Below are 144179 nucleotides of genomic sequence, written 5' to 3'. Positions count from 1 at the left end.
CAAAACAAATACAGCAAAAATGACCCAATTTCAACTACTTAATTATAAAACCCTACAGGAAATTATAAGTCAACTAAGCTCCAGTTCCTGCTGTCTGGATGTCTTACCCACACATTTCTTTAAGAAAGTCCCGCCTGTTATTGCTGCTGATCTGATCCAAATAGTAAACTCATCGCTCTCATCAGGCGTTTTCCCCCAGGCTTCGAAAACAGCAGTAATCAAACCACTTATAAAGAAGAACAGTCTGGACAAATCACTAATGCAGAATTACAGGCCGATCTCCAACCTCCCATTCATCAGCCAAGGTATGTGTAAAGCTGTGTGTAAACAATTAAATAGCTTCCTAACTTCCCTTATGTGGCTCTGTAGGTTCAGGTCAGAGTCCATCACTACTCCCAGGTTTCGGGCTTGATCGCTGGTTTTTAGTTGTAATAACTGAAGCTGTGCATTGACTCTAGATCGTTCCTCTTTAGGTCCAAAAATAATAACTTCAGTTTTGTTTCTGTTCAGCTGGAGAAAGTTTTGGCACATCCACACATTTATCTGCTCTAAGCATCTGTTCAGTGATTGGATGGGCTCTGAGTCACCTGGTGACATCGTAATGTAGAGCTGTGTGTCATCTGCATAGTTATGGTAGCTAATATTATTTCCTTTTATAACCTGAGCTAGTGGGAGCATATAAATATTGAATAAGAGGGGTCCTAGGATTGAACCTTGGGGTACCCCACATGTGACCTTTGACCTCTTTGATGAGAAGTTTTCAATTGAAACAAAGAAATCCCTGTTCTTTATGTAGGATTCAAACCAGTTAAGCACCGGACCAGAGAGTTCGACCCAACTCTCCAGTCGATGTCATGGTCAACAGTGTCGAAAGCTGCACTGCGGTCCAACAGAACCAGCACTGTGGTTCTCCCACAGTCTGTATTTATATGGATGTCATTGAACACTTTCACAAGGGCAGTCTCTGTGCTATGGTGAGCACGAAAACCAGACTGGAGCGGTTGGTTATAGTTAGAGTCAGGTGGCTTAAATGAAGTGAGGTCTGCTATGTGAGCACTAAGTAGAGACGTGCCAAGTAAAACCTGTTGATTCATTCCATCTGTAAATTTAAGAAACTCCGGTCCAGAAGACATTTCTTCATGTGTATCTTGTGAATCCTGTGAATTAGTGGGTGAGCAGAGAAGGAGGGAGGAAGGAGGAAGGGAACCAGTCGTAAAGTTCTTACATTGACTGGAGACGGAGCCGTCTCCAGTCAATGTTTTTGTTTTTGTTCCTGATAAGCGGAGGGTTCCATCCTATAGTCAGAAATCCTTGAGCCTGTTCTTCTGAAGCGATGATCACGTTGCTGTCCTTGTTGATGAAATGAAAAAGGTTTGCAGTGAGTAGCTTTATCCCATGTTTATTAAGATTCCGTCCGCCTCTTCCAAAGAGGTGAAAGCGCTGCCAATAGATCCAGAGGTTATCGATGAAGGTCACTGAGCTGGCAGAGCAGGTTTTAATCAGCCATTTGTTTATCATGTCCAGCCTGGAGTGTTTTTCGTCTCCCCATTGAGGTTATGGAATTGAACCACTGAGAAATAACTTCATTTTTAACTTTCCCATAGTGTTCAGAAGAATATTAAAGTCCTTTTTCAGAATCTCAGATTTCTGCTTTGCCAGATCGTTGGCTCCAACATGCACAACTAAAGACTTAATATCTGGCTGATCAGCGGTTAGCGTAAGAACTTTACGAGTTAAATCAGATACAGTGTCACCAGGAAAAGAAATCACTCTCTTTTTCTTGGGATTGCAAACGTGACTGATTCCTCATCTCCAACAATAAGCACTTTTGGCATACCTTTCGTTTTCCTGGTGGTCGCTTTGTCCTTTGGAGCTTTGGGGGGTCGATGTGTTGGTCTTGCCTCATTGTTGATGTTTGAAGGCGAGGTTTCACTCAGAGGCTCAGGCTGGAGTACAGAAAATCTGTTTTTCAGTGGGATTCCCAGAGTCAGAATGTTTTGAGGCCCGGGCTGGTCGCTTTGTCCTTGGGAGCCTGGTCGGTGGAACCGTTTTGGTTGCAGCTGCTTGTTTGTTTTTCTTTGGTGGAGCAGGTGTTGAGGTTGAAGGTGGGTTTCGGCTCAGAGCCGGCCACGCTGATTCATCCAGGTGAGGGGTTCTCCCTATCAGTCACCTCATCGGATCTGCAGTGTGAAACTTTTGCTTTGGCTTGGCACCCAGAGCGTTCCAGGGTGAGCTGCTTGATGCGAAGCGTACGACCTCTCCGTTGATTTGAGGGAGAGTTGTCTCATTTCCACAGTTAGCGTTGATTTCAAAGTTCACCTCCAGCAGTTTGATCTTCCTTTCTACAGACTGAAGTCGGTGTATAATACTGCTAATGTTCTTGGGGTCGGCTGGAGGCATTTTGTCCTGGTTCAACTTGAAGATGAAGAAAAGTAAGGTAAAAAATAAAAGTAAGAAAATTCCCCAGTCCTTAGGTTTGTAGTAATCCAGTTATGATGTCGAAAATGTGAATATAACTATAAAAACTGTCACTTTAAAAATAACTCAGGCAAAGTTATCAGTAAGGACGGGAGAGAGCAGGGCAAGCTGTTCCTCCTTCAGCTGCCACTTGGTGACTCAGTCAATGCACACAATTCCAACTCCTGACTGAACTTACGTGTTTGAGTGAGTTGGTTTTATACCCGAATGCAGGGGTGTGACATAGACAATGACCAAGCTGTGCAGTTTATAATCAACACAAAAATCCAACTGCAGCAGGCATCATAACTCTTTGGGTTACAAAGAGGGCAGAACTAAGACAGTTTTAGGCCAAATAATGGACAATAAACAAGTTTACAAGAAAGTGTCACAATTTGCTCAGTGACAAGAGATAGCACCCTTAATGCCAAATTTATATAGCTTATCTGCACAAAAAGTTTATATGGGGTTTACCTACATTTTAAAGAAGTATTATTCTACATAGTGAGTCCACTCCAAGCTATTAATCTTTACACAAAGGTCTCCTTGTTTCGCTGAAACTGTGATATATTCATAAAAAAGAATGTTACCTTTTTTTTCTTCCTGCCATTAATTTTTATTTGTCATTCCTATTTATTTTCATTCACAGGGAGCAACAATCAAGCGATTTGTTGTTCTGATCAGAACACTTGGAACCTACAACTCCATATTGCTGGTGTCTTGGCTTCCTGTTTTGGTAGGAAATCATCTGACTCATATTTTTACAGCTGCCTTCTATTCAATATTATGTTAATCAATTAATGGGTTGAAACACTAAACTAAAAAATAAGTAAATATCTTGGCTTGCAAAATTTTTCATACCCCTTGAACTTTTCCATATTTTGTCACATTACAACCACAAACATTTTTTTTATTGGAATTTAACGTGAAAGACCAACATAGAGTGGTATAGAATTGTGAAGTAGAAAGAAATAGATAAACATGCTCGACTTGGCTGGCTGGGGTCTGCCTTAGGATTCTCCTGGAGTAGCTGACCCAAGTGGCTCCTCCATGAAACAAAGCTTAATTCAAAACAAAGTGTGGTGTACAAAAATGTTCACACCACTTGGACAATACTTTGTGGAACCACCTTTTGCTGCAATTACAGCTGTAAGTATTTTATGGTACCAGCTTTGCACATCCAGACTGAAGTTTTTTTCCATTCTTCTTTGCCAAACAGCTCAAGCTCAGTCAGATTAGATGGAGAGTGTTTGTGAACAGCAATTTTCAGAGTTTGCCACAAATTCTTGATTGGGTTTAGGTTTGGACTTTGACTGGACCATTCTACACACAAATATGTTTTGTTTTAAACCCTAGCCCTGGGTTTGTGTTTAGGGTCGTTGTCCTACTGGAAGGAGGGCAGGTCAGAACTACGACAGTTTTGCCTTAGTTCTGCCCTTCCAACGACCTTGCAGTTGTCCTTCCAGAAGAAAGGACAACGACCCTAAGTCTCAAGTCTGATCCAGTTTCAAGTCTTTTATAGACTGCAACAGGTTTTCTTTCAAGATTGCCTTGTATTTGACTCCATCCACCCTCCTATCAGTTCTGAGCTTTTATTCTTGATGTCCCAAGTGCTGTTTTAAGGGTTTTTATTTTTATTTTTATCTGTGTGCCAGGAGACCTGCTTGTGCCCCTCAACAGTAGTATTTAGCTAAATATAACAATTTAGCAAAATTAGTCTGGCAAAATGTCTTTATAACAATTTGTCATTACTCTAGATAAGTGTCAGTATTCAGTAAATAATGACACTTAATACAAAGTTGACATTATTTAAAATGTCTTTATAACAATTTGTCATTATGTCTTTTTTATGCCAACTTGACATTAAACAAGAATCATCAGTTGTCATAAATAGGTTATAACAGGTATTAATTATCAAACTTTAAAATGTTATGTATCTTTCTGTATTATTACATTACCCTGTCATTTCTTGTTAGTCCTACCTGTGAGTTATGAGACCATTATTATTGTGCCATTAATATTTTTCTTACAGATTGGAACTACGGATGGGTGATATTGCATAAAATTCATATCACTATATAAACTCACCGGCCACTTTATGAATAGCTGGACAGCTTTGCATTAATGCAAATGTCGAATCAGCCAATCACGTGGCAGCAACTCAATGCATTTAGGCATGTAGACATGGCCAAGACGATCTGCTGCAGTTCAAACCAAGCATCAGAATAGGGAAAGATGGAAAGATGATTTAAGTAACTTTGAACGTGGCATGGTTGTTGGTGCCAGATAGGCTGGTCTCAGTATTTCAGAAACTACTGATCTACTGTGATTTTCACACACAATCACCTCTAAGATTTACAGAGAACGGTCTGAAAGAGAAAATATCCAGTGAGCGGCAGTTCTGTGGGTACAAATGCCTTGTTGATGCGACAGGTCAGAGGAGAATGGCCAGACTGGTTCGAGCTGATAGAACGGCAACAGTGAGTCAAATAACCCCTCGTTACAACTGAGCAGTGACGTCAGTAACGCGTTACTTACTAACGCGCTACTCGTCCTGCTGTGTCTTTGTTAATATCAAGTTAATATATTTGCTGTGAATTATGTCGAGCTTCGCGTTGCGCTCCAGAAAACTGCAAACATCGAGACAGCGCAATAAAAGTGAAAACACCCACAAATGAACGAGTCCGTAAAGTTGTGGAACTAAACGCCATTATAATCAGTAAAATTAAGATAAGTGTCACAAATCTGTCCAACGGGACATCTGAGTTGTGGAGCGGCAGGAGGAGCGCTGTGCTCTGACAACAAATGCAGGGCCGTAACGCAGAACCTGGACGCTGGAGCGGGGTGTGTGTGTGGGGAGAGGGAAGGGGGGGGCTGAGGGGAGTTTAAAATCCTATTTATAGTTTTCCAGACAATACTGGAACACATAAAAACACGCACAAATTGTACTGTAAAGAAAAAACTAAAGAATAATATAAGCTTACCAGAGCAGAGTAGCCCTCCTACCAAAGATAGAAAAGGTCCTGCAGTCCTCAGAGTTTCTGATGCCCCCCAATAATTCCTGATTTTCTTACTTTCTTTTTATCTGATGGTGTTGACAAAAACTGTGGACACTATTTCAATTGAGTTGTAAATGCTGTATATGACGCTGTATATATATATATATACTGTAGTTGTATATGCAAATGCTGATGCTCTTTCACGCATGTCCAACCAAGTAGTCACACAGATCTTACAGTCACCATGTCAGGGTTTCTGAATCAAAGCCTCCAGGGCCCCAATGTCTTCCAGAGCCTCAGCATATGTAACCGGGTTCCGCTTCACTCCACTGTACCAAGCCGGCCCAAGTAACCCCTCGACTCTGCGTTGTGTAGATTTTTTAATGAAGACAAGGAGTTTCTGGGTGATCAGGCAGTTTATTTCCTGAATGAGAAGATATAGGGGGTTTGAATCAGTGCAACAGCTCAGCTTCAATCAGCACACTACAACAGAGAGCTATGTTAGCTTTTAACTTAGTACATGAAGTGTTTTACAATATTAACAAAACTAAAAGTACAAAAATTGGTGCCAGGCACACATCTAGTAAATAGTCATTTGTCTAATTTAATAAAAATGATGTTTTATGTATTGCTAACACTTTTCTACACTGTGTGCTGTGAAGAATGTAATTCACCTCTCGTGCAGCTTTCACAAACTAGCACTGAGTACAGGGGCCAGCAACATATAACCAGCCACACAAAGAGGGGGCGCTATTTCCCCATTGTACTGATACATATAAAGCAAGTGGGATTCTGCAACTTAAACCTAAACACTGTTACACATACATTCGACAACACTGCGATTTCAAATGGGCCAGATAGCTGTGTTTTCCCAACAGTGAATCAGCTGTATTTGGATGCACTTCCAGCAATGACAATTCAACAAATCCATGCAGAACAGAAAGATGATTCCATTATTGGCCAAGTTCTGTATTTCAAAAATAATAACAAAAAACCACCTCGGAGCGTAAGGATCAGCCTGGGAAGACATGGGAGCCTTCTCATAAAAGAGTGGAGGAGGTTGGTGGTCAGAAATGGCATCCCATACAGACGCATCACAGATGGTTAAAGAGGACGCATTGAGCAGCTCATCTTGCCAGAGAAGCTGCGGGTGGTGGCTAAAACTGCTCCGCATGATGATTCAGGTCATTTAGGGTTTGAGAGAACTTTACAGCTGATAAGAGAGCGATTCTACTGGCCAGATATGTCCCTGGAAGTCAAATTGTGGTGTGAGCAGTGTGAAAGATGTTGTCTTAGGAAGACCCCCACAGGCAGTGTTGGAGCTCCTCTTGTCAGCATCCATAGCAATGCCCCCATGGAGCTTGTGTGTGTAGACTTTCTCTGCCTGGAAAAGTCAAAGGGGGGCATTGAAAACATACTTGTAACAGATCACTTTTCTCGTTATGCTCAAGCCTACCCCACCAAAGACCAAAAAGTACACACTGTGGCCAAGGTTCTGTGGAAGAATTTCTTCTGCTGGTTTGGTTTTCCAGCAAAGCTCCATGCAGATCAAGGATGCAATTTTGAGAGTGCAATTGTAAAAGAACTATGCAAGATCACTGGCATCACTAAGACTCACACCACTCCATATCACCCACAGGGGAATGGGACCACTGAAAGATTCAACCGGACCCTAATGAATAATTTAGGGTCCGGTTCTAGGGTCCTAATGAATACATGCTGATGTATTTGCCTTCTGTCAATTGCATCCTCTCTCTCCCATCAGTTTGTCTAAAAATCATCAATACCAAGAGTTTTGTATAAGGAACTCTGCCACCTCACCTAAAGCCCAGGTGGCATGTACAGTATATGTGGATGCCATGACCCATGCTTACAGCACGAGACATGACTAAACTGGATACACTCCGTACTATTTAATGTTTGGGAGACATCCCAGACTTCCAGCGGATCTGGTGTTTGGGACCTCAATCTCTAATTCCCAAGCGGGCTACAGTGACTATGTACAGACACTCCATGACTTATATACAGTATATACAGTATATATAATATGCAGTGACGTTGGTTCCAAAGCTCTATTGGCCAGAAGCAGAGGAGCTGGACATAGAAGGCAGCCCTGCTCATTAACATAAAGATGCACACAGAAAAGTAAGAAAAAAGGAGAGGAGGCAATGACAAAAGAACGAGGGTTTGTATAAGGAAAAAACAAAACATATACTTTTCTTGACAAAAACGCATGTTTAAGGGAAATGAAAAAGAAAATATATACATTTCTTGACGAAAACACGTGTAAGGAAAAGAACAATTAATGTACATTTTTTGATGACAGCGCACGTATAAAGGAAAGGGAAAAACAAAATACATAAATTTCTTGACAGCAAATGTGTAAGGACAAGGAAAAACAATATATATGTATATTTCTTGACAGAAACACATGTAAGGACAATGAAAAACAAAATATATATTTATGCTTTTATTTTTTATTATGTCAGTTTTGGTCCTCCATACTAATGAACTTTACGTTTGAAACATTACATAATTTAAGCCTCTTTTAAGCGGTGCAATACGCCATCTTACGGACCCCTCCAGGGGACATGGAGAATTCTTTTTCTTTTGCGTTCCCTAGCAACAATCTACTTATCAGTTCATGCGGCATAATTGAATACTATAAGTCTTTCTTACGGGGCTTTCTGATTTAATACAAGGTTATGTAAGGTTTTTCCATGAATGTTAATATCTCCTTGTGAAATATCTATCATTTTATATCTTTTTCTTTAGTATAGAAAAGCACAACAAACCTATGATATAAACAGAAACTTTCTGTAAGTAGGAAAGAAATAAAAATACATCCAAACTATTTGGACTATTTCTGAGTTATTGTCGCGGGGTAATCAGTCATCTGACAGTTTTGATTGTGTCTCTATTGTGCTGGTTCTCTGAATGGTTTAAAGGGCCGATCTCATGTGCAGTTCCATCTCAACCTTAACAGACACAAACATCAGGGCCGGCCCAAGACATAAGCAAACTAAGCAGTCGCTTAGGGCCCCATGGCCAATAAGGGGCCCCCTCAGTGATTTGTTTTTTAAATAATATATATTTGATAATGTATGTAGAAATCATAATTTTATGGGTAAAAAGAAAAAAGAAATTGCTCTTGGGGGCCCCTGGTGGCCGCGGTAGGTACCGCAAGCTTCGCCGGTAGCATGAGCTGTCGTGCAATGTGCAGTGCGCATCCAAACATCAAAAGCTCCGGTCAGAAGTTAAGTAAACAAAATAATGTCTCAAAAAAGGACTTATCCTTCAGGGAGGGAGAAAAGAAAGAGGAAGAATAGAAAAAAAGCCAAGATAAAGGTTTGTTTTAATGAGCCTTGGTAATGTAATGAAATGTAAAAGATTTGTAAAGCTGCTAATAGAAAATTAGCTTGAACGGTCAAGTTCAACAGCCAAATATTTATGCTAGGCTGTTTGTGTTTGTGTGAAAATGAGTTTAAACTTTAAATTAGTTGATTCTCATGGTTGGCTCTGTATATTTCTGTGGTATTTTTTGGCTTCAAAGAGCTGTGTTTGATAACATTTGATAACAATAATTAAAACTTCTCAATGTTTGACATTGTCTAGCAAAATGTTTTTACGTCAGGATACATAGCTGCTACATAGACGACCAACTCTATGCTGTAGTTGGAGATATGTTATTTGCTGCTGAGCATAATCATTTTGTGGCTAAAACAAACATTAGTTTTACATCAACTTCTAAGTTATGTGAAACTTCTGTTAAAATCATTTAAGGCACAGAAGTCAGTCCAGTACCATTCCACATTCTCAGGGGAGAAAGAGTCACCTGGTATAAATTACATTTTTAGCTATTGGAGTAATGCTTAAGATAAATTTATTCAATCAATTAACGTCATGAATATGTGTATATGTATTCCATCTTAAGTTGGGCTGCACCGATTGCAGTTTTCTGGCCGATCCCTGGTTACCGATCTTTAAAAAGTCTGACCTCACGATTTTGATTTTGGGTGATATGAATTTTTTTTGTCTGAAATGTTGTTAAATATTTCAAGAAAGTCACTGAGTTGGCAACAGAGGGGTGAATATTGTTAACTGCAAACATGCAGACCCGACCTGGTGGACTGGTCTGTCAGTCAAACCTCTCACTGTAGAGCAGAAGAGGACAGAGACTGATTTTTAAACCTTTGCTGACGAAGATAAGATTAGGAGATGAGATGGGCTTCACATGTAAGTATCGGCCAATCACAATCCCCCAAAATTAAGGAAATCTGCACCCAGAAATCAACTGGTCGATAAATCAGTTGGCCAATAAATGTATCCTATTATACATGTATGTAATGTAAACAGCATTGCCAGAGATGCAATAAGTTTATAGTAGGTATGTGAATGATCCAATAATTGGACTGCTACTGATTGCATCCAGTCCACATTGTTAGCAGAACTAGAGGGCCCCAAAACCAAATTTCGCGTAGGGAGGCTTGGGCTGGCCTTGATTTAACTAAAGTAAAAAAATCAGCCTAGAGAAGCTGACAGTGGAGCTCCATGACCTGGGACTTTCAACATAAATGTGTCTTTGGATCAGGGACTTTCTCACAAACTGGCCTCAGGTGGTGAGACTAGGGGACCGAACATCATCCACCCCAGTCGATACAGGCATACCACAGGGCTGTGTGCTTGGTCTGGTTCTTTATGCTCTGTTCACCCATGAATGTGTATCTATTCAGTCCTCTAACAGGGTTTTAGAGTTTGCAGATACCACCAAAGTAATGAGTCTGATAATAATGATGAGATCCTGTACAGAGGAGATCCAGCCCCTATTTCAGTAGTGTTCACTGAATAACCTGGCACTTAACACCTGCAAGACCAAGGAGGTCATATTGGATTACTGGAGGTCCAGGGGGACAGTTTGCCCACCTATTACGATTCAAGGGAAGGTGGTAGAGTGTGTGTGTGGACAACATAAAATTCCTGGGCATCCACATCACCTTAGACCTGACCTATTTTCTGGCAAGGAATGCCCAACAAAGACTCTTCTTCTCAGAAAACTAAAAAGGGCTAGACTGAGGGTTGACTAAGGATTGAGACTTAGTCAACCTTAGACAGATATTTATTTGCTTTATTATTTTATTTATCATTGAGGGTACCACTGCAATTTTGATATGTTCCTGAAAAATAACGACAAAATCTCATGTTTTTAGTCATTAGCAGTCGTCAGGCAACTTCTGAAAGGAATTGGTTGGACTCAGAAAAAAGGGGACTGAATACTTTTGCACACTGTATTTTCAGTTTTTATTTGTAAAAAATGTTTTGAAACATGTCTAATTTTCTCTCTACTTCAAATTTGGATACTATGTTGTCAATCTTTCACATAAAATTTTAATAAAATATATGAATTTGTGGTTGTAATGTGACAAAATATGCATACCTAATTGTATTCAAGGGGTATCAATAGAATTGCAAGACAATGTACATCCATAACATATTCCCAGTGCTTCACTTATTTCTAGCTTGGTAAAAATCAGCCCCTTGTTCTACGCTTCTTACAGAGCTTCTGGACCCTCAGCTATGAGAAACAATTGTTTGCTGAAGGCATGGACTCTGTTAAAGTTTTAAACAATCTGAATTTACCCAATTACTACCTTTGGCCTTGATGTAATGTACCAGCTTAATAAAGCTTACCAGAAACTGCATGCCTGTAAACAACCCCGTAAGTAGCAGCTCTCTTTGCCAGCAATAAAATATCCATTCCTCTTGCTTTGAGTTTAGTTGTTTAATTTTTGGAAGCAAGGCCCACATAGACTAAATGACCTCATTCCCTTACACTCACTCTCAGTGTCAATTACAACCCTATATAACCAGATTATAATTATAAAACAGCGCAGAAACTCAACGTCAACATCGTTCACAATTCCTGCTGTTCATTGACTAGCCCAGTTGAAATTCAGCCGGAGACATCAAGCTTAATGAGAAAACCGTCCTATACAGAATTGCATAGGAACGCAATGGACCAGCTAACTTTTTCCACATTTGGTTCTAAGAATGTCTACAGTGCATATCTGCAAAATTCAGATAGGCTGCCATGTCCTATCAGCAAATGTCCTTCCACCCAAAATGTCACAGGGGAAAATTGGAGCTCTGCAAAAAGCTTTTGCCAAGAATGTTTTCATTAATCCAGAACGGAAGTTCTTAAGTTCTTATTCATTTTCAATAAGCAAGAACTTTCATCTGGCTCTTATAAATTTTAAACACATATACTGTAGAGCTTTTCAGAACAGGAGAAACCTGACAGGGACTATGCAATGGTTTCTTCATCACCTTTCTGTGCACAACCCTTTTTCCTTTATTACTCAGCTTGATCAGTGACCAGATCTTGGAAATGTTGTGGTTTGTTTGTAAAAAAAAAAAAAAAAGGGACACCAGAGTGCTTTTGGAGATTTGGTGCCACCAAATGTCTTTTTTTTTTTTATCCTTCCCAACTTTTGTATTTTGAGATAGCAATCTCAAAATAGAGATTTTTCTGAAGACAATTCCTTTGATTTTGTTTGGTTCTTGCTCTAAAATTAGTGATACTTTATATAGATCAATGTTTCATGTCATATCATATTTAACCAATCAGATTTATCTCAGGTGAATTCTGTTACATTTTAGAAACATCTGAAGGATTTTAATTTGAAACCAGATGCCCCTAAGTTTAGATTTTGTTATATCAAAGACTGAGTACGTATGTACATGTGATTTGTAATTTGTTTTGATTTCTATTTTTATAAACTTCTAAAATTGTCGCTTTGTAATAATTGCTTACCATGTGTAGAATGCTGATGGAGAAGTTTGACTATTATTCCAATAAATAGTTAATTTTTTTCAAAGGAACTGTGAATTCTTTCCAGATGGACTGAAACTAATATGATTTTCTGATGCGTCCCAAATAGAGTAACATATGTTCAGAACAAAAATATATATTTTCAAAGATTTTTATTTTTAAATTGTTGTTGCAGAAAGTATATTGTGCTTAAAAAACAAAAACAGAAATAAACTTAAAAGACAATTGAGAAGTACATTAATTTAAAAAAAACATTATCATGAGGGAACTGATTATTACTCTATTTTTATTGCACGAAAAGGTACTCCCATGCTTCCTTAGGGTGCACCCACATTATTATAGAAAGAAGATGCTTATATTCACTAATCAACTTGTGAGAATTAGACTTATATTTGATCAACTAAGGCATTAGGTCACAGTACCATGGGTTTTTTAAAAAGTTGGAAATATTCACCCCAAAATAAAATAACAAAACAGTAAAGTGAAGTCACAGGGCACTTTGAAAGAATTCAAAATCACCCAAGGTTTAGCTTCAGGGGCAATTTAACACAACTGCTAAAAAGAAAAAAACAGACCTATGTTACAAGATAGAAGGAAATTAAATACTGACTGATCCAACCAGTTTGTTATAAAGGGGAACTAAAGAGTTAGAAGTTACTTTTAAAAATAGGCCAAACCACACTAAAAACCAGTTCACTATTTATTTAAGTTACTAATGATTAATCATTACTTCAAGTAAAATAACGCTCCTACATCAAAGAAAAAACATTTATGGCAGTTGAATATTTTTTTCTCATATTGATTGAAAGGGGCAGTACTAATGCCTAATCACCACGTCCTGCCTGAAGTGATGCTGCACACCCTCAGTCCAGAGCAACCCCTCGGCATGCCACCAAAAGGCTAAATAATAAACTATACTTAGTACTTCTATTCAAAAGGTTCTTACTCAGGAAAAAGGCTGTGCCACATATTTTGGCCAGTAAAAGTCTGTGATTTTTGCAGCAGAAATACTCATCCTGGTATATGCAATTGTATTAAAGTTTAATGTTATAAGCCTTAAATTGAAGTGATAAGTATAATCAGAAAACACATAATCAGAAAACTGTTTAGTTTATTGTTGATATGGTTTCAGAGAATTAGAAGACAGTTTGTCCTGTGTTGATGAGAAAAGTAAACATTCAGTGTGGTGAAAAACAAAAGATAGTAAAATATAGTTGATAGGAAAATAAAATACTGTTCCAACAGATATTTTATACACAATACTATAGGAAGTTATAAATATGCAAATACAATAAAGCTGCTTCTAATTTCTACAGCACATAAGCACAGGTTCATTTCTGGGTAATATGAACTACATTTCCACTAACGCGGCTTGCGTTTACTGCACCTAATAAAGTGAATGCAGTTACAGACTGACTACGTAACTGTAATTTTAAAAACGCTCCTGGTAACTGTTGTTTTTGTATCTCCCCACAGGCTCTCATTCAACTCCCCTATCTGGACAAACTGTATTGTTACAGTCTGAAGTTGATTCGTTATGCAGACACCACCACATTCGCAAGCTTAGTTAGGGCTGACTGGACCTTTTACTCATCCCATCCAGCTCTCTTTCTGTCCACCTACCTGGCTCATGGCCTGTTGATTGACTATTTTGAGAGGAAACGCCATTGTGGTACAAGGAACCAAGAGAACTCCACAACCAACCTCGAGTGGCTAGCCAGTCTGTGGGACTGGTACACCTCCTTTCTGCTTCACCCTATTACATTAGTGCAACAGTTCCCGTCTGATCTTTCAGAGTGGGAAGATGACCCCAGCTTTTTATTTGAGCGTTTGGCTTTCCCAGATCTCTGGCTTCACCCACTAGTAAATGTAGACTACTTAAAATCTCTTCCAACCTGGAAGGTTAAAACTGTTCTCCATCAATGCCAGTCTGTGTCTTGTTTACATCAAGATGATAAACAGGATAGACTGCCATCAAACATAAACTGCCAAGAACTGACAGATTCCTCACCTCCAAGCATAAACACACTTCCACACAGTAGTTTAAGCCAAATAGGATCTTTGTGCAATCAGGACAACAGGCTCAATATTTTGTGCAGGGACCAAGATGCCAACAGTAGTCAATTTGTAAAGTCTGTTTCTCTTTACCCATCTTGCTATGGCTACAGAAATAAAAGCTTCCAAAAAGTTGACAGATTTCCTGAGGATGGTAGCATCATTCCTGTAGGAGTTTCTGTTACTCAGGTAAATTGGTCTGGGTGGCCCAATGACATGCTTCCTTGTTCAGAGTGTGTGGTGTGCCTTGAGAACTTTGTGAATGAGGAGCTGCTCATGGGCCTGCCCTGTGGCCATGCCTTCCACCAGCAGTGCATTGTGGTATGGTTAGCAGGAGGTAAGCACTGGTGCCCACTATGTCGCTGGCCCAGCTACAAGAAGAAAAACATTATAGTTGCACTAAGCACCATCACTGAAAACACAATGTAGAACTGATTCATTGTTATAATTAAACTCTGCATCTTCTTTGACAATTGCCATGTTTTACGGTCACAATTAATCAGATTCAAGGTAGACTGGAGAAGCAATGAAAATGCATTAACGATCCATAATCTTGGTTGGTTTCATTCCTAGTAATATACAGTGCAATGATCATCATAAGAGCTGATACAAGCAAGACCCAGGGACAGTGTCCTATGTATCAAGGGTTCATCCTGCATCACAAAGACAGGAAAAGTACAAAGACATTGGTGTATCTGTTTAGATTTTAATGTATATTCTGTATATTTATAAGGAAATCTGCTTCTGGCCAAAATAATAAAGAATAATCTTCCAGATGAAATTTGTCAACAGCATTGACTGCAGTCATTGTTTTCCTTTCCTACCTACTTGGTACTTGTGGGTTTGTAGAGAGGCTGGTGGTGAGTTCCAGTGGTCAAAGCCCAAGAAGCTTATTGTGCCCTGTGTAGACTGGCTGTCCATGGGGACAATAGGGCAATAAAGAGACATTGGACACAAACAGCTAGGGGTGAGATAAACACAAAAATCTCAGTTCTGTATGTACTACAATTTTAAAGTTATTTTTAGTTTACTTTTAGTTTAAAGGCAAAAAAGTGACCAACATAGAACTGACAGGAGATTTGGTTTGATTTATTTAAAAGGCACAGCAATATGTAAACTCAACTTTTTTGAGTTTTAGATCATGTTATAATGCTATTCTCTCATCAAAATAATAGCATTATTTTTTGATGAGAATCAAAAGAAACCAGTGTGGTTATTTCTGCAGCCTCTGAATTGTAGGATGTTTCATCAGTGTCCGTCTTCCTGACTGCCAGTCGGTGTTTACCTTCAGGATGTCCAGAGACCTTCATCTTTCTGGAGCAGGGATCACATGAGCTCAATGTGCTGATAAAACATTTGATAATTAAAGAAAATGTAGCCTATGTTCTTACAGAAGTGCATGAACAATCTCTCTGTTGTTTTTAACTTCTCAATACGGTTAATTATGATTCATCTGATGCTCCGAAGCGGCCAACCGACGCTTTCCATTCTCTCCGCTACTTTGACAAAAACGACTCATTCCTCATTGCTCCATCAAGCTGCCGCTGAATATTGAAATCCGATGTAAAGAAAAGCCGGCATCTCATAATGGGCTCTTTGCACCTGCCGAGCTGACGTCACAACCGCATGCGCAAATGCGGCTCTCTTTTTTCAGCTTTGAGTTACCATGACAGCTAAAAAAGACACAGTCTTATTTCAGACGCAAATAAAACAATATTATGAACATTGCTGTCTTCCTAATATTTTTTAAGTTTTAAGTTTTTATGGATTTCCAAGCAGTCCTGAATTAAGAAGACGGTGGTTTGTAAATATTCGTCGCTACCAGTTAAAGCTAACGCCGCACAGCAAAGTTTACAGCCTTCACTTCACTCCGGATCAACTTCTTCAGTCTAAAGAAGAAGGTAAAGGAGCCTCCTGTGTTATTTCCATGGAATCACTTCTGTATTCAGCCTGAAAGAGCGAGTTTACGGAACCAGAGAGCAGAGCCAGACAGCCGAGAAACTGATCCGCCTGTACCCACTGCTGTAAACACCGTCCTGCTTCACAAGAAGCATGCAAAACTAATAAAGCGAAGTAACACAGAGACCTTAAGGAACACGGCCATATTTTTCTAAAAGCAACAACTCTGAACCTGAACAGTCAGCTGAACTAGAACTGTTGACACCAGAGCTGCTCTACTGTTAAGCTATGGGCTTGTTGTTCCTCAGGCTTCAGAAGCAAAAAGCCTGAACCGTAAAATCCCTCATTACTTGGTCTCTGACACTAACGACAATAAACGCACATAATATACTTGAAAACAAGGTAAAAACATTGCTGTAAACACCGTCCTGCTTCACAAGAAGCATGCAAAACTAATAAAGCGAAGTAACACAGAGACCTTAAGGAACACGGCCATATTTTTCTAAAAGCAACAACTCTGAACCTGGTCAGCTGAACTAGAACTGTTGACACCAGAGCTGCTCTACTGTTAAGCTATGGGCTTGTTGTTCCTCAGGCTTCAGAAGCAAAAAGCCTGAACCGTAAAATCCCTCATTACTTGGTCTCTGACACTAACGACAATAAACGCACATAATATACTTGAAAACAAGGTAAAAACATTGTCCGTTAGAATGGATGAAAAATGTTTAGATACTTAAATAGCACATTTTTACAAGAAAAATGTTTAGCATAAGCTAAAGCTAATGTTAGCCACAAAGTTTAAAGAAAGTAAAACTCACCTTTGTGTCTGTGTATAACGAGGCGAACATCTTAAAACCTTTCTCCAGGTTTTGGAGAAAGCCTGGATCGATGGGGCTTTGGATCGATGTACATCATTAATTGTTACCTTGGACAAGCCCTGCAAACACCCAGTGTAAAGTGCCTTTTTCAATAGATCGGAAAGATTGAGCCGCTTTTCCCCGAACGCGGAAGCTGAGGTGCAAAGATCTTCCCTACCAAGAAATATTTCCTATGTAGCTAAATTGACCCGAAGTAACCACTGATTGTTAGCGTAGCTAACGTTTTCATACTGTGTTTTCTAATGAGAGCGAGTTGATGAGAAACCGCTGTTAGAGGGGAAGTGCATTAAAGACCAGGGGATTTTGAGAGGAAAGGTCAGTCAGGATCAGAGCTGGAGCTGCTGTTCTTCAGTCTGTTTCACAGCTCAGCTTCACAATGTTGGTATTTAACTATAAAGATGCTACAAGTCAGAGCCCCAACATGCTGAAAATATGTTGTTTTTTTTCTGAATGTGAAGGATTCAGAAAAAATCCTTCACTTTTTCAAGATAATTTTTCTTTTATCCTTGGCTTTAGCCTGTGTACCAAGACATCTCAGTACTCATTGGACTTCTCTCAGTTTGACCAGCAGACTGAACCCCTGCCTGTGGCCAGTGTTTCCAGTATAATATAAATAAATACATTTGTGTTTTATTCTACACTTTTATTTTTTTTACTTTTTGTGTATTTTAAAGAGAAATATCTCAATCTGAAGTATAAGTGTATTAAGACAAGTTATGTAATGAAATAGAAATAATTTACTCTGTTAGAATATTTTCACTCTTTGTCTATGCTGTCCATATCTGAGTTGACTTGTACTGCAATATATTTTGTTCTGGAAATTAAAAAAAAAAAAAATGTAGCTAATGTTTTACAATGACATGATCAAAGTTTATTGTCTTTACAATAAATGTCAAAAAAACAAAAGGAAATTAATTTATTTTCTTCATATCTTGAAACATTAAATGTACTGTACATTAAATTATGGAATCATGTAAGTATGTTCTTGAATAAAACGCTCTAAAAGTATGTGTTTGTTCATCAATGTTAATATAAAAACTATTTATCAGAAACATTTCTATCAAATAAAAACATTGGCTCTTTATTCAGAAACCCCCCAAAACAATTAAACAATCACATCAACAGTTAGAAACGCTGTCTTTAGTGCTTTCTTTGATTACCAAATATATTAGTGTGTGTGAGAGAATGTGTCAATGACAGGTATTAACTTAAAATACTTTGTAGAATGGCACTTTGTGAAGTACGACCCATTTACTTGTATTAGCTTACTGGCAGATAAGCCACATTAAATATGGCTGGCGGTGGGACGTGCCTGGAATACCTCACCAGGGAGGCGTCCAAGAGGCAGATGCCCGAGCAACCTCAGCTGGCTCCTCTCGACGTAAAGGAGCAGCGGCTCTACTCTGAGTCCCTCCCAGATGACCAAGATTCTCACCCTATCTCTAAAGGAGACACCCAAACACCCTGGAGAGAAAACCCATTTCGGCCGCTTGTATCCGTGACCTCGTTCTTTTGGTCATGACCCAAAGCTCATTACCTGTGAGGGTTCCTACCCTCATAAATGAGGGTAGGAACGTATATCGACCGGTAAATTGAGAGCTTCGCTTTTTGACTCAGCTCTCTCTTCACCACAACGGACCGGTACAGCGCCCGCTTCACTGCAGATGCTGCGCCAATCCATCTGTCGATCTCCCTCTCCCTTCTTCCCTCATTCGTGAACAAGATCCCGAGATACTTGAACTCCTCCACTTGGGGCAGGACAGCCCCCCAACCCAGAGAAGGCCCTCTACCTTTTTCCGGCTCAAGACCATGGCCTCGGATTTAGAGGCACTGATCTTCAACCCGGCCGCTTCACACTTGGCTGCGAACCGCTCTAGCGAGAGCTGCAGATCACAATCTGATGAAACCAACAGAACCACATCATCTGCAAAAAGCAGAGATGTGATCCTAAGGCCACCAAAACGGATCCCCACCACGCCTTGGCTGCGCCTAGAAATTCTGTCCATGAAAGTAATGAACAGAATCTTTGGCAGAGGGCAGCCTTAGCGGAGTCCAACCCTCACCGGAAACAAGCTACTTACTGCCGGCAATGCGGACCAGACTCTGACACCGGTCATGGAGTGACCTGACAATACCCCATACTTCCGGAGAACCCCCCACAGGGTTCCCCGAGGGACACGGTCGAAAGCCTTCTCCAAGTTCACAAAACACGTGTAGACCAGTTGGGCAAACTCCCATGCCCGTCCCTCCAGGACGCTCCTGAGGGTGTAGAGCTGGTCCAGTGTTCCACCACCAGGATGAAAACCACACCGCTCTTCCTGAATCTGCGGTTCCACTGTCTGACAGACCATCCTCTCCAGAACCCCTGAACAGACTTTGCCAGGGAGGCTTAAGAGTGTGACCCCTCTGTAATTGGAGCACACCCTTCAGTCCCCCTTTTTGAATAGGGGGACCACCACCCGAGTCTGCCAATCCAGGGGAACTGCCCCTTATGTCCATGCAATATTGCAGAGTCGTGTCAACCAACACAACCCTACTTGTGTTGGTTGTGTTGGTTAAAGCAACATCCAGAGCTTTAAGGAACTCTGGGTGAATCTCATTCATCCCCAGTTCCTTGCCACCAAGGAGCTTTTTAACCACCTCGGTGCCCTCATCCCCAGAGATCAGAGAGTCTGACCCAGAGTCCCCAGGCTCAGTTTCCTCAATGGAAGGCATGATTGAGGAGATTGAGGAGGTCTTCGAAGTATTCTGCCCACGATAGGACACAAAGACGAGCGCCTGGTGGCTGGGCTTTTCCCCATGGAGAAGGGTCCCCCTTCTCATGAGCTCACCAATTTTATTTATATAGCACATTTTCAGCAACAAGGCAATACAAAGTGCTTTACAGGAATTAAAAGGAAATACAAACAAAATAACAAACCAAAAGAAAGAGCAAAAGGAGAAAAAGCTAATAATGTTGATCCAAAGTAAATAAACTAGATACTCTGATTCAGGGTTGGTAAATAAGTATAAGTAAGTATTCTTTGGTCTAATTTCTTTTCTGGTTTGGAAGAATAGGAGTCTAAAAAGTAGTTACTAATGTAGTTTTTCTGGGTTCCAAGTTCTAATCCTTGTTCTGGGTTGCTAAATAAGTATAAATAAATAATCTCTGGATAATCTTATTCAGGGTTTGTAGATAAGTATAAGTAAGTAAGTATCCTCTGGTCTAATTCCTTTTCTGGGTTGGGAGAATAGGAGTCTAAAAAGTAATTGCTAAGGTAGTTTTTCTGGATTCTAAGTTCTAGTCCCTGCTCTGGGTTGCTAAATAAGTGTCAGTAAGTAAGTATCCCCTGGACTTCTGGGATGCTAGATAAGTATAAGTATGATCTGGACTTTCTAAGTGTACTCTAAATTTGTAAAAGTAATGAGTACTCCACAGTTTCTAAGTAATAAAAACTAAATGTTCCTGTTCTGGAAGAATTTTTTCTGGATTCTAAGTCCGTTCTAATTCCTTTCCTGGGTTACAACAATAGGAGTCTCTCTGCATCTAAATAGTGAGTACTCTACAGTTTCTAAAATATAAGTTAAGAGTGACTAATAAACTAAAGTCTCTGGATTCCAAGTTTGTTCTAATTCCTTTTCTGGGTTAAAAGTGAGTACTCCACAGTTTCTAACAAAATAAAATAAAAAAGAGGAAAGGACACATTAGGGCACATGGCAACATTCAGACAAAACAAAGGGCAATACACAACCAAATCATATTGATGAAAAACCTCTGAAAAGGTCTCATTGTAATGTTTAATTATGATTTCTGTGTGCACATTTCAAATGTTCTTTGTAATTGCAATGGATATACTTTAAAAAAAATTATTTAACCTGGTGGAAATCGTTATACTTCAATGACCCAAATACTAATTAAAAACAGCAGACGATCAGGATGTCCACCTCTGTTCCAAGACCTCTGGCCGGACTTCATTATTTAAACTTCTGTAGGTTGCTTTCTCTTCCGTTCAACTCTCGATGTGTTTTCCCGTGTCTGGGAACGAGTCCAGCCAGTCAGACGCCAGAGGAGCTGGACTGGGAGGAGTGAGAGAGTAGGTAGCTTTCCAACATTAGCGGTGGGAGTTCTCCTCCAGGGCTGATTTGGTGGACACTATGCGCTTTCAATTCCTGGATCCACAACGAATCAAGATCCGGATGGACTGATGCTTTAAGGACATCGCTCAATCAAGTCAGTGTGGAAACCTAATTTTGGTCCAATTTTTTCATCAGAGTGCGTGGCTTGTGGTGAACTTATTTGTAGCAAGGGGAACAGAACTTCAGTAAGACATCGCTCGGAACTGTTGATACGTCTTCAAAGAAATCTAGTAGATTCGTGTGGCAGCGGTTGTTCCCTTTTAGAAAACGCTTTCATTTCTAGAATTCGCAGGTTGAAACCCAGTTTCGTTTGGCTGCTTAAAAACATTTTCTTTTTAATGAGAAATAATGTTTCTGGACTCTCTATAAATATACTACTAACAGATGTTGGCTTATATGATTGTGTTGTAAAATCCGTGGTAGAAGCCGTTTCAGCTGTTCTGGTATGTTTTGTCCAACTGTTGCAGTACTGCATATCTTCATTCTGTGTGTGCGTTAGTGTGGGTTATTCACAGTGTTGCTATGCAGACAGACTGGAGCCACACGACAGCTTTACTTGAACCCCACTCTGAGGGTTAGGCCTGGGCTGCTCACAGTGAAAGAAATCTTTGAAGCAAAGGAGAACCTCTGCATTTTCCAGTCCACGTTGTGTAGAATAGCATATGTTACACAGCTTGGTGTATTAGTGTTGATTTTTCAGGATGCTGTTATGCAGACAGAGAGGAGCCATATAAAACCTGCTGGTAACAGCCATGACAGCACATCCTGTTATGTAGCTAAACAGAATGTGTGAGACAACATTTGAATCTTCTGGTTGTAGTTTGCTGTGTGCTGTTGACTACTTAAATTAAGCATACACCAACATTACCATCCATATTTCCTCAAATAAAGAAGCACATGCTTTAATGAGAAAAATGTACTGAATGGCAACTCTTCTATGGTGAAACTTGTCTAGAAATTAAATATCTGTTATTTTAATTTAAATTTGTAACTTTATTGTTTTAATGGAATTGTGTCTGAAATTAACTTTGCTTTAACTTGTTGGATATACAAATTGTTGCAAAATGAAAAAATCTCTTTTACTGAATAATTATTTGAACAACACAAACAACAAAGAGTCAGTTGTGATCTCTGTCCCAGGTACGAACAAGAAATTCAAGAGAAAGTCCCGTGAGCCTAAAAGACTTTGTACTGGTATTGAAACTGAAAACATGAACAGATTCCCAGTGGACATGCCAGAAATAGACTTTGTAGATGACCAAATGGTTAACTTCAGCAATCTGGCTCCTCTCCAGAGACCACTGATGAGATCACATGATATTATAGCCAATAGCAGTGACATTCTGTCAGCAAGACAAGAAGACAGTACAGCACCAGGCCAGAGCGGTGCCATAGATATGAGAGTTGGCATTAACATACCATCAGTGTCTACTAAAGTGTCCCAGTCACCTGCCTCTCCCCTGTCCTATCATGAAATATCCCACTGGCCAATTTCCATCTCTCAGCCCTTGAACAACAGACTGAAGCTTGGTCTACACTCCACCGTACCTGTGCCGGCACCAACCAGTGGCACCATTTCTCCTAGCCACCAGGCATTCTGTTGGGAGTCCTCACTACCTGGCCAGCCTGAAACAGCACCCAGAGTCTCCCAGTGTTTCGACCATGTAAAAACTCAAGTCTCTGAACAGAAGGTAATTATACCAAATCCACAAAACACAATAGTCTGTAAGAAAGGAGATTATACTTTGTGTCATGTTTAGATTGTAATGAGGTGCTGCTTATTTTTATACAACTTATTATAATATATTAATATTCCTAAGAATATTCTGTTATCTTTAAGCAAAATTATTACTGATTCAAAGAAACATGTTGTTGTTGGGTGAAAATTATTTTATATTATTTAATGCTTTGCAAAGGCAATAATACCCCTTGAATTTTCATGTTTCATCACCTTACAACTCCTTTGTATTTTACTGAAATTTTATGTAATAAAATATATAAAAATGTAATAAAATTGTTATAAAATAACTAATACAAACGGCAGAACAAGGTATTTAACTCCAGTCAAGGGCGACTTTTACATATCCCTCTGCTTCAACACATCTGAGTCAAATAATGTCCTTAGCATAGACTCTGAAGAACTTGGCTGCGTACTGAGGAGGTGATTCAGCCATTTGATAAAGTGTGATACTTTGGTTTTGGTTTTTACACATAGCAAATCTAAAAGAGGTGGCAAAACATTAGTGCCTCTTATTGCTTTTATTAGTTACCAATTCAGCAACTACTCAAAACCTGCCTGTAATCTGATTTCAGTATAAATCCAGCTGTTTTGTTATGGCTTCAGAAATTTTAAGATTTTCCTTCACAAATAAGTGCTACTTTGTGTTGATCATGAAATCTCGAATAAACTATATAGAAGTTGTTTTCATTTTTGATGTGCGTTTTTGAAAGTTCTGCCCTTGGTTATATCACCCTTTATGATCATCTGTCCTTAGGAATCTCCAAGGAAGAAGGTTGGAGTTGATGGTGATACACGGGCACGTCTCCCAGAGGTCAAAGCTATACAACAAACTAGAAGGCTACTGGCCAATGCCAGGGAGAGGACTCGTGTTCACACCATCAGTGCTGCATTTGAGGCACTAAGGAAACAGGTTTTACTCTTTTTTAAATATTTAATTTAAAAAGATGCACAAATTATACCTATGCATTTTTACCTGCATGGAAGCAGGTAAAAATGTAATATTACTTTAAAATAACAGAAATATATTTATCTGGTTTTAAAGTGCATTAACAAATATGAAAACACATATGGAAGTTGTATAAGATTTGATAATTATACATATTTTTGCACATGTTAATCTTTTTGTGTACATTGTCTATTTTAATAAAACATGAAACAGTAAATGATTAGGGACTTTAACATAACGTAATCTATATATTTGTGTGTTTCTGGTACCCCCGTAAAGCTGACACCCAAACAACACCTGCAAACAACTATGATAGACGACAAAAGCATTCTTGTCCTGCTAAGGATTCATTATTGCTTCATAGAAATGATCAGATGGTAACTGGAAGACTATTGTTGTGTGCAAGTTGTGCAAAAACAAGTTAGTCCTCTACCAAAGCTATTCAGGTCTAAAATAGCATCTCAATACAACAAGCAAACAAATAAACAAACAGCATCAAGCACAGATGTCCCCTATACAGTCCACATTAAAAAAAAAATTTTTCAAAGAAGCTAGATGAATCACATTGTTTCCTGAATCACTTGAAAACTGAATGGCTACAATAGCACTTTTCACTTGTCTGATTGTTAAATATAATAAATAACAGATTAAAAACAAGAAATATCTTTGTTTTTGATCTCATGTGTCTATTAATTTAGAAGCAAAAAGGGTTTAAAATTGAGAATGCTGCTCATTTTGTCAATATTTAGCCACTGATTAAAATGTAATTAATTGCAATTAACTCAAATAAAAAACAAAAGAGCCCCATTTCTAGATATGGCCCTTGTCAAGCAAAGAATCACATTGAGGAGCAAAGTTTAATGAAGGGTTGAAGGTATTTAACAACAAATTTGCTGTTAAATACAACAATGCACATAATACATTTTGACACCCTGATAAAGATTACTACACAGAGGTAAGGTCGACTTAGATTATTTCTGTTGCTGTTGCCATTGAAGCAGTAAAAGAATTAAAACTTTGTGTACAGGCAGCAAGTCATACCAGAACCAGACTCAGGTTGGTCCTCTGTCACTGCTGGCTGAAACTTGAGGGGGTTAAGAAAAATATTAATTCATTTAACCCCTTAACTGGTGGTGTCCCATCCATGGGACAAATCTACTTTGTCTGAATTCTCTGTCTTTTTCTCCTCTTTAAACTCTGCCGGTGCCCATTATGACGCTTTTATATGGCAGCCTAGAACACCCCTCCCCCCTTTTGATAGACTCATTATTCAATCAATGATGCTATGAAATGGCTTTTCCCGAGCCAATAATATCCAGAGAGTGACTTGAGCTCATTTTGACATGCCTCTGTTCTTTCTGGAATATTTCTGACTGGTCAACTTGGAGACTAAATCTAAAGCCACAGATGTGTAGCCAACACCTGTCCTGTCATAAGGATATAAGGCATTTTAGGGTTTGTTTTGACATAAATCCATCAGCTGCATGCATAGCCACGCATAATGTGTGCACCTTTGCTGCGTCAAAGTCAGGCTCTGTGCGCCCTCAGTGTTTACAGGACTTTTTCTCACCAACAGAGAGACACGTTGTCAGAACTTGTCAAAACTGGATGTATTTCTTCAACAGAACTTCACAACTCACAGGAGTGGATGATTATGGCCATAAGAGTGCTGACAAGTTTTGGATTTGAGAATACCGGAAGCTTTTAGTCATCTGCTGCTACAGTCAGAGCGAGGTGGGTAGAGCGTACGAGCATACCGTAAGAACGCGCATGGGAGCAGGAACGGGGGGAGGTGATAGCGTACCGTCAGAGCCAGCATAGGGGGTGTGCATGGGTGGGAGGAACGGGGAGGGGGTTAGTGTATCATTAGAGTGGGGGACGCGGGGGCGAAATAGAAGGAGGGGGGGGGTTAGCATACCATTGGGGCGGGGGGACAGGAGGTTGTGGCGTATCGCAAGAGGGGGGAGGAGGTCTGACTGTACACTAACCACCTCTCCGTCCATCCCTCCTCTGCTCTAACGGTGGCGGCAACCTGCCATTACCTTCCCATATTCTCGAATCCAAAATTTGACAGAAATGCTATTTTATTTATATAATTATAAGTAATTTCCACTATCGGGAATTTTGTGTCTACCTGAGGATTCCTCTGGTCATTATCTTTCATTAGAGCCCTCATTGATGACTGTATGTTGAAGCACTGAGGAGTTACAGTCACTTGAAGTTTGTATCAGTGACTCATAAATAAACATGTCCAAAATGACATTTCTTTTTGTGCTATTTTGGTCAGTCTTGAAATCCATGAGCAGAATACTTTGTTGTACAGATTTATTGTATTTTCCAGTCCATACATTCAACACTCAATGTGCATTTACAAGAAATAAAAATGAAAAATCTGGGTGAAGCAAAATTTTTCAATTTCTTTTGTGTTACAAACGTAATAGCTACAAACTACTTACAGTTAAAGTATTTTTGACGGCAAAAATAGAAAATTTAGCTTGTCTTCTTCACAAAGAGACCAAGCTTTTGTATGTACTCCAATTATTCAAGAACAGCAGCTGATTTTATTTGGATATACCTTTTCAGGCATTTTTCGTGATTTTGGTACTACCAGTGAAGGGGTTAAATAAATAATACACTTGAAATGTTTTTGTGTTTTTGTCTGATTACAGATGCAGAGGTTTTATGCATCTTTAGGTTTCCTTAAAAGAACTTAAAAATATATATTTTTTATTATAGGGATTTGAGGTATGTTTATGGTCTTCTGCTTACAGAACCTACTTAACCTTTGTCTCTGGTTTTCTCTAGGTGCCATGCTACTCCTATGGACAGAAACTTTCCAAGCTTGCTATTTTACGTATTGCTTGCAACTATATTCTGTCTTTGGCTCACTTAGCTGAGCTTGACTACAGTCCAGATCACAGCAGTGTGAGCTTCTCTCAGTGTGTGGAACAGTGTACCAGGACCCTACAGGCTGAAGGGAGGAGCAAAAAAAGGAAGGTGAGGCAGCTCTTATTTCCAGCAAACCACCCATCATTAAAAAGGATCATATAATGAAACTTTTTTTTTTCATCTCTGAATTACCAGGTTTTTACTATTGTCTTATACGGGGCCAGAGTGGGACTTGTTTTTAGACTAAGAGTTTTATGTCTAAGATAAGATGACCAGATTTCCAAGACTAAATCTGGGTATTAAAAAAAATAAAATATTAAAATGAAGAAACTGTGACAGTTACAGTTTACATATTTATTAATATTTAAACATTAAAAATCCAGTATAAAAGCAAGAATGTGTCTCTTCACACTGTTGTTTTCTAACAGTAATAATAATAGGTGTTAGAAATAGAGAACTAAAATTGGAAATATGTGGGGAAATTGTGTACATATTTTGTAAGAGAGCATGCATACATATGAAAAACATAGTAGGTAGCCCTCTGTTAATGAACAAAAAGCCTACAATGGTAATTGAAGTAACTTGAAACTGACAAAAATTGTCTACTGACAAATTGATGAAAGTCAGACACTGCTTTTAAATTGTGGTTCAATTAAAATGATCATGAGAACTTATTAGCATTTTTGTGTCTGTGACCATAGAACTGGTGTACCTTTTGTCTCATCTGTTCAAAGGTCATTCTCCCAGAACCTTTGTGAAAAATTCCAGCCTCACTTTTTTATGACATGCTTTCCTTCTTAGAGTTCACCTTTACTTTCCGTGGAGATTGTTCTGGGCTTTTTGGTATCCATTCAGATCATAATTCTCTTGAATTTGTCATCAATTTTCTTCCTGTGGCCACAGCCAGGGAGATTGGCTACAGTCCTGTGGGTCTTCAGTTTCAGAATAATCTGTGCAACTGTAGTTGCAGATGTATCAAGCTGCTTTAACATCCTGGCCTGTCATTTTCTTATTCTGTTGTATCGCAAATCAAAACATTGTCTGAGTTTTACGGGTTAATTTTCAGTAAATTTTCATTTATCACATTTGTCAATTTCAAATTGTTTCAGTGACCACTGTGGGTTTTTCAGTCATTAACAGAAGGTACCGACAACTTTGTCCACATGTGAATGTTGTGCATGCATGGACACATGGGTGTCCTGAAATACATGAGGTGTATGTGTAAGGTTATGTAGTGGATATGTAAAGACATTGTGTGTGTTTGCAATGAGTGAACTTCGGTCAGGAAGTCCGCTAACTTGAGCTCATCTCTGGATCTGTAAGCCCTTCTCCATCTGAAGAGCCGTCAGCCACAGTGATCAGGAATCAGGCGTAGTCTGGATAGAATAAGAGCAGAAAAGATTATGTGAAAAACTGAGAAAAACCACAGGAATAGTAAAGAGAAACACTTAAAATTCGAGATATAAGGCCCAATTAAATAATATGTTATTTTATCTCTCTTCAGCTCAGTTTTACCATTTTCCTCTGGGCTTGTTCATTCAGTTCTATCAGACTATTTTCTCATCTTCTATCAGTCTGCCACTATTCTAAAATAAAGGCATATCACAATCTCCTCCAAAAACATTGGAATATACATATGACATACTGAAAATTTACAGTTTAACAAACAAAATTAGATTTTTCTTTTAGAACTTGATTATTTTGAGTTGAGGAACTAGATTCTTCCTAGTAAAATCTTAGTATAAATATTAACCATTTTCATCAGCTAATGAAAATTTAGCAAAAAAAAATGTTTGGAGCTAAACAAACAGAAGAAATGATCGCTCAAACCTCATCAGTTTCAGTTCATGCTCTTCTTCATTCAGTTTCCCTGTCACTGAGTGACTCCATTTTTGTGAGAAACTTTCATATGTCCAAACTCATGTCTAGCTTTGAAAATACAACCCTCTGATCACCAGTTAATTACAAAACATTTGTCTTTTCAATTAGTTTATTTTAATAACACTGTTACTATTTGTGTGTTTGACTTCTGTCCTTTCAAAAACAAAAATAATGCTTTTCTTTCAACAATGTCTTTTATACTTCTAAGATTGAGTGAACCAAATGAAATTTTCTTATTTAACATCATAAACAAAATAGGTCCTTGAATAGAAAAGAAAAAGAAAAATCAGTTAAACTGAATACCATGAAATGATATTCAGTAAGTCAGATATACAGTACAGACCAAAAGTTTGGACACACCTTCTAATTCAATGAGTTTTCTTTATTTTCATGACTATTTATAAGGCAAGAAATCCCACTTATTAACCTGACAGGACACACCTATGAAGTGAAAACCATTTCAGGTGACTACCTCTTGAAGCTCATCAAGAAAATGCAGAGTGTGTGCAAAGCAGTAATCACAGCAAAAGGTTGCTACTTTGAAGAAACTAGAATATAAGGGGTATTTTTATTTGTTTTACACTTTTTTGTTTAGTGCATATTTCCACAAGTGTTATTCATAGTTTTGATGCCTTCAGTGTGAATCTACAATGTCAGTAGTCATGAAAATAAAGGAAACTCATTGAATTAAAAGGTGTGTCCAAACTTTTGGTCTGTACTGTAGAAAAAACGTAAGCTGAAGACTTGCAGCAGCAGGTCCTTTTACAATGTCTACATCTCCATCGTATTCCATATGCATACCTTCCAGTCCGATTTGGCGTCCATCAATATATCCAAGGGGTCCACGGAAAGGCCACCTTCCCTGCTCTGCTGGCTTGATCAATCTGCGGCCACAGATGATTTCTCTCCTCCCAGGGTAGTATTTCAGCAAACCGGATGCCCAGTTCCTTGCAATAAGTGGATTTTTTTGGTCATAAGATTAGATAAGATAAGATAAGATAAGATAAGATAAGATAAGATAAGATAAGATAAGATAAGATAAGATAAGATTTATTGTCATTGTCATCAACAGATTACAACGAGATTGAGATTTGCTCGACTCGAGTTAAGATGCAGGTTATGTGTATATATATATAATATACAAAGATAAAGAAATAAATAGTACAAAATGGGAAATAAATAGACATCAGAAGATGGTTGCAGCGCCTGGAGGTGTCGCAACAGAATTTACATTTTTTAACAAAGTGGTGTCAAGAGCAGAAGTTCTTATGCCTTTGAATTTAGTGCCATGATTGCCATCGGGTAAAAACTGTTTTTTAGGCAATTTGTCCTGGTTTTTATTGCTCTGTATCTCTTGCCTGATGGCAGCAGCTGGAAGAGATCATGGCCAGGGTGTGAAGAGTCATTTAAAATGTCCAAAACTTTCTTGTGGAGCCTGGAAGTGTAAATCTGTTCCATAGTGGGGTGGGGGCAGCCTATGGTTCTCTCTGCTGCCCTAACAACCCTCTGGAGCGCCTTCTTGTCCGCGGATATGCTACTGCCGTACCAGACACACAGACTGTACGTGAGCACACTCTCTATGGAGCAGTGATAGAAGGCCTGCAGCAGGTCTGAGGGGAGACGGTTCTTCTTGAGTATTCTCAGAAAGTACAGTCTCTGCTGTGCCTTCTTCAACAGCTCCTTGGTGTTGGTGCTCCAGGTTAGCTTGTCCTCCAACTCCATGCCCAGAAACCTGAACACTGAGACCCTCTCCACACAGGTCCCACTGATGGTGAGAGGCTGGATGCCCGTTTTGTTCTTCCTGAAGTCGATCACCAGCTCCTTTGTTTTGGAGATGTTGAGGAGCAGGTTATTGACTTTGCACCACTCTGACAGCCGCTTCACCTCATCCCTGTACTCCAGCTCCCCCTTTAACTGACCTGGGTCACTTTTCTCCAGGTATCTTGCTTGGCTTTGAGGGTGCAGAGTCGTTTTCTTTTATTTTGAGTGGAGATGTCCATGGCGTAGCCATAGTCTGACTTAGAAGTTGCTTTTTCTTTTTTCGAGTCAATTCTAGTCTTGAGTGTCTTATAAATGTTCTGGGAAGCCATTTCGGTAATTTTAGGGGAGAGTTAACTTAAAAGAAGAGTAGAATTTAGGACTTGCTCTGCAAGCTCTAGAAAACATGGCCACTCAACCCGCCATCTGTAAAAACCGACCCTCTCTTTAAAATCATAAGACACCCTCTGCCATTAGCATCCACATTTCCTTCCGCAAACACTTCTTTTTTATGGTGGTGTGCAAAACACAGAGTCCGCTCTTTGTGACGTTATTGCACCCTGTACTGCAGGATACTTTCAGGTTCACGTCGCATATATTTTGAAGTGTGAAAGACCACGTCAAAAAAAATCTGATTTCACAAAAAATCTGATTTGTACAAATTTGCAATGTGAACATAGCCATAGCTGCAGTTCTGACTGAGATGATTGTATCTCCATTGTGACTGCAAAAACGTACTTTTCTGATGAAACTATGCAACTTAAGGGTTGCATAGTTGCAACTTTTTTGCCTGTTGATAACTTTTCACTGCTTCAGCTTAGTTAATGTGCAAATTTTTTATTTGTACTGTTTTGTATTTTTTATTTTAGGAGTGATGATCTTGGAGGCGAGTTGAAGAAAAACCATTGAATCTGAAGTGGAAGAAGTGGATGAATACAGAAAAGTTTGACTTATGCATTTCATAAGTTGTCTGTTTATACCCAATTGTGAAACTGAGTCTGTGTCACATAGTTCAGGATACAACGTTAACCATGGAAAGTACCAATAGAATCATACAGGTACAGTATTGTTAATGATTATTGTAGATTTTGACTATTGTAAGATATCAATTTGTCTTTTTTTTCTCCAAATAACAAATTTAAATACATACAGCAAATAATGACCAAACTTCTGACCAGCACATTAATGTACACAATAAAAATTTATTCACCCACTTGGAGATTTATTCATGAAATAGCTGATTTACTTCAATTTTTAGAAAGCTGATTTGAGTTTGGATATTACCAAGTTTGATAATTGTGAAACCTGCACCATCAGGTAATCAGTCAAATAAAATGTCTGGCATATTTTCAGACATGTGATCTAGTACACCAAAGCATATTAAAAGATCAGGTGCTTTTCAACTAAACCTTTCTAACTGGTCCACCCCAGCAAGATTAATTTTCCATTGGCAGATTCGGTGCTGTTCTGCCTGGCTGTTTTCAGATTTTTGTACCTACTTCAGGGGTAGTACGAGGCGCACCGAACCAGGTACGGCACCAGAACGATTTGATTAACAGCTGCCAGCATTTGTTGATTGGCTCTTGATTTATGTCACTGAAATCTCCAAAATAATATTATAATTTAGCTGTGGAGAGCTGCTCATAGCTTAACTATGAGTTTAATCAGCAGCAGCGCCAGAAACACATGCGGTAAGTTTGGCAACGGAATGACCGTGATTTAGCAGCGCTGTAAGCAGCTGGTATCTCTGAAGAACAACCGCAGTTTTGTGCCGACAGTATGAAACATAGTCAAACATTTCTGAAAAGAAGAGTGGACTGAAATTCCTCTAAAGCCGTTTAAGAGTCACTGCCAGCAATCATAAATCCTTGATAGCAGCATAAAATGAGCCAGTTTTAAGAATGCACGATATTAGATTTTTGGTCACTATGCGATATGACAATATTCTAAAACTCATTTGGCCGATAGCCGATACCAATACCGATATTTTTTCGTATACCTACTTACTGAAACTATATGGCTTTCTCTGCTGTGGAGTTAAAATACTGCATTCTCTTTGTCAATTTAGACTGCTACCAAATGCAAATGCTAAAAAGGAGGCTGAAAATGATTTAATACTTTCCACTTGCATTGTTTAATGTCAAATTTATTCATAACATTTGCTCTCTAAGACAATGACAACATTCAAACAGTGCAAATTTGACATTGTGGTGTGCTGTAGGTGTCATTGTCACTGGTGTGTCATATTGTTAGAAAGCCCACACTGTTTATACTTAGTCTGTGTATTATATTATTATGTTTTGCCGTTCTATCATTGTACGTTCTAATTTTCTATGTTATTGGACTCATCATAGTTGTACAGACACCCTTTGAATGCACCACAGATCTGCGACGTTGAGCAGCAGCAACACTTTTCTGCATTTTTTCCTCGGTGCAGCGGTAGAGGAGATTTTACCTTTATGTCTTGGTTTGTCGTTGTGTGTGAATTTCCAAAATGTGAGCTTCATTACTTTGTTGTGTTGTGGGTTTGGTACAGCCGAGCGTATTGGTTTAATTCTGAATGCGCTGAAGTTTTTCCGTCTTAGAGCTCCGTCTAGTTTGCTATGCTGATTTGCGTTTGTAAAATTCAGCTTGATTTAAAGCGGAACTCACAATATACTCAAGGGGGATCGGTCACAGGAATCAGGTAAAATATGTTACACCATTTAATTTGATAAGAAAATAAATATCCAACCACTCAATATGAAATTTGTTGATTTTTAACAACAATGATTTATTCAAAAAACCACAATAAGAAATAATAACATCTATTCTGATAAGTAGATCAGTAACCAAAAATCCCTCAAAAATAATTATAAGTTAGATTTAAATCATTCAGTTTATGCCAGCAAAAAAACCTAAATAATTAAATGTCCAAAAAAGTCCGTTCTTTTTTAATCAGAATAATGTCCGCAAAGGAGTTCCATATCTTCACATCCATATCTCAGGTCCCTCTTGAAAATGAGATCTAGATCTCAACGGGGTTTACCGGATTAAATAAATATATCCTCAAAAAACAAAACAAAGTCGTGGAAAGTATTTCCCCGTTTTAATCCAAAATGAAAAATCCAAAACGTCAAAAAAAAAGAGAGAAAAAAAGAGTGGTACCACCAAAAAAAAAACAAAAGAAAAGTAAAGTCCAGAACTCACCGGGAGCATCTTTCTTTCCCCTCGGTGTCTTCTCTCACCGGACGGCGTTTCCTGGGTGCAAGCTCCGATCCAGTTTCTAAAACGCACAATCTGCGGCGCTGGGGCGAACTTTGACTACTGTTTTATGTCTTTTCTTTCTTTTTTTTTTTTTTTACTTGTTTTAAACATTCAATCAAGTCTACCGCTGCACAGATCTGACGGTGTGCGTCGTCCTCTCCGGTTGCGCCGACGCACACGCCCCTTTTTATTTACTAATTTCAACCACACCTAAAACCAGTATGATGCTGCCCAAAAATCCGTTTTGAACAGTGGAAACTTGTAATAATTTTAACAATCACGTAACATCACCTGTTCTACAAAACAGTTTGATACATTTACTCTTTAATGTATTTATTCAGAAAAAAACAAACATAGTGGTTATGTTAATGGTTTAGTTGATTTGTTGTTCGGCTTTTGGGACAGTTTGACTGAAACAATATTTTGCGTGTAACTTTTGTGTTATGTTTTGTTTATACTACTATATTGATTATTATTTGTCTATTGTTGTTTCGGACCATCTACTTGACAAATTCCTACATAATAAATGCATCTGAAATAAACCATTCAAGTTGGAATCCGCTGTTCTTTAACTTAACCTTGTCCCCATGTGTTGCTGCTCTAAATCAGAAATTTACATATAAAAACAAGGCCTTTTATATCGAATGGCTGATATCCAATATAAAAGTTTACAGCTAATATCGGCCAATACCAAAACCATGACAATAATATCATGCATAGGGTGACCATATTTTTATTTGGGAAAACCAGGACACCTTGGAAGTGGGGGTGAGGGTGGGGCGGAGGGGATCTCTGTTCCCATGCATAGAGATGTCTGTGGCATGCACTCACTTAACATAGGCCTACGTAATCCTACAATAACATGATATTTACAGTTGGTTTATTAAAAATGCTTTTCAGTAAAAGTCAACAGCAATAACTCCAATAACAAATGATAATTTTATTCAAAATGTATTTATTAAAAATGCTTAACAATTCCTGTAATGAATGACAGAAATAATGTCTCATCTAAACATCCCTCACTTAACAATAAAAGTTAACAATAACTCTCAATTCCCAATAACACATGATACTCAGCCTCAGTAATGAACGAAATAATGTCTGTTCTGTAGACTATTGGAAAAAATAAATTAACAAATGAGGTAATTAACAAAAAATACCTCTTGTGTAGCAAAAATAACTCAAAATGTACCAAAAACGAACAAACATATCAATAGACTATCTTTACTTTCCTGCTTAATCCTTGTCTTCCTCTTCATCCAGTTTTTCTTCCTTGTCCTTGTTTGCCCATTTGTATTTTGCTAATTTTTGTAAGAAAAATTATTATAATCATGTGACATGAACATCCAAATCTCAAATTGTAAAGCAGACCTTCCACATAAGGGAAACAAAGAAAAAAATATACATGTTTTCATTATTTATTCAACAAAAGTATTTTATCTGTCAAAAAACAGCAAATCTGCCAAGTGCAAAAGTATGTGAACTCTTTCAGTTAGTACCTTGTGGCACCTCCTTTTGCAGCTATTACTTCAACTAAACGTCTTCTGTAACCACAAACGAGTGTCTCACATCTGCTTTTTGGGATTTTTGTCCACTCCTCCTTGCAGAACTCTGCCAGTTGTTGATAGTCCTGGGAATTGATGGTTCCCTGTATTATATGGAGACGTCCAGGTCCAGAGGCAGAAAAGCAGGCCCAGACTTTCACATTTCCACCACCATGCTTCACTGTTGGGAGGATGTTCTTTTCTTTAAATGCAGTGTTTACTTTTCTCCAAACATGGCGCCTGTGATTATGGCCAAATAATTCAATTTTGGACTCATCTGTCCAGAGAATGGACTTCCAGAAAGCCTCTGGTTTGTCCAAGTGCTCTCTGGCAAAGTTTAAACGGGCGGCTTTGTTCTTTCTTGAGAGCAGAGGCTTCCTTCTAGCAACTCTCCCATGAATGCCATGTCTATTGATATTTCGCCTGATTGTAGACGCATGCACATTTATCCCAGTTGCTGACAGAGAGGTCTGCAACTCTCTGGAGGTGATGCGTGGGTTGGCCTTTACCTGCATTATTATTTTTCTGGTGCTTCTTTGTGTAAGTTTTGACGGCCGTCCACCTCTGGGCAGAGTTGCGGTGATGCCTAGTGCCCTCCACTTGTAAATGATTTGTCTCACAGTGGATGGATGAAGCTGGAATCTTTTGGAGATGGTCTTATAGCTTTCCCCAGACCGATGGGCTGTCACCACCTTCTTCCTGATGTCCTCAGATGTCTCCTTTCCTCTCGGCATTGTTGATCTGGTCTTTATGCCTTGACACAACAGTGGTTTGGCTGGTTTCCTCCCCCTTTTAACCAGTGCACCTCAAAACCTTTCCCAAAGATGTCTCATTTGATTGGTCTGCTTAACTGATTACTCAAGCACTCAAATGTGTTTCACCTGAGTCTTTTACCTGATTGTCTTTACCAGTGCAGCTGTGGTTCATTTACCTTTGCAGATGCTCTGATTCCATGTTTCATTTAGTCTGCTTGCAATTCACATATTCCCCTCAAAACAAGCAAATGGAATCAATGAACATAAACCTGACATCTCGTATGCAAAAACTAGTAATGAGAAAATAAGAAAATCATGGTTAAAAAGAAGAAAAATCTAAACTACTCAACTAGTTCACAAACTTTCAAGCAGCACTGTATGTGCCTGCTTTGCACACTGTGCACAAGGCCTCCCATTTGTCTCGACCTGGTCTGAAAGCGGGGAAACTCTTTTGTAAATCGTCGGTAAACATACATTTGCGCTTTGGCATGTTGTTTTCGTACTGACAGCCACGCTATCTATCTTCTGATTAAGAACAGGGCTGCCCGCACTGACGCGGCTCAGGGATTACGTCACACGCAGCGCCGTGCGCAGTGTCCTGGTGCCTGTAAATTTAATGGTCCAATGAAGGTAATTTAAAAAAACAGGACATTTCCTCACTTTCTAAAAAAAAACCGGGACGCCCAGGACAGGACGTGAAATACAGACTTGTCCCGGGAAATACGGACATTTGGTCACCCTAATCATGCATCCCTAAGCCAGTTTTTAGGATTAGGGCAAAACATTTCATTTCATATGGCAAAATGTATGTTTTATTTGTCCTTTGAAATTGTCAAAACTATGGTTTTGATAGATTTTTACCCATAAAAAACAAAATTTGAAACCCATAAAAATATATAAACATATTGATCTGAAACATTTTAATGTGACAAAAAAGCAAAAAGAACTAATCTGTTATCAGCGACAAATAATGGTATTATCATGGTACTGTAATAGCCATGTCGTTATTTACACGTGTTTGTGCAGTACATTGATGTACTATTCTGCTCTTCTATATGTATAGTTCTGAAATTGTGGAAAATCTTAAGAATGCATAGTAATTAAAATAGTTGCAAATGTTTAGTACCAACAGCTACTTCATTTAGCAGTTTTTAAACACTCCATATTCTTGAGATTTAGCATAAATTATATTGATTTAAAAAAAAACAAACATGTCTTTTCTTTATTTTGTGAACTGCAGTTACAATTTTCTCCTTGGGCAATCAGATTTTAAAGCTTGGGATTTCCACCACAGCAATGAACTGTTAAATAGTATTAGGTTCTGTTTGCAAACTTTAATCTCATTTTACATGTATACAGTGACAATAAATTTGTAATAGATAGACAGGTAGAATATACCTTATTGATCCACAAGTGGAAATTGCTTATTTGTTGACAAGTTACTCCATCCAAGGTATCAAAATATTAATTTAACAATAAGTATTTATATACAGCTCTGGAAAAAGACGAGTGCACTGAACTCCTTTGAAAACCTGATGGTTGTTGTTTCTAAATGGATATGAACTTGTTTTCTTTGGATTATTTGAGGTCTGACAGCACTGCATATTTTTTGTGATTTTGACTATTTCTCATTTTCTGCAAATAAATACTTCATTTTTGCTTGGAATTTCATCAGTAGTTCATAGAATAGAACTACTATGCAATGGTCACTTAATTCTTATCAGAGCTACTGTATATATACAATTATGTTCATAATAATAGCAGTGTTTTTAAAAAGGTCACTAAACCTCAAAATTCTTCAAATAAATTGTATTTTAATGAACACAAATGCTTTGGGGACACCGCCCATTCTATTTCAAAGCAAAAAAAGAGGAAAAAGTAATTAAATATCACAATATTTTACAGAAAGTCAAGAAATACAATGTTGGAAAAAATAGTGCTGACATCCTGTACGAACTCAAAAATAAACTTGATAAACTAAGAAATGCTGGAAGATTCATCTTTCCTAAGAATCATAAACTAATATTTAGGGTTCCACATAATCAATGACCTCACTAATTGGACTCAGCACTGCTATTTTTTGAACACATCCCTTTCAGTAAATGATTCAGTTTCATAGAATCAGCAGCTTGCATATCATGCCTGTTGGTTTTCTATACCATTACTAAACCTCCTAGAGAATTACTTGAGATGTAGAAGTTGTAATTTAAACAAAAACAGTGATTTATCTTGCTAGTAATGTGGGACTGCTATTATTTTGAACCCAACTGTGTGTGTGTGTGTATATATATATATATATATATATATATATATATATATATATATATATATATATATATATATATATATATATGACTGTTTATATGACAGGTTAGAAACCAGTCATATAAAGCCCAAAACAGTAATTACCTGATGTGAAAAATATGATATGAAGGTTCTTATTTTGTAGGGTATGTGATCTGAATGTTGTAGATCATTTGAGACGGTAGAATACATTTGTAGTTCATGAGTAAGGCCACATAATGAAGGCAGTGTCCCGTTCGGTGCTGCTATGTGGCTTCTTTGCTTGACACAGATGTGGGTTTATCTGAGAATATGTCATTTTAATATTGTGGGTCAGTGGACCATACAAACATCTAGTATGCAGAATTTGGCTCTGCATGTAGGGCAGGGAACCTTGCTGGATAACCAAGTCTGAGGTCTTTGTTGGTCCTGGCGACTGGCAAACCATCGACCCAAACAAAAGAGGCACCACATGGGTCTGCAGAAACACTGCTGGCACTCTGATTCATTGTCTATTCCTGTAGTCAAGATACAGACAGTGATGTTGGTTATTATAGACCCAAATATGAACACAGTCTTCCCATTACTTACTCTGAGGATATACTATAAACTAATAAGCCTTAATTTAAAAAGTGATTTCTTGTGTCTTTCTAAGGGAAAAAAACATGTGTCATTGTTTCTGACATAAGCATAAACAATGTCAGAAACTCACAAATGTAAGCTCTTACCTGCTGTTTGGCAGAGTCTAACCAACTTGGTACTTGCTGGAACTTGCATGCAGCCGATACAGGGTTCCACTTCCTGTAGATATAGGAAGAGTAAGCAAAATGTATTTGCTTATATTTCTTTGTGGTTGTTGAACAAAATCTCTGATTTGCAAGAGATTCAGAATACTACCTGTCCACTGGGGAGTGTGTATCGTTGATTGAGCTCCACCTGAGCTCTGAAGGTTTCCAGAAAGAGTTCACTCATTGTTTGGTGGATCACAACATTGGGAGAAGTTCTGATGGGAGCTCGGAGCTTTACCCTCAAATCAGTATAATCTGTTGAGTTAAGACTAAAAACAGAAACAAAAAGAATAACCAATTGGTCACTAAACCATTTATACAGAATTATTGAATGAATTGTGTACAAGCACATACACACACACCTAATATTGAATGGTCTGACTGTAGGGTTAATGCTCTCCACCCTCAAGCTCAGGATCTCTATGGGGGAAGGTGAATCTGGGCTCAGCTGATGCTGCCTGGAATCTGTCACGGTCACATGACAATCACTTTGTAAGGCCATGTCAATGTGATATGTGGTCACCTACAAACAGAAAAAGAGCCGGCATTTTTGAATAACTGCTCTTTCTAACAGACAAAAGTCAAATTATCTTAAAATGCAATTAAAATTCCTCTATAAGACAAAGAAAATAATGCATTTGAGGTAAAAGCACCAATTTTTTACCTCAAAAGATTTTTGCTTTTTCAGTATACTAAACGTAGCTAATAAATAAAAAAAAACAACTAAATGCTTATTTAAGGGAAAAGCTTAATGCCAATGCACTCCCTTGCAAAGCAGTGCACTAGTGAGAGGCGTTGCACTGCTAATGTTAGTGCTAACGTTAGCAATAACAACATGCTAGCCTCCCACCAGAGAGGCTAGCTTGTTGACTCTGCCATGAGAATGTGTTCTGTCACCATCAGGGAAGTCTTTGTTATAAGCCAATATCACATTATAGTCTATTTTCAGAGTAAGTAAGTAATGATGAGGCTTAGAAATTTTCAGTAAGCTAAATTTTAAAAGACCACACTAATCCCATGTGCAACAGTGGTTCGGTTAAACCAGTCATATAAAGCCCAAAACAGCAATTACTTGATGTGAAAAATATGAAGGTTTTTCATTTTCTAGGGTATGGATGCTCTTATTTTGAAAGTCCAACGTGATTGTCAGTTTAGGGGCATGCTTTAATTCCCCACCTGTTATTGCATACTGACCAAAAATGAAGCAGACAGCTCAAAATCCCTAGGAGTTCATTAAAGTTCAAGGTGTGTAAAATTTGCCCTTTGCCGCCTCCCTGTGCATATTACGGTATACCTCCAAGATACTTTTTTTCATAATTTGGGGGTTGGGGGATCTACCTACGTACCAACTTTCAGATCTCTACGATGTGCAGTTTGTCCTATCGTACCTTAGGGGTTGCTGTAGAGCAGTTTGGCCACACCCACTTGTGATTCCATTAAAATTGTTTCATTTCATGCTGGAGACAATTTTAGGCAAAGTTTGGTGTGAGTTGCTGAATATGTTTATTCAAATGTATGTTTATCCAAATTTATGATTTCGGGTGGAAAATAAAATTAAGAATTCCTTCAGAGACATTTTCACCCACCAAAACTTAGTGGTCTCAAGAGAGAATGGGATGAAGATCTGCAGAATGAGTTAACTATGGAAAAATGGAAAGAAATAACAGAATCATGGCATAAGTACAGACCTACCAGTACTTATGTATAAAATCATACATAGAGTCTAGGCTACCTGTATGGATAACGCAGAAGGTATAAGCACTTCACAATGTGGAAAAAATTAATATTTTGGTTTTGCCGTACGGGGTGGAATGGAATAAGTTACATTTACATCTATTGCTGTAATTACAGTTTGTCTAATTTATCCTTAAAGTTGTATACAAAACCTGAACTTTTACTTTTCCTTGAATTTTGAGTAAAGTTACTCAGTTACATTTGAAATAATATCCATTAATGAATAAAGATAAAACACCAGAAAAAACAGGATTGATCTTTCAGCTTTGTTTGTATTAAGATCTCATGATGTTGCATCAACTGGAAGACAGAGGAGCAAAATCTATCAAGCTTAGTTCAAGTTAACTTCTGAGAAAAAGAAAAGCCCTTGCTGAATTTAATGCATCAGTTTAGCTGTAAGTATAGGCAGCAGTTTTATCAGATACTGTAAACTTTTAATATTTTAACAAATGTAAATGTCAATTTTATCAGGTACTTGCAATTATAATTCTTCTTTTGACTTAGTTTGGAATCAGTTATTTAAAGCTATTACATAGGAGTAACAAACAGCAGCTGACATAAAATACTGGAAATTAATTTCCCATTATACACATAATATTTTGTTGCTTTTTATTTATAAATGTGCCACTTAGGCCTGTCACGATAGCAAATTTTGCTGAGCGATTAATTGTCTCAAAAAATTATTGCGATAAACGATAATATTGTCTGAAGACCTTTTTACACTGATTTAATGGAAATTACGTAATAATGCATGCGATTTCCTGCCAAAGATAGATACACTTTATTTTCAAAAGAATATTTAACACTGGAGCTGATAAACAAAATAAACAAAACAACCAAAAACAAAATGGATTCTCAGTCTCCATTAACAAAAAATGTACTTGATAACATCTAAACAGCATAAAGCCAAAGTGGAAATAAATACTGCATTCAACCAAAAGAGTGCAGATTATGAAGTCTGTATATTATGTTGCCCTTCAGTAATAATTAGATTTAAATAGAGAAAATGGGCACATCGACTACCTGAGGCAATAGTTCACACTACATGATTTTTTGCTCCTATTTTTCCCCTTATGACAAGCTTAGACCTTTGGTCTTCCTAAGAGTGTGTGGTGTGTTACGGTACATCTTCGTTGCCGCTCCGATCTAAATCAGGTTTTCCCCACTGGGATCTTACCTCAGCCTGTTGAATGTGACAGGTAGCCAATCAGAAAGCGCGGATTCTCCTCCGTGTTTTCTGAGGGGAAATTACGTCGGGGAATCCCAAACAGCTGACACGGCGCAACCCGAAGTCCAGCGGACATCGGAGATGATACGTGGAAACAATATTAATGTTTATTCAACATGCAAAGAATTTAGAAATGACAAGAGGAGGAGTTGGAGCGAAATCGCTACCGCAGTTGACAAACCCGGTAACTTTTCAGCTGTTCTTCGTTACGTGACGTAAATAGGTTATAATGATTTTCATTCAGCCAGGACTTTACGCTGACACTAGCTACACGCATTGCAGGTAGATTGCAGTAAAGCATTGATTAATACCTGGTTTTAAAATTAGTTCACTGGACTTGCAGCCATTATTTTGTGCCCATTGTTGGACACCACAAGGCAGGAACGAACCCGATCGAACCGTTATACCTAGGATTTCTGTCGGCTAATGTGTGATCTGTCAGGTTTTAAAAATGGGCCGACAATCGGCCGACAGCTCTAAGATCGTGTCGTGTGCGCTGGGCTTTACACTAAGGAAATGAGGAAGGGAGGGTCAGTGGAGAGCACCGGAGTTGAGCCTTTTTTCATTCGGTGTCATCAACAGAAAGAGAAAAAGGACGGAAGAGACGATAATGCCGATAATTGAAATGACGTCGATAGTTTTAATTTATCGTACGATTAATCGATTTATCGTTTATCGCGACAGGCCTAGTGCCACTTTAAAAAAGCTGCTTGAGGCCAATATGTTCTCATTTCCTTTGTGATGAGCTGCACTTTTGCTCAACAAACGTTCTGAGCAAAAAGTAATGAGGTACTTTTTGAGTAACAAAAAGTACCTCATTATAAGTAAAATTATAATCTTAAATACAAATAAAGTTACTTTTAATACTAGTAATTTTATTTGTATTTAACTGCAGTTTTTTATATAAATAACTTAGGAATGACTGTCTTTTCTTTTGAACAAATTAGTTATTGTTCTCGGTAACACTTTATTTGACAGGTTGTGAATAAGACTGTCATGACACCGTCATAAACATGACATAACACCTGTCATGAACAAGAGTAAATCTTCATGAATATTTATGACTGTTGTCATAAAGTGTCATTCGGTAAATCATGACACTTTTAATACAAAGTTGATATTATTCAAAATGTCTTTGTTATGACAACTTGACATTAACAAAGAAATCATGATCTGCCATAAATTTGTTATAAAAGTATTACTGATTAAACTTTAAAAATTATGTAGCTTTATACTATTAAAGCTATAACATAGATAACATGGGCACAGACATTGTCGAACAAGTTGTGGGGAAACTTGGCGACTCATTTTCACTGCAGCTGGATGAATCCACAGATGTGAGTGGAAATGCGCAACTTGTTGCATTTGTAAGATACATTGACACGGACAACATCTGTGAACACATCCTATTCTGCAAAGAAATGGAGGGGCGAACAACCGGAGAGGACATCTTTTAATGTCGTTAACATGTTTTTCACTGAAAAAGCTATCAGCTGGAAATCCTGCAGCCGCGTCTGCACAGATGCGGCTGCATCAATGACGGGCAGCGCGAAAGGGCTCATAGCGCGGATTAAAAAAGAAAATCCCGGCATCATGTGGACGCACTGTGTGATACACAGGGAAGCGCTAGCGTCTAAGAAAATGTGCCCTGTGTTTCACGATGTTTTGAACGACAGCATTAAAGTTATAAACTTCATCAAGTCAAGTTTTTTCTGTGAACACATTTTAGTTATTTATGTACAGTATATATTTAATTTTGTACCATTACAGAGACCAATATAAATAAGCAGCATTTTGCATATTTCAGTTTTGACTGGTTTTATACCTTCCTGGTGGTCACCGTCTTCTGTTTTTCTTTTTTGTTTAACCATGCAAAGTTTGCAATATGGATGTATTTGTCAGGTTCACTGATATAAGTTGTTTGGCTTTAATAAATCAGACAGTGATTTTACAGCACTGTACCTCTTTTTTATTCCAAAAATGTTTTGCCCGTGTCAGGGGGTACTTGACTAAAAATATATTTTTAAGGGGGTACATCACTGAAAAAAGTTTGAGAACCACTGAATTAAATGAATCAACAGCAGATTGACATTTGATACCAAGTTCTGACAATGTTGGATTCATCCAATGTCTAGCTTCAGGAGTCTATACAAGATAGGCTATAGATTACTCCTAACACTTTTTGTCTCTCCCCAAAGGAGTTCGACACCAGAACCTTTGAGGGGTGGTTGATCAAGGCCTCTCAGTCCTCAATTATACCATCATCAGTTTTCCATTTGCCTTTTCTCTACCAGAATTGTCTACATTGAGGTCATTGAGGGCAGAATTGAGCCTACGTTGAATCGTGTCTCCCACAATTTTTATACTTCTGCGCTACCAGTCAGTGAGACCAGATCAAAGTCCAGGTTGAAAGTTGGGATTCTCATAAATAGGAGTTAGCGAGGAGAAACAACTGTCATACCCTTTCCATTTTTCTGAATTTACACCAGATGTTTAACATATTATTTAAAAGCATATTTACCAGCACCACAGCTCTAGTATAAGAGACGTATAACAGATTTCGTAAAGGCACCCTACCTAAAGCGGCTGATTCGCAACTGAGCCACATTGAGTCAAGGTCTTGTATGCACCATTCCAAAAGAAACCTACACTTTGCAGGCCATAGGTAAACAGGAAATGAGGGTGCAGCTAATCCTGCCCTTTAAACAGAGAAAACTAAACTGTATCTTAACTTGTTCTTTTTGTTATGCGAAATAAAAGATAAATTGGAACTATTTAAAGTTGCACTAATCTTCCTTGACAACTATATTGGCAGCATCTAAAAGTAATGCAAAAGGCGGGGGAGAATGTTCATCTTGATCAGATGGATACGACCCAGAAGGGTTCCATCCAAAAAGGCGCATCTTTGGGATGTTTAAAGACTTTTTCCTGTCCATTATGTTTGATCCCGAGCACAGCCATCCAACTGGATGGCATTGCAAACACAATCCCTCTTTTCTTAAGCTGTTGCTTCACCTAGTAAAACTCCTGTTGATTCCTTTCAACAGCAGCAGAAAAATCCTCAAACATCATGATCTGGGCACTTTTGTAGTCCAGAGACTAAGCCCTCCTCACTTCCTGCATAATCCAAGCTTTGTCTTGAAAGTCGTGGAGCTTCAACACAACTGCCGGAGTTGCTGGTTGGGGCCCAGACAACATGCCAGAATGCGGTGACAGCAGTCCAGCTTCACACATCCTCCTTTGAAGCTAATCTGTAGTAGCTCCAGCAGCCAGGTCTTAGAAGAAGGCAACCTTGTTAGTATCTTTGCAGCCCTCAAAGTCCAATGACACAAATGTTGCACCGCTAGTGTTTCTTTCTGTGCCTAACCACAATCCGTGGAAATCTGGATAGAATGAGTCTGGTGTGAGTCCTTCACCATGTCAACATGACATCTGTGTCCTTTTTTCAACAACGTCCTGTAATAATGTACAGCTTGTCTAGTTGTTAAGAGAGCTAAAAGCTGTTCCGTCTGTTGCATAAGTGTGAGCTGCCACGGATAATATTAAATAACTAATCGCTACATAAATAAATATGATTTAATAATGAATTAGTTAAATTAGAATTAAGCAGTCATATTCTTATCAAATTTGCAACAAATCTGCCTGTCAACATGTGCAACTTTTCCAACTGTTGGCAACCTGACAGGTCGCCTCCCCCTAGAATTAGGTAACCCTCCACAGAAGAGAGGCTTTAAGGTCAAAACAGTGGTTTGATTAATCTGCGTTAGATTAGATAGAATTTAACACATTGTGTTCTAGTAATGTGCCAAATTTTCAGATTAAGTGCATGTATAACATGTAAACGTTTACAGCCTGTATGAGTTAAAACGTTTTTTCTAGGTAGATTTTGTGGATGTTATTTGTATGTAATGTTTGTAACTGTTGTTTTATGTTGCTTTTCATCATTACCTGGTCTCCCTTAAAATGACATTCTTAATCTCAATGGTGACTACCTGGTTAAATCAAGGTTTTTAGTAGTATTTGTTATATCAAGATATCAATTATTCATACCTTATTAACTATGTATGTTTCACCAAACAAAAGGTTGTCATCAAAATAAAGGTCACACATAAATATTTAATTGGACCGCCTCTAGTTTTGATCACAGCAAGGCTTTATAAACAAAACCCCACTCAGACAAAAGAAAAAAATATACCTTGAAAAGGGTCATAAAAAGGAATGAAAGTAACTGTGCTAAAAGTTGAAGACAAAGGAATTTTGACAGACCTTTAGTGAATTCAATGAAATATTAATATGCAAGTTGTCAGAAGCACATTTGTTTGAGGAATAAGGCAGTTTTTTCCTTGCAGAAATTGTTTACCTAGTATTGAAGAGATCACTGTTACACTCACCTTCAGTATCCAGCTATCTGTAACAATAACTCGGGCTCCAGGCACTCCTGTCACAACTTTGTCTATTCGTCTGAACTCTCTGTTGATGCTGGCTGCCACATGGCCAGAGGTGGAATAAGGAAGTTGTGCATGAGCTTTAAGTGTCCTGCTGATGGGATGGTTGTGCCAATGACAGCAGTACCAGTAAATGACAAGCAGCCAGCTGGTCAATTGAAGGCTCACAGAGAGAAAGAGAAAAACTCTCCAGCTGGCACTAATCTGGTGAAACACAATACAATAGGGTTCAGATTAGATACAAAACTTATCATCTTGAATAAATAAACTGAAGTTGATGTTTATCTAATTTTTGGTAGCCACAGTAGTGGCATGAAAAATAAAAGGAACACACCACCACTGTCAGTTTAGGAGGCCGATGGAATGGTCCACATTTGGGTGCATATAGGAGTGAGCAGTACTTAAGTGATCCTCTTCTGCACTCTGGAGGCTTGGAAAGGGGGTTAAAGGCCAGCACCTGATACGGTAGTCACTGTCATCTGCAGGTTATATCGGTCAAGTACATCAGGCCCAAATAATTCAAATTTTCTTCTTGCACCAATTGTTCAATTGTGCAGAATTATGCACTAGTGTCACCACTCTATCAACATGTTTACAGTCTGTTTGACTCAGACCTTGTCACATTTATGTGTTAATCTGTGGTACATATAACCTCAGTGATCATCCATCTATGTATAGTGTCTCAGAGAGAAATGTAAGAAAACTGATGAATTGTGCAGACTTTAAGTTGGCCCAAAACCCCTTTTTAATTTGAAAGGTCCTTAAGGCTCACCAGCAGAAGCATAAATATCACTGTTGTTTTGAATACTTGTGACAAGTATGATATGGAGTGAATTTAAATGACAAAAGAATCACGATGGAGTGTGGCAGTTCTCCATTCCGAAATCTGCAAAGCCTAGTTTTCCTGACGCAGCTCAGTTGTGTGGAATTTTTCAAAATGTGTTAATTTGTGGGTTTAATTCAGGAATTAAACCCACAAATTAAAAATGTGGTTTATATTTTAATATGCATTACTTCAAATCTGTAACTTATGCATTACTGATCCCGCTACACTTGAATAATGAGCAACATCATAAGTATCCAAGGATACACAAGGTGCCCATTTAAGTGCATATTTACATATCTTGGAGGCTTAGTGTGCTGAGATAATTAAAATATCAAAATATTTCTTGGCCCGATTTACCACTTGTTCAGAGCAGAGTGAGATCCCTGACTCAGCCAGGAATCTGACTTAAATTTCATTTAAGCGATCTGAAATGATCCAACAAGATCATGCAAAAACAGCTATTTAAAACTAGTCAAATACACTGTACTCTAATGTGTCTGGTGACCTAAATTCACTTGATTGTTGAAAGCTTAGGGTGTCAGTCTGTATTGCTGCACTTATGTTTCAAAACAGCTGTGGCTCTTATAATTCTTGCATGACAGGTCGACCAACTGTGAATATTAGAGGCTGAATATGGTCATATATTGTGTCTGATTTGAATCCCAAATACTGATTAAAACAGCACCTACCTGGTGAACATATATCAGGTTCTTTTCTGGGGCAGCAACACACATTCCCATGAAGTAACCTGGGGAGAATAACAGCATGGGTATGCTTTCCATTAAATATCTAATATTCCAGTCAATATTATATAATATTTACTGGGAAAAATATTAGATATATGGGGTTAAATATAATAAATAATATATTTATTATCTAAATATACAATCTAATATATTTAGATAATATATACTGGAAAGAATACCCATGCTGTATGCATGAAAACATACCAGCTCTTGGTAATTTAGATTTTAAATTAACAAGATTACCGGATCAACGTTCTGTAATCTGAAAGTCTTTGACCAAGAGTCAGCTAACAGCTAACCTAGAGGAAGAGAACTGTGGATCAATACAGTGAGGCTGGTCCTCCTCAAATGATGCCCGATGAAGTCAATATCCTCACTGCCCAGCCAGTTCGAAAACGCATTTTGGATGGTTAAACCTGCTGCGCGGAATTCGTTCGGTGTAAAGATGAGACAAACAGCAAACACGGTATAAGCCAAAGTGAAAGATAACTCCGGATTCTCCATATTTCCTGGACTTAGCTTCCGTTTTCTTCTTCTTCTTCTTCTTCTGTTTTTTTTGTTTTGTTTTTTTTTATTGGCGGATGGCAACCAACTTAAGGTGCATTTACCGCCACCTACGAGACTGGAGTGTGGTCATCAATGATCTCAGAGGGAATCTAATAATACACCTCTCAATGGTATGCACGAATGTGCAAATTCACATCCATACACACTCACATATATATATATATATATATATATATATATATATATATATATATATATATATATATATATATATATATATATATATATATATATATATATATATATATATATGTATGTGTGTATACGCACATGCATACCCACACATATATACAAACTTTAAATATGATTAAATAACCCAGTGTTTTTTAAAAATCGAATTAATTGATTTCTAACAGAATTTGATTTATTTCCTAAAAGAAACCAAGTGTTGAAAACCAAGTGTTTTGTCTTTCTTGTTTAGCCATGTTTAGTTTACTGAATGGAGCAAGGCAATGACAAACAACATGCTAGTGATGCCCCAATGCTACTAACAGCATTCACGCTAGCATTCAGGCTAATTTTAGCTTATGCATTAATTTTAACATACTGGTACAAGTCCATGTTAGTTAACATTCTTGTGATTCTCCACATGCTATTTTGTAATTGTTAGCTAAACTTAGCATTGATGCTAATTTTTAGCATCAGAACGCTGGGTTCCAACCGACAGGCACACTTTGGCCGGTCCCGTTTAAATGTAAATTTTCAAGTTTATTAGTTCAGCTATGAGCTGCACAGTGGCACTGTAGAAGGTCCTGGGTTCGATTCCAGGCCTGGGATCTTTCTGCATAGTTTGCATGTTCTCACTGTGCATGTGTGGGTTCTCTCCGGGTTCTCCGGCTTCCTCCCACAGTCCAAAAACTGTCAGATTTGTCAAAAATGACTGTCAGGTTAATTGATCTCTAAATTCTCCCTAGGTGTGAGTGTGTGCGTGCATGATTGTTTGTCCTGTCTGTCTCTGTGTTGCCTTGCGACAGACTGGCGACCTGTCCAGGGTGAACCCTACCTCTCACCTGAAAAGTTAGCTGGAGATAGGCACCAGCACCCCTCCCAACCCCACTAGGGACAACAATGTACAGAACATGGATGGATGGATAGTTCAGCTACATAATAAGAAATGCCTTGTTCGATTTGTCTGGACTCCTGTACGTATAGGTATTGAAAGAAATGAAGAAGTAGATATATTAGCTAAACATCCCTGAAATTGGATATTATTAAGAATTCCTAAAAGCAAAAGTAAGGAGAAACCTATTATTCAAAACAAAATCCTTAAGGTATCATGAGTGTAAGCATGTGCATACACACACATATACATATATGTGCACATGAGTGTGTATGTTTGTGAATTTGCACACTTACGTGTGTACAATAAAATTCCCTCTTACTATCGTTGATGATCATACTCCAGTCCGGTAGGTGGCGGTAAATGCACCTGAAGTTTGTTGGTAAAAATAATAATAATAAGAAGAAGAAGAAGCAAAAGGAGAAGAAGAAGAGAAGAACCGGATGTACAGTCTTTTACGGACGGGAAAGAAGGACCACTAACAGAAACAGAAGAAGCAATACTGGTAGGTTTGTTAGGTCGTACGAGTTTGTTTTTCAGTTTTGCTGGAGTTCCCAGACGCTTTCAAAGACTGCAGCTGGAACTTTTCAGGACTTTTCTGGGAGACCCAGCTTAAGAGCGAGTTTAGAACGTAAGGCTCTTTCTGTTCATCAATAACTCTTCTGTTTGATAATGTTTTTTAAGCATTACTTTTAGTTTCGTTGTTTTAAAAACGGCATTTTAAAACTGAATTCTTAATGGTTTGTTAAATATTTCTCGGCGTTTACGTTTGAGCTGATTCAGATTGAAAGGAGGTAGTAGTGACTGTTGGGCCTCATTTCAGAAAACGAGGTTGGTAGAAAACTCAAAGCAAGTTCAGGGGCAAGTATGTGCATATGCTAGGCATTCGGGTTCAGAAAGCCAGGTAGCCGTTATCCTTAATCAAGTTGCTTTTGCAACATATCCGTAACTCTGCTCAGTTGCAGAGTTGTTTGTACTAACTCTAAGCTTTTCCTACTTTTTAGCTGAGGCCTTACATAAGGCAGGTGCCAAAGAAGGTGTTTCCTTTTCTGGAGGGACCTGTAGATGTTGGAGAGCAAATATTCTGTAGAAATACTCGGCAGGTGTGAGGATTAATACCCTTTTACCTGCATTGGTTGTGGCCATATTGTTGTGTGTCATGAAAATGTTTAAGAAAATAAGAATAAAATAAAGTCTAGTTGACATAAGAAGTCTGACAGAATTTGTACATGCTTTGAATGTACAAATGTACAGATGCTTTGAATTTTGTTGTATTGGTCCAGAAAAGAAAATTCCAAGTTCATTTTTAACTTCATTACACAATGGACAAGATAGTAATAGGGTTTTTAGGGCTGTTGGTACAAAATAACATGTATTCTCCAATTTAGCCATGAGTGCAGTCGTCAGGTCAGAAACCAATTCATTTAAAAACAAACAAACAAAAAAAATCCACAAGAGCCGTATGAAGGTCCTGCTTCATGTCCAACAAAATAGTAATCTTTATACATCTACTACATTTCTAGCAATTGCTGTAAGGCAATAAAGTGACTATATTGATGATAAAGGTCGGACTTAAAATACTGTTTGACAATGTGTGGCCCCTATCAGACAGCATGTAGTAGTAAGCTAATTATTTTGTTCTTGATTATGTATGCACTTGTTTTCTCTTTCCCTACTGGTTACTTGTTTCCTTGGTTTTAAAACCATTACAAAAAACAAAAAACTTTTTTTTTTCATCTTCTGGCATATCAGAAGCATTAGCATATCATTGGCTCATTATCATGACCCATCCCTACTTTAGCATTTTCTTCCTATATATATTTACATACACTGACTGAGGAAAGTGTTTAGATTGGAGTAGATGTACTGACATTTGTAACTGTTCAACCAACATAGACTCCTCGCAGAAAAATGAGAGAATTAATGAAAAAATACTAAATCATTTTATTAAAGGTGTCGGTGATCACAATAAGTTTGAACGTAGTTATAATTTTTTTTTTTTTGTAGGTTTGAGGCTCATTCATGTGAAAAGGCGCTTAAGAGCACAAGGACAAGTGCACATTTCAGTGTGTGCAAGGTGGTGACACTGAAGCCATGGGACCAAGGAAGAAGACTTCTAAACTTCAGTCCTCAGTAGGCAGTATTGTGGAGGAACAAGCACTGACATCCTTTGAACGCAAGGACTACATCAATGAGCTGTCCCATGAAGTTCTTTGTCATATTTTCAGGTACACAGCAGAGATTGTTTTTTTCTTTTTAGAATTTCTAGACACTTTTGTTGACTGTCATTTGACTGACTGTCAAAAAACTGACGTTTCTATTTTTACTTGTTCATTTTTAAATGATAATTATGACATAGGCTATTCAGTTGCATTTAATTTCCTGTTAGTTTCATTAATATTCAACAAGTTGAACAGAGAATCCAGGAATTTATTCATTTGTTTTATATGTGAGCAGATCGCACATCAAGTAGATGAACCTTTTATCTTTAATGACAAAAAACACTGACTGGGGCCCAATAATAACAACATCTGAACATCTGCCCGCCATGCTTTCCTTGCCCCCCGCCCCCTCTCCGCCAGGCTAAGCGTAGCCTATTTTTGTTTTTAGGAAAATAATAATAATAATAAAAAATCACTCAAAAAAATATATATATATATATGTATATATATATACACTTCTCTGTTGCTCTGAGCATTTCACTGACGGAGCTGATTTATTCCTAAAAGATAGGTTTATACTTTATGCATTTAAAGCCGGAGAGCGGACCAATCACACAGCTGGCGCCTCTGCGCATTGCCTCGCGTGATGCGTCTGCTTGATCTCAGTTTACCTCAGCGCACATCACGCGTATCTCCTTTCAGTTAAACTGGACAGGCTGACGTGTATGGATATTTACATTAACCCCATGTGAGGAATTATGTCTCTTTGGAGAACTCTATATCAAGGTAATAGCTTTAAACGAACCATGTTAGATCTAGTTGCGCAGCTCTATGTGAACCGCAGGAATAACTTGAAGTCGTGCTTTCAGAGGTGCGCGTTGAGCAAGTGGTGAGAATGATTTCTAATTGTGAACAAAGAATTATGTGCTGTGTTGCTCAGCGTGTGGCTCTGTATTGGTCTTCCCTGTGTTGTGGTCCTGGTTAGCCGGTGTGTTAGTGATTAACGAACCACCACCAACCTCATCATTCAGGTTTCGCCTGGTGAGGAGCTTTCGTGCTCGCCTCATAGTCAAGCATCACGTTGGTTTTATATTATTATTATATAATTATTTTTAGTATTATTTTTTTTGGTTACATGATACACCAAACTGTCTCAAATTCTTTACCCACTTAGTCAGCCAGAGTTAATGCGCATGGTTGCGTGGAGATATGAAAAACTCATCCTTAAAGCTTGGACAACCAAAACGGTTTCTGTGACTCTTTTTAAAAACTCCACAAACATTAAATGGAAGAGCTACTAAAGCCACATTAGCAGCATTAAATAAAATCTCCCTTTTGTTGCACATCTTTGCGTGCAGTGCAGTGGATTTAACTCATCGTGCAGGGCCGGTCCAAGGCTGTGAGGCCTTGAACAGAATTAAATTTTTGCTGCTAAAACTTCAGCACCTCTAAAAGTTTCTGTGTTAGATTTAGTGAAATCTGGGAGAGGGTGAGTTGCTTAATTTGCTAGCATAAAAGCAATTTACTAATTTGTGTTTGTGAACAAACAGAGCTCAAACTCAAAGATTAAACTCCTGCCAGAAAATTGGAGTTATGAAAATGTAAAATGTTTTGGAAATGTTTTATTTTGAAAGGCTCCCCAGATGGGGAGAAGAGCGAATGTTCAGTGACAGCTGAGTGCGGGACAGCAGAGTTCAGTGACAGCTGATTGAGTAGCGGAAAATAAATTAAATGTTCGACACTGAGAAAGAGCTCAATTGTTTCTGTGGATCATTCTGCAAAGGAGAATCACAGTATTTGGACACCCATGAGTCCTACACTCATGGCATCAGATTGTTGCTTTGGTAAGAAAACAATTAAACTATGAATATTGTTTTTTGAACTTTTACAAAGTAAACTTGCCAGCTCCTTAAAATTTTACGTTTAAATGATAAACAATTGAAAATATTTTAATTTATGTATACTGAAACCATTAAATCAAATTTAGCAGCATTGATGATCTCAATAAATAATTGCGACATTTATATCTGTGGTCTGTTTTAAATTATCACCATTTATGGGCCCCTCAAGCTCTGGGGCCTTATGGAGCTGCTGACTTAATTTGGATTAAACAGAAATGCAAGTAATTGATATTCATTTTAATTGTATTCTTTGATTTGTTGTTTTTAAGAACAGTTGTGGGTTTAAATACCATTTCACTGACGATGTTTTCCCGTAGCAAGTTTTCTGGGGGAAACCCAATTAGCGACGCCGGTTTCATTTTTGAGGTGGGGGGGCCATGGGGTGTTTCGTCACCTCTGTTACGCACTTTGAATGTCAGGTACTTGTTCAATTGATATGATGACACCTGTCAATCAATTCAGTGGGTTTGTTGCAATTTGTCCTGAAGTAAATACTAAACACCCCTTACCTGGAGGACAATGTTTTTGGTTCTACCATGCACTGCGCATCAAGTCTGCGGTGTGGCTAGATTTGATTATTGTTTGCTGCTGTCATAGAGATTTGGTGGAAAATAATCTGAAAAAAATGTTAAAAGTTGTCAGTGGGGAACATGCAGAAGGCAGCTTTACACAGAGCATTTAGATGGCGGAATGGACTTTATTCCATTTTCAAAACTGGAATCTGGAAAAATGTAAAAGATGGATAAATGCCTGCAGCCGAATACAGAGATCGACGGTATTAAAAACCCATGTTTGTATGAAGGTTTTGTCATCATTACATCATTGGTGTGAACTCACCAGTAGTGGGTGAAACAGTTGTCCAACCGAGAGACCCATCAACTCTTCAGTTCGCCAAATCCCCCTCCCCCCACCCCCCCACACACAAAAAGCTCATGAACTGGCAACCCGCCAGAACTCCACATACTGTAAAAAGCTCTGGCAGGATCCAAAAGACAGCTCTTAGAACTACAGGAGGATTCAAACTTCGCTCATTCATTTTTAGCTTACAAAAAAGCGCCAAGCTGCCAAATTTACAAACGTAAACTGACCAATAACATTTAGGCTTGGGCGTGCGCACCTCCACGGAAGGTGTGGATATAAAGTATATGTATATATGTGTATGTATGTGTATATGTATCACACATACACACACACATACATACATACATATACAGTATATATATATATATATATATATATATATATATATATATAGTGAATTGGTGTTATGTAAATAAAAGGTTGGACTGTTTTTTTTTTTAATTGATCCAACTCTACCATATATTTGATCTAACCTAAAAGTGCAAATATATAAAGAACATTCTTTTTTTATTTTAGGTACCTTCCCATGAAGGATATCGTGTGTATGGAGTGTTTGTCTAGAAAGCTTCGAGAAGCTGTAAGTCTGTATTTGAGAGTAATCAAAATAGTGGATCTTTGTGCTGGTCGCTGGTGGGAGTACATGCCTTCAGGTAAGAGCCCTTTTGACGAAACATTCAGTTTCATTCATAACAAATAATTTAAACCATTTTAAATTCTCCAGCTTTGTAGATTTTCTCCTTTACCCATGTCAAGCTACAAGATGGTGACAAAAATAACTCAAAGAATAACCTGAATTATTATTTTCAAGTGAAAATAGCAAAAATATTTTCTATTATATTTTCAAGTTGTTGAAAGTAATCAATAACTTGCTATGTAATAACTGCTGTCACGTAGCAGTTATTTGTTATATAATATAGCAAATAACTTGTCACAGGATTAAACTCAATGCATCAAATTTAAGTTATTTAACTCATTTGTATGGGTTATATTTCAACTGAATGCATTTTGCTTTGAGTTATAACAATTTATTGTGCTCAAAATAGGGAGTGAACTATCCCCACTCCAGCTAAGTATCTTAGTGTTGGTGTTGTAAAGGTTTAGGTGGGATGGGAGGGTTGGAACAAGCTATTTGAATTCCCTTTGTGTTCCAAGGGAAACATTGTTTTGCCTCAAGCAAACTGCCTATTTGTACACTTGTTCCAATCTATCTTTTAATCTATTTATTAAAAGAATAAATTAATGTAAAAGAATTTTTCATTCTTCAGGATTTCATGTGTGAATCACCAGTCTTTGAAGTACAAATATAATCTGAAACATAGTCGGTTCATGTCTGTATTGTCTAGAGCCGAAATCAAAAATTGTGATTTGTTGCTCTGCCCTATTGCAAGACATCTAAAGGTTCTATGGAATGTGTTGTAGTGCTTTAATGAGCCATCATACTCTTCATAAACAATTCACTAGTTGATTATGTTTAATGCTTAGGTTTTACAGATAGAAGCTTTTTGATTCTTTTGAAGAAGATGCCTGACTTGGAACAGCTATATGGTCTCCACCCTCGGTACTTGGAAAGGAGACGTGTCAGAGGTTATGAAGCTTTCAGTATTCCTGGAGTACTGGAGGCACTACAAGCATGTCCTAATCTTCTGGTAAGTGTGGGCAATGTATCTTACCTCAGTTTACTTCATAAACATCGGTGATTTATTTTTACGGGTTTGTTGCTTGACCTTGTGACATTAAAATAAAAAAAAAAAGCTCCTGTCGCTTATCTGGCAATTCTTGCAATTACAAAAGGCTATTGCAGCGATTTCACTGTTGGGCCTACAGACCTACAGACAGAATTAAAATTAACAGTGATCTCACTAAACTATTTACTTTGAGAAGCAGTACAAGACCAGCATTTCACTTCACTCCAGCAGTGGAAATCCCTGAAGCCTCTAGAGCAGTGGTCCCCAACCTTTTTAGTCGCGCGGACCGGTCAGCCCTTCGCAATTTTGCTGCAGGGGGCGGGGCGTCGTAAGTATCGAGTGGGGGGGTTGGGGGGGAGGGGATAGGGCTAACCCACTCGTTTTTTGCGGGGGTTACGTTCCAAAAAGAACCGCAATACGCGAAATCCGCGAAGTAGGAACCTTTATTTTTTTTACAATTATTATACAATAAAATACTCCATAATACATTGAAACCAAAGAACAAAACCTTTTTACAGGCCCAAACATTTGTTTAACAAATAAAAAGTACTCTATAAACATTTTATTTATTTATTTTTTAAAAATAACTACTGTACTGTAAAATAATAATTTTAATACGAACTGAAGGCGGATTCCCGTGCCCGAATTGCGGAGATCAGCGCCGCCCCACCGTGACCTGAGTTATTGGATTAGAACGGGAGAAAATAAAAAATGATTATGAAAAAAAAAAAAAGAAAAGTACAGTAGGACAAATAGTGACTCGCGTGTATTTCACTGCTCTTCTGACTGAGCCGCTGCAGCCTGACTGCGCTCTGTAGCGTTTGTTTTTTTTCTTCTAAAGCCCGCGGTGCAGGTGTGTTTTTTTTGAGAGAAGAATATAGTTATTGATAGCTGTTGTCGCTCTTTTTTCTTCTGGGCAAAAAGATTCTTATAAACCGACATGCCACCATCGATTATGTTAAATCTGGCAAGCTGTTTTACGTACGTGTACATATTATACCGCAACGTTCTTGACACACAGGTAGAGAAGAAGGGAGAGACTGTTTAGCTAATCAGAATGCAGAACACAATGCACAATGCAAATCCGCGAAGCAGGGAGACCGCGAAAGGTGAACCGCGAAATAGCGATAGTTCACTGTACTCTGATGTTGTTTTGTTACTCATTCTGCTGCAAGTTGGCTCAATTTGGAGGACGGCAAGATGGCGGAGAGAGCGGATGTGCAGTAATGAGCTTCGGGTAGCGAACTCCCTAAATAAGTAGTTAAACATTATGAAGTCCAGACTAGACACAAAAAAAGGAGTACAGTCGTAATTTATTATTAATAATAATAATAATAACTTAAAGCGTCCAGTGATAACGGGAAAGATAACTACAAGCAAAAGAAAAAAACAACGAGGATAATGGCTAACAGCAAAGCTAACAAGGCTCTGCTAACTCACGACTACTGTATGGACACCGATGCCAAAGGGACTAAAAACGCCCTATCATCACCATCACCGGTACCACAGAAGAAGACAAAAGGAGACCAGGAGGTTAGTTTAAAAGCATCCAATGCCAAGATTTTAGAAGCAGTTAAAAATCTACAGAAAATTATGCTGAACTTTGGAGAAGAAATGAAACGGAACACGCTCTCCATTGCAAATATTGCTAAAGCGGTGGAGTTCAACAGCGCTGAAATTCAAGATTGTAAAAATACAAACGGAAAGCAGGAAAATTAGATTACACAACTTAAAACCACAAATGCCAAGCTGACAAAGAAGATTCAAGAGATTGGAAGAAAACGGCAGAATCAGAGCGCTACAAAAGAAGATGGAATCTGCGCATTAACGGCTTAAAAGAGGAAAAGGAGGAAGACACAAGACAGAAAGTCGCGAATGTTATTAAGCAGATTTTGCCACAATGGAAAGAGAAGATGGACTTCATTCTCGACACTGTACACCGCCTCGGCCCGAACGACACCAACCGCCCACGGCAGATTACTGTCCAGTTTACTGGTCGGATCTTCAGGGATGAACTCTGGAGATCCACTAAGCAACACCCCATCTGCAGGGAGCTCAACATCCGGTTCTCCGAGGACCTCAGCAAAGAAGACCGAGAAGCACGACTGGCTGTGTGGCCCAAAGTAGAGCAATCACGGAGAGCTGGGATAAAGGCGGTGTTCAAAGGCCCATATGCCTTTATCAATGGACAACGAGTTGCTCCTTAACGTCACAATAGATCTACACAACATTTCTGACTTCAGATAATTTGATCAGTTCAGGAGTTTTTGCTACCTACAGTTCAATTTATTCTCAGGTAAACCTATTCAAATACTGTTCAGCCTTTTATTTTTGTTCTTTTAATTTTTTATGTTTAACTTGAAAAGTGAACTTTTGTTAATTTCTATTAATGCAAGGGGCCTAAGAGATTTAACTAAAAGGAAAAGTTTCTTTTTATTTTGTAAAGGGAAAAATGCAAATTTAATATTCTTACAGGAAACTCATTCTAAACAAGAAGATAGCATCTTTTGGTCTAAACAATGGGGAGATGAAACTTATTTCTGTCATGGCTCTTCAAGATCAGCAGGGGTCGCTATTCTTCTTAAAAACTTCCAGGGTCAGATAATATCAAGTAAAATGGATGAAAATGATCACTGGCTATTTCTCACTGTATGTTTGGATAACGTAATTTTTATTTTATTAAATATATATGGTTATAACAATCAAACCCAGAACAAATTATTACTTGAAGAAATAACCCTAAACTTAGATCACCTAAAATCTTTTTATTCAACAAACAATATTATAATTGGTGGGGATCTCAACCTTGTTCATGATGAATTTTTTTGATAAATGGCCCTCTAAACATAACTCAAGTTACCTTAACAAAATATTTTACAATTTCTGCAGTGAACAAAATCTAGTTGACATATGGCGACATCTTAATCCCAACTGTAATCAATTTTCATGGTTTGACTCAAATAGCAAGTCAAGACTTGATTATTGGCTTATAACAAATGAATTATTGTCCAATAAAATTAACTCAGACATCTCTGCAGCTCCTTTGACTGACATTGCCTTATTTCTTTACAAATGAAACCTCAAAACTGGAAATCAGGTACAAGTAAATATTGGAAATTTAACTGCAGTCTCCTTAAAAATGATACCTACTGCCAAAAATCAGAGATTTAATCCAAAATATTAAGGACTCTGAAGAATTAAGTAGCCCTGTCCAAAAATGGGAATTCCTGAAGTACAAGATCAGACAATTTTCTATCTCATTCAGTAAACAAATTAAAAAAGAACTCCAAAAAAAAAAAAAAAAAAAACTAGATATTGTACAACAACTAAATTTATATTGCAATAAGCCCAATCCTTCAATGGAAGACAAAGAAAAAATACCAATCCTCCAACCCAAACTGGATGAAATGTATATCCAGAGAGCCAAAGGGGCTTTTATTAGATCAAGAGCAAAATGGATCGAAGGAGAAAAAAACACGGCCTACTTTTGTAATCTGGAAAGAAGAAGACAACAACAAAATTCTATCAAATCCTTAATAATAAATAATGTAGAAACCAACAATGAAAAATTAATATCAATTGAAATTTTTAAATTCTATAACAAATTATATACCTCCAAATTCTCAGAACAAAAATCTCACAACTTTTTAAAACAAATTGAAACATTTATCCCTAAAATAGAGAATGACTACAAAAAAACTTGTGACAACAAAATTACAATAGAGAAGAACTTGATAAGGCTGTTAATCGCTTATTAATAAATAAAGCACCGGGTCCAGATGGACTTACAGGAAACTTTTATAAACATTTTTGGGAAGACATAAAAATATTACTGCATCAAGTTTTTACAGAAATTTTTAAAAATTATTCTATACCTACCACAATGAATCAAGGAATTATTATATGTATACCCAAACCAGACAAGGACCCTAGATTTATTGAGAATAGAAGACCTATTACACTCAGAAATTCTGATTATAAATTACTAACATACATATTTACCATGCGTCTCCAAACAGGAATCTCAAACATTATTGCAGAATCACAATCTGGCTTCTTAAAAGGAAGGTCAATCCACAACAATATCAGACTGGTGAAGGAGCTGATTGAATATAGGGATATGATCCAAGACGATGGCTTTATTTTTTTCCTTGACTTTTATAAAGCCTTTGACTCGGTGGAACATCAATTCTTATTCTCAGTTCTTGAACATTTTGGTTTTGGAGCCAATTTTATTAACTTAATTAGAGGTTTATATCAAAACATTAATAGTTGTGTAGTACTACCTAAGGGCACCACAGCCAGATTTAACATTAATGTTGGAATTCCTCAAGGGTGTCCCATCTCCCCATATCTCTTTAATTTGGTTGCAGAAATGTTAGCAATCTATCTTAAAAACTGTGTAGTCATTGAGAAATTAGATGTTTTTGGTACAGAATTAATCATTAGCCAGTTAGCAGATGACACCATCGTTTTCTTAAAAAATCACAAGCAGGTTTCAATTGTAATTGATAAAATTAAAAAATTTTCTGAGGCTTCAGGACTAACACTAAATTTAAAAAAATGTGAGCTTATAGCCATTCATGACACTCCCCTAAAAGAAATATCTAGTATTCCAATTAAATCTGAAATTAAATACTTAGGAAATGTTATAACCAAAAACCAAGAATCAACCTTAACTATTGAAAACAAGATCAAAGAATGTAAATCCAAACTTAACTCATGGCTCCAAAGAGACCTCTCTATTTTAGGACGCATTTGTTTAACAAAAATGGAAAGTTTATCAAGATTAATTTACTCAACTTGTAGCACTGCTATTAATAGTTTAACTAAAACTATTAACCAAATGAACATGAACTTTATTTGGAGGAACAGGCCACACTACCTACGGAAAAGTCATATGGTGAAACAATTCAAAGATGGCGGTCTGAAAGTAATTGACTTTGAATGTCTTAACGGAACCCTTAAGATTAATTGGTTGAAATCCTGGGTTAAAAATTCTCAGTTATTTTGGTATTGTGTCCCTAATTATGTATTTAACAAAATAGGTGGTTTAAAACTTGCACTTCTAGCTGATTTCAATATAAATAAATTGCCCATTAAACTATCAGAGTTCCATAAACAAGTATTACTATACTGGAAAATGCTCTATGTACATAACTACTCGCCACACTCCTCTATCATATGGGATAACAGATTCATATTACATCGCAATAAATCCTTATTTGACAAAGATTGGATGGAGAAGAATATTTGGTCTATTATACACTTAATGGATGCCCTTGTTTGCCTGTTAAACTACGAACAATTATGTGCACGATATCAATTCTTTCCCCCAAGAGCTGAATTTACCAAATTATTTAATGCCTTTCTGAAACAATTTATTAATCAGGTAAAAAACTTGATGATAAATAATCCGATGACCCCACAATTACCAAATTTATTAATTAATGGAGTTTCATTGACTGACCAAAAATTCAATAACCACACAATTAGAAACTGTCTTAATGAAACTCTGTTCCCTGGGAAAATTAATAGAAATAACATTCTTTCCAAGTTTGATAATAAATCAATTGAAACGTTAAGAACTCTTTATTTTAAACTCCCCATACAACCAAAAGCTAAAGAAACACACTTTAAAATTTTAAATGCAATTTACCCTTCAAAAGAACTATTAAGAAATCGCTTTAATGTCAATGACAATAAGTGCTCATTTTGTGAACGTGATATTGAAACGATAGACCATATCTTCTATGAATGCAACCAAACCAAAACATTCTGGAATTGCTTAGAAAGGTGGATCAGTTTAAAAATCACACTTCCTGAATCTATTTCTAGAGATATGGCAACTTTTGGAGTGTTATTAATAAACAAAACTACAGAACTCTGTTATAACTTAATATTTTGTTTGGCAAAATTCTTTATTCATAAACAAAGAGTGCTGAGATCATCCCCAGTTTTTAACATCTTCTTATCTGAATTCCAGTTATATTTGAAATCCTTGAAATGTATTGAATCGTATGAATCCCTGGCTGAAATATTAATGGAATTGCCCACTGATGTAGATTAATCCTAATACATGAATCCCCCTTTGCCTTTTTTTTGTTTTTTTTCTCTTTAGTTATTGTTTCACTATTACTTATTGTAATACTAATTTTCTATTATCAATATTACTCTGTATTCCATTTTAAATATGCCTCTTCTATATGTGCCTTATACAGAATTCCACTACTGTAATTGCCTTATTTGTTTCTGATTAATTTGTTTAAAAAACAAAAATGTGTTCATGTAACGTCATGGTGATGTACCGTATGTGTCGGTGACACCTAGCAGACATTTCTGTTTGTACTGTTATGTATTTTGTATCTCAATAAAGATCCATTTAAAAAAAAAAAAAGTTGGCTCAATTTTGACAAGACGTAACCGGTAAAATCCGGTTTATAATTTTCAAAATAAAAGATCCGGAAGTAGGTCATTATTTCTTGCGCAGCCTGCTACCAATTGGTACCGGTACCGGTCCGTGGCCTGGTGCTTGGGCACCACTGCTCTAGAGTAGTTCAGCGGCATCAAACGCTAGTCAGCTCAGAGATAACACTCGGATGATAATTTCTTTTAGTTAAAGGTAGAACTGAGGTAATTCTTTTTTTTCAGCTTCCTCACTTACAGAAGGAGCTAGATGGGACAAAAAAGAAAAGTGTTCTGCTTTCACTGGGGAAACTGCCTAAGCAGATGAAGCAGGAATTTGATTTAACTAAGGTATACAAAGTGCAACAGTTCCCTCACTGTTGCTTTGATACGTGTGACAAATGTAATGTTAGACAGTGACCAACAAATATAATGAGCTGGCAGAGACTCATATACACAATATCGCCATAGTCTAGAATGCTCATAAAAGTGGCAGAAACAATATGTTTTCTGGCATTTTTTGGAGAAATAACTCTTAATTCAAATAAATAAACCTATTTTAACTTAAGTTTTTTTTTTAAAGAAAATTTTTGTTGTGGGGCTTAAAAGTTACATTTTCACCTATGTTGATGCAAAGATATTTATACAATGTTATGAAATCAATGGACATTCATGGAACCCCCTAAAAGATAGTAGAAACTGCAAGGAAATTGAAATGTTAAAAGATGTAGGTGCAGCATTATTCTTATAAAGCAACCAATAATTCATAATTCTTTAAATAGTCCAGCCACTCTTAACTTTTTTTTAAAATTCTACTCTCCAAACAACTTCTGCTCATGTGCTCAAATTTTACTCTTTGTACATGTTATATATGAAAACAGGAATGTATGTCTGGATTCATAAAACGTAACACTCTTTGACGTGGGACCTGCAGTTTTCTGGGAAATCAATGCCAGTGTCACCAAATTGGGAATAGGGCGCTATATATTGTGAGAGAGGAAAAAATCAGCGACATACAGCTTGATCTGACATGTTTTTGTAACGTCATTTCCTAAATGGTGCCACATAGACCCATATGGCTTATATGAGTTTCTCTTGAGACCTCTCTGGGGTTCCTGATACAGTTATTCTAATACATGTTCAGGTTTTTCCATAAAATTAGATCTGTTCCAGTTCACTAAATCAGCATTTCACTGAAAGAGCTCAAATTATAAACTTCTAAAATTATACATATTTTTACATAGTCACAGCTCCTAAATATATTGTAATACACACATGAAACAAGGCATGATTATTCACTGATCCTTTCTGATTCCTAGGGTGTAAGTATCACATCCATGGCCCTTATATTTTCTGAGTTAGAGGGCATAGTTTGCAACCTACTAAAGAATTTTTAGTGTGTCCATTTTATTAATGTCTTTGACACAGTATTGTGCCTTCAATATTTTGAAAAATATTGAGTAGGACAGGAACATTCCCCAATTTGTTTAGATAAAAATGATAGATTAATGATATACAAAGCCTTTGCGTTTCCTGAGGTATCAACAGGCGTCCAGAGTGGCTGCTTTAAAGTTCTTTATTGAACTGGCTGGACTGGTGTCTTCCCCTCCTGCAGCTCTCCAACATGTGCCAGTATATGTATAGTCTTTGTGAGGACACTGCCTCTATAACGTGCTGTCTTTTAAAGTAAAAGTTAATCTAATCAATGCTACTATCTTCAAAGAGCTGTTTGAAACGTTTCTTATGTTTAATGGAAGTGAAGCACTGCTTAAATAATGTCGGTGCCTGATTTAAAAAAAAAAAAAAAAAGCAGCAGCCATTTTATGACTCAAAAATACTACTCCTATTCCAATACCAGGACAACAGTGATTTATTTTAATAGGGTTGTTTCAGACTTCATTATGTAGGGTTTTGTAAGCATGATACATGGGCATGGAGCAGGCAGGTGAGATTTTTACAATGGCATGCTGCTATTGCAGGTCAACATGTTAGTTGTTGCTATCATGAGTATTTTAGCTAGCTTTAACTTTTTAGCAATTTTTAGCTTTTACTTGGTTTTTTTCCACATTGTATAGAATATGTTACAGTAGGTCAACATACTAGTACTAGCCTAGATGATATCAATAGTATTTTCGTTAGCTTTAACTATTTAGCCCATTTTACCTCATAAATTGCTGTAACTCTACAGCAATTTATTCTTTGATTAGCTTTGAAAGCAGTGCTCTGCACCAATGTCAAATAATCTGAGTGGGACTTTTGCATTGACTGAAAGTTTTCTCTCCTCTTTAATATGTTTTCTTTATGTATTTAGGTTTCTTCTGCTGCTTCTGCCCATTTTGTACATTTCTGCAAGTCTTCTGCAGTTAACTTCAAATGCTCTGGCAATTTTCAACCAAAAATTTAGTTAACAGCTGATATTTTTTTTACATTTCTTTTGAATTGCATTTTTCTGTGAAAATCCAAATTTTGTAGTTTTATTTAAATTCCAGAAATCTATTTTATTATATGGCAAGAATCCTCAAATCCAGGATTTGAGGAGAACCCTGAGAACTTGATTGTATACTGAGCAGGTAATTTAGCCTTTAAATCAGGTGTGTTGGACCAAGGACACTTGCCCTCAAGGCCTGGATTTGAGGATTCCTGTTATATAGTGAAAGTAGTATTTGGTCCTACTCCCTAATTTGCCTGCTGTGGGACAATAAAGCATATTTCTGTTCTATTCTATTAATTCACCATTGCCTTATGTGTTTATTTAATCACACTGACACAATAAAGTGTTTTGGTAATTGTCCTTCTTTCTGTTTTTAATCTGTCTAAAGAGTTACGTGTTACACCCAACTGTATGAAAAGTGCTATAAATAACCATTGATCATTATTTTGTTTTAGGGTCTTGAGACTTCTCATCTAGAGCTAGTGGAAGCCATTTGGAACTACATGCCTCAGGTTCACATTCTGGGAAAGTTTCGCAACCGAAATGGGGCTTTTCCAATTCCTGCTGAGAATAAACTTACCATCCCTGTAACTGCAAAACTCCAGACACTACACCTTGTGGGTGAGTGGGGTACAATACCCAAAAGAGACATGACTTTTTTATATGAATTGTATACATTAGTGGTGCAGTTAGTAGCACTGTTACCTTCCAGCATGCATGATTTGTCTCAGAGTACTCCTCCCACAGTCCAGGACATGACTAACAAGGTCTCGCTAATGTTGATGTTTTTTTTGTTTTTTTTTGTTCGTCTCTGAAATGAATACGTGATTCTATTTTTTCACAAGATATTTTCAGCTCCCATTTTAAAATGCTACAGCTGCATTTAATTCAAATGACTTTTGCAGGTGTGAATGTCCCAGAGATTCCATGTGTGTCTATGCTACGACACCTTTACCTGAAGTGGGTCCGACTCACCAAGCCACAACCATTTAAGGACTTTTTGTGTGTGAACCTGAGATCTTTTGTGATGAGGAATTGTGCAGGACCAACCAATTCCCTGAAATATGTTCCACTGGTTACGGGCTTGGCATCAGCCCGGAACTTGGAGCAACTGGAGCTAGTGAGGGTTCCTTTCCTGGGAGGCCTTATCCAACATGTGGTGGAGGATAGCTGGAGGTCAGGTAAGACATTATAATAGTCATACGATTGTCTATTGTACAGATAGGCATTCAATTCCCATTCAATTAATTATATTCTAAATTGATCCATGTTAAAGGGACAGTATTTGGCGCCGTTATGAGTGAACTGAATGTCTTAAATGTGCAGCATGTGACTAAAACAAAAAAAAAAGAGATTTTACATATGCATTTACATTTGCTATGTTCTAGCATAAGGCAGATAATTTCTGAAAAAATTGATCGATCTCCTCTACCTCCTCCCTGTGTTTTGCAGAATTACTCAGCTCAGTCAGAAACAGCCAATCAGAACCAGCATTAATCATCTGACAAAATGACACTTTGACACAACGAAAAGTAGTCGGTGGCAGCTTATATAACAGTGTAAATTTATTCTTCCCTCAAAATAACTCTATATACAACCATTAATGTCTAAACCACCGGCAACAAAAGTGAGTACACCCTTAAAAGACGACACCTCTAAATGTCCAAACTGAGTACTGCTTGTCATTTTTCCTTCAAAATGTCAAATTACTAGTTAGTGTTACTAGGTCTTATGTGTGCATAGGGAGCAGGTGTGTTAAATTTTGTAGTGCAGCTCTCCAGCTCTCACACTCTCTCATACTGATCAGTGAAAGTTCCAACATGGCGCCTCATGGTAAAGAACTCTCTGATAATCTTAAAAGATGAATTGTTGCGCTACATGAAGATGGCCAAGGCTACAAGAGGATTGATAACACCCTGGAACTGAGCTGCAGCTTGCTAAAAGAGGAGGATCAAACTCAGAACAGACGTCGAGTTGGTCGTCCAAAGAAGCTGAGTGCACGTGCTCAGCATCACATCCAAATGCTGTCTTTGAAAGACAGGCACAGAAGTGCTGTCAGCATTGCTGCAGAGATTGAAGAGGTGGGAGGTCAGCTTATCAGTACTCAGACCAAATGCCACACTCTACATCAGATGAGTATGCATGGCTGTCACCCTAGAAGGAAACCTCTTCTGAAGTCTGTACTCAAGAAAGCCCTCAAACAGTTTGCTGAAGACATGTCAACAAAGGACATGGAATACTGGAACCAGGTCCTATGGTCTGACGAGACCAAGATCAGTTTTTTTTGGTTCAGATGGTCTCCAGCATGTGTGGCAGCTGTCAGGTGAGAAGTACAAAGATAAGTGTGTGATGCCTACAATTAAGCGTGGTGAGAATGCCATGGTCTGGGGCTGCATAAGTGCAGCAGGTATACTCATGGTGCACTATATTTCATTCACTCCAATATGTACTGTGAAAGACTGGAGCATTCCGTCTGGAAACTGGATCACAGGGCAGCGTTCCAGCATGATAACGACCCCAAACACACCTCTGAGATGACCACTGCTTTATTGAAGAGGCTGAAGGTGAATTACTGACCAAGCATATCTCCAGACCTAAACCCAAAAGAACATCTTTGGGACATCCTCAAGAGGAAGATGGAGGAGCACCAAGTCTTGAATATCTGCCACCTCCATGATGTCATCACGGAGGACAGTAACATCCTGTGAATCTCTGGTAAACTCCAAGCTCAGGAGAATTAAGGCAGTTTTGGTAAATAATACTGGCCACATAAAATATTGACACTTAAGGAACTTTCACTAAGGGGTGTTCTCACTTTTGATGCAGATAGTTTAGGTATTAATGGCTGTATGTAGTATTATTTTGAGGGAAGAATAAATTTACACTGTTATATAAACTGCATACAGACTGCTTTTCATTGTGTCAAAGTGTCATTTTGTTAGTGTTGTCGCATGAAAATATATACTTGAATATCTGCAGAAATGTGAGGGATGTGCTCACTTTTGTGATACACTGTATATATATTTTACAGTGCATAAAATATATATACAGTATATACAGTGCATAAAATGTATATCCAGTGCATATACAGTGCACAAAATAATAATAATTATTATTTATAATTTATAATAAATGTATAATTTATTATACAATTATAATTAATTCTTCACTTGTTGTGAAGAATCAACAAGTGAGACACAATTGTGAGGTGGAACAAAATTTATTGGATATTTTAAACTTTTTTAACAAATAAAAAACTGCAAAGTGGGGCTTGCAATATTATTTGGCCCCCTTGCGTTAATACTTTGTAGCACCACCTTTTGTTGCGATTACAGATGCAAGTCGCTTGGGGTATGCCTCTAATACGTTTTGCACATCAAGAGACTGAAATTCTTGCCCATTCTTCCTTGCAAAATAACTCGAGCTCAGTGAGGTTGGATGGAGAATGCTTGTGAACAGCAGTTTTCAGCTCTTTCCAAAGATTCTTGACTGGATTCAGGTTTGGACTTTGACTTGGCCATTCTAACACCTGGATCCGTTTATTTGTGAACCATTCCATTGTAGATTTTGCATTATGTTTGGGATCATTGTCTTGGAAGATAAATCTCCGTCCCAGTCTCTGGTCTTTTGCAGACTCCAACAGGTTTTCTTCCAGAATGGTCCTGCATTTGGCTCCATCCGTCTTCCCATCAATTTTAACCATCTTCCCTGTCCCTGCAGAAGAAAAGCAGGACCAAACCATGATGCTGCCACCACTGTGTTTGACAGTGGGGATGGTGTGTTCAGGGTGATGAGCTATGTTGCTTTTACGGCAAACATATTGTTTTGCATTGTGGCCAAAAAGTTTGATTTTGGTTTCATCTGACCAGAATACCTTCTTCCACATGTTTGGTGTGTCTCCCAGGTGGCTTGTGGCAAACTTAAATGATCCTTTTTATGGATATCTTTCAGAAATGTCTTTCTTCTTGTCACTCTTCCATAAAGACCAGATTTGTGCAGTGTATGACTGATTGTTGTCCTATGGACAGACTTTCCCGCCTCAACTGTAGATCTCTGCAGTTCTTCCAGAGTGATCATGGGCTTCTTGGCTGCATCTCTGATCAGTCTTCTCCTTGTCATGTTTAGAGCAGGGGTGCTCAATACGTCGATCGCGATCAACCGGTCGATCACGGGAAGGTTTTGAGTCGATCTCGGCAGTAGGTGACAAACTGAACGCCACCAGGACACTGAGACCAGCACTTCCTCTTCTGACAGGCTTATCAAAATATTCACTAAGATCCTAAACATTTGTTGCTTCATTAAAGAATAATAATTTTTAAAAAATCAACAAAATGTGTTAAAATTAATAATCAGTAATTATTGTTTCAACAAGGTGTTGCGCAATTCAGTGCGTTTCGGTTCCATTAACCCAAAAGGCGACTCAAAGACCGATTGACTAGCAGAACAGGAGTTTAGATTAGCTACTCAAACATCGCTGTGTTCATGAGAGGATTATTAATAATCAAGGAATAAATATCAAGCCTGGATACCTGATATTGTAACAGACTGAATGATGATGCCATAGCTAAGAAGAATACCAGACCAGATTTTGTTTCTCTGGAGAGAAAAACAGACACAGAACATAAAGTTAAAAGCTGAATTAACAGCAAATGGTAAAATTAGAGAGCATCAAAGTGAAGAAGTGTAGTCATTATGTCCTCTAACATCCAAAACTTATAGCAGCATAATGCAGAGATAGCTCATGACTGTGGAGGATCTGTCTGGCCATAGTTAAGAATAAATACAGAAATAAATAAATAATCATGTGACTAAATTTACAGAAAGTGCAGTTATTAAATCACTGTGTAACTGTTGTAAGTAATTAAATTATACTGTGAGACATGAATGTGTACATCTTTTAATTAGCTTCTTTATTTAATAACTTATGCAATAACTACCTGATTTATTCATTATGTGTTATGATTTTCAGTTTTATTTATTAGTAACTTATTTTTTAATGAATTTATGTGTATCTTTTAATATTTTTTTACTTTAAACTTTCTTGCTATTTTTTACACAATTTAGTTCTTCAAGTATAAAATGGTCATGTTGTCTTTAAGTCCTTTATGTGTTTACTTAGGAGGATTTAGAAACCTTCACACCATTGTGTTTGGAGCTTGCAAGAATGCCTTGGAAGTGGACTTGGGCTACCTCATTATCACTGCTGCCCGCAGGTACTCAGCCGTTTAGCTGAATGAATGTATTAAAAGTATTAGCATAATCATTATGGAGTTTAATTCTTGGAGAGAATATCTGTTGAACTGTTGCTATGTTGCTATGTTTTTGTTTAGATCGACAGCCTCACATACACTGTCACACTCTGCAAACTGCGCATGTTCTGTGAGCTGCGCAGAATTTGTGTGTGCTCTTGAGGATTGAAATTTAATTCTCAAGAGTACTGATTTCCTACATTTCTCCTGATAAATTCCTTCATTTCCTACAAATGTCTTGGGGACAGATATTTCATGTGCAGTACCATGTAGCAACACAAATGTAAACAATGGAGGGAGAAGAGAGATGCACATTTTAGCTGGAAATAAAAGTACTATAATGAGTTTATGTCAGCTAAGGATGATGGTATCAAGGTTTGTTATATCCTCTCTGCTGGTGACTTTTCTCCAGAAGACTTTTCAAGTAGTCTTTCAAGTCACTTGAAAATAGGAAAGACATAAAATCAAGAGCAATTTTCAGTGCGTTTCTCATTTAGCAGTTTAATGCAATTAGGCAGAGCACTAAAAGCCCCCTAGTGAGATATATTGGTTTCTGGGAAGATGGTAATTCAGGCAGGCAGCTTCCTTCAAGCAGTAATGCACTAATCCCTATATAAAGTTTAGAGCTTTTTTATGAGCACCAAAAACATTACTAATATTGCCTATAAATATGTTAAAACAAAAATCCAGCAAGATAATTGTGTCCCAGAATGAGGTTATCAGCAACCTAATTGTGGAAGCCATTAACAAGCTGACAAACAAGATGGATGACTTGAGTGTGCAGCTACGCAACATGATAATGGTGGGTAACATCTCTAAGCTAGCCAAAATGAGTGCAGTTCATATAAATCACTATAAAACTAAACTATCCGGCCTGGAAAAAGATGTGCCTGTGCTCATTAAAGACAGTGTGGTGCTGAAGGAACGATTGTTGGAACCAAAATGCTTTAAACGCAGTTGGAATTTGAAAATCCAGGGCTTGCAGAAAATTAATAAAGAAGATACCTGCACAGAAGTTGTTGATATTTTATCCAAGATCACACCACACTGGGCCTCATCAATTAGCAACGCAGTGGATACCGCGCATTGTTTGTGGAAACAAAAAGGAAGACACTGACAAACACTGATTCAGTTCAGCATGAGGCACCACTGGAATGCCTTCTGGAAACTCACCAAAGATTCCAAGACATTCAAGGAGTTGGGCAACCACTTCAAACAAAATTTCTGCAAATTGGACCTGGGGAAAAGAGCTGCAGTCTGGCCCAGAATGGAGCAAGCCAGGAGCGAGGGCAAGAATGTCTACTAACGAGGGCACGTCAGCTACATCGGCGGAGTTTGGGTATTCCCTGATTGACTGAAGAACCAATTATAGTGTCTAGTGATCACACACTACAGTAGGAGCAACACAAGAAGTTAGCTTACGGTTCAAAATGAGTTGTATTCCTTTATCTATTTCTAAAATGCATTTTGATTAAAGAGACTAAATAAATAAACAAATGAGGCTGTTTAAGTAGGCAAATTCAAAGTTCACGTTTGCTAAACTTTTTTGATAAATAGGTCCTAATCACGTTCTTTGGTTAGAGGTCAATTGCTCTGTTCTGAATTCAGTTGAAGGGGAGTTAGTGTTTCATTCTTATTAACAAGCACATAAGGTTCAGTTACCTTCTCTATATTATTTATTCTGGTGCTTCCCTTTTATATCTGTTTTTCTTTCTAATTTTAATTGTGTGTGTCTTTAAATACTAGGGTTTTAAATCAAATTAATTGATTCAGTGTTTCATTTTTAATAGGAAAATGTCAATGTGATAAAATGTAAAACATGGCCATAATATGCCCTTTTACTCAAAATGGCTAACTCCCTGTATATTTTAGGACATGTATTCAAGAAACTTTTTTTTCTTCTTTTAGAAAGGATATATACCTATATACCAAGCTTCAGATCTCTATGATGTATGGTTTGGCCTGTCTCAGATAGTTGTTCTAGAGCAGTGTTTCTCGACCCTTGGCCTCAAAGCACACTTCCCTGCATGTTTGAGGTGTTACCTTGCTTCAGCCCAGCTGATTTTATTTGATGGATGATTAACATAACATATGCAGGGGAGTTTGCCTTGAGGACCAAGACTCTGAAACACTGCTCTGGAGCAATTTGGCCACGGCCACTTTTGGATGCTATTGAAATCCAAACAATTCTGTGAAGTGACAATTTTCTGTGACATTTGGTGAGTTTTTGAATATGTTGAGGCCTCCAAAAAGCCACATAAAGTGTTGGGGAAAAAAAACAAACAAAAAAAAACATGGCAAATACAATAGGCCTTCATAGCACTATTGCTGCTTGGGTCTCATAGTAGTCCTCAGCATTTTAGATTGTTGATTTACTGAGTATATTATTTAAAACATTTTAATAAATTCATGTTTAATTCTATCCCATTTGTATTTTACAGGCTTCATGAACTCCGAATCCAGCCTTCACTTACTAAAGATGGAGTTTTCTCAGCTCTGAAAATGGCCGAACTTGAGTTCCCCCAGTTTGAGACTCTCCATTTGGGATATGTGGATGATTTTCTTCTGCAATGTTTGTATTTCTCATAAAGCTTAGAAAAAAATGTGGTTAAGTCAGCATGCCTTGTTTTGTGGTGGCTGCATTCAACCTGTTTTTGTTTCATTGTTTACTCTGGTTGGTTTGACTGATTAGTTATTGAGGAGTCAAAAACACTCCTGGTGATATTGCTGTTAACACTTACATGGACCATATCTCCTCCCACTCTGATTGGTTTGTAGACATCTAAACATACTTCTACATAGTTTTTATCCAGTAAAAAGGCCAGTGTGCATCTGTTGGCACAAATACACACTAATGTTCACATTTTTCAAATTCAAATACACTTTATTCATCCCAAAGTGAAATTAAATGTTATTGTAACTCATTAAGTGGAAACTAGAGTTCTTTGAATGCGCTATTAAAAAACATAAATGACAAGGTTTTTATATACACTCTTTAGAGTTGTTTTAATTTCAGCTCTCAGGCACCAACAAAGAAGACATTTCCCTAGATTGCTGCTAAGTAGTAAATTAGTTGGCTAGTTTGTTATTTTTTCTCACCTTTTAATATGGGTAAATATCTTTAAGTTTTGAAGTCTCATTTTCAAGACCAACCCGTTTTGATGACAACTGTATAATTAGTGTATGTGCCATAAAATCTAAATTTACTTATATCTTTTATATATAATAAACTGGGTGAAAACAGGTAAATGTTCTGCTGTTTTGCTAATGCAGGTAAGATGAGTCACTTGGAGCTGGTGAAATATGGCCTAGCTGATGTCATTGAGAACCCTGGCATCATCACGGATATCGGTATCAAGGTGGTAAATGAGGTGTTCACCAATATTAAATATCTGCTTATCTACAACTGTCCTCACCTTCATAACCCTCATCAGTGGATCACAGGTAAACCTCTTGCTTCTAATGCTGACATGTTAAAGTCTTCTATTTAGTCTCTATGTGGAATTGCAGATGTGTCTTCTGCTACCTTCATCTTCAGATCACTCCAGATGGAGCCGTCTTGTTGACCTTACCTTAGTTCGTTGTCATGCTATCAGATTGGAATCTTTCTGCCACTTCGTAGAGTTACTTCCCTGTTTGGAGTTCATCTGCTTGGACCAAATGTTCAGAGAGCCACCTAAGGTATTTTAGACACTCTCCTTCACATCATCCATTTTTTAAGCATTGGGGTTTTCTAGTTATGTAAAAGAGAAAAGTAAGCAAATTACTAACATTTTTAGGGTGAGGAATGCCCGTATTAGAGACACCAAAGTTTTTGTTCATGTTTGTTATCAATATATCCGATAGTAAAGTCACTTACCAGTGTTTTTTCTTATTGCTTCCATGCTGTCAATTTCATGTTACTATACACCAGTGGTTCTCAATACGGGGTGTACTGATGGCAGTTTTTTTCAGACAAAGTACGAGTATTTCAGTTTAGGTACTTGCTGATATCGATACCAGGGTTTACCAGAGAAAACTTACTAAATCTGATGGTTGGGGAGCTGTGGCAGTCCAGGGTTTCCCCCAGTGTATTATAAGCCTGGCAGCCCGCCATACTTCACTAGCCCCCAGCCAGGCTAAGCATTGCTTGTTTTTGTTTTTAGGAAAAATATAATAATAATAATGAACAACAATAAAAATGTTTTAAAAATCACTTAATTTTCTTAAAAGCTAGAATACAAGCATCTCTGTTGAGTATTTCACTAGCGGAGTAGATTTATTCCTAAAAGAGTGGTTTATAGTTGATGCATTTAAAGCCAGGAGAGCAGACCAATCACACCAATGGCGCCTCTGCTCGTTGCCTCCCGCGCTGCCATTGTTTGCTCTCTGAAGTTTGCCTCAGCGCGGATTGCGTGCCTCTTTTCACTCAAACTGGTCACAGGAGTCTAAAACCCAGAAAAGATTAGTTCTGGTTGCGCAGCTCTATGTGATTTGCAGGAATAACTTTCAGAGGTGCGCTTTGAGGGAGTGTTGAGAATGATTTGTCTTTGTGAACAAAGAATTAAATGCAGTTTTTACATCTCAACATGCTGCCCAGCTTGTGCCTCTGTTTTCCCTGTAAAGTTTATGTATGTGTTCCCAGTTGGCCGGTGTATTAGTGATTCTGCTCAAGGCCAGCCCTGCATGATGGCCAGCCCTGCACTGCGCACAGAGATGCACAACAAACAGGAGATTGAATTCAATTCTGCGAATGTGGCTTTAGTAGCACTTCCATTTTGTGTGTGTCGAGTTTTTAACAGAAACTGTTTTGGTTTCTCAAGTTTGTGGGACAAGTTTTTCTGCTCTTCATGTGGCCGCGTGCATTAACTCTGGCTGACTAAGTGGGCAAAGCATTTGATATGGTTTGGTGCATCGTATAACCAGAAAGATAATAGACTTAGACTTAGACTTGGGCTGCATACAGCTCAGGACAGTGTTTTGAGGTTCCAATGTTGTGAGGTTACTCCAGAATAAAATAAAATACAGTATAAAATATGAATATAAATATGAATATAAAATATAAAGTGCAGGACTGACAGTAAAATGGAAGTTACTTAGCTCTGTACATGTGTAAGGTATGAAGTGGAGACCAGATTTTGAGTGCAGTCCAGTTCAGCAGTTTGATGGCAAGTGGGAAAAAGCTGTTTCAGAACCTGGTGGACCTGCACCGGATGCTGCGGAACCTCTTTCCAGAGGGCAGCAGGGAGAGAAGAGGTAAATTAAAAAATATTATTTTACTTTTTAAAGTAAAATAATATAAAACCAGCATGATGCGTGACTACGAGAGTGCGAAAGCTCCTCACCAGGCTGAACCTTCATGAGTGGTTTGCGCTGGTTCGTTAACCACCAACGCACCAGCCACCCAGGACCGCATACATAAACTTTACAGGGAAGACAGAATTAGGTGCTGAGCAGCATGTTGAGATGTAAAGGCTCCACATGATTCTTTGTTTACAAAGATAAATCATTCTCACTGCTCCCTCAACGCTCACATCTGAAAGCGCAACTACAAGTTATTCCTGTGGTTCACACAGTCCAGAGGAAGTGTAAGCCTGTGAGATGGCCTCACACAACTAGTGAGAAAGACTCTGGGCGGACAGAGGATGCCCCACTGAGTTATCTCTGTAATGCAAGAACAGACGCTGAGAACGACGCAGTGCAGACGTGCGCGCCACATAACGAGAGAGCGCGCACGGGGCAGAGAAGATGAGATGCAGCTTCTTCCTCAAAGTTATGAGGAGGAGGGTAAAAAAGCATGCACGTGCAGAGGGGGGGTGAAGGATGCTTGAGCCCCTGCCCCTTTTATCCTTGATGCCCCGAGTGCCCTTTTTGAGTTGTTGTTTTTTTCCCCAGAAACATTTTTATTCAATTTTTAATTATTTTAATCTGTCAGAAGGCCTGCTTGTGCCCCTCAGCAATTATATTTATCTAAATATAATAATTTAGCAAAATAAATTAGTCTGGTTGCCCTCAGTCTAATAATGACTCTCAGTTTCTCTGCCTCCATGTTGTTCAGACACCGGGTCCATGGTGAAGAGGAGGGGGCTGATCTGTACCCTCTAACTATCAAATTATGGGCAAGAATATTTTTTCATACACTGGTTTGTGAATAAAAACATAGGTCTGATGTTGACTTTAGAAAAACAGTTTCTATTTGTATTTCCTTAATTGCAATCGCAATAGCGGGAAAAAACCCACCTCGCCCCTAAACATAGAAATGCTTCGGCTGCATAGAAAACTTTTGACTTTAACTTAATCAGGCTGCTAAATGCCCGGTTCTCTACAGGCAGTCTGAGTCGGTCCCACCGACAGATATAAAGAATGTCTGTCTTTATATCAGACATCCTGACATAAGACACGGTACTGCGACTGTCACCGCAAGTCGCGACGCACCTAAAGCCCCGGTACCAACTGGTGAATGTTCGCTATGCTTCTCCTTACCTTTTCTACCAGGCGGGTTTAAGCCGCTGCAGGTGGGATCTGGGCTGGAGGTGACCGGCTGTAAATAGAAGTTATTGCAGAACCTCAAGTGTTAAAGGAAGATTCGGCCCAGAGCATTTAGAGTTCGCAAAATAAACATCAGGGAAAATACTGTAGCAATAATTAGAACCGCAGCATAAAACCAAACAGGCCACAATTAAATGAAACAAATTGTCTCCAAAGCATCGGCAGACTGACATAGGGGCCAGCGGGAGATTTCAGGTAGATTCCAGAGATGCTCATCGCAGTCGCTGTACATGCAGGGCCGGCCAAAGGTAATATGGGGCGTTAGACAGAAACCCCCCCACCCCCCGAAACCTTTCCTATCAAGAACCTCAGCATCACTAACGGTGTTTAAATAAGGTGAAGTCTGTGAGAGGGAGACCAGATTTATTGGCCGAGTTTAAAATCAATCACTGAATATTGTTTGTTTACTGTGATGTATTTGTGAACAAACCCAATTCAAACACAAAGATTGCACCATATTGTAGCCATGGTAACACAACACAATCAAACTATCAAGACAATTCTTTAAATTTTTACAAAGTAAACTTCCTAATTAAATCCTAAGTGTACAGTGTTTTGTCTCAGCTTAATAATAAAAAAATAATAAAATGTAATAACATTCTCATTCTCTATAAACAGTGCCGCAAAAAGTGGGTATGCACTGTATGCAATTCATAGGGGCGCTGCACTAGAGGGGGCGCAAAAACGATGTGGGGAATTTTTTTTCTAGTCAGCATTTTATGTACTTAACAGCTGCTTGTGTATGAAATGATCAATAACAGAGGAACAGTGCTGATTAGGCGCCCCTCCCCTCCTGCCAGTCGCTTTCCCTCCCATACAGATAGCTTGGGCAGCGTACAGTCGAGAATGTGCTGAGGCGCGTTTTTTTTTTCCTTTTAAATTTGAATTGTATTAATGCATTTGACAACAGGGAGCTAAAGATGGAGCAGCAGAAAAAAAACTCCGACGCACAAAACAGAAAATGGAAGAGGGGGAGGGATAAAAATGTTGGAGAGACGAAGAAAAGCTTTTCAAAGTGGTTGAAAGACAGTAGGTAAGTAATATTAGTGTATCAACAAGAGAGTTGTAAATATTCAGGTTAGTTAGCCTAAAATGACAGGTGGTTGTTGTCTCCGCCCCGTATTGAACCAATATGGGACGCGATTTATTCCGTATTGCTATAAATGTCTGATAGACACACCTATCACACACGTCTCAACAATAAGTGTAGTAATAATGACCAAAACAAAACACGGAAAATATTAAGGTTAAGCAAATTGTCGTTGTGGGACCTAAATATTACTCCTCTCCCCATCCCCCACGAACTGACGCTGTTGTCATGGTTGCGTAGAGACGGACACTACGCAGCCGAGCTGCTATCAACCCGCGTCTTTTTAAAATGTCCACCCGATACTACACCGTCCTTAGAAGCAAAAATACAGACGTGAGTGGGAAGACGCACATTCCAGGCTAAGCAATTACAGTGAAGTTTAATAGGGGCATTAAAAAAATGGGTCGGTGATATTCAGTGGCGCACAGTGGGTTGTTTGATATCAGACAGAATGGGTCAGGAGAGGAACACCTCAGATCCATCAGAACCTAAAGAACCAGACATCAGTCATTTCCTGAGACCGAAAAATAGTATGAATGGCAATTTAAAGAACAAATCATACAAATAAATTAATAAATAATAATAAATAGAGAAAACGTTTTTTTCAACATTAAAAACATTTGTTAGGATTGTGTAGGGAAAACGTTGATATCTTTTACAAATACAGTGTTTTGTGGTCAATATTATTTCACAATTTTATTAATGTGGGTGGCCAGTTTGAATAAGGCTTAATATCAAGCTATAAGAATGATAGAAAACATGCTAACAAAATGCCTCAGACCTGCAGCCCATATGCGGTTCTAGAGACAGGCTAACAGAAGTAGCTCTTTGGCTCACTTACATTTAAATAATGAAATATTGCCCTGTTTTTTGTTTCATTCTTTTTTAATTGCCCTGTAGGCAGCAATTCATTCACATTTATTATTATTTATACTTTAATTAAAGATAAGTTGTACAAGTTTATGTCATAGGCGGGGAGGGGGGGCTGCCAATGACATGCTCGCAATACACCTCAAAGTATGTAGTGATCTATAAAGCAGTGTGCAGCCAAGTTGATGTAGACGTTAAATAGATATTGTTAGGGCTTATCGAGTTTTCTGAGGGAAACCCTGGATTCAGCATCATGTTCCATTTCATCAGACTCATTTTAATCTCTGAGTCAAAGTGTAAAAGGAACCCAACTAGCAGCCAAGCATATGACTTTATAATGTCTAATGATAAACATCACCAACTGTCCATGTGAATGTGATGAGTGGTAGTCTGATATGACAGTGATATTGTGATGCACCCAGTGCTTGTGTGTGGAAGTTATCTCACCTTGATGTTTTATGTCAAACGGTTAGATTTTGAGGACTGGCCACGCCCAAATGCTTTGATGCAGCTAAAGTTCATAACTTTAGATCTTCAATGCCTCAAGACTGTGCTGAGTGATTGTGAAGTCTGCATGTCAAAAGCTTTAGAAGGAGTTTGCTCAAATCCAGTGTTGCATTCATGAAACAGACAGGGGTCCTTCATTGCGTGCGGCAACTTTATTTGCCTCACGCTGTGTGTATTTTCTTTCGGAATTGTTCTCCTCAGAAGCAGCCGGGCACTGATGGACAGAAAACTGCTACAAGGTTTCTTGTTTTTCAGAGCTACAATGTTAGAACTGACCAACTGACACACTTCCGCTACCCAACAAAACAGTGACGTAGCACGCAGCTCAGATTCTGTATTACTTCTGTGGCTGAACAATAACTGGGCAAATAAAGTGTGTTAAAAATGAAGAGAGTGCTTTATTCATAAATAGCAATAATTCAAATAAAATACTTCCAAGATGCAACACCAGAATGCGCAGAAGAGACAAAGTGATGACCTTGATCCAAAATGACAAAGTTCATGTTGGGTTTGGGTCATGGTTTCAAACACTTTTTTGTAGGTCTTGATGATTTAAACATGGATACCTAATGTCATGATGATCTGTCAATCTATGGCTTGGGGCTACTTCTATCTATATACCAAGTTCCAGTTCTCTATGATGTACGTTTTGACCACATTAGGGGGCGTTTTAGAGCAGCTTGGACATGCCCACATTCATTTCATAATCTTTGATGAAGTTTGGTGAGTTTTTGAACATGTTAAGACTGCCAAAAAAGTCACTTAAAGTTGTGGAACAATTCTTGTTCTTACATAGGCCTTTGCAGCACTTTTACTGCTCAATAATTGGCCAATAATAATTGGCCAAGTCTCTACCTCCTTTGAGAATGATCTGAAACAGTTTTGTCTATCAGTCATACGCTTTCTCATTTTAAGGGTGTTTTCAGACCCATTACTCCAGTATATTTAGTTCGACTGGGGACCAGAATTGCAACATTTGTTACATTTTTAACTGGTGCGGTTCGCTTTCATACTGCACTGTGTTAAACCAACCAAAACTAATTGAAAAACCTGCTCCCCCCTTCACCTGTGCAGCACTGCACCAAGAACTACAGAAGGAATTGACATAAAACCTTTGAAGAAGACCAGTGCAACTTTCTTCTTTGCACAATGTAAACAAAAATGGAGTTAATCTGAGCTAATCAGATTTTAGCTGTTAAAGTATTTCTCCATTGATATACATACATAACTGGATTGGGCATTATTGCTGTGCATCACTGGAGGTAGTGATGTGCTCCTGCAGGCACCATCACTATGAGTCATATCCTCAAAACCATAATGTTCAAATGCGGGATGAACAGGAGTCTTTCACAAAAATTAGCCTTATTTCTTACCTGATTTCTGTAAAATAAGGTTTTAATTAAAGCTGAGAAAATTGCTGATTTGATATGTAAAATATGTATTCTCCCTGAATATAAATTTATAAACAGTTTGGTTTCTGTCAGTTCTGTCAAGATGCAAGAGAGGACTAAGCATATTTCTCTTTTATATTGGTCAATAATTAAATTTTGCATAATCGCCACTATTGAAATTAGTGGACTCCAGTCTGCTTGAATTCACACTACATTCAAACCACTCCAGAGTTTATTTCAACCAAACAGTGGCCAAAGTTTTTAAGGCGGACCAGAGTTCACCTTTTTGGTCTGCATTAGGGTTCAATTGTTCATTCAGACCTCCCCAAATAAACCGAACCTTCTAAATAAACAAACTAGAGTTTGACTCAAGCGGACTATACAGGGCTGGTGTGAACTGCATCCTAAGTGTCGATTTTGTGTGTCTGACAGGGCTGTGCCAGAGTGGGACTGAGCGCAGGAACTGGTATTGGTGTGTCATCTGCACTTGTGAGCAACCAGAATGCCAGCAATGACAATAATCAGCACCATCACCCCAATGAGGCCAATATGCCTCCTGCTCCTCCACCTGTCAACAATATCAATAACAACCAAAGGCAGCAGGAACATGATGGTAAGTTCTACAAAAATATAACTTAAGCATTCATCTCTTCTGTGAACCTTTTGACAGACTTGGTACTGTTTTTTTTTTTTTAGGAAAAAAAAAGTTTTTTTTAGATTTTTCTTTTGTGCAATTTGTTCCAAAAAAACAAATAGGATATTTTTAGAATCGCACATCTGCGATTCTAAAAAATATTCCATTTGTTTTATTTTTTTCTTCAATTTCTGAAATTATTAAGATTTTAATTATTTTGTGAAGCTTGTAAGTAGAAACTATACAACTGACTGGAGATTTGCTTGGATTTTTTTAAATGAATAAAGTAGTACAAGTGGGCACAGCCAAATCTTAATAACCACTTGAAAACAGTTAATGTTTAGACATTCTTAACCCCTTAACCTGCAACGGAAAGCCCTTGTGCCGTTTTTCCACTGTATTTTCTGGGGATGAAGGTTAAGGGGCCTTTAATAAGACTATGCCCATATTTAATAGTAAAATAGTTTAAATCACTTTGGAGTACTGTTGATATTTCGACAACAAAGTGTCCCAGCTGAACGTCAACACAGCATGGGCAGCCGTTAGTAAAACTTCCTCTTATGGCGATTCCTCCTAATTGCTATTTATAAGATGTCTTATTTGCCACCTCACAGGTGTGGTAAATAAGATGTAAGAGGTTCGGGCTGATTGAATGCTACAGGCAGCCATGTGGAAGTCACCTTATGTTTTTTTTACCATTATCTATGATATTTACATTCAGCTTGGCATTGTCTCAGGGGAATAATTAATCTAAATACAGAGAGAGGTTCTATAGACTTTATTGCTCAACATCATTTTTTGGTTGGGTGTCTGTTTTTTTTAGCATTTTTTTTCTATAATGTTTCATTGCACACTTAGTTCTGCATATAATATTCTGTGCATATATTCAGGCAAAAATTCAAGGCTGTACTTTTGTGCGTTCTGAATTAACAGGTTTACCATATTTTCGGTACAAATAGGTTATGCCCTAAGTAACTAACTATTCTGCCTACCTACCTTACTTCTTTACTTGTTTTTCACAAATCTGTCTAAATCTGGGTTTGTGGACACTTGGATAATGGATAGGGGGGCGCTGGCCCAAAAAGAACGCTGAGAAACACTGCTCTAAATAAACCCTTGCTATTTCTGTTTATCCCACAAAGCAGTGGACTTGAGGAATAATATTTGTATGTATTTTCTTCCAAGAGCCGCTAGAAATAAATGGATTGCAGGAAGAAGATGAAGAAGAAGTGGATGAGGTTGCATATGAGGAAGAGAAAATGGAGATAGAGCCTCATATAGACATAAAAGAAGCAGAAGATGGAATAGGGATAGAAAATATGGCAGGCCCCATTTGTCAAGCTGGAACATCACAACCTCCTGATGAGGAACAAGCAGGTTTTGAACAATTCTTTTCTTTGGATATGTAAAATATTCTCCTATTTTTGTTGTTCAGAAAAGTTTAACTAATTTATTCTTTTTTTAACAATATTTTTTCCCTTCCACCTCTAGGTCCCAGTGGTGTGAACCATCGGTGTAGAACCGCTAGTGCTGTTGCTCCTAAGCTTCCATCAGCTGTTTCAGACTCTGATAGTGATGAAGAGGAAGGCCTCGTTTCCAGGCTAATACCACCTACCTGTTTGCAGGAGCCAGCATCCTGTCCAAAAGGTGCGAGCTCAACTCAGGACGCACATCTAAGTGCTCTCTTACCCTGTAGATTTAAATAAATCTTTTCTGTTGGGCCAACTTTTAGTGTAATCTTTATTAGTTTCTCCAAAGTAAAGATTCAGTACATTTTTAATTGAGGCATTGCTTTCTTTGATTGTTTTTTGGGCTGTGTAGCTGAAGGAGGCACGGAGGCAAAGAGCACAGCACCTCCGCATCGTCAGCCATCAATATTAGAACCTTATCCAATTTTTCCCTGACACCACAGCAAATTTGGAATCAATTTACAACAATCACACTGGACCAACTAAGAAAATGCATGAGCACCACATCCATATTTTCATAAGTCACCAAGAGAGACTACATTTGTCCAAAATACTAGCTGCAATTATGAATATATGGGCATATTTATACATATATGCTGTCAATATGTATCATTTATGGCTTTGCATATATGCAAAACAAGTGAATTTAATTCTGAAACCTATGGAGCTAAATTGGGGCTGACAAAATCTGGTTCCATTGATTCATAATTCCACTTCTAATATGGCAGACAGTGGCGGATTACCAGGCTATGTCAGGCCATTTCTCTAGACTGCTCAAGTATCAATAGTGAATCTATCTGTTTTCATTCTCATTCTTCCTCTTCTAATGAAGAGGAAGAAGCATTCCTCTTCTAATGCAGGAGCATTAGAAGAGGAAGCCATGCCAAGTAGAGCTTTGACCTCAGTGGCAGAAAGAGAGCTGCAGTCTTGCAGCTCTCTTTCGCTTTACTTTGAGAGCATGGGAAATGTTAAACACGGACTAAAATGCTGTTCAAATTTGTCAATATCATATTTTTTCCACTGATATTGGTGTGGTGTGTTGACATAAGCAGGTTATATCAGTGAAGCTTGTTGTTTTTCAAAATCAGACACCTACACATAGAATATCAATGATGTTTAAAGACATATCCAGTTCCACACCACTGTCATCCATGTCAAAACAGGATAAAAATTTTGAAACTTCAAAAAAATAATCTGAAACTGAAAAGAAAAACCTTGAATCTCAAAAGTAGCTTTGAACATTTTTTTTTAGATTATTTTTTTTCTTTTGAAAAAACTGTATTCCTCCAAGTTAGCTCAATAGAAATCTTTTAAGTAAAGTTCTCTCGCTCAAGTTGCCATAGGAGCGTTGGTCAAGGCAGATGAAGTGTGAGAGCAAAGAACAGAAAGAAAAGTAATTGTGGAAGTTGAGAAGTATAGTATTTTACACATCCATTCAATAAATTTATGATTGAAAAGTCCATTTATTTTAGGAACCTCATCACTAAATTAAATATATTACATATAATTTCATGCAGATGGATGTTTGAAAGCCTTTATTTCTGTTAATCACAATGATTTTCTACTTAGTTATTGAAAACATGACATTTAAAGTAGAATATTATATGAGAACAATAAAAAATATTTCTAAAAACAGAAATATGAGCTTAATGAAAAGTGTATTTCATACCTGCTAAGATTTTATTTTTGAAAGGTACTTTTAACAAAACTCATCATTGAATATCAATGTATGCAACACCACACAGCCTTTATCGCATGGTCTTGCATTTGTGGAAGTGCATGCAGTGTACTAGTATGAGTGAAAGGTGGCACGCGAGATTGGCGACGAGTTCAGTGTGTCAGCTTAACCCATCTTTGCTGACCACTTACCTGAAATCTTTCCTACTCACAGTATCAGCATCCACAACGTCTCTTTGGAGACTTTAATAACACGAGTTACAACAGTTAAGTTTCTCTTTGTATAATTTATTTTTGAATTTAATTAAATCAAAAGCACTATACTTGGAACATATCCTTCTTAGTTTTTCCAGATACACCAGCCACATATAAAATGACTGTTTTTCTGCCTCTTTTTCTCTGTTCTGTCATTGGACTTAGTGGAATGTTATTGTTTTCATTTCATTTAACATATTTTAAATCGTCTGCTGTGTTGTTAAATTGAAAAGGCAATAAAGTTAAAAGAACAAATCTTTTAGTATTGAAAGTATGTTGGCATAGCAGCAGTGACAAATGTTAGGCTATTTTTTCCTCGTGTTTTTGGGATCTGTCATTCGACCACAAATATCCTGTGGCTTTAGGTTTTAAGTCAGAACTCTGTAGTCTGTGAAGTTCACTCTCAGAATCAGTGTTTAACTTATGTTTACTCATGTTATCCAACTTTGTTTGATTACATATCCTGGTCATTAAATGACCGCTGCCTTAGTCATTTGCTTCTCAACACAGGCCAACCACATGAGGGAGTGGGAGTACTTCATAGCTCATAGAGCCGATAAAGAGGGAGAATGTATATTTTTTGTGGACTTGCAATTTCTTTGGGAGTCTTTTCACTTCTCAGCATGAGGCGTTACTTTTGATTTCCCAGCATGTTCTCCAAGATCTGGGATATCTTTTATATTTTCAGTGATAGTTTACTGTGGTCACTGGAACTTGAAAACATTTTAAGATATCTCCTTGAAGCTGTTGTTGCACAAAGTGCTCCTCTCCTTCCAACTTCCTGTCACTGAGAGGCTAATACATGCTCCCTTTGTGAAGCACTTGCCTCCCCCAACTTACTTCTTCCTATGAGAGGGTTAACACCTAACAGTGTACACCTCCGGTACTTAGATCCCTAGACTGTAGAGTATAACCCACCTCAGAATTCAAAGAGAATCTATCTACCTGGTTTATTGGAGAAGATTTGCCTAGGTTCTAAGAGCCTACATCTGAATGTCTCATACTGCTTCTTTCCATGGAATAACCAACTGGTAATCTGAGTCAACTAGGTCCCACAGAACACGTTATCACAGTTGCTCTTCTCATTTCACAACTGGCTTTTGGAACTGATCCAGGTATGGTTTAGTGACTTTGGCAAATCCCAGGGATGGTGTTTAATTTGGGCTAAGGTAATCTTTAAATGCTTACCATAAATTTGCAAACCATGGACTAAAACTGTTTTACTACTGTTGAAAAATAAAATAATTATAATAAGAAGAATATATATTGATCATCAACAAAAGAACTAAATAAAGATGAGAGGGCCAACAGATTTGCTTAATTTGCTTCTGTATGAGGGAGCAAAGTGATGTGCCAACTAAAGAGAAAAGGTCTCAAGGTCTCCATAAATTTGCTGTAAGGATCCTTAGGTGAAAATCTGAGTTTTTCCAGCTTCAGATTGTAAAGAACTTCTCTAACCCAGTGGTCATGAGACAGGGGAATGCTTAGTTCCCACTTAAGTAAAATAAGTCTGCTAGCCTAAGGGGTAGTGAAGGCTAGGACCTGTTACAGAGAACGTGAAAAGCACCCATCTGCAGGGTTGCCAAATATAGCTGAATGGATTGGGAACGATTGTCTGATTATATGGTTGAGTAAGTGTTTTGAAAATGTTACCCCAAAACTTGCTTTATAGTTTGGACAAGCCTAACTAACATGTGAGTATGGTTAGCTGGCGACTGTCTACACCTATTTGTAAGCGTCTGATGAGTACATTTTTGCTAATTTTGCATTTGTACAATGCACTTTATAGAATATATTGCACTAGATTAAGGTATATCAGGCACAAATTGAGGATTTATTAATTAAATTTTTGGCAGCCTCCCACTGTTCCTCCTCCACATCCGCACCGAGTTCCTCGTCCCATACTGTTTTAATAAAAGTTTTTTTCAGAAATCTGTTGCACATTTTAAATTTCTATTTTGACATACCTCTATCTTTCTACTCTAACATAAAATAAATTTGTGTACATATATACTTCTTTTTATTCAGGTAAAGGAAAGACTCCTCTACGACGATGCAAAAGCGTTCCTGTCTCTGATCAGGGAAAGGCTCAGGTGACACAGAGCACCTGTGAGAAGAGCTGTCAGGTGACCAGTGAACAGATCAAGGCAGACATAAAGGCTGCTACAGAAAACTGCAGGAGATCTGGAAATAAAGAAAAGACCTCTGAGATTGTTGGGGGCACTGTGAGACAAAGGGCTGACAGTGGGCAAGTTCAAATCACTGGCAGTACTGGGGCAGCATCAAGCAGCAGAACAAGACCTATAACTGGATCTTTGAGCAGGGTCGAAGCTGATACAGCTCCCTCCGGACATGTGGATGGATTTGGGAGGATAACTAACCAGAACACCTGCAGACCAACCACTTACAGATCTACGTCATGCAGTAGGACTGAATGTGCTAAGTCTGACATGCAGACCGAGGACAGTTTCACAAGTGAGAAAGGGGAGAGTGCTGGTCCTGTCAGTGTGGGATGCATGACAACAGGCTGTTCTTCTACTGGGACATCAGCACAGCAGGAAAGACACGGAGGCAGACAGCCAACCAATGCTGGGATACCATCTGTTATTTGTTCCCAGCATAATGAGGGCGGTCAGAACTTTGTTCCAAGGCGGCCTTTAACAAGATCTTGCACCCACACATCTTTGGAGTCTTTGGAACCTACATCAGGTCATACTAAGTTTAAAATTTATGACTTCAGTGGAGCTCTGCTAGTTAGAGTTTTCCTCCACCAAACTGATTAGTATAACAGAGGCTAGTACTGGAGTGTGGTTCTGTAGAAAAATCGGTTTGACTTTCCACATCAAGAGATCCAGTTCTAAGCCACATTATTACACCACATTATGTGGCTCCTATACTTCAGTAAAAATTTGCTCCTGCTTCTGATTTTTTAATGTTTTTTTCTAGAAGATATCCCCACAGATCATGCTGTTTATCCCTGCATTCTTTCAAACAAATTACATATCTGAATTTTTAAATTCCATTTTAAATAATCAGGGTACACCTGTAAGTCTTAGCTGATCAATAAAAGGTAAATGGAGTTGCATAGTGTGTAATGAGTGCGGCTAACCACTCAAAAATATTTACTCTTGAACCCCATTCACCCAGCTACACTTTCAACACACACACAGTCTAAAAGGCACCCAATAGCTCAAGGGTATAATCCTTTGCTATTCCACACCTATTTTGGGAACAGAGGAAGATGTATCAATCATTTGTAACAAACAAAACTCCGTCAGACAGATTTTAACTAGCCCACCCTAGTGTGTTTTTGATCATTACAGCATATTCAAGCATCTGTAAATTAATAAAAAGGTATCCAACCTTATCCAGTGATACAGCTATAGACAATATATAGTTTTCTGAGGCTGTACAATTTCATTATTGACTTTCAGCAGTGCCATTCCAGGGCTATGAGAAACATGGTGATAAGCAACATTGTTCTAAAAGGTTTAAATAAAAAGGGGATTGGATATAGCTTTTTTTTAGACAATTTGGCTAAAAGCCTAGCTGAATTCTCTGTGGTGGATTTAAAAGTGAGGATTCAGTCATGCTTAAGATTTTGTGATTACCCCCACAGTTACAAGTGGTTTTTTGCTAAAATATCCAAATAAGTCCCTCTTTAATATCTATCAATAGTCTCATTTAGCATTTTAGTAGTTTTGTTTAAGCAAATGAAAAAGATAAAAGAAACTGGTTAAAATAGGGAATTAAAAGAAATTCTTAGTGTATTAAATTGAAAAACATTCCACTGACAGAAGAATTCCTCTAAGACATATGACATGCAATGCAAACTGAATTGCAAAGAACACATTTTTTTCCTGAGTTTTTGTCTAATGTATGTACTATGTTTCCCTTTTGTAGATCTTTCAAAAGCCAGGCCTCGAGTAGCAGTGAGGAGGAAACGGATGGCTGACAAATCAACCAGCACCTCTGACCCAGTCACTGAGGATGATCATATACAAGTGAATACATACAAAGGAAGCTTGACTGATTTGCTGTTTTTAGTTGAATAATATATCACAATGGGTGATAACTCAAATGGTCTATCCATCTGAGTTGATAGACCTATTATTTAACTACTTCACATTGAACAATGCCTAATGTACACCTGATGGAAATTTCATAAGCAAAAAGTTTAGACATGGGTTATTAATTTGAATTTACAGTATATTGATAATTTTTATGTTGCTTTGTTCTCCAAGCATTCCATTATGTAACGAAGATTTTTGAATATCCCACTTATTTTGGTCTAGGATGTTTTATTGTAGTTTTCCTTTTGTTTTTGAGCAATGCATTTTTTCTGTTAATCTAATTAGAGTTTCTACTTAGTATGTGTATTTGAGGAATAATTAGCATTATACTTGATGGATATGAATTTTATTCATTTTTTTGACATACGTTTTACTTGGACAGGTTTTGTCTCTGAAGAGTAAGAATCTGGTGGGCATCACTCTGACCAACTGTGGAATCACGGACCTGGTCCTCAAAGACTGTCCCAAAATGATGTTCATTCATGGTAATTAAGAGAAAGTGGTAACACTGATGTTTGTCTCAAATTGATCATCATTTGGCAATCTTAAGTAAATATGTAATTAGTCTTAATTCCTGGCAACAAATTACTTACCTTTTATCAATGTAAAATTACATTTCCTCAACTGGTTCAGTGTTCCACAACCAGGACAAAAACCACACTGCTCTTAATCAATCCAAGGTTCAGCTATCTGGTGGACCCTCCACTCCACAACCCTGAAATAGACCTTACCAGGGAGGCTTATGAGTGTGAGCCCTCTGTAGTTGGAATACACTCTACTATTTTGAATAAGAGAACACTACTCTCTCTTTAGTTTGTTTGTTTTTATTCTGATGCTGCTGTGATGTTTTCAGAGCAGGAAATATTCAGATTCAGACTGTTTATTTTCATTCAACATAACATCAGATGTGTACTGCAGAACAAAATAATGATGCCTACTAGGTCACAAAGAGAAACTACGAAGCCCCCTAGGGGACATGGGGAATTTTTTTTCTTTTGCGTTCCCTCGCAATACTGTACTGGTCAGTTATACAGCATAATTGAATACTGTAAGCCTTTCTTACGGTGGGCGCCGTACTTTATGCTTTAATATAAGGTTATGTGAGGTTTTTCCATGAATGTTAGTATCTTTTTGTGAAATATCTGAAGTTTTATATCTTACTTTAGGATAGAAAGGCACCACAAACCTACGATATAAACAGAAACTTTCCGTAAGTAGGAAAGAAATAAAAATACATCCTAATTTGGACTATTTCTGAGTTATTATTGCGGGTAATCTGACAGTTTTGATTGTGTCTCTGTTGTGTTCGTAGTCTGAATGGTTTAAAGAGCTGCTTTCAGTGCCGTTCCATCTTAGCCTTAACAGACATAAACATGCAGTAAATAAATTGATTTTCAATCAGTGTTTTGCAGCAAACAGTTTTTATTCTTAACAAGTTTTTATTATTAAAAACACGACAAACTAATGATGGTAAAGGGCCGCACTGGGTTAACTCGGGGAATCTCATCTGTCAATGTATCAATCAACTCCAAACCTCTTTTTTGTTCTGTCACAATTATCGATTTATTCCATTTTGATGATCATGCTCCAAACTTTGCAAGGACTGACCGCCCCCGCTCACCGCTTCCTAATACACACAAAGCCAGTATCCTTCCCATTCATACCTGGTGACATCACTCCCACGTCGACACACCAAGGGTCAAAGTCGCTTGCTCCTGTCATATCAATAATTACTTTTTTCATTCATATGGCTCTTACAGAGCCTTAGTGAAAACTTGTTTGTTATTATTAACTGTTTGGTGCAAAAAACAGATTGAAAATTGATTTATTTTTTCCTGCATGTTTATGTCTGTTAAGGCTAAGATGGAGCGGCACTGAAAGCAGCTCTTTAAACCATTCAGACTACGAACACAACAGAGACACAATCAAAACTGTCAGATGACTTATTACCCGCGATAATAACTCAGAAATAATCCAAATTATAATGTATTTTTATTTCTTTCCTACTTACGGAAGGTTTCTGTTTATCGTAGGTTTGTGGTGCCTTTCTATCCTAAAGAAAGATATAAAACTTCAGATATTTCACAAAAAGATACAAACATTCATGGAAAAACCTCACATAACCTTATATTAAAGCATAAAGTACGGCCGGCGCCCACCGTAAGAAAGGCTTACAGTATTCAATTACGCTGCATAACTCACCAGTACAGTATTGCGAGGGAACGCAAATGTTTTGCGAGGTAACGCAAAAGAAAAAAATTCCCATGTCCCCTAGGGGGCTCCATAAGAAACCAACTAAATAAACTATAAAAGAATATGAAAGAAGAATAAAGGAATAATACAGGATAAAATAGAATAAGAACCAGATCAAAAAAGGGGGAGGTTGTATAAATATAAGTGCAAACTTCGCAATTTATGCAAGAAATGTATCAGGAATAATATGTACAAAACGATCAAAAACAGATAAAATAATATTATAGTGTTGGATTATTTGGCATGATTCAAAAATCTGATAGTTGGGTAGAACTTGTTTGCATATCAGGCTGCGCTATCTTCTGCCTGAGGGTAAGAGAGAAAACAGAACATGAGAGGGATACTTGGCGATACTTGTTTCCCTCAACAGGTAGCGTTGCTTTGCTAGGTCCCCAATGGGTGGCAGCGTGACCCCAATAATTTTTTCAGCTGACCTCACCACTCTCTCCGCTGCCTTCCTCCTGCTGTCATGCCACAGAGAGATACTGCTGCTAAGCACACTCAGTGGTGTCTCTGCAAAGCTCCAAAAAGCAGATTTTGCATAATACCTCCTCCGTCCTCTTAGGAGGGAAGGAGAATTTTAAATTCTATTCTGGTTTTAAGAGGAAGTAAATGAAAGGAAGCTAAAGTACAAGAGAAGAAATATTACCTCTCTTATTGTAGCATTTTCAGCAATCAGCTGAAGGCGTTTAACTGCATTTTATAGACCTTCTCATTGTAAATGTAATGTCATCCAGATCAAGTGATTGACTAAGTTGTATCTGTCTCAGACAAAAGAAGCACTGTTGTAAACTTATCCACTTTATTCATTTGTCAAACTCCTCTAGTGACTTTTTTGGAGACATTTATGGCAACAACCAAGGCAACAACGCTCTTCAGCAGGCAGTCTGAGCAGCCCTTAGCCACTATTAGCTTCTCCGTCGTCTTGCTTTCTAAGCATTACAGTCAGTCTCACACAGTCATAGAAGCACTTTTGGCTTTTATGACTTTCGCCAATAGCCAGAGCAGAGCAGACCCATTCTACTCCGTATACACATTGCAAATAAATCACACATGTATAAAGCTGAGTAACGCTATAACTGTGTGACCCAAGAGGCCAGTAGTAAGACAGTTTTTGGTAGGGGTGTACCGATTTGTCGGCCAGCCTTAATTTTGGCATGATCGGCCTATTTTTTATATGTGAAGCCAATCTTATCCACTGACGTTATCAATGTCGGCAAAGGTTTAAAAATCAACTACTGTGCTTTTCTTTTCTCCTGTGAGAGAGGTTTGACTGACAAACCTGCTGACCAGGTCATTTCTGCACATTTACAGCAATACTCACCCTGTTGCCAATTCAGCAACTTTTTTGATATATTAAGCAACATTTCAGACAAAAACTAGTATCAGCCAAAATTGGAATCGGTAAGTTAGTCTTTTTAAAAAATCGTAATCGGCGATCGGCCAGAAAACTGTAATTGGTGCATGCCTAGTTTTACGCAGAATATCCATCCATCCATCTTGCATCACTATAGTGGGGCTGCAGAGGTGCTGGCGCCGATCTCTAGCAGTCAACGGGTATCCAAGAGAGGCAGGGCAAGAGGCAGGGCACACCCTGGACAGGTTGCCAGTCATTTGGAGTTAAGCAAAATAATGCCAAACTAAAGGAATTACATGAAAATGTCATAATTTGTGCAAAAACATAAAGATAAATAACCCATTTACACAGTTTATCAACAATATAAAAAAGAGTTGATTTGGGGGTACGTTTTACTTTAAAAACCTTTTATTGCAGTCTAGGAAGGCCTTTGTAAATTGAAAATTGCATATATTACAGAGAGAGGTATTTTGCACCCCTAACCTAATTTGTAAATTATTTTGCATCTCTGTGTGAAAAATAGTGATCTTTTTTTTAATTATAAAAGAGCTTAAATGTCTGTTTGTTAACCGCATAATGCAGTCTTTGTATCTTTGATTAACTTTTTCATGTTTATATTTGTATAAAAATTAGTTCATTGATGTCTTTGTATCTACATATGAACTCTCTCTTGTGCTTTCCTCTTTTTGCAGCCACTAGATGTCGTGTTTTGAAGCAGTTGAAAATAGAAAGGGCACCCATAGTCAATAGATTTGACTTTGCTCAATGTAAGAAGCTTGACATGGACCAGGTTCTGGATCAGATACTAAGAATGCCACCTGAGAGAAATCGTATTATCTACATGCGTCCTATGCATCAGGTTGGTGATAAATTATCTCCAATTCTTTGAAGACTTCAATTTTAGACAAATTCTATTACTAGGACAACAGCTGATCATTAATTAATGATCTTTAATAGAGATCATTAATATACAGGCTAAATTGTAAAGGACCTAACACTGATTCTTGTGGGGTCCCTATACGTCACACCAAGTTACTTGGCCGTAAATCACAAACATACACACATTTTCCAATAGGAGACACTTACAAACGTTCATGCATTCATATACTGAATTAGGTTGCTTACTGGTAAGCAACCTAAGGCTAAGTGCCTTACCCAGGAGCGCATTGAGATGTGATTACTCATCCCAAGATTGCTACTTTTCCCATTGAGGCACAGTGACTTGTTTAAATCTTCTGCAGTGTACTTTAACAAGGTTCAAAATAATTTTTCTTCATTGGTGGAGTATTGCACAGTGAGTGTGCATAGAACCCATTCTGACTAAGTGCATTGCTTAATCTTTTCATGGGAATAAAATGTATCAGCTTTTTCCAGGTCTTTCTGGAGCTCTTTCTCAGTGTTTCCTGACTCTCAAGCAATTTTTTGCTCCTTTGTCAGAAGTGTTCCGAGAGGTGGGTAGCTGTGTCTTAATAATGGTCAAATGATGTTCTTCCCACTTTGTGTTTATGGCTCCAATAGTACTCACTGGGGTTTTAGAAAATGCACCAGCAACCACTGCTTTAGTATGACTTGAAACAGTAAGAGTTTCTTCTTAAGGTTTCTTTAATTTTACCAGTTGTAGAACTGTTTAGTAGTTTGGTTATATTAAACATAGATCATTTTAAACAACTTATTGATTTACACATATCTGTGAGAATGTTTTTTCCCTGGAATAATGGCTAATTCAGCAGAATTCTTGGCCTCCTTATTACTTGTCATTTCAATCTTTACCCATAACATGTGGACTCATTAGTTTTGATTCTTTTGTGTGTGGATTGCTTTGGTGGTTGCCGACATCTGATGTCAATTTTAAGTCAGTGGCCCCGTTATAAATATTTCAGTTAAGAAAAACTGTGCTCAAAAGTTTTACACACTTTTCATCTGTAAAACTGCATCCAGGATCCATTGCATCTACTGGATACAATGGTAATATTTGAAGACCTGTACGGCTCCCAAAGAAGAGCTGCCTCTTTCCACTCCCAAAAGGCTCTTAACTTAGTGTCATATGTAGCATCGTATTTTAGCATAACTTGACAGATATGAGTGTTTTATATTTTAATAAATCCTTTAACATTTAATGGTTTTATGAGAAGCCTTATAATTGCCTAATTTTCTGTATTTTCATATTTTATTACTTTTGTGTAATATTCTAATCAAACTTTTAATTTTTATTTAACACAATAACAAATGAACAAACCATTTCAAGCACAGTACCATACTACTAATAATAACACTAATATAGCATGTAATCTTTTAATTTACAGCCTGATGCTGCTTCATTTACACTTGTCAGTCATACTTATGGATTTTTGTTATGCACTCCTCACCATTGTCTACTGACTGAGAGAATGAACAAATTGTCCACCCTACTGCTGTGTCTGTCACCCTGTCTTTTTTCAGTACTCCTCATGTGATTGGCCACAAGGCCGCCATTATACCAATCAAAACAGTGATCCTGCTCACAGCAGGCTGAAAAAATAAATAAATATTTTAGGGAGCCAGCTCTCACTTGATTGGACTGTGCTCTTCTGACTCTCTATAAAACATTAACTCTTAGAATCTATGCTTTTGTGCATGAAGAACCAGTCAGTAAACTGGTTCTTTAAAGGGCTAAGAACCTAACTTAAACTATGCTAAAACTATCTAAACTATGCTGGAACAACCAAGCTGATCACAGCACTTGGGAAAATGGATTTCACAGCTCTTAGAAAAAAGCTGGTCTTTATGTACTTCTATCATACAAAAAGACAGCAGCGATACAAACAGCTCGGGCCTGGGTGGGTAGGATCAGCACGTAGCGTATATTGAGTCCAGGTCTAATAGTTGACCCCTCAGTCCGATGGGGAATTTTCACCATCCAGGCCACATCCTTTTTGTCCTGAACTGTGCAGTTGCCATAACACGCAGTCATATTGACAGAAGATGCTCTCAATCATGGCTCTGTAGACATTCATGAGCATCAGAGCAAGAAGAGTCTTTTTTGACTCATCACAACATCACATTGTTGACCAGGTCAGGTTCATGGTGATGTTGATGCCCAGCAATTTGACATTGTCCACGCAGTCCACCACTTCCATTTAGGTGTACTGTCCTCCTGAACCTTCTGTAGTCCAATATGGCATCTTTGGTTTTGTTCAGTGAATACCTCTGGAACAGGTGCTGCATTATTGTTTCAGACCCTCTACAGCAGGGGTCTCAAACTCAATTTACCCTGGAGGTAGAGTCTGGGTGAGGCTGGGCCGCATTCACACACACAGTCTCCTCAGCCCAACCTTTCTGATTGTCTATTACCATATTTGGCCGTAGTCAGGCGCTGTAACAGCCGTAATTGTGTAGTGTCTCTTTAAGATACTCTAGTATTGCTAATGATGGCAGAAGTATGCGCCACGGCTTCTCTGTAGAGAGCGTGGGAGAAACGTGCTAGACTGACATGTTAGCTCCCTAACTTTTTAGTAATGTTACGGGTTGTTTGGACGCTGCTCAATTTTCATGTCTGATAATATAGCAGCCATTCAACCGGGCTTTGTAAGGTTGGTGAAGAGCGTATTTATTAAAGGACAACACTGCCTCCTCTCCTCCCTTAAACACAACCCAAGCATTACAGCGCCTAACCTTAATTACGTTACACTGATCAGCAACTTCCGGGTCTAGACTGGATGCTGAAGCACGTGAAGCAGGAGCGGGCGCGGAAATTGCGCATGTACCGCATGCAAATAATGACAAATAGAAAATGCAAATAGCAAAATGTCCCGCCCCCGAGAGCAATATACTCCACCGTGATTGGTAAGTTCATTCAGCTCTGCACACAACACTGAAAAGTGCCAATTATATGAAACTCGCGGGCCGCACTAACATTAAATGTTCATATTAAGGCGGGGGCCGCAAACTATCGTCCCGAGGGCCGCAGTTGGCCCGCGGGCCGCGAGTTTGAGACCCCTGCTCTACAGTCTGCAAACTTTAAAGAACCCTGTTTGAGGAGTGGGTAGGTGCACAGTCATGGATGAATAGTGTAAAAAGAACTGGACTAAGTACTCAGCCCTGTGGTGTGCCTATATTCAGAACCAGGGTGGATGATGATCTGTCATCCACTCTCGATGACTAATATATTCTTTTTGTCATTATTGTGGTATTTAGCACAAATAAATACTTTTTGTACTTTAGACCAAAAACAACAGAAGTTGTTGAAGTGTGATTTAATTTCAGACAGTGAGAAAAAAGGCTTATTTTTATGTAAACTTCTGGATTCAAACTAATAAAGATTCTGTTTTATAAAATTTTTTTGAATGGTTATCTGTACAAAAGGCAGTTAATGTGGTTGTTGTTCCTTTCTCTTTCCTCTTGACAGATTGACTCGATAGCACTGGAGCGTCAGCTTTTCCAGGGACCATATCCCTATCATATTGCTGTTGTGCATGAATTCAGCAATCCACCAAATATACACAACAAAGTCCGCATTCGGAGCTGGATGGACACAGTAGCTAATATCTGCCAGTAAGCATTTGAGAGCAAGAGAGAGATTTTTACAACGTAGTCCTCTTGTGAAATCATACACTGAAAACTTATTGAATACTCCTCCAAGTAAAAGAAATCCTTTCCTTTTATGTGATCAATGTTGAAGCTCTGTTTTCTCATGGTAATGAGCTGTTTTTAACTTCTGTAAAAACAGCTCTACTTGTACTACTGACAGAGCAAACTAGAGTAAGTAATAAGTTACTTTAGTCATAAGTTACTAGAGTAACTTATGACTAGAGTAACTTAGTAATAAGTTACTTTACTAACTTATTACTAAGGTAATTTAGTAATAAGTTATTAAAGTAATGTTTTACTTTACTAACTTATTAGTTTATTACTTTAGTACTATTACTTTAGCAATAATACTTTATTACTTTAGTGATAAGTTAGAAATAGTAACTTATTACTTACTTGCAAGATGTGTTTTTTCTTGCATTTTCAATTCATTTGCAAATATTAGGCTAAATTTGAATTCAACTGGACTGCTGACTGAACTATTAATTGTGTTTTTTATTTCTCTTTTTCTCAGAGAGTTAATAAAGTATGAGTTTTTCCCAGAAACCACAAGAAAAGATGATGTGAATATGTATCCCAAATACCCATGGGGTCGGGACATCTACACACTGGAGGGTAATTTTATGAAGCCAACATTTAAGACTTGACAATTTCACAGTTTCATCATTCATATGCAATAATTGTGGCACTCTTAAAGAGCACAATGTGAGATTGGGAATCTATCCTCAAATCTGAAACTGTTTAATGTGACCAAAACAAACAAACTGAAGACTTAAAATATTCATTGAGTGACTTCCATTTCTGGGCTCTGTGGTGGTTTGGCCCCACCCTTTTTTCAGTCAAATTGTAGTCAAAACATTTGTTAAAATGTTAGTGTAACTAACATTTTGTGTAACCTCATCAGGTTTAGACTCTTTTCCCTTCTAAGTCAGATGAGTTGTCTGTCTAAACAGCAGGCCACTCCATTTGAGGTACCCCTGTCGCCCAACAGCCATTCCCCATTTTGGTAGATTTTTTTGTCTTGGTGTGTTGAAAAAACTCAGATTTTGTTCATCCAAACTCTTTCCTGTCTTCTGAGAAGGTAATTTCCCATGGTGTTCTATACTAATATCTACTGTACTTCTCTTTCACATTTTTTCTTTATGTAAAATTGTGTCAGTAGATTTACCTTCTTGAAGTCATTGGTATACCCTTGTTATGTAATTACCAAGATAATACTAACTCTGATTAAACCAGGACATTTATTAGTTAATTTATGGATCATAGACCAATTATGCATTTTGTGGTTAATTTGTTGTGTAAAATGTACTGAAACATTGAATAGCTCGACATATACAGTACAGACCAAAAGTTTGGACACACCTTTTAATTCAATGAGTTTCCTTTATTTTCATGACTATTGACATTGTAGATTCACACTGAAGACATCAAAACTATGAATAACACATGTGGAAATATGCACTAAACAAAAAAGTGTAAAACAAATAAAAATACCCCTTATATTCTAGTTTCTTCAAAGTAGCAACTTTTTGCTGTGATTACTGCTTTGCACACACTCTGCATTTTCTTGATGAGCTTCAAGAGGTAGTCACCTGAAATGGTTTTCACTTCATAGGTGTGCCCTGTCAGGTTAATAAGTGGGATTTCATGCCTTATAAAATAGTCATGAAAATAAAGAAAACCCATTGAATTAGAAGGTGTGTCCAAACTTTTGGTCTGTACTGTACATTCAAAAGTTTAGAACAGGTTGCATTAAGTTCACCTAAGGTTGAACTTAGGTGAACCTTAGGTTCACCTAAAAATGCACTAGAAGAAGTGCATTTTTAATTCATCCTGGAATTTTACCCAAGTATCCCTAACTTTTAGTGTTACTTTTGCTTACTTTGAGCTTAGACTTAGACTTAGACTGACTTTATTGTCATTTTGCATGCACAGGGTGTATACAGAACGAAATTTCGTTGCATACGGCTCAGGACAGTGTTTTGAGGTTCCAATGTTGTGAGGTTACTCCAGAATAAAATAAAATACAGTATAAAATATGAATATAAATATGAATATAAAATATTAAGTGCAGGACTGACAGTAAAATGGAAGTTACTTAGCTCTGTACATGTGCAAGGTATGAAGTGGAGACCAGATTTTGAGTGCAGTCCAGTTCAGCAGTTTGATGGCAAGTGGGGAAAAAGCTGTTTCAGAACCTGGTGGACCTGCAGAACTGCGGAACCTCTTTCCAGAGGGCAGCAGGGAGAACAGTCCATGGTGAGGGTGTGAGGGGTCACTGACGATGTTTCGGCCTCGGGGCACGCAGCGCTGGGATAAAATGTCCTGAATGGAGGGAAGGGGGGCCCCGATGATCCTCTCTGCTGTCCGCACCACTCTCACGTTCTTCCAGTCAGAGGCGCTGCAGCCTCCACGCCACACAGAGAGGCAGCTGGTCAGAATGCTCTCTATGGTGCTTCTGTAGAACGTCTTGAGGATGGGCGGGGGCATGTGTGCTCTTCTCATCCTCCGCAGGAAATACAAACGTTTTGTGCCCTCTTGACCAGAGACATGGTGTTCACAGTCCAGGTGAGGTTGTTTGTGATGTGCACCCCCAGGAATTTGGTGCTGCTGACCACCTCCACAGCCGAGCTGTTGATGAGCAGTGGAGCGTGACTGGGCCGGTTCTTCCTGAAGTCGACGATCATCTCCTTCGTCTTGTCAACGTTCAGGATCAGGCTGTTGTCTCTGCACCAGTCCACCAGCTGCTCCACCTCCTCTATGTAGTCCAGGTCGTTGTCGTCTCTGATGAGGCCCACCACCGTTGTGTTGTCCGCGAACTTCACGATGTGGTTGGTGGCGAACCTGGGGACGCAGTCGTGTGTCATCAGAGTGAACAGCAGAGGGCTCAGGACGCAGCCCTGAGGGGAGCCTGTGCTGAGGGTGATGACATCGGAGGTGTGTTGTCCGATCCGGACTGACTGAGGTCTGTCGGTGAGGAAGTCTAGCAGCCAGTTGCGCAGGGGGGTGCTGAAGCCCAGGTGTCCCAGTTGTTCTGCCAGATGCTGTGGGATGATTGTGTTGAACGCTGAGCTGAAGTCCAGGAACAACATCCGCACATGAGTGTTCTTCTCCAGATGAGCCAGGCTCAGGTGTAGGGTGGAGGAGATGGCGTCCTCAGTGGAGTGGATTCGGCGGTAGGCAAACTGGAACGGGTCGAATGTGGAGAGGAGTCTGGAGACGATGTGTTCTTTTACCAGCCTTTCAAAGCACTTCATCATGATGGGAGTCAGTGCCACAGGCCAGTAATCGTTGAAAGAGGTGACTTGAGGTTTCTTTGGCACCGGAATGATGGAGGCAGTTTTGAGACAGGCTGGCACTGTGGCTTGGTCCAGTGAGGTGTTAAAAATGTCTGTTAGGACACCAGCCAGCTGACCTGCGCATTCCCTGAACACCCGCCCAGGTATGTTGTCGGGGCCTGGGGCCTTCCGTGGGTTGACTCTTTTCAGAGTCTTCAACACATCGGCTGTGTCCAGGCAGAGTGCCTCCTCTTCCTGGTGGGGAACAGTTTTCTTTGCCGGAGTACTGCTCAGTGCCTCGAATCTAATTAATTAGGTAAATTAAAGTCCTGATTAAGTGGTTTAAGTCTGATGAAAACCCATTGTTTATCACAAACTAAAGGAATCTCACTATATTTAAGCATTTATCCTTAACATGATGCATGTATGCTGTTCAATTTGCTTAATGAGTTATTTCATGTCACTACATAGACATTCTGTTTACAGGTTTACGACTCCAACAGGTCTCATTCATTAATTTTTTTTAATGATATGAACTGTATTGATTTCTGCAAAACTAAATAAAACAGAATGAAACGGACCAAACGGAACTTTTCAGGCCCGGAAGAACAAAAAGGGAAACAGTGTTTTTTTTTGTTTTGTTATTTTTTTGTGTACATTAAGGAGCAGGCAAAAGTGCAATAGCAATCGAGTAAAATAAAAATAGTATCTTAAAATAAAAAAATAGCAGCATGATAATAATTAAAAAAGAAATGACAATAAATAAAATTACACCCAGTAAATATAAATGTTTAAAACTTTAAAACTTAAGCAGCAACAATAAAAGTTTTAGCATCAGAAACCAGCACAAATGTAATACAAGTGATTGACACCAATTTTATTAAATTTGAAGAATATGGGGAAGTTTGCACTGAAATTCTTGTATAATATTTTTCAGGAATTGTTGATGGAGCTCCGTACAGCATGATAACAGATTTTCCCTGGCTAAGGACACTGAGAGCAGCTGATCCCAACAGCTATGCCCGCTGTGACTTTGAGGATGATGAAAACAGTAAGTATATAGTCGGTAGTAACTGAATGACCAATGTTCAGTTATGTCATGACCTGCTTAAAGTACCCAAACCACAGTTTTTAATCTGAAATTAAGGATTTTTTTTTTTTTTTTTTTTTTTTTTTACAATGAACCGACATTTACAGTACAGACCAAAAGTTTGGACACACCTTTTAATTCAATGAGTTTCCTTTATTTTCATGACTATTGTCATTGTAGATTCACACTGAAGGCATCAAAACTATGAATAACACTTGTGGAAATATGCACTAAACAAAAAAGTGTAAAACAACTGAAAATACCCCTTATATTCTAGTTTCTTCAAAGTAGCAACCTTTTGCTGTGATTACTGCTTTGCACACACTCTGCATTTTCTTGATGAGCTTCAAGAGGTAGTCACCTGAAATGGTTTTCACTTCATAGGTGTGCCCTGTCAGGTTAATAAGTGGGATTTCTTGACTTATAAATAGTCATGAAAATAAAGAAAACCCATTAAATTAGAAGGTGTGTCCAAACTTTTGGTCTGTACTGTACATGTTTGCATCTCCATCTTGATTTGCTCAAATACATACATTACTAAATTTCAGGCCTGCAGCACATGATGAAAACTTAGGATATATAGCCTAATTTAAACAACCAAACTGTAAAACTGCTGATTTTAAAAAGGTTTATGTTATCTTGTCTATACAATTTTAGCATATCATAAATAGTCTAAGGCAGACTATTTAAGAAACAAAGTAGACAAAGGATCTCCAGCTTTTAAGAGAAATGTATATCATTAAAAGTAATTGCTTAGTACTTGTCAGTTTTACCACTATGTGCAGTTGCCTTAAAAGAAATGTTTCACTATGAAACCTCTTGTAATTTTTTTTTTTCCTGTTCTGTTAGCCACCATCTATGCTCCGCGGCGTAAAGGGCAACTGTCTGCTGACATCTGCATGGAAACAATTGGTGAGGAGATCTCAGAGTGCAGGCAGAGCAAGAAAGGAGTGTTCCAACGAGTGGTAGTTCTCTTCCTTCATCACTGTGATATGCCCGGAGAGCCTGTGGATGATGACTATATCTAGATGTGGAAGAATTCTCAACTTCAGGGTTTTGACCTAAAGATGTTTCAAATGTAATTATAACTTTGGAAAACAACAAGCCTGGCCTTTGTGTCTCAGCATAAAATTGAATAAGATGGCTGAATGACTTTGTTATTGTTATGTAAAAAAGAAAAAAATATACACCAGTCAGCAGGTGTTATGGGGGAATAGTAGCTTGTGTTGAACAACTGAAGTACTGAACCTACAACTTTGTTTACATCCAGATAAAATTTAAGGTTAAAACTGTATGGTTTCAATGCTGATTATTTTTTTAGTTTTTCATCTTAGCTTACCGAAGACTCAGCAGTAAAAAAATAAAGCTGCTGATAGTAAAAAAGTGGTCCTCTGATATAAAATTACATGCAGCAAAGGATGATACTTAAGTTGCTCTGATCTTACTTCCTACTTGAAAATTAGTCATTGATTTATTATTTTTTGTTCATCTTTGGAGTTTATTTTTTCTCCCTCATTATGATTTTGGATATTTTAAAATGCTGAGGCCATGATTCAAAGTTGTATTATATCATGGGGAAGTTGGAGAAATGAGTATAAATTTACTTTATTTGTTTGTTTGTGTATGTTTGGACTTTCAATTGAACCAAATGTAAGTAAGGTAATTCTTGCTTACAGAAAATGGCAGGTTGCAGTGGAGAATCAACCCTATTCTCATTGGAATCCTTAATTTGGCTTTAGAACAATACACTCTTTTTTTTTTTTTTTTAAGGTTTCTAGAGTTTTTCAGTTTTTCTATCGAATCTGGCTTTTGACTCATTTTCCACTGGATGTTTTTCCTCTCAAATTGTTAATTATTTATTAATAGAATGCACTCTTAATTTCAAGAGTGAACCTGAGTTGATTCCCCTGCCCCCAAGATTCAATATTTGTTATTCTCATGCTGTGCACATTATGACAGATTGAGATTTAATGGCCTTTTGAAATAAATCATGTTAAAAGCCATATAAACTGTTTTTCCTGAACATATATTTTTGCATGTTTTTTGTAAACATTGAATCAAAAATGTTTGCAGCATAAATATTAATCCGAATTGAAGAGTAAGGTCAACTTTAATGTATGTATGTGGGTATGGAAAGTATTCCATAAATTTTTCACTCTTTGTTTCATTGCAGTCATTTTGTTAAAATCAAAAAAAGTTCATGTTATTGCTCATTAATGTTCTTAACATCCAATCTTAATAGAAAAAAAACAGAAACTCGTACACTATATTGCACATAGTATTGGCTGAGTATTCACTCACATATGATCTTAAGTTACATCCCATTCCTAATCAATAGGGTTCAATATGATGTTTGTCCACTTTTTGCAGCTAGAACAGCTTCAACTCTTCTATGAAGGCTGTCCACAAGGTTTAGGAGTGTTTATGGGGACTTTTGACCATTTTTCCAGAAGCTCATTTGTGATGTCACATAGTGATGTTGGACGAGAAAGTCTGGCTCTCAGTCTCCACTCTAATTCATTCCAAAGGTGTTTTATCGGGTTGAGATCAAGACCCAAACCGTCAGGCCAGTCAAGTTCATCCACACCAGACTCTGCCATCGACGTCTTTATGGACCTTGCTTTGTGCACTGTTGGCCCCTTGGAAGAGGAAAGAACCAGCTCCAAACCTCTCTGCATAGAAAGCCTTGGTCCTTTGACCTTTTCTCTTTGCAAAATACACCATTGTCCTGGCCTTTAACTGTTCTGATCAAATGATAACAGAGATTTAAACTGCAGAAATGTAAATGTTTCTTTAAGCATTATCTTTGTTGCAAAGTTACACAACAGATTAGTTCTGAGTCTGACAGAAAACAGACAGAAGCAAGTGGTTTTTGGCAGCTTCCTGCACCAGAAGTCGCTGTGCACTTCATCCTCATTCCGCTAACACTCCACTTTGGTCTTCCTGCTTTGACAAAATGGACTGTAGCCAGACAGTCATTCTCTGTCTTATTTTTAAACCGAAGAGACAGTGTTCCAGTTAATAACTTTAAACAGAGAAAAACTGTACACATCCCCCTGTCAGCCTGCATAATCTCCTCTCTGTCACATGCTACAACTTGTACTACATCTTCAGATAATTTCTGGCCCTGATTAAAATGCATAGGTCATGATGTACACAGGATGGAAGGATGTAGGCAGGCCAGAGGTAGAATCTTGTCATTAATGCAGTTGTGGTGTTGGTAATTAAGCATATATATACAGTTTATATATATATATATATATATATATATATATATATATATATATATATATATATATATAATGTGTCAGTTTGTAACCCAGTTTTTCTCCAAGAGGTGAGTAGACTGAGATTATCAACCATTTAGCATAATTAGCTCAGCTTCAGACTACTGTTTGCCTCCATTTCACTAGCATTCTATGAACAAAGGGGGAAAAAAATCAATATATTCATATATTTAACTTGTACTTGTACCTTTTACCACACTTAACATGAGTCAGTCAGCAGCAGCTCTAACCTATGTCCCTCCTGACCTGCCTCTCCTGAGTGAAATTAAAGCTGCAAATTTTTATAAAAAATATATGTTTTTACATTTTTGTTAAAACTGTCATGTTGTGACAGTATGGTATAGAAATAATCTGTAAAAGATTTATTTCATCTGCTTTCTCCTAGTACTATTTAGAAACAACCAGTTAGCGGCAGGAGAGTTTTAGTGCCATCAATCACTAAAATGAGCAGTCATGTGGCTGCTCATCCTCCTCCCCTTGCTCTGTGCTATACTGTAGCTAGTGATAACGATAAGTTGTTTCTTCACCATTAGCACATTTAATAGTGAGTGAATGAGGTTGATTGGCAACACTATGAGCGTCCTCCTGGTTCTGATTGGTTGTTTTTGGCCAGAACGTTGCATTACTTTAACCAGTAGTAGTAGTTCAGGTGGAGGAGATTGATTGTTTTCACAGATTATCTGTCTTGTAACAAACTGACACGACATGGTGCCATCTTTAACAAATATGGAGAAAACATATTTTTCATTAAAGTTATATACTGCAGCTTGTATAAAATGCAACAACATAGCTTTTTTTGAGAAGTCTGGATTGCCTCATCTATATTTTGCACGTTGCCTTTGACTGTTCCTTGTGGCTCAAATTCTGAATATAAGCCTGGTGGCCTGCCATGCTTTACTAGCCTCCCCTCCCCAGGCTATGTGTTGCTTGTTTTTTGTTTTTAGGAAAATAATAATAGTAATAAAAATAACATTAAAAAAATTGTTTTTTAAATCGCTTTTTTTCTTCTTTTTTTTACATTTTTAATGCCAAATTTTTCCTAGACATGAAAATATTAAGATTAGATGTCATTGATAGCCATTTGAACTAATCAAGGGTAAATAATTTTTAAAAATTGTGGAAAAATGTATGAAAAAGGGTGTTATGATCAGTCACAATTGTGACCGGTGGAATAATATGGTGCTCTCACAGATTGGCTAAAAGTGCTTTTTCCAAATATAAAAAATTGTAATATGTGAAAATTGTTTCTTTATTTGAATATAGTATTATTGTAGTGCAACATTTGCACAGTAAGGTACACATTTGACTATCTATATATTCCATTTACACACACATTCACATACTGATGGCAGTAAGCTACTACAGTAGCTACAGCTTCCCTGGCGCAGACTGACAGGAGAAAGGCAGTCATACACTGGCAGCGTTGGGTCCTCTGACTACCACCGGCAGCCACGGTGGTCATAGTTGATGCATTTAAAACCGAGAGCGGACTTTATGAACCGCAAGAATAAATTGTAGTCGCACTTTCAAATGTGCACGTTGAGGCAGTGGTAAGAATGATTTGTCTTTGTGAACAAGGAATTATATGCGGCGTTTACATCTCAACACACTACCCAGCATTCCTGTAAAGATGATGTATGTGGTCCCAGTTGGCTGGTGCGTTAGTGGTTAACGAACCAGCTCTAACCACTCATCATGCAGGTTCAACCCAATGGGGAGTTTTCGCGCTCGCCTCGTAGTCACGCATCACCTTGGTTTTATTTTATTATTATTTTATATTACATTATGCATCAAACCATATCAAATGCTTTATCCACTTTGTCAGCCAGAGTTAGTGTGGTTAGAGGTCTGAAAATCTCATCCTATAAAGCTCGAGCAACCATAACAGTTTCTGTGAGGCTTATTGAAAACACAAAATGGAAGTAAATTCACATTACCAGCATTAAATCAAATCTCCCATCTTTGAATGGATTTAACTAACTATGCAGGGCCGGTCCAAGGCTGTATGAGACCTTCAGCAGAATTTGACTTAGAAGCCCCTCTTGCTGCTAAAACCATCAGCACCTCTAGCAGTTTTTGTGTTAGATTTAGTGAAATATGGGAGAGGGGGAGTACTTTAATTGGTCAACCTAAAAGCAATCAGTGGTAATTGTAATTTACTGAGATGCATTTGTGAACAAACAGCTCAAATTCAAAGATTAAACTCAGCATCAAACTGTAGCTATGGTAACAAAACAATCTAACTATGAATATTGTTCTTTGAACTTTTACATAGTAAACTTGTCAGCTCCTTAAAATCTTACATTTAAATGTTAAAACAATTTAAAATCTTTTAATTTATGCATGCTGAAACCATTAAATCAACCATTTAGCAGCATTGATAATCTCAATAAACAAATGTTACATTTATATATCTGTGGTCTGTGTTAAAATATTAGCATTTATGGTTCCCTGAAGGCCTGGGGAGCCTTATGGAGCTGCTGACTTAATTTGGATTAAACAGAAGTGCAAATAATTGATATCATTTTAATTGTGTTTTTTGATTTTATGTTTTTAAAACTAGTTGTGAGTTTAAAGGGCATTTCACTGGCTATGTGAACATATAATTACCCACTAATATTTTTAAATTTCCTGTCAACTTAACATCTTTTAATACAAAAACACAGTGGACCACCTGTCTACCACCCCTTCCTGGGTTAGGAAGTTTTCTGAGGGAAACCCTGCATACGGAAATTTCGCACATGCATACAACGCTGGAGGGCAAAAAGACAATTCTTTTACACGTTATCCATGGCCGCGCTGCCACGGTAGAATAATTCTGTTAACTCAATTAAACTTGGAAATGTAGGTATTGTTTATTTAGTGCTATGCTCCACAGAATAGGGAAAGCCTTGAAGCACAACTCAAAACCACTTCTTTCTCGCCCTCTGTGTTGGCCAAGCTACACACAGTTGTCAGTTGCCAAAGAAAACCTCAAATGTTTCCCACACAAAGAAGAGAAGATTCAGTCTTTTGCAGTAGTATGGATTTAGGCTTAATGTTTATTTACCGATTATCAATAAGTGATCGCTGTGGTACCGTCAGGAATCTTGGGCCCCATGACAAAAAATTTAATTGCTTCACAATTTTAAAGGCTGGCAACTGCCTTGCTTTCTTTGGTTCAATACTGATATTAGTATAATATTTACTGCTCGTGAATTTTACATGAAAGTCTGCATACAGTTTGCAAGTAGGTTGCTTAATTTTTTTCTATTAGTTTTAGCTTGTATCTGGGGGAAAGAAACCTTGTGTATGTAAACAATAACATGCATATTTGTAAATCTGATTATGATTAAGTCAGTGCCTCACCAGCTATGAACCTCACCACATGTCACTGTTTCCAAGATAAAGGGAATCCCTGAGTAAAGATCAATTTTAGTCTTCGTCCATTTTTATCAATATGTTTGACACAAGTTTGTGCAAACATGAAGGTTGAATGGAAAAGGAATATTCCTCTACTTGTCCTGATAAAAAAAGGGTCAGTGACATCCAAAGCTTTTATGGTTCCAGAGATACTGAGAGTTGTTTGGAGGCATTGTTTGCTCTTTTAAGCACCAGCAAAAGCCTCTCTCATAGTGTCTGCCTCTCTTGCATGTGACTCACACACACACACACACACACACACACACACACACACACACACCCACACACACAGAAGCATCATTCTATTTACTAGCCTTGTTAGGACAGTGGGTGTTTTACAGCCATTTGCTGCCTTTTAAGGTAATGGCCATTACTCATTTTGAGACTGGGTATTTATTTAAACAGCTTTTCTGCTGTTAAAACCTAGGGAACAGTAATTAGTTTAATAGTTGTTTAATAAAACTTTGCATACAGGCTCTTTAAGTATTTTTATGTACTAAAATTAACATTGTAAGGTATCATGCTAGAGAAAAACATGATGATACCCTTTAAAAATTAGTTAAAATATGATTTTAACTAATTTTAGCTCCTACATGTTTTTTGTACTGCATGTAGTATGTTTTGGTAGTCATCATGCTACCAGTATAGCCTGTGAGCTATTTTTTAGTTGAAGATTTTTAACTAATTTATATTTTACATGTTTTTTTTTACACATTGCATGGACATATGTAGATCAACATGTTATTGCTAGTTTGCTATCATTAGTTTAAAAACACAAGCTAGCTTTAGCTTTTTATCTAATTTGAGCTTTTAATTGAGTTTTCTCACACTGCATGGAATATGTTAATGTAGGTAGTGATATCCTAGATGCTAGCATTATTATTTTAGCAAGTTTTAGCTTAACTAATTTAGCTTTACATGGGTTTTCTTATTCTGAATGGTTCAGAGTAACCTTTCAACATGCTATCGCTAGCCTAAGTGCTATTTTTTTTTTTAGCTAGTTTTAGCTCTTCAGGTTATTTTACCTTAAAAACGTTTGTGATGTTTGAGTTTAACTTTGTAAGCTTAATACTTTTTGGGTGGGATTAGTTTCATTGTTTTAAAGTTTTTCTATAGGTGTTTCACAGGATTATGCTTTGTTCTGCTGCTTCTGCCTATATCTTCTGCAGTTGAATTCAAATTCTTCTGCAACTTTGACCAAAAACATTCACTCTACAGCAGTCTTTCTTGCCCTGGAGGTCCGCGAGGTACTGCATGTAAATGATTTATTATTATTTACCATGACATGAGCTCAAAGTGTGATACTACAGCTACCAAAGAATTGTGTTAAAAATAATAATGGAAAACTGGCTTAAAAACGGGTTACTGAAAAGAAAAGCTGCAGATACCAGTGGAAAGACAACAACTCCTGGAATATTATATGATCAGAGGAAGCTTTAACACAGCTGAGGAACAGTGACGTGCGGTCAGGGGAGGCAGGTGAGGCAGTGCCTCACCAGCCATCATGGAAAGAAAGAAAATATATAATCATAAAGTAATTTAAATTGTTATATTCATCCGGTGGTTTGTACTAAAAAATATTTATTTTTCATGTAGCGTCACCAATTTCGATTTTTATTTGTTCAAAATCGCTGAATTTTCTTATTTTCCCATTCAAATGCTTGGAAGCGATGCCGGTGAGGCAGCAGCGAGCTCTGCCTCACCTTGGATTGCGCAACCCCTGGCTCTGCGCTGGCTGCTAAGCGGAGAGAGCATGTTGCTGTACGGCGTCAATAAAATGGTTTAAATAAATTTAATATGTGAACTTATTTCCAATAATTTAGCTTATGTATATAATGTACAGTGCTTTTTGTCACCAACTGTGTTTGTGTAACGTGTTTCGTGTAATGAGCGATTATAAACGGCAGAGAACAGGTTCGAGGTGAGGCAGGCAGTTCTCTTGCCTCATGGCAGGGGGCGCTCAAGATCCCAGACGTTCGTCTTGTTCACTCCTCAACTGCCGAGTAAGTGACAGCGAGCTAGGCTAAACGATTCGGGAAGCAAGTCAAGTGCAGCGATAGATTATAATAGAGATAGTGATTTTTTTCCTCTCGCTTATCCCGACTTTCGACATGGATGACTACATTACAACACTAAAAAAGTTTTCTCAAGTGGACTTTCAATCGAAGCAGGTAAGACAGTAATAACATTTATTTAGGCCCGAGCAGCAAAGCGCTGCGAAGGCCTATTGTATCTGTACTGTTTCTTATTATTATTCTTCTTACGATTCTGCCCCCCTCTTCGTGCGCCTTTTTGGGGGCTTTATCATATTCAAAAACTCACCAAACTTGGCGGAAGCGACTAGGCGGTTTAAAAATTTTGAATTTTAAGGTCGTCGCAAAAATCGCAAAAAAAATTGCTCAACGGCAGCAACTAGCAATTTTCAACAGACCCATTGCTATTCACTTACTTCATCGTAGAGACTTGAAATTCGGTACAGTTGTAGAGCTCACTAAGACGCTCAGAATTTACAAGTAATGTCATAGTGCAAGTATCACAGGAAGTCGGCCATTTTGTATTGAAGGTCCATTTTTTACCTCGAGTTTGACGTTTACAGCCTTCGTATTTGATCGAACTCCTCCTAGGGATTTCGATTGATCGGCTTCAAACTCGGTCAGTCTGATCATAAGGCATGTCTGATTTAAAGTTATCAAATTGGTGAGTTTTGGAGCATGTTGAAGGGGGGTTACCAGGGGTCAAAGTTCACCTACACGCCATGAAACAAAAACCTCTTATATTTCATATACAAAAACACATAGAGGGACCAAACTTTCAGTGATTGATCGGCATCGGGTGTCCTAAAATACCCTGCAGTGAAATTTTTTTTTTATGTAGGCCACGCCCCCTGAGAACAGGAAGTGTCATGTTTTACTGTGAACGGTCGCTATCTTAGCCCTTTGACCTAATCAACATGAAACTGTGTCCAGAGACAGAAGACATGTTGGTGTGTTGTGGATTCCAACCCCGACCGGCTGCGATGAAGCAGGTGGGCGTGGCGGCGTTGCGAACGCCATCGAATTTCGTTTGGCTCTGAATTCCACAGTTTCGGGGTGAGCTGCTCCAAACTCACTAGGATGGATCCTTATCCATCCCCGAACAGGAATCCATAGCGATATTTGGTGGGCGTGGCCTAATTTTTCTATAGCGACCCCTAGAGTATTTTAAATGAACAGCCCCAAGCCATGCTTAAACCTAGAATTACGAAACTTGGTACACATGTGTATCTTGTCGGGACGTACAAAAAAGTCTCTTAGAGCCATGCTCTAAACCCAACAGGAAGTCGGCCATTTTAGATTGAAGTTCATTTGACCTCGATTTTGACGTTTACAGCCTTTGCATTTGATCGAACTCCTCCTAGGGATTTCGATTGATCGGCTTCAAACTCGGTCAGTCTGATCATAAGGCATGTCTGATTTAAAGTTATCAAATTGGTGACTGTATGAGCTTGCTGAAGGGGGTTACCAGGGGTCAAAGTTCACCTACTCGCCATGAAACACGAAACTCTTATATATCCTGCACAGAAACTCACAGAGATGCCAAACTTTAAATTATTGATCATCATTAGGTGTCCAAAAATACCCTGTGGTCAAATGATGACATCACTTAGGCCACGCCCCCTGAGAACAGGAAGTGTCATGTTTTACTGTGAACGGTCGCTATCTTAGCCCTTTGACATAATCAATATTAAACTGTGTCCAGAGACAGAAGACATGTTGGTGTGTTGAGGATTCAAGCCCTGACTGGCTGCGATGAAGCAGCTGGCTGTGGCGGCGTGGCGAAGTGACCTGTAAGGCCGATGCCATACGTTTGCTTCTAGATTCCACATATTTCGACCGAGCTGCACCAAACTTGGCCTGACTCATCCTGGTGTGATGCCTGACAATGCTATGTCATCATATTATGACGTCATCTAAGCCCCGCCCCCTCAGAATGAATTAGACAGATCTTCTGTGTAATTACATAATAAACAGTCCATGTTCGTTGTTTGTAGGGCAATGCTGCCCTCTGCTGCCCACTGAAATAGTTTCATTATTTCAGTAATTCGACACCAGAGGGCAGCATTGCCCTACGGAATGAAAGTTCAATGTTGTAATGGAGGAAAAAATTAAATAATTAGTAATTCTAACACAAAAACTCACAGAGACACCAAACGTTCAGTGATTGATCATAATCGAGTGTCCAATAATATCCAATGGTCAAATGATGACATCACTTAGGCCCCGCCCCCTCGGAACAGGAAGTGCTATTTTTTTACTTGGAAAGCTCCGTTTATGGCTCTCTTGACCTAATCAAGATGATTCGGATGATAAACTCTGTCAATGCTCGCTGCTGGCTGAACCGTGTGGGCGTGGCAAAATGGCGAATATCAGTCCCTCGCCATATGCATACGTTTGGCTCTTATTCACGCATAGATCATCCGATTGGCGCCAAACTGGATAGGTATGACCTTTGTTCACCTCTAAAGAGCCCAACGGGTTTGAGATGTAATTTGACTCCACTGCGCCCCCTAAGTTGATACATCGGCCGTATCTCCTCGACGCATCGACCGATCTGCGCCAGATTTTTCGACAGTCGTCGGGGAGCGCCGCCGAACGCATTCACGCGTGTCGCCCGGTGGACGGGCGGGGAAAATGCGCGACAGCTTCTGCGGCGGCTGGCGGGCGGCGGTGCTGGAGACTGCGCCGGAGCTTCCGCACTGGCGAGCGGGCTGCGGCTCTGGAAAACGCGCGAGAGCTTCTGCGGTGGCTGGAACCCCCGCGGTGGCCAATAGGCCGGAGCGGCGCTTGCTGCGAGGGCCGCCCGAGGCTGCTTGCAGCTTTAATTTGTTTTGTTTTTTAAGGAAATGTGTGTTTTGTGAGCTACAGTTTGTATGTGTAAGGATGCAGAAGTGAAACATAACCTGTAAACTGCTGTCAATCTATGCATCTATTTGCAAATCTGATTCTGATGACGTCAGTGCCTCACCAGCTATGAACCTCACCGCACGTCACTGCTGAGGAAGCACTCAGATATAAAAACTCAGTTATATCTGCTGAGTGTTGATGTGTCGTTCACTAGCGATTGGATTCCTTTGAACAGTTAGCGGTAGGAATTGCTCCAGTTAGTCAGAACTGTTCTTTATTTTTTATGACTTTTATAAATGATCCTCTGCCTTCAGGTCAACAGCTATTGTTATTTTTATTTAATTAAAAAATATTTAATTAAATAAATACAATGAATAAATACAATTGATAAAAATGGGTTAATTATTTTCCTATTTAATGGTAGAGAAATTGATTTTTTGTTTCTGCTAAAGCGATTCAAGTCTATTTCTCCTTAATTGGGCTTGTAATCACAAATAGCCCTAAATGTTATTAATGCACATAATGCTTGGTAGTAAAGAACAACTTCTTTTTTATTTCCATGTGTTTGACATCATTGGAAAGCTTAGACACTTTCAGAATCTCTAAATAACTCAAAATGCCGAAGCAGACCTGTTAGTGGCTTTGTCGTGGCCAGTCACATTTACCACAGCACCACTCTTCTCATTAGAATGACCAAAGAAAACAGTGCATGAGTTAAGAGATTCATATTTTCATTTCAGGTTGCATCATATATTAAGATGCAGAGGCAATTTCAGGTTAGGTTTGGAGGTTTTGTTAAATGGGTTTAGTGGTCCTCAACCTGAAAAAGTTTGAGAAACACTGCCCTACAGCATTCAGGGTGAATGCTGTAAAAATCAAGCTGGTTAGCGGGTTGCTAATATGTAAACAAATGGCGGTTCCGGTTTGCAGTGCAAGTCGCGCCCATAAATCACGCATAGCCTCATGGGGGCTAGAAATAAGGTGGATATGGCTCCCCTGCTACTCAGAAACAACTAGGGCAGGGGCGTCAAACTCCAGTTTGAGGGCCACTGCAGGACCTGCAGTTTTTAGATGTGCCACAGGTACAAAACACTGGAATGAAATGACTTAATTACCTCCTTCTTGTGTAGATAGTTCTCAAGAGCCTTGCTAATGACCTAATTATTCTATTCAGGTGTGGGGCTGCAGAGTCACATCTAAAAGTTGCAGGGCAGTGGCCCTCCAGTTTGACACCTGTGAACTACGGTTATTTACAGCGTAAAGCTAGTGTAAAACACTTGTACAGTCATTTACAGATGTTACGCTGTTACAGCTTCAACATAAGTCCTTCTCCTGTCTCTGATTGGTTGTTCAAAGCATTAACAGCCCATGCACCACTGCTATTTAAAATTGCTTGTTTAGAATCAGTTAACACAAAAATAAGGCGACCCACACGTCTACTTTCTGACAGCTTAGAGCAAATATTTAAATTAGCTAATAAACCACTGCTAGTGTTCAGGTGATCATTTCTTAATGATCACCTGGCTTGTTGATCAGGCTTGTTGTTTGACAAAAACAACAAGCCTGAAGATAAAAAACAAAACAACCAAAACTGTAACTAACTGAATGTTCTGTTTGGCGTTTTTACATATTTTTTGTGTGGGAAATGTTTTTGTGTTAATTCAGCCACACAGGCGCACTATTCTTTTTCACTACATTTCTAAGACTTCCAGCACAAGTTCGACCTCTGTTGAACTTGTGCTCGACAGAAGTACTCGGATGACTCTCCAATTGTTGGACGTATCAGAGATGGACGAGTCTTCAGATTTGCTGTAATTCAAATTGCTACACAAGATCTTTCATCATCATCATAACCCTTTGAAGGATTGAATTAATGAGTTACATTTAATTTCTCTTTGGGATTAATAAATTATTTTTTAATTTGAAGTTGAATGGTTTATATAGAAGTAAAAAACCAAAACCAATTCAGGTGTCTCCTATAGGAGACACCTGAATTGTGTCTCCTATATGAGACAGCTGGGTTCTTTCCTGCTACACTTCAGCAAATAGTCACCTGACAATTACATAAGACACAAGTTCCAGAAGTTCATCCATCCTTGGTACCAGATACTGGTTTATCTGGTTTATCTGGTGCCAATCTCCAGTAGCGTGGGTAAGAAGTATATTAGACACCATAGCTAAGTTGGTAAGGGTTTGGACTTATGTCACTCTTTTTTGTATAGCTGTAATACAGACAGCCACATTCTCAGCTCTTGGGAGTTTCAGTATTCATTTATAGACAGTATCTCTATTAGTTGGACCTGAGTTTTTTGACTCATTGTGAAGATAGAAAAAGGGTGTACAGTTCACTGCAACTGTTAGCAGTTCAGACCAGTCAGTTTCTTTACATGGTCAATTATCCCCAAACATGACCTTATTAAGAGACAAACCAAAGAGCAAACAGAGAGAGTTAGAGCAAGTCCCATCAGGCCCCTTATATGGCATTAGCACGGAGATACTAAAGCAAACACAACAGAAAATAAGAGTCAAAAGAGAAATAAGATAAAGACATTAAGTTTGTGGTAAGTACCTGTAAACCCCCCTTGAGGAAAGAGGATGTTTATAACTTAGTGCAAACTGAAAATCCAAACTGAATTAGTGTGGGCCTCTCTTTTAAAAAACATACAACATGTGTTAGCACATATTCTACCTTTAAGGAATGAAGGAGTTATGAGTCAGCCTGCTCTGATTGTTGAGAACAAGATAGTTTAATGTCCTTGACAGCTAATATAGTATCTATTGTTTTAGAAGCTGCAGTGTTTTATACACATGACGTTAGTAAAGACAATGATGTGCTGGCTGTGTAAGATATGTTAAATAGTAAATAGGAAATGTCCTTCTGACAGGGCTTGTCCTATTTTGGTTTGTCACTTGTTAAATTTCTGCTTGTGTTTAAACAATTTTGTGCTAACTGAATTTAGTTGAGTCTGCCAACTGAACAGACTCAACTGTATGTGTTATGGAAAATGCATACATTGCTATACTGCTTTTTATTGGAACTTTACTTCAATAGTTTTTACTTAAGTAAAAGTACAAAGGAGGACACCCAAGAAATGACTGAAGAGTATTTGGGGGAAAAAGCTACTCTGGTACTGAATAATTGTGTAATCTTAACATCTGATTTAACATTTAGAAAACAATTTAGTCAGACAGACAAAGTTATATGCAACTTCTGGTATTTGAAAACATAACTAAAATAAAACAAATATGTAAATAAAAACCAATAACTAATCCAGTCAGAAGAAACATTACATTTTAAGAAATATTTTTATTTAAATATTGTATTGGCACTTGCCCTCTAGATAGCACATCATGCTCAGCAAATAGAAAATAACCCTAGGACAAAGAAGTGTTTCTATTATTATTATTATTATTATTATTATTATTACATCCATTTCTGAAAGGGAAAATGGATGGAAGTGGGAAGTGGGTTCCTGAGAAGTGCTGATGACTGTCTCCAGAGAGGCATTTCAGGCAAGAGGCGGAGTCACCCTGAACAGGTTGCTAGTCCATTGGACAAACAACCATGCATACACGCTCACACCTAGGGAGAATTTAGAGAGACCAATAAACCTAACAGTCATGTTTTTGAACTGTGGGAGGCAGCTAGAGTACACGGAGAGAACCCACGCATGCACAGGAAGAACATGCAAACTCCTTGCAGAAAAACCCAGGACCTTCTTGCTGCAAGGCAACAGTGCTACCAACTGCACCACTGTGCAGCCCTATTATTATTATTATTATTATTATTATTATTATTATTAATAATAATAATAATAATAATAATAATAATTAACAAACCAGAAGTCTCATTTTAACAAATTGCATGTGGGTCCATTTCTGGTAAATATTTTGCTAAAACATGTAATTTCTTTATTCAACGAAGTTTGATGAATAGCCACAAATTTGCTTAATTTCCTTCTGAACACAATTACTCAAGCATAAGCATGTTGCAGCAAAACTACTGCAAACTTAAAAATTATTATTATTTAATATTATTAAAACTCAAGAAAATCTAATTGATCACTATCACCTCTGCTTTTGCACAAACCTGCAGTTTCTTTTAGATAAAGATTAATCATCAACTAGAAGGGGCAGAAATTTGTCAATTTTGGTCAAGCTGATGTCCTTACAATAAAATCCTAATTTCTAACACACCCCTTTCTTCACAATTTTTGCCCTTCTATTTCACTTCCTTTCCCAAAGTCTCTCTTTATGCTCTTTTTATTTCATTAGTTTTTTTTCTCCCATTTTAGACATATGACATTTACAAATAATTTATTCCATCTTTAGTTTCTTTGCAATGTTCTTATGTTTCCATGAAAAATGCTACATTCACAGTGGCAACTTCTGTAACATCAGCTTGACAGTCAAATCTAGAGGAGGCCTTTTCTGTTCTAAATCCCACCCTTTAGCATCCATACAAGGAGATGGTGGAATGCTTTGGACTGGGGGTCCAGCTGCTCCATAAAAGAGGCACGTGCAAAGATCAGAAAGCAGCAGTCTGGTGAGAAATCTTCTGATTGCACCTCTGTTTGGTCTTAAACTTCAGATTTATAAAATCTGTTATTTATTTAATCACCTCATACTTTCAGGTACATCTGCTAAAACATATAATGGTTGTTTTCAACTGAAAGACTGGAAGAAAGTGCACATCGCATCAGCCTCTTTTTGCCGGTTTCAAAGGAAAACATCCAGCGGCACCTCTGCTGACCTGCAGCAAAATATTCAGGTATGACCACAGCAATTTCTCCAGAAATAAAATCAGTAAGTCAGCTTTTCAGTTTTAAGCTTAAACTACATTAAATTCCGTTCTTACAGAAATAGGTAGCCTTTGTGGTTGGGGGGGTCAAAAAAATGATCTAGATAGATCTAGTCGGCATGATTATGTGTTGAATCCTGGAGTGAGAGATGAAAAAGCTCTCTACACTGTCAGATTCCGCTGACCCAATATAAGAATTGCTGCTTCCCCGTGTACACAGGATTTGTTTTGCTATTTTCCACAGACTGAGTCCTTTGTGCAATTTAAAGATACAGTAAACAATATGTCCAGTATATTGTGGAGATACAATACTGTATGTGTTCCAGTACACAGACACACACACATGTGAGCTATGTACATGAAGGAGGGTTGTGTACATAGCCCTCAATTGTCTCCAATTAGTACAGCTAGAGTCCTCCATAGAGAACTCCAACACTTGCTTCTTTGCACTTGTTACCTGTAAGGAGTTTGAAGGTCTTGCACTAAATGTAGCATAACAAGCCAAGCAAAATGATCCAAAATGCCCACATGCAGTGACTGGCTGCTGCCAGGAAGACACAGGAAGATGCAATTTTATATTTTGTAGATTTGTTCTAAAGAAGTATGTTTTTTTAACAGTGTTGATTTTAAGATTTTATTTTTCTTTTCAAAAAATAACATTTTAAAATCAACACTGAGTCAACTTTGTATTTCTGAGCTACTCACACCTTACACCTTCCTGCAACTGGTCAGATGATCTATGTCCAGATCAAGATTGAAAACTGAAGGTTATTGTGCTGTTCTGGTCAGGATCTTATGGAATGATCTGAACTTATCATTAAACAAGTCTCTTCAATTGTCTTCTTCTAAGTCTCTTTTAAGCAAATTTCACAAATAAAAATAAGCTTTTTCCTATTAAGCAAATTTTAGCAAAAGATTGGCTTTCAAGACTATTTTACATATGGTATGCATTTTGAGTTTATACTATTATACTGTTTAGCTCAGATTTTTGAAGGTGCTATACAAATACAATTTTATTTTGTTTTATTTAATTTATAAAAGTATTAATTTATCAGTTACTCAGTATTTAAGTAGCCTTTTTATATAGTTTTTTTCTTCCAAAAAACAAAAGAGTTATTTCTTGGATGGATGCTTTTTACCTGGGTAAAAATATGCTGAAGTTGCTTGAGTACAATTTGTTTGGATATGCTATCCCCCTCTGCCTGTCACTCAAATAACATTTTTGCTGAATTTACTGATTGTTGACACTGATCTCAAATTGTAATGTAGGACCATTTCATGCCACATCAAAAGCTTTGCTTGGTGTGTGCTCTCCAATGCATTTGAAATCATAAGTTATGTAGGAGTGACTGTGGCTCATTGGGTAGCATAGATGTCTTATGATAAGAAGGTTGTAGATTTATTTCCAGCTTAACCCCAAGTTAAGCTGAGTGTTTGTGAGTGTGGTCAAAATGACTGGAAAGTGCTATGTAAGTCCAAGTCTATTGACATTCCCTTTCTTTATAAGTAGGGTCTCTTTTATGGACTGCTCATTAATGGATCCATCAGAATCCACCATATTTTATGATCATTTTAGGATTTTATTTTTAAAAACAGGGCATTTTTCATTGTCTCTTCTGTAAAGTTCCCTGCATACAGTCAACAACTCCAGCACACAAACAATAGTGTTATGCATGTTCTGGATATTTTCCTGCTCCAACATAACTGAGTTTAACATCCAGAGGTTGATTCAAATGTGCAGAACCAGGGGAAACATAAAACACACAGGGCACCTTTTGAGGGTTTAAGTTGGTGAGCTCTCATCACCAACTTAACCAGACAGAAGCTGTAATAGTGTATCTGAAAATACTCTGTAGATGACAGAGAGGAAAGGAAGTGCTGTATTTATTTACTGAAATCCTGAAGGGTACTGTCTAAAGGCTTTCCCATAACCCTCGACATTGTTTCCCCAGTGGGATTAAGAAACTATCATTCCCAGGATACTTTTCACATGGAGGGGGAAGGGCAAGTACAGAGCAGAAGACACTGGAATGAGAAAGGTTAATACAAACTGACTCCAGTAAAACTCAACTTATGCAAAAGTTTGTTTTAAAACTTTCTGTATGTTTGTGTATGAGTTGTCTGCGACATTCTATGCTATGCCATTTTTGTGACTAAATCCAAACAGCTTCCTTCCAGTGAAACACCAGTAGAAACCAGCAACAGTTAAGATTATTTATAAGATATAAATCCAGTAGAGTGTTGATTGATACATTATCACTGAAATCAGTACAGGTTTATCTTCCTCTTCTCATCTCTATTTATGGTTTAAAACAGATTAACAACAACTAAATCTGATTTCTACACACATGCCAAATTGTTCTTTATCTGTGTGTATGTGAATCAAAGGGAAAAGAGAGAAATGAGCTGAAGCAAGGTGACTGACAAAACATAGAACAGTGTGCTTCCTGCATGTGATTTAAAGAACAAGAAGGAATGAGAAGGCTGACCATATTAGGCAATGTTTGGATTTGCAGGAGAGATGGCTCTGACTCTTATCACAGTCTGCATAAACACACACCATTCCCAACTGAGGCCAAAAAAGGAGAGACTGAAATCAATCTGATCTTATCCTCCCAGTCTTTCCTCCTGAAAATGCTTTTGTAGATCCTTTCTTCTCATATATTCATAGTCTGTTTGGTGATTCAACATTAACTATGCATGCTGTACTTTTCTTGTGTACAACCTGGAGAAGGACTAACTGATCTGCCAGCTATGGTGCAGATTGTGGTTGAAGAAAAATTTTTCTTAACAAAAAAAGAAAACCAACAGAGAGGAATATTACAGTTACTGTATCTGTTTGTATGTTAATTGTGAATTGTGTATGTGTGTAAATGGCTATATAAGCCATTTAGAGGAACAAAAATCTTTATCACATGAAAAGCCAGACTGGAACAAACAAGCGGAGAATCCTGCTTCAATTAACTATTTAACTAAATGTTAGTTGAAACAAAAGCAACTTGGAACATACATTGCATAGACATAGCATTGTGGTTTTTTTATTTCCCAGACAGATCTGTGGGGTCTGTCCATTGAACTTCTTTCTTCTTAATATGGCCTTATTTAGCCCATAGCAGATGGAAAAAGACTATGGAAGATAAAGGCTTCCTAAGCTGCCTGAACAACATGTCCAGTCTGTGACTTGAAAAGGGAATGTATGTAGTTAGCTGTGGGGAGGAGGGCGGGGGCTGGCTGTTAGTGGAAGCAATCACAGTCTGGAAGAGCAAATGTTTATCGTATGCTGCGATCCCTTTTCCAAGGTCCTCAAAATGCAAAAACTACCATATAAGGACAGAAAGAATTTCTACCAAAGAAGAGTAAGAAAAATCCAGTATGAATTCTTTCTCATTTAGTAACTTCTTTTCTCAAGTTTGCTGATGTAATTCCCTGCTTTGTGAATGTCAGAGCTGGGCCATAAAGGCCACTTAGAGGAACAAAAATCTTTTTCATATGAAAAGTCAGCAAACTCCTTCCTGCTTTGTTTTTTCTAAGGTGTTATACTAAGATGGGGATTGCTTCAGCAGCCTAAGGCGACAGGAAGATATAGCAGCTGTTCAGAGGACAACATGAGGGATTCACGTTTGTACAAAAATGGAGCTCTTCCGATGGAGAAGGTAATATTTTTAAAGTATTGTTATTTGACTTTGATTAGAATAAAATAGGTATTTAAGTGTAAGAGCACACTTCCTGCTCCAACTTGAAACATACATGAGAGAAAGTTTACTTACTGTTTTCTGCTTACTTATAGAAAGAAGAATCTGTATTCTTGGTGGCTTTTGATGATAAGCCAAACATTATCTGCTTCCTATTGTGTACTTCCAAAGTGTGTACCTCCATCATCAGACAGCTGTGGTCTACAAGGGAGAAACAGCAACATGGGAAGTCATGTAGGTCCCCTGGAAATTAAGCTCATCTCTATGGTCTCTTCACACATTTCAATTCAACTCAATTCAAAAATACTTTTTTGATTCCAAAGGGAAATTAAATATTAAATTTAATTATATAATTTAATTTATTAATGTAGTAATTCATATATCACTGCACTGTTTTCATTTTTAACACATTAATGACAGATTTTTTTAGTCTTTTGTTTGTTTTATACAATTAAGTCCTGAAATAAATGTGCTGCATCAGTTGACTTACTGCTTATCCCTGTGGCCCATGGTGCAGTGCTGCATCTCTGGTCAGTTGGTAGTCTGAGATGAAGCACTGTAGCTCGGGACGGAGGACAGACAGAGCTGTTGAGGTATGTCCGTAACAAGGAAGAAGCATCTATCAAGATTGGCGGAACTATGAGATGTTTCTCTAGAGAAGAAAGGAGAACGTGAAGCTGGCATCCATGGAGTTATAAAGGATATTCTGTCTACCATTCTGTAATTTTTTCTGTTTTGTATTGCTCCTTTCTTATTTTATGAACTCCAGCTGAGTTCATAAAATAAGAACTCAGCTTTTATTTATTTATTTTTTCCAAAAGTAGAATTTTGAACAGTCACTCTTTTCAGTTAGTTTTTCCTTTACCCTTTTCTCTGGGGTCCAGTTTTCCCAGGAATCCCTTCACTCACGAGAAAGGGGGATTCCTGGAAATACTGATCTTGGGGGCGAGGCCTCTCACCAAGTCCAGTATGACATTAATAGAGTAGAAGGAATTAATATGTGTGAACTCCTAAAAAAAAAAGAGTTGACAGCTGTGAGATATCTTAAAAAAGACAAAGTGACTTACGCTCCTCATGTTTTACTTGCATATCATTTCAAATTGTATATCTAATGTATTTGGTTGTCTGACAGAATAAAGAAAACAGTTAAAAAATAATGTATATTTTTCTCTGTTTACTCATAACCATTTTTTCCAAAAGGAAAACATAAAATCATGTATGACATGAAATCAAAAACCCATAACAACTGAATCATCTCCATGCAAAAAAAATGTGATAAAACCTGATTTGTCATGGACCATTTGTACATTAAACTTATTTTCATATTAGATTCCGAACATGCATTACCTCAATAATGCAGAATTTCAGTGGCAAAAACAAATTTGTGAATTTATTCTGCAAATGAGATCACATATGTAATATGTAATTACATATGTAATACAGTGGCCCTGAGATGCAAACCACTTCAGCAAATTGAAAGCACAAATACAAATTACAAAAACACAACAACATAAATACTACAACATTAACAAAGCACAATTACAACTTACAAAAATGCAACAACATTAACAAAACGGAAAGGGTATGTCCCAATTGGAGACCTGAGAGATCGCTGATTGGACGACAGTGCTTTTGAACCGGAAATTATCGCTTGAGCAGGTCGGCCCGTTGTTGCCATACGCTATAGACCATATAAACCATATTGAAAAGGGCTCTGGGAAGATGGCGGACAGGGTAGTCAAGTTTCTCTGAGCTCCCTAAGAGGTCCCATCTCTAAGTTAAATTATGTAGTAAACTACTAGTAAATATCGGTAATATCAGTACTCAGCTTGTATGAAGTATGAAGAAAAGCAACAAGTTTATGCCACCTGCAGTCAAGACCCTGCTTTCTAAAAACTCTGTATTTGATCAGGACTATTCTGTGCCAATGGAGTCAGCTGCAGCTAGCAAAAGGGAAAGGGTAGCCAGTACCCTAGTAAAAAAGAACTAAAGGTATGTCCCAGGAACAAATGAACACTGAGGCTATTTTGAGTGCTGAGTTCCTTAGAACAGAAAGTAGATGACTGCATGGAAGAAGTTGGCATGCAAATGAAGCAGCACAGTGGTATGTTTGCGGCTATTGCTAAATCGATTCAGCTAAACTCAGAAGAACTAAAAGATCGCAAAAAGAAAATAATAGAATTGGAGAAACAAGTGGATACACTCTCCAAAGAGAACATGCAGTTGAAAGAAGGTGTCCTGAACAGTGAAAGATATAAAAGACGGTGGTGCCTCCGCATCAAAGGAAAAACGGAAAAGTCTAGTGAGAACATCCATGATGAAGTGGTGGTGCTTCTGTGCAAAATTGCACCTGATTTGGCTTCAAAAATGAATGAAGAGGTTGATGTTGTCCACAGAGTGGGTCGAAAGATGCATAACAGGGACAGACAAATCATCATTCTGTTTGTGAGACGAGCCTTGAGAGACAACATCTGGAAGAGAACTAAAACTTCTCCAATTTGTAAAGAAGGAGTTCGCTTCTCTGAAGATTTGACACCAGAAGATTTTCAAGGCGAGACAAGAACTGTGGCCAAAAATTGAAAAAGCAAGAAAAGAAGGCAAAGCTGGGGGCTTGGTTTGGTTTCATTGAAGGCAAGCGCATCATGGATGCTTCTACAGCTGAGAACTGAGATGCAGTCTGAGATTTTATTCTGGAGTAACCTCACAACATTGAAAGCTGAAAACACTGTCCTGAGCCATTTGCAACGAAATTTTGTTCTGTATACACCCTGTGCATGCAAAATGACAATAAAGTCAGTCTAAGTCTAAGTCTAAGTCTAAGTAGAAATGAACATGGAAAGAACGTAGAGGACAGTTCTGTTAAAGGGACCTCTCACTCAAGGTTTTTTTCAATCTCCTAAACCATTTGTTCATGAGTTCATGTGTTCTAATTTTCAATTAAAAACCGATTGTTCTTTTGTTTCTTTTAAGACAAGGGGACTAAAAGACTCACTTAAACGGAAAGCAGTTTTTTTGTTTTGTAAAGGACAACAAGCACACTGCACCTTTCTACAGGAAACTCATTCTGATACATCTGACGTGAAGTTCTGGTCGCAGCAATGGGGAGATAAAATTCTCTTCAGTCATGGGACAAATTGATCGGCTGGAGTCGCCATCTGTTTTCTCAGATGTCCCGGTAAGATTTTGATTGAGAAAGTAGATAAGGATGGACATTGGGTAGCCTGTGTTTAGAAGTTGATAATGCCCCAATAATTTTGTAAAACATTTATGGATATAATAATGATCAATACAACAGAAATTTGTTACATCATATAACAATGGTTATTGTGGAGTTTAATGTTAATTTTCCTATGGATCACATCATAGTTGGAGGGGATTTCAACTTGGCACCAGATGAATGTATGGATCGATGGCCTTCACTGCTGGTAAAAGAAACTCTAAATCCTATTCTTAAAGAATTTGTTAATAACACGAAATTGTTGGACGTCTGGAGAGCACTACACAGTGGAGTCAAATAGTTTACCTGGCACAAACCTAATGGTCAAAGTAGATCACGCATTGATTATTGGCTGGTATCTGCTGCAGTCCTAGAGTGTATTAAAGAAACAGAGATAGCAAACTGTCCTTTAAGTGATCACTGCATTATCAATTTAAAACTGCAAGAACTGGATAGAAGTTCTAAACCCAATAATTACTGGAAATTTAATTCAATGCTTCTTACAAACTTAGAGTTTTGTCAATTTATTAAGGAACTTATTCTAAATATATCAATTGACAATTCTATTGAAACACCAATTCTTAAATGGGAATACTTGAAATATAGTATTAGAAAGTATTCAATTGAATTTGGTCAAGATTTACACAGAAAAATAAAAGCAGAAGAGACAATGGTGACTAAAGATCACTGTCACTTACAGAAAATTAAGTTGGAGTGAGGAGAATAAAATAAAAATAAATAAATTGCAATCTAAATTAGATGAGATATACATAAACAGGGCAAAATGTGCTTATGTAAGGTCCAGAGCCAGATGGATCGAAGATGGTGAAAAGAATAGTGCTTTCTTTTGTAATTTAGAAAAACGTAGACAGGAATATTCCTGTCTATGCAATTAATAGTCTTATAATTGATGGAGTGGAATGTTCTGAGACAAAGAGAATAACAGAAGAAGTACTCAAGTTCTATAGTAATCTTTATAAATCTTCATATACAGAGCAAATTACTTCTTCGTTTTTTGATAAAGTAAGTAATCTGATTCCTGTTATTGATGAAAACTTTAAGGACATCTGTGATAAAGAGCTTAGAATCTCAGAATTTGACATTGCTATAAGAAATATAGCTTCTGACCGCGCCCCTGGGCCAGACGGACTCACAACTAACCTTTATAAACATTTCTGGGAGGATTTAAAACTTTTGCTGTTTCAAGCCATAGAAGAATGTGTTAGTAGGAAGGAACTCATGGAAACTATGAAACAAGGCGTAATTAAACTAATCCCAAAACCTGGTAAGGATAAGAAAAATGTAAATAATTTAACGAAAGTTTTGGCAACAAGGTTAAAATCTGGCTTACCTAAAATAATTAGTCAAACACAATCCAGCATTCTAAAAGGCAGATCCATCCATAACAACATCCGCCTGGTTCTCGACCTTATTGATTATAGTCACTTAATAGGAGAGGAGGGTTTTATGTTGTTTTTAGATTTCCACAAAGCATTTGATTCTGTGGAACATCAATTTATTGTTAACATGTTGAGAAATTTTGGATTTGGAAATAGTTTTCTTAATATGATTACCATGTTAAACACCATTATTAACAGCTGTGTGTCTCTGTCACAGGGCACATGCCCCAGATTCAAAGTAGAAAGGGGAATCAGACAAGGTTGCAGTATCTCGCCTCTCTTATTTATTATAGTCATAGAACTACTTGCAATAACAATTAAAAACTCTAATATTGAAGGTTTGGAAATTAATAACCAGAAAATAATCACTAGCCAATTCACAGATGATATAACCCTCTTCCTATAAAACAAAGAACAAATTCCTCTAGCTCTAAAGGAAATAGAATTGTTCTCTCAAGCCTCAGGGCTGCAGCTAAATATAAACAAATGTGAAATTATGAGTATTCATAACTGTTCTGCTTTTTCAATTTCCAATATTACAGTCAAAAATGAAATTTAGTACTTAGGCATGTGGATTACTAAATGTAAGCTTAAGGAAAAATTTACAAGTCAACATTGATAAATGTGAAAAACCCTTAAATAATTGGCTTCAAAGAGACTTGATGTTGTTTGGTAGAACTTTATTAACAAAAACTGAATCCTTATCCAGGCTGACGTTTCATGCATATTCCTTAGCCATCCCTCCAAAGCTCATAAAACAGATTAACAGAATTAATTTTAACTTTATTTGGAAAAACAAACATCATTACATTAGAAAGAGATTTGCTAAAACATTTTGAGGAAGGTGGTATCAAGGCAATCAATTTTGAAATTATGAATGGTGCTTTAAAAATTAGATGGCTTCAATCCCTTTTTAAAAATGGTGATCTCATTTGGTTTGTTATACTGTCGTTTGTATTTCAAAAAGTTGGAGGTATTGAGCTGTTATTGAAATGTGATTTTGAATTATCAAAACTCCCTCTACAACTCTCTAATTTCCACCAACAGGTTTTGTTACAATGGAAGTTAATGTTCAAACACAACTTCAGCCCCATAATGTCCCATTGTGGAACAACAGAACCATTCTATGTGGTAGAAAATCTATATTTATGAAAGATTGGTGGAATAAACAAATCTGGTCAATTACTCATTTACTTGATGGAAATGGTGATATTCTAAGTTTGGAGGAATTTAACAGGAAGTATGGAACTGATTGTTCACTAACAATTTATAAAAAAGTTTTATGTAGTATCACTAATGTCCTCATTTTGTCAGTTAAAAACTGTTTACCTAATCTCTCTATTCCTAGACTCCATACGATTCAATTTGAGCATGTGGATATTAGAGATAATAAATGCAACACGTTTTTGAATCAGTATTCTATTAATATTATGTACCCAGGAAGGATGAAAAGCACAGTTCTCTTACAAAATTTTAACAAATCTATGATAATCAAAATTAGGACAAATTATTTGAAATTCCCAATTCCTCCCATAATATAAAGAATTACATTTTAAAATAATTAATAACATATATCCTTCCAATGAGTTCTTAAGAGAGTGATTTAATTTTAATGTTGAGAATTGTGTTTTTTGTAAAACTCAATTGGTAACAACTAAACATTTGTTTTACGAATGTAAAGAAGTATTCAATTTATGGGATCAACTTCGTACCTTTCTGTCTTCTAAAACAATAAATGTGGATTTTATTTCCTTACAAAACATTCAGTTCGGTTTATCTATAAAAGAAAAAAAATTGAATTTTTAGTCAATGTTCTAATGATTGTAACAAAATTTTATATCCATAAATGTCGCTATGCAAAATGCTCCCTCTCAGTCTCTGCTCTCCAAAACAAACTTTCCTTTTTTAAAAGTTGTCTGAGAAAAATGCAGAATTTAAATGCAATTAAATTGTTTGAGTTAATGGAAGATTTTCAGTTAGTAGTCCCCTTTAATTAATTTTATTTATTTATTTTTTTGTTTTATCACTAGCTTTAATACTTTGCTCTAGCCTTTGTTTAAAATTAGATCTGTTAACAGTAGGAGTGGTGATATTCTTTTTTGTAATATTTGTTACTGACTTGTTTGAGATTGTTATTGTTATTCTGATATACACAAAATATATATATATAAAAAATAAATAAAAAAATAAACCATGTTGAAAGAGGCTTATCTGCCAGCAGGCTAATACAAGTAAATGGACCTAACTTCATAAAGTGCCGTTCTGCAAAGTATTTTAAGTTAATGAATGTCACTGACACAATCTCTCACACACTATTAAAAAACTCTAAGGACGTTTCAAACTTTTTGATGTGATTATTTCATTGTTTTGGGGCACAAGAATTACATTTGATACAGCTGATTCTGATAAATCTTTTTTTGATGAACACACACACACAGTGATGTATTCATGAACATATTAACACAATTCTATAATTCAATGTGCATTTGCTGTTTCAACATATGAATACAAAACATAACTTCATTTAAATTTTTAGGCATTTTATTGTAAAGACAAACTTTGATAATAGTTGTCAAACTTTAGCTACATATTTTTACTTTAAAAACTATTTATTACAGTGTAATATGTCAACTGTGCTATAGACAGCAGTGTGAATGAAATCTAACAGACTAAATTATTTTTAATTTCTTTACATAAATTGTCATAATACCCTAATACTTCAAAACAAGAAATGCACCAATCTAACAAGATTGAAGAGGAACAAGGACAGACATTTTGTCATGGAGTGCGGGTGTGAGGTGGTGAGGCAGACGCTGAAGACCCAGGTAAAGTGAGAGATGATGGTTTTTAATGATGAATATCCAGAATTTGCACAGTCCAATAATGTCCAGAATACCGGGCAGCACGGCCGAGCGGAAGCCAGGGCTCGACGCCGGTAGCAACCGGTTACACAAACGGGCACGACGACGGACTGGATACACAGACGACAGACTAACAGCCAAATGAGACGAGGACCCGACGAGGAACAAGGAACACAGGTGGAGTTAAGTACACTGGAGGGTAATCACAGAAACGAGACACACCTGGGAACAATCAAGGGGAGGACAGGACAACGAACAGACTCAAGGACAAGGAAAACTCTAAATAAACACAGAAAAACACAGATCCTGACACATTTAGCACATTTTCTTCCATGTCTTTAAGAGTACACACTGGATACCTTATATCAAAGGTCATAATTTCAACATTTTGTTTTTCGGAAGGAGAATGCAGTCCCAGTACCCTCGAAATGATACTGGAATTCGCTTCCAGAGCATCCACGGTGCCTCCACTGTCCACAAACTGAATTCCTCCATGAGGCTAACAAAGACTTCCCAGAAGCAAATACTTGCCTTATAGTACCTCCGCCTTCCTGTACACCCAGATTACGAGTCTTTCACAAAGACAAAGACAGACGGGGTGCTGCAGGCACCTACCTTTGGTGTTGCATAATCAGCCAATAATTTGGCTGACTATGCCAAATTATTGGCATTAACATGCAGTTAAAAGTAACTTTTAAAAAAAAGAATTGGAATGTTTTGAAAAGTTTAAGTGTTTTAAAGCAAGTTATAGTAAAGGTAATGTAATGGCCAAACTCAGAAAATATTGAAATGTAAATACAATATTTGCATATTTTTTGCAAAGAATAGATGTTTTTGTTTAACTACTTTTTGGTTTCACATTTTAAAGGTATGTGTTTGAGCCACACTGCAAAAACAAAAGGTCTTATCAAGTATTTTTGGACTACTTTCTAGTGCAAATATATTAGTACACTTAAGTGTACTAATATATTAGTACACTTAAGTGTACTAATACACTTAAGTGTATTAGTACACTTAAGTGTACTAATATATTTGCACTAGAAAGTAGTGCAATAATTATTTTATCTTAAGATAAAACTAATTTACATGTAACTTTTCATCAAGATATGAGCTTGTTTTAAGTCAATAATTCTTTAGTATTGATGAAAACGTAGTAGTTACATTGGCATATTAGTTTTACTTACAAGAGGACAGCTTTCCCTTGCTATGAGTGAAATAGGGCTCATATCATAATAAAAAAGTTACTTATGTCTTGTGCCTTATTTGAAGTGTAGAAAGATCTTTGCACTGGAAAATCTTTGGTAAGATTATTTTTTATTTTTGCTGTGTAAATGGGCGTTGTGGTTTAATCTTTTGTAATGATTGTTCTAGTTCGTGTAATGAACTCTGCCCATTTGAATTAAAACAAAACCAAATTCTAAAGAAGCTCAAAGGGTCCAAAAGATGTTTTTGAAAATGGGGGTGGGAGACACTAGTCATTTCTACATGAACATTTTCGAAAGTAAAATTTTTTTGGTAACACTTTATGTGATGGGGTATGAATAAGACTTACATGACACTGTCATAAACATGACATAAAACGTGTCATGAACATGAGTAAGTCTTCATGAATATTTATGACTGTTGTCATAAATTGTCATTCGGTAAATCATGACACTTTTAATACAAAGTTGACATTATTCAAAATGTCGTTATGACAACTTGACATTAACCAAGAATCATCATATGTCATAAACATGTGGCAGAGCAATATAATATCACCACATAAAGCTACATAATTTTTTTAAGTTTAATCGGTAATACTTTCATAACAAATTTATGTCATATCATGAGTTCTAGGTTAATGTCAAGTTGTCATAACGAAGACAATTTGAATAATGTCAACTTTGTATTAAAAGTGTCATGATTTACCGAATGACACTTTATGACAACAGTCATAAATATTCATGAAGATTTACTCTTGTTCATGCCAGGTGTTATTCACTTATTCACACCCCATCAAATAAAGCAACACATGTTACCAAATTTTTATTTTTATTTCCCTCTTCAGAATGTATATTTAATTAGTCATGTCTTTAAACACCTCAACATTTTATAATTAAATTTGTAAAGTTACCTACTCATGTTAATTTGGAGTTTTATTTGTAGTAATTGAATCTTAAGAATAATGCATTTGATCAAATGTTCTTGATGTTTGTCACTTCTTCTCAGACATAGTGACATGTATTTAAATCAATAAATCATTTACAATTTCTGCACAACAGGTATTTCACTTTTAGATCTGAAATATGATTGACTGCAAGATTAACTGATTGAAGTTGCTGCTGACTGAGCCTGGTAGTGGCCAAAGGCCATGCTGTTGCAGAAGTTCTTCAAGAGTCACTGGTGCGTTGGAATTTTCACCAAACATGTTGTTAGTTGCTGTGCTACTGGCACTAATGTTTACCAACATCCATTCACTTCAAATTTGTGTTGGTGTTTTGTTATTTTCTGTATGCAAGGAATGGTGGTTCCATGCCTTTCTGAATTGTTCTAGTCGGTTTTGAATCTGAGGAGTGAATTTCAGGAGAAAGTTTGTGCACGTCATTGCTGGGATCCAAGAGGGCTGAATCTTCAAGATTATAAAACGTGCTATAAAATGGTTCCAGAACATGTAAAAACACATCCCTCCAAAGACGCTCAATTCTCTGGTTATGGATGGATTCCCCAGTGATATGATTCCAACGTTTAATGCCCTGAATGAGGTTCATCACCAGTGCCACTTGCACATTCTCGCCACCATGATCTGACCTCACTCTAGAACAGGGGTGGGCAACTCCAGGCCTCGAGGGCCGGTCTCCTGCAACTTTTAGATGCATCTCTACTTCAACACACCTGAGTCAAATAATGAGGTCATTAGCAGGACTCTGGAGAACCTGAATGCACTTAGGAGGTGATTCAGCTGCTGGGTTCAAGCGTGTTGGACCAGCGAGACATCTAAGAGTTGCAGGACACCGGCCCTCGAGGACCAGGATTGCCCACCCCTGCTCTAGAAGGTAAGCCATTGAGGCCTGTTGCCTTGAGAAAATGAAATAGCACTGTTGAGGCGCGATTGTCTGTGCTACAGTTTAAGTAATTAAGCGAGAACATCCATCGATGCCACCATGGACCACAAAGCCCCACCTAAATGGAAATATAAAAAATGTACAAGGAATAATGTATTCAAATGTGTATAATGAATTTAGTTCTAAAAAATGTACTCTGAAATACATCCTTGATATTTTTATATACCTTATGACTGTGGTTCTCAAATGGGGGTAGGTGTACCCCTGGGGGTACGTGGAGGTACTGCAGGGGGTACGTGAAGCTTTTCAAAATATCTTTAAAAAGTCAGTAGGCTCCTCATAATAAGTCTTGGGAAAAATTATTTTGTAAAAAGTTCGATAAAATATAAATGTGTGTTCATGCACTGAATTTTATATTCAGTATTTAGTTTCAATATCCTTTAAAATAAAACGGTTTGACTGGTTTTATACCTTCCTGGTGGTCACCGTCTTCTGTTTTTCTTTTTTGTTTAACCATGCAATGTTTGCAATATGGATGTATTTGTCAGGTTCACTGATATAAGTTGTTTGGCTTTAATAAATCAGACAGTGATTTTACAGCACTGTACCTCTTTTTAATTCCAAAAATGTTTTGCCCGTGTCAGGGGGTACTTGACTAAAAATATATTTTTAAGGGGGTACATCACTGAAAAAAGTTTGACAACCACTGCCTTATGAGATGCATGTTCCCATCAATATGCCATAAACTGTTGGGATACGGCACATGATAGACACGTCGAGATACTGCACTGCTCCACCTCTTTGCAGTTGCCATTGGGTTGATTTGAGTCATCATCTCACGGACCTTACACCGTGGAACTTACACTAGTCCTCGTGCATGCAACAAGCCTCGCATCATCTGGTTCAATGAAGGACATGTGGTCTTACTATTTCGAATCACCACACAATTTAGCATTTTGAAAGTAATCTTTTACAAAATATAGGTTTCAGATTTCATATCTGGTCATAAAATCAATTAATCTTTTCTTATCATTTGTGACACTTAATATTAAATAAAATAACTAATATTCTGCTCCACCACTGTTGAACATATTACACATATTTGTTCAGAAGCAACATATTTAGATGCCATACCTTAGTCCCAGAATTTGGATACAGGGATTGAAGTTGTCTCATATTAGTTTCAAGGTCATCAGTCACTGCAGCCAACCTTCCCCTTATTGGTACACCAAGTGCTTTGGACTTATAAAGAAATGATGTTGAGCATCCAAAGATGTTTGCCATCCCATTGACCATGTGTCCTTGGTCCAAAAGAAAGCCGATCTGCTTTCTTGTAATATGAATAGCTGGTCTACCTCGACCATCTAAAACAGAATCATATTCAAATCATATCCTCAGCATAATGTTTACTTTACACACAGGGTTTTTCCACCGCAGTGATGATAGTCGCTCACTAATTTTGGCCAGCTGTTCTCTACCACTCCCTCCCCAAGCCACAACTGACACAAAAAAGTGGTAATTTGTGCTATTACATGAGTCACACTATCCTCTATTAAATTTTAAAGTCATATTCAATATTTTCAAATACATTTTTTTTCAACTTTCTTTATTGAAGAAAGAAGTTCAGGTCTTGAGGGATGCCAAATTTATCCGATGATGGATTGGGGAGAATTGTCTGATTATATGCTTGTGTGACGGGGTTCTATTATGATTTAGTCAAAAAAAAAAATGACTGTTCCAAGTCGGAGATCGTTTAAGAGGATTTATTCAGCTCTCACAAAGATGGCAGGTGCAGATCACACAAAAAGGACATCCAGAGCAGGTTAAATAATCATTAGTACCTTTACTTGCAATAGTCCATCACCTCCAGCGTGACTTCTTCAGGAGTCTAACCACAGACTGCCTCCTGTGGAGCAGAGCCCTGCTTTTAAAGCCACAGGCTCCGCCCACAGACAATCCAAACTAGCAAAAATACTAATTATTTCCAACTCAAATCAGAAGTTTGATTCTGATTTGAGTCAAACTTCAAATCAGTTTGAAGTTTGTAAAGTATACAAAATAATAATAATAGAATAAATAAATAAATAAACTTGTAAACAAAATACAATACTCAATTTAATAGACAACACCCAGTGCGCTCTGATGACATCACCTCCTCATGTGACTCCCTCCTGGCACGCCACAATCCGGAAACACCCTACTTGAAAACAAAACCGGGAAAACGTTTAATGCTAAAAATAAGTTAGAATGAATGTTTAACTGAAGCAGGAACACCGCGTGTGCACCCACGATGAACCGCCCCAGTCCAAGCTGCAACAAAAGTAAGTTAGTGATTATGTATGTGTTTGTCGGCGTGTGTGCGCGGTTGTGCGGGCATGCTGACACAGACTCTAAGCCCCAGCTCGTGACGGCTCCTCCGTCACAGCTTGACTTAGTGTTTTAAAAATGTTATCCCAATACCCGATTAGATTTGGGCACGCCCAAAACATGTGGGTATGGTTGGCTGGCGATTGTCCGTGTGATGGATTGAAATGTGGTTATTTCAGAGGCTGGCTAGTCTGATTTGGCTGAAGCAGTGGTCAAATCCAACCAGCAGGGGGAGTCTAGCGCTTGCGCTAGCTATAGTGAAGAGCACCGGAACTTCCTCCTTAGTTAATAATAACCGTTGGAGCAGAAGCACCGTGTCCAGCTCTTTTATTAAAACACTCCCCTTCTTCAGGTATGAGTATATATATATATACACACCTGTATATTGTAAATGAGTTTATTGACTTTCAGAAAGCTGTGAGTTCTTTTGGCACTCCGAATGTTAAATTCTGTTGTTAGCTCCGTTGTTAGCGCTGTTGCTAACATACTGCTGTTAAATCTAGTTAATAATAACCGTTGGAGCAGAAGCACCGTGTCCAGCTCTTTTATTAAAACACTCCCCTTCTTCAGGGCATTTACATTTGGAGGCACCGCTCGGATGTTGATGGTGAGGCGCTGGAATCCTACAGCAGAGGAGAACGCCCCATATCAACCATCCCATTATCAAAACCCAGGTAGTGGAGAGTGCAGCTACAACAAGGTGACGCCCAGCCAAGAGGACTGTGTATTCTGAGGTGCAGAAAAGCTACTAGGAAACAACAGTTCTGTGGTAACTGGCAAACACTATTCTTCAGCACACTTTACCACTGACGTAGAAGAAGAAAAATATATATGAAAAAAATGGATTCAGAAATGGACAATCTACAGTTTGAGATTAAAGGAGCCCTCTTCCAACTTACCAGTGACCAGCTGAGCGAAATATGTGATTTCCTGGGAATTTCAGGAACAAGCAAAGACAATATTACAGGCAAAAGTCGTAATATTCTTGTTTCAATGATCAGCAAGTATATTGAAAGTGACGAACTGAGACAATTAGAGGATGAAGGAATGTCAGCTTTGCTGAGTTTAATGGACATGATAAAATCAGTGCAGACAGTTGTCAAAAACAGCGCAGCAGAAAAAGAAAATGAGGAGGAGGAGAAATTAAGCAGAGAACTGGAACAACTAAAACTCATAGTTCAACAGAAAGAAACTGAAATGAAAACCCTGGCAAACAAAAATACAAAGGACATTAGAACAGCGTTTGCCCAGGCTTCCCCTGCCCATGAAAACAACCCCCCATGGAGAAAAGAATTTAAGATCTCAGGTCAAATTGGCGACCCTGGACAAAAGGACAGGTTAACATTTTCCAGTTTGGCCCGCCAAATAGACAATGGTCTTAGCAAAGGTTACCCTGAACCAGAGATAGTGGATGCTGCCATTAGGGCAATAGTACCTGGCCTACAACTGCGCAGCTACTTAGAAGGAAAGAGTGACCTGTCCCTTCCCACTCTTAGGAGAATCCTTCGTTCACATTATCAAGAGAGAAGTGCAACTGAGTTATATAAACAACTTACCACAGAAGTGCAGAGCAGCAGAGAGACAGCACAGAATTTTGTGATCAGAGCAATGGACTTGCGCCAAAAAATATTGTTTGCTTCACAAGAGGCTGAGTCTGGCCTTAAGTACGATCCTGCATTAGTGCAAAGCATGTTCATGCACACGGTTCTCACAGGCCTTCAGAGTGATAACATAAAGACTGATCTCCAACCTCACTTGTTGAAATCAAGTACTTCAGATGAGCTGCTCTTAGAGGTTCTCAATACTGCCTCTGCTAATGACAAAGAGAGACAGGATAAGAAGAGAAACACCACACAAAGGTCCACCGGTGTGCACGCAGTTCAGTCTAATGATACAAATAATGAGAGGAGACATGGGGGACACCAAAATGTTGCTGCACTTCCCCCAGATGTGCTGTCTGACCTGAAAGAAATCAAAGCAGATATGGTTTTGCTCAAAGATCTCAAAACTGAAGTTGCACAAATCAGAGAATCCATTTACAACAAAGAAGATAAAACTAAATTACAACCTGATGTGTGTCAAGAAGCAGAATATGGTTTTCCCCACCACAGGGCTTATGCTACTCCACAGCTTGCTCCCTGGAGCACCGAGGGTGCAGCTGCTCATCATCAAACAGGACCTCTGCAGGAATATCAAGGAACCTATGATCCGAGGTCAATTAGAGGAACTACTCAATTTCAACAGAGATTTGCACCACAAAGATACCCAGTGCCACGCCCCAGACCAAGGTGCCTTGCATGTCAGCAGCAGGGAGAAAATTTCTGCCAGCACTGCTACAGGTGTGGAAGCAGCGAACATTTCCAGGCTGGATGTAGAGGATATCAACGCACGCCCTCCACTGCAAGGGAACACCCTTTAAACGAAGGAAGGTTGCCCCCGAGGGACAGGGAGTAACCATGTGCACCAAAACGTCCCAAAAATGTGCCAATTGTGGAAGAATGGAAGGATCCCAAACGTTTGGACAATGTTCAGTGTGCAAAAGAGTACTTTACTGTTCCAAGGAGTGCCAGGAGAGTCATTGGCCAGAACATAAAGAGTGTAAGCCACCCACAAACACTGAAACAACTGCTGAAAACATACATCTATGCACAACTATGACAGGTAAAAAGAAAAACACACTGTCACAGAAAGACTCTACATTAGTTGACCTTGTTGGGAAGAAGTGTCTTGTTAGCTGCTATCTACAGCAGAAGAAAACACAGGCGCTCTGGGATACTGGTTCGCAGGTTTCTGCAATTGATGAAGCCTGGAAAGCGGAGAACATCCCAGATGCGAAACTTCGAGATATAGCAGAAATTGTTAACTCAGATGATCCCCTACAACTTGAGGCTGCTAATGGCACAGAAATGCCATACATAGGATGGGTAGAAGTAATGTTTAAACTAGCAGCTGGTCTTGAAGGGTTCTATGTTCCAATGCTTGTTATGAGAGGCAGCCATCTTCCCCGTCCCATAATAGGCTTTAATGTTATTGAACGTATTATTATTAACAGACAGAAACAAATGAACTATGAAGAGACAGAGGAACTTTTAAAAACAGTGAACATGGCTTTCCCAAAACTAAAAAAAGGAAATGAAAAAGCTTTCATTAAAGCAGTGAGTGTGGAGCGAACAAGTGAGTACCTAGTTAACACAGCATGTCAGAGAATGACTGTACCAAGCCGTAGTACCGTCCAAGTAAAATGCAGAATAAATGTCCGACCTTTCAAAGAGGACACAACTCTAGTGTTTGAGCCAGATGAAAACCCACTGTGGCCAGAGGGACTTCAGTTTTGTGACACACTATTTCGAATACACAGAGGTGCACAGCCCAATGTTATCCTTAGTGTACAAAACCCCACTGATCGTGACATTACACTAACAAAAAGAACAGTTATAGGCACAGCACAGTCAGTTACATCTGTGTATCCATTCAGCCTAAACGACGATTCACATTTGTCTGCTTCTGTAAATCAGATTCAGACCCACCATACCAAAGATGACGCTCCCACAGAACCCTGGGATCCACCGATTGATCTCAGTCACCTGAATGAGACTCAAAGACAGATCGTACGTGAGATGTTAAGGGAGGAGTCAGATTCTTTCTCCCTATCAGACAGTGATATTGGCTGTATAGAGAAACTACAGTTAAAAATTAAACTGAAAGATTCTGAACCGGTTGCTCGTACCTACATGTCTGTTCCTAAACCATTGTACGATGAAATGAAGAACCACCTAACTGATTTGATTGTGCAAGGATGGATTGAGAAATCTCACTCATCCTATGCTTCCCCCATTGTTTGTGTCAGGAAAAAGTGTGGTTCATTGCGTTTGTGCATTGACTACAGAGAACTAAATCGGAAAACTTACCCTGATCGACAGCCAATCCCCAGAGTTCAGGATATTATGGATGGACTTGGTGGAAACACCATGTTCTCACTGCTTGACCAGGGAAAGGCGTACCACCAGGGGTTCATGGCGAAAGACAGTAAGGAGTTGACAGCTTTTGTCACGCCCTGGGGCTTATATCAGTGGGCTAGGATTCCATTTGGGCTTATGAATGCCCCAGCAGCCTTCCAACGCTGCATGGAAGAGTGCCTAGAAGGGCTGCGTGACAAAATATGTGTACCATATTTAGATGATACACTAGTTTTTAGTAAAACATTTGAAAGTCATGTTAATGATGTTCGAAATGTTTTGCAAAGACTCAGACAACATGGGATAAAACTAAAACCCAGCAAATGTGAGCTGTTTAAGAATGAAGTCCGTTACCTCGGGAGGATTGTATCAGCCGAGGGAAATAAGATAGATCCTTCTGACACTGCAGCTGTCCAGGTTTTAAAAGACAAAGAACCAAAAACAGTCGGTGAGTTGAGGCAAATTTTGGGACTGTTAAGTTACTACCGTCAGTATATCAAAGATTTCTCCCGCATTGCTGCCCCTCTGTATGATCTAACTAAGGGGCCAGTTAAAGATCAGAACCAGTCGTGCTGTAAGGGGAGGAAGTCACCAAACTGCAGGAATGCAAAAGTAGTGCCATCCCACACTCCAATTGAGTGGACAGACAGTCACCAACAAGTTCTTGAGCAACTGATAAATTGTCTGACTCAGCCACCCATATTGGCATTTCCAGATTTTTCTCTCCCATTCGTTCTTCATACAGACGCATCCAGTAAAGGCCTTGGAGCCGTACTGTATCAAAAACAAAACGGAAAGTTGCGCATCATTGCATATGGATCGCGAACACTGTCAGCACCAGAAAAAAATTATAATCTTCATTCAGGCAAATTAGAATTTCTTGCTCTTAAATGGGCCATCACAGAGAAATTTCGCGATTATTTATACTATGCCCCCTTTTTCACCGTTTACAGTGACAACAACCCCCTAACTTATGTGTTATCAACTGCAAAGCTGAATGCCACAGGGAGTCGATGGGTTGCAGAGCTCGCCGACTTTAATTTCACAGTTAAATATCGTCCGGGCAAAGAAAACATTGATGCTGATAGCTTGTCTCGGATGCCACTGGATGTAGAGAACTTGATGGCTGAGTGCACAGAGGAGATGTCTTATGATGCTGTAGGAGCGACTGTAATGGCAGTAGAGACACAGTTCGAGCCAAATGCCTCCTGGTCAATGCCTACCTCTATTTGCAGTATGCTAGACACTCAGGGGAACTCTGTTTCATTAGCCCCAGCAGCTATACAACAAGACCAAAAAGATGATTTACTTATTGGGGTGGTGTTGCAGTCCAAATTGTCTGGAGTGAGACCCCCACGACATGAGCTAAACAGGCTTGGGCCACAGGGTCGGTGTTTAGTAAGGGAATGGGATAAATTGGAGTTGGATGAATCTGGGGTGCTTTGGAGAAAGACTGTCCACAGGAAGCAATTGGTTCTTCCAGAACAACACAAAGCAAGGGTCCTAAATGACCTACATGATCAGATGGGCCATCAGGGCACTGATAGGACAGTATCATTGATCAGGGATCGTTTTTTTTGGCCCTACATGCGGCGCGAAATAGAACAGTATGTAATGAGATGTACCTGTCTGAAACAGAAAAGACCTAGCCGTGAGACAAGGGCTCCCCTTGTAAACATAGTCACCACACAGCCCTTTGAACTTGTGTCAGTGGACTTTCTCCATCTAGATAGGTGTAAAGGTGGCTATGAATACATATTAGTGATTGTGGACCATTTCACACGATTCGCACAGGCATACCCTACAACATCAAAATCTGGAAAGACAGTAGCTGACAAAATATTCAATGATTATGCACTAAGATTTGGGTTCCCAGCACGGATCCACCATGACCAAGGTGGCGAGTTTGAAAACCAACTTTTCTCTCAGCTCTCCAAATATTGCAGTATGGCAGGATCAAAGACTTCCCCATACCACCCTCAGGGAAATGGTCAAGTCGAACGCTTTAATCGGACACTGATTCAGATGCTCAAAACCCTCACAGACAGGGACAAGACAAACTGGAAAGACTCTCTGAATAAACTTGTCTTTGCCTACAACTGCACACGCACAGAGGTGACAGGATTCTCACCATTTTATCTGTTATATGGCCGCTCCCCAAAACTACCCATTGACTTGTTGTTCGGTCTACCAGCAGAAACCGGTAACCAGGATCACCATGCTTATGTTGAACAGTGGAAAGAAAGGATGCAGCAGGCGTATGCCATTGCACAAGAAAATGTGCAGAAATCTGCCCAAAGAAACAAAAGAATCTATGATGCAAAAGTAAGGAGCTCAATGTTGTTTCCAGGAGACCGGGTGCTAGTGAGGAATTTGACTCCTCGTGGTGGTCCTGGTAAACTCAGGAATTATTGGGAGGATGTCATACATACCGTTGTTCGCCAAGTGGGAAAAGATGTCCCAGTGTATGAACTAAGACCTGAACATGGGAAAGGAAGATGTATAACACTTCACAGGAATCACATCTTGCCTTGCGATCACTTACCACTGGAAACTAGGACAAACAGACCTGTAAAGAATAAAAGAAAAGCTACAGCAAAAGAGGACACTAGGGAGGAATGTGAGGAAGAGGACGATGAAGATGATTATTATCCCATGAACTTATTTCATTCATCAATTCAGCCAGCGACATCAGCAAGTGAGGCACCTGTAGCTACACCTGATTCTTCTGAACCAGCACCAATGGAGCGTGCATTGGAAGCTCACCAGCTTGACTTTGATTCTGAACATCAGTCAGGAAACCAGGTGATTCAAACTCAACACTCACCTGATACTGGTGCAGCGACATCCATGACCCCAACTGATCACACTTGTTGCTCTCCTGAATGTGAAATGGACATAAGACCACATCGACCACAAAGACTGCGTCGGCCCCCAAAGACACTAAAATATGATAAAATGGGTTCTCCATCGTGTTACAGTATTGCTGCACTTCCCTCTTATGCAAGACTTCCAACTTGGATGCATCCTGTACAGCTATGCAACAACCAGCACCTTTACTTGTATGGACTGTAAAATGAAATATGTGGACTTTTTCCAAATGTGGCATTTAAGAAGTGATAAGGAAAACAGACTGGTTTTGAGGATGCTTAAGGCACCAGAAGTGAGGACATTATAAACTTGCTTATATGATTTGTAAGAAATACTGTGAACTGACTTATGTGGAAATTTAAAATTTCAATGTTCTTTAGCAGTGTTCGTGAAGCTTTTCTAAGTTTTTCGAGTGACAAAATGTGACTCAAAAGATTGTATGTTTCATAACTCCAGGTTTGTAAGACTCATTGTAGAACCGCCCTTATAAAAGTATTTCATGATGTTGAGGACAACATCTAACTTTGAGGGGGAGTATGTGATGGATTGAAATGTGGTTATTTCAGAGGCTGGCTAGTCTGATTTGGCTGAAGCAGTGGTCAAATCCAACCAGCAGGGGGAGTCTAGCGCTTGCGCTAGCTATAGTGAAGAGCACCGGAACTTCCTCCTTAGTTAATAATAACCGTTGGAGCAGAAGCACCGTGTCCAGCTCTTTTATTAAAACACTCCCCTTCTTCAGGTATGAGTATATATATATATACACACCTGTATATTGTAAATGAGTTTATTGACTTTCAGAAAGCTGTGAGTTCTTTTGGCACTCCGAATGTTAAATTCTGTTGTTAGCTCCGTTGTTAGCGCTGTTGCTAACATACTGCTGTTAAATCTAGTTAATAATAACCGTTGGAGCAGAAGCACCGTGTCCAGCTCTTTTATTAAAACACTCCCCTTCTTCAGGGCATTTACATCCGCACCTATTGCAAATGTCGCTGACTGATGCGTAAATCTTTGCTAATTTTGCGTTTGTGAAATGCACTTTATAGAATATTTTGCACTGTATTAAAACATGCCGGGCACAGATCGAGGACTTATGAATTAAATTCTTGGCAGCCTCCCACTGCTCCCTCAGCACCCAGCTCCTCCTCCCACGCTGTGTTAACAAAAGCTGCAAGTCTTGAGGTGTTATTATTATTAATAGAACTATATAAGAATGAAATACATTTTTTCCGTTGTGGGTCTAATTGCAGGAGAGTATCTAAAAGTGTTTCAGGGGGTCGATTAGGAAAGTGCGAAAACACCTTTTTAATATAATCCCTGGCCTGAAAGAACTGAAAGAGATGAGAATTGGGCAGTTGGAATTTAGATGAAAGTTCAGCAAAGGATGAAAAAGTATTGTTGTTATAAAGATCTTTAACAGTCTTGATCCCTTTGTCGTGCCACGAGTTAAAAACTCACGGCACGACTGAAGGCATAAAGTTACAATTTTTGGCTAAAGGAGTTTGTATCGAGGGTCCATGCAGGCCAAACTGTTTCCTGAATTGGCTCCAGATCCTTAATGTGACCCTGACTATGGGATTGTCCTCTACCAGGGAGAAGGGAAGGGGGAGCTGAGAGCAAAGCAGAGAGGACAACTAATAACAGCTAAATACCCTTTCAATATGCAGGTGAAGCCTCAGCATCACACCCCCAATATAATAGTTTCTGTCCGTTAGCTGCCCAGTAGTACTGTCTGAAGTTGGGAAGAGCAAGTCCACCCTCATATGTTGGGGACTGTAACACTGATTTACGAAGTCTGACAGGTCTTTTAAGCCATAAGAAATGAGATATCTGCCTATCCAACTTGTCAAAAAAGGTCTTTGTAATTAGTATAGGAACATATTGGAAAAGGTAGAAAAATTTGGGTAAAATTACCATTTTAACCAGGTTCACCCATCCCAACAGAAATAATGGTAATAGGGACCACCAGTCAAAATCTTTCTCCATGCTCTCTAATAACGGTGAAAAATTCTTATTCATCAAGTTAGACATAGAGCAGACAAATATCCCTAAATAACGAAACCCTGCTTCTGCCTATTTAAAGGGTGAGAATGAACGTGGAAGGTTCCTTGCCAGAGAGTTCAAGGGAAATAATTGGCTTTTCTGGTAGTTGAGTTTGTAACCAGAAAGCTTGATATTGTTCTAGAATGTTAAAGAGCACTGGAAGAGATGTATGAGGATCAGAAATGTATAAGAGCAAGTCATCCGCATAAAGGGACACCTTAAGGCAGGGGTCGGGAACCTTTTTGACTCAGAGAGCCATGAAAGCAAAAATATTTGGATATTTATTTCAGTGAGAGCCATATATTTTAAGACTGAATTCAACTAAATGTGAGTATAATAAGCCTCTGAATTTATTCTTTTAAATAATGTTGTTATAATACTCACCATTAATGTGACTTCTGGTGCTGCATGAATTTGCTGATGGCTTTGTAGTCTGGTTGGTACTTGGTAAGGTTAAGCTTCATGCAAGCGTTGAGGCTTTCATCCGTTAAACGTGATCGTAGGTTGGACTTGATGTTGTTAAGATGTGAGAGTGACTGCTCACATGCATACGTAGATCCAAACATGGTGCTGCTCAGTAGCTCTTGGCACGCTTTCTTTCTACTGTCTCCCACCGGGTATTTTGACGCAAAGGTAGCATGGCGTGTGTCGAAGTGCCGCTTTACATTCGACCGTTTCATCGATGCAATTTTGTCATTGCAAATTAGACACACCGCAGAACCTGCTCTCTCCACAAAGGCAAATTCTTTGGTCCATTCGTCCTGAAATGTACGATACTCCTCGTCTTTTTTTCTTTTCGCCATCTTCTTCGTCGAAGGGTTAGCTTTGAGCTAATGCCCCAGCATTCATTCATCCAATTAAAATAATGGACTGTTCCAGCAGTCAATAGCAACCCTGAACAGGACGTGAGCGGTGGAAAATCGATGGATGGATAAAAACTTGTTTTAATCCATCCA

The 144179-nt window shown here is 38.1% G+C and overlaps 4 protein-coding genes and 1 long non-coding RNA gene across 7 annotated transcripts in view; 4 read left to right on the top strand and 1 right to left on the bottom strand.

Moving 5' to 3' along the window:
• rnf103 (ring finger protein 103) overlaps positions 1-15134 on the top strand; it is a 48240-nt gene extending 33106 nt beyond the window's left edge. The window contains exons 6-7 of the mRNA XM_023329131.1: positions 3107-3193; positions 13762-15134. Of these exons, the coding sequence (XP_023184899.1) occupies positions 3107-3193; positions 13762-14769 (1095 nt within the window). The 3' untranslated portion in view covers positions 14770-15134. The remainder of the gene's footprint in view (positions 1-3106; positions 3194-13761) is intronic.
• A 3274-nt stretch (positions 15135-18408) lies between these two features.
• atoh8 (atonal bHLH transcription factor 8) lies at positions 18409-34241 on the top strand. The gene is made up of 8 exons (XM_023329085.1): positions 18409-18498; positions 19370-19446; positions 19728-19860; positions 21199-21327; positions 22739-22924; positions 23729-23884; positions 26726-26917; positions 31318-34241. The coding sequence occupies exons 1-8, from the start codon at positions 18409-18411 to the stop codon at positions 31321-31323; spliced, it is 969 nt and encodes a 322-aa protein (XP_023184853.1). The 3' UTR covers positions 31324-34241.
• Positions 34242-38335: 4094 nt separating this feature from the next.
• tmem129 (transmembrane protein 129) lies at positions 38336-48586 on the bottom strand. The gene is made up of 7 exons (XM_023328765.1): positions 48343-48586; positions 47987-48045; positions 46418-46675; positions 39427-39587; positions 39174-39333; positions 39005-39077; positions 38336-38794 (listed from the first exon to the last, which is right to left on the bottom strand). The coding sequence occupies exons 1-7, from the start codon at positions 48545-48547 to the stop codon at positions 38610-38612; spliced, it is 1101 nt and encodes a 366-aa protein (XP_023184533.1). The 5' UTR covers positions 48548-48586; the 3' UTR covers positions 38336-38609.
• Positions 48587-50068: 1482 nt separating this feature from the next.
• Positions 50069-103563, top strand: fbxo38 (F-box protein 38). 2 transcript variants are annotated; one of them, XM_023328611.1, is made up of 21 exons: positions 50069-50175; positions 51678-51898; positions 55111-55244; positions 56077-56240; positions 65571-65736; positions 66021-66296; positions 70235-70328; positions 72806-72936; positions 73638-73808; positions 73903-74045; positions 81183-81363; positions 82570-82761; positions 82876-83031; positions 86814-87494; positions 88689-88789; positions 89241-89343; positions 93161-93327; positions 96853-96998; positions 97549-97649; positions 101250-101363; positions 102252-103563. In XM_023328611.1, the coding sequence occupies exons 2-21, from the start codon at positions 51765-51767 to the stop codon at positions 102428-102430; spliced, it is 3534 nt and encodes a 1177-aa protein (XP_023184379.1). In that variant the 5' UTR covers positions 50069-50175; positions 51678-51764; the 3' UTR covers positions 102431-103563. The 2 variants fall into 2 exon arrangements, with proteins under 2 accessions (XP_023184379.1, XP_023184380.1); XM_023328612.1 differs by having other exon boundaries at positions 50074-50301.
• Positions 103564-117496: 13933 nt separating this feature from the next.
• LOC111606894 lies at positions 117497-122624 on the top strand. Of its 2 annotated transcripts, XR_002752275.1 has the most exons (4): positions 117497-117520; positions 117609-117745; positions 121307-121428; positions 121563-122624. It is a non-coding gene; the product is annotated as an uncharacterized LOC111606894 (long non-coding RNA). The 2 variants fall into 2 exon arrangements; XR_002752274.1 differs by having other exon boundaries at positions 117511-117745.
• Positions 122625-144179: the final 21555 nt, after the last annotated feature.

The sequence above is a fragment of the Xiphophorus maculatus genome, chromosome 23, assembly GCF_002775205.1.
Source record: "Xiphophorus maculatus strain JP 163 A chromosome 23, X_maculatus-5.0-male, whole genome shotgun sequence".
Classification (NCBI taxonomy): Eukaryota; Metazoa; Chordata; class Actinopteri; order Cyprinodontiformes; family Poeciliidae; genus Xiphophorus; species Xiphophorus maculatus.
The sequence above is the reverse complement of the archived record's forward strand: the minus strand, read 5'-3'. Positions and strand labels throughout refer to the sequence as shown.

Bases quoted from the DNA above. Each gene is read 5' to 3' on its own strand.
- fbxo38 (XM_023328611.1), top strand. From the start codon at position 51,765: ATGGGACCAAGGAAGAAGACTTCTAAACTTCAGTCCTCAGTAGGCAGT. The intron at 88,790-89,240 runs GTGAATACATAC...TTACTTGGACAG, and splicing joins CTGAGGATGATCATATACAA to GTTTTGTCTCTGAAGAGTAA. The intron at 96,999-97,548 runs GTAAGCATTTGA...TCTTTTTCTCAG, and splicing joins ACAGTAGCTAATATCTGCCA to AGAGTTAATAAAGTATGAGT.
- tmem129 (XM_023328765.1), bottom strand. From the start codon at position 48,547: ATGGAGAATCCGGAGTTATCTTTCACTTTGGCTTATACCGTGTTTGCT. The intron at 39,588-46,417 runs GTGAGTGTAACA...TTCTGTTTGTAG, and splicing joins CAGATAGCTGGATACTGAAG to GTGACCACATATCACATTGA. The intron at 39,078-39,173 runs GTAGTATTCTGA...CTATATCTACAG, and splicing joins ACACACTCCCCAGTGGACAG to GAAGTGGAACCCTGTATCGG.
- atoh8 (XM_023329085.1), top strand. From the start codon at position 18,409: ATGGCTGGCGGTGGGACGTGCCTGGAATACCTCACCAGGGAGGCGTCC. The intron at 19,447-19,727 runs GTTCCACTGTCT...ATTCATCCCCAG, and splicing joins CCGCTCTTCCTGAATCTGCG to TTCCTTGCCACCAAGGAGCT. The intron at 21,328-22,738 runs GTCAGTGTGGAA...TCCATCTCTCAG, and splicing joins TAAGGACATCGCTCAATCAA to CCCTTGAACAACAGACTGAA.